Genomic DNA, 132,170 nt, shown 5'->3' with positions numbered 1-132,170 from the left:
TCCTGTTGAGATGATCTGTTGTTAAATCTTTTCACGAATAAAGTGACAATCAATCTCAATATGTTTGGTCCGCTCATGAAACACCGGATTAGAAGCAATATGAAGAGCAGCTTGATTATCACACTACAATTTCGCAGGCAGGGAGGTCTTAAAACCTGTCTCATCTAGTAATTGAAGTATCCACATTACCTCACATACTGATTGTGCCATGGCTCTGTATTCGGATTCAGCACTAGATCGAGAAACTACACTCTGCTTCTTGCTTCTCCAAGACACCAAATTTCCTCCAATAAAAACGCAATATCCAGTAGTTGACCTCCTGTCAACCTTAGATCCAGCCCAGTCGGCATCTGAAAAACATTCAACATTCAAATGCCCATGATTACCATATAGCAAACCTCTTCCTGGAGCGCCCTTCAGATAACACAAGATTTGTTCCAAGGCTTCCCAATGAGCAACAGTTGGGGAAGACATAAACTGACTTACCACACTAACGGCATAAGCAATGTCAGGACGAGTGACTGTAAGGTAGTTCAATTTTCCTACCAATCTCATGTATCTCTCTGGATCTTCAAACAACTCACTATCCCCTGCTAACAGTTGTAAAGTTGGAGTCATTGGTGCGCTACAAGGCTTAGCACCTAATTTTCCTGTCTCTGTTAATAGATCGAGGACATATTTTCTTTGAGACAAGAAAATAATACCCTTCTTACTTCTCATAACTTCGATACCCAAGAAATACTTTAACAATCCCAAGTCTTTGGTCTGAAACTGAGTTTGGAGGAAGGTTTTAAGAGATGAAATACCTGCAGAGTCACTCCCAGTGATGACAATGTCATCCACATAGACTACCAAGAGAATTAGACCAGCCTCAGATTGCCTATAAAATACTGAGTGATCACACTTACTCTTTTGCATACCAAATTCCTGTACTGCTTCACTGAATCTCCCAAACCATGCCCTAGGACTTTGTTTCAAGCCATAAAGAGACTTCCGAAGCCTACAAACTTTACCCAACTCCCCCTGAGCAACAAACCCAGGTGGTTGCTCCATATACACCTCCTCCTGAAGATCACCATGAAGGAAAGCATTCTTGATATCCAATTGATGCAGGGGCCAATCATATGTAGCTGCTAAAGAGATAAACAAACGAATAGGAGTAAGTTTAGCTACAGGAGAAAAAGTATCAGAGTAATCAACCCCATATGTCTGAGCATATCCTTTTGCTACAAGGCGTGCTTTTAACCTAGCCACAGAACCATCAGGATTTACCTTTACTGTAAATACCCATTTGCAACCAATAGCTTTCTTACCAGTGGGCAAAGGCAATAGTTCCCATGTACCATTAGCATCTAAAGCCTCCATTTCCTCTTTCATAGCATCACACCAGCCAGGATGAGACAGTGCCTCATCAACAGTATTAGGGATAGGAACAGAGTCTAAAGAAGTAACAAAACACCGAGAACAAGAAGACAATTGATTATAAGAAACAAAAGAAGAGATAGGGTAAGTACATGAACGTTTACCTTTACGAAGAGCAATGGGTAAGTCTAGATCAGAATCATGATCAGTATGGGGTACAGGATCTCCCAACGAAGTAGCTGGTGGAGGATCTGAGTCAGGAATCTCCAATCTCCTGGAATAAACATGAACAACGGGAGGTCGAGTAGGTCTAGAGACAGAAAGAACAGGCTGTTGGAGAGGACTAGACATTGGTTGGACAATATATATTAATTGATGAGGGCAGTTGTTCTATTCCAGTGTAATCTAAAGTTAGAATCTTTATATTACACGGAATCTCTGGACAATCTTTGACTTTATAGCATTCACATAGATCAAGTTCAGTAAGATTGCTCAGATTTTTAAGAGAGGGAATTTCAACCAAACTATAACATCTTTTCAAATATAAAAACTCGATATTTGGGGCAATACTAGACAAGTCCGGAATCCTCATCAGGTCATGAGAGTAGTTGAGGTCCATTAATTTAAAATTTCCAAGAGGCTCTATCTGAAATTAAATAGAAAAATATCAGTAAATTAGAAGAAACTGTAGAAAGAGATGATTCTCCTTAATTTCAATTAATCTGTACATGGGTATATATATACAATTGATTCCTATAATTGTGTTATACTAATTAGGAATAAATCCTAAATAAGAAATCCTAAATAGGAATACAGAATACAGAATATACACATAAATAATATAATGATTGACTTTCCATAACACTCCCCCTCAAGTTGGAGCATAGATGTTAATCATGCCCAACTTGTTACAAATGTAGTCAATCCTAGCTCCATTCAGAGCTTTTGTGAAAATATCTCCTAACTGCTCTCCAGTTTTGATATGTCCTGTTGAGATGATCTGTTGTTGAATCTTTTCACGAACAAAGTGACAATCAATCTCAATATGTTTGGTCCGCTCATGAAATACCGGATTAGAAGCAATATGGAGAGCAGCTTGATTATCACACCACAATTTTGCAGGCAAGGGGGTCTTAAAACCTGTCTCATCTAGTAATTGAAGTATCCACATTACCTCACATACTAATTGTGCCATGGTTCTGTATTCGGATTCAGCACTAGATCGAGAAACTACACTCTGCTTCTTGCTTCTCCAAGATACCAAATTTTCTCCAATAAAAACGCAATATCCAGTAGTTGACCTCCTATCAACCTTAGATCCAGCCCAGTCGGCATCTGAAAAACATTCAACATTCAAATGCCCATGATTACCATATAACAAACCTCTTCCTGGAGCTCCCTTCAGATAACACAAGATTTGTCCCAAGGCTTCCCAATGAGCAATAGTTGGGAAAGACATAAACTGACTTACCACACTAACGGCATAAGCAATGTCAGGACGAGTGACAGTAAGGTAGTTCAATTTTCCTACCAATCTCCTGTATCTCTCTGGATCTTCAAACAACTCACTATCCCCTGCTAAAAGTTATAAATTTGGAGTCATTGGTGCACTACAAGGCTTAGCACCTAATTTTCCTATCTCTGTCAATAGATCGAGGACATATTTTCTTTGAGACAAGAAAATACCCTTCTTACTTCTCATAACTTCAATACCCAAAAAATACTTTAATAATCTCAAGTCTTTGGTCTGAAACTGAGTTTGGAGGAAGGTTTTAAGAGACGAAATACCTGGAGAGTCACTCCCAGTGATGATAATATCATCCACATAGACTACCAGGAGAATTAGACCAGCCTCAGATTGCTTATAAAATACTGAGTGATCACACTTACTCTTTTGCATACAAAATTCCTGTACTGCTTCACTGAATCTCCCAAACCAGGCCCTAGGACTTTGTTTCAAGCTATAAAAAGACTTCCGAAGCCTACAAACTTTACCCAACTCCCCCTGAGCAACAAACCCAGGGGGTTGCTCCATATACACCTCCTCCTGAAGATCACCATGAAGGAAAGCATTCTTGATATCCAATTGGTGCAGGAGCCAATCATATGTAGCTGCTAAAGAGATAAACAAGCGAACAGAAGTAAGTTTAGCTACAGGAGAAAAAGTAAGTTTAGCTACAGGAGAAAAAGTGTCAGAGTAATCAACCCCATATGTCTGAGCATATCCTTTTTCTACAAGGCGTGCTTTTAACCTAGCCACAGAACCATCAGGATTTGCCTTTACTGTAAATACCCATTTGCAACCAATAGCTTTCTTACCAGTGGGCAAAGGCAACAGTTCCCATGTACCATTAGCATCTAAAGCCTCCATTTCCTCTTTCATAGCAGCACACCAGCCAGGATGAGACAGTGCCTCACCAACAGTATTAGGGATAGGAACAGAGTCTAAAGAAATAACAAAACACCGAGAACAAGAATACAATTGATTATAAGAAACAAAAGAAGAGATAGGGTAAGTACATGAACGTTTACCTTTACGAAGAGTAATGGGCAAGTCTAGATCAGAATCATGATCAGTATGAGGTACAGGATCTCCCAACGAAGTAGCTGGTGGAGGATCTGAGTCAGGAATCTTCAATCTCCTGGAATAAACATGAACAACGGGAGGCCGAGTAGGTCTAGAGACAGAAGAAACAAGCTATGAGAAAGGACTAGACATTGGTTGGACAGTATATATTAAGATATCATCCTCCTCCCCCTGACTCTCATACACAGATGATTGAGAAAAAAATGGAGTGGACTCAAAAAATGTGACATCTGCAGAAACAAGATAACGATTAAGAGTATGAGAGAAACAGCGGTACCCTTTTTAGATCCGGGAGTACCCAAGGAAGACACATTTGAGAGACTTTGGATCCAATTTAGTAACCTGCGGACGAACATCACGTACAAAACAGGTACAACCAAAAATACGAGGTTCAACAGGGAACAAAGATTTTGTAGGGAACAAAGCAGTATAGGAATATCCCCATCAAGGACAGAAGACGGCATACGATTGATCAAAAAACATGCCGTAGAAATTACATCCGCTCAAAAGTGTTTAGAAACTTTCATCTGAGAAAGAAGAGCACGAGTTACCTCAAGAAGATGCCGATTTTTTCTTTCGGCCACGCCATTTTGGGATGGGGTGTCTACACAGGAAGACTGATGAAGAATGCCATTTTGTGTCATATAAGACTGAAATTGTGCTGAAAAGTATTTTTTAGCATTGTCACTTCTTAATATGCGCACAGAAATATTAAATTGAGATTTGATTTTATTACAAAAGGCACAAAAGATAGAAAACAACTCAGAACGATTCTTCATTAAATATAACCAGGTAACACGAAAGTAATCATCAACAAAAGTAACAAAATAACGAAATCCAGTTTTAGAAGTAAAAGAACAAGGACCCCAAACATCAGAATGAACTAACTCAAAAGGGGATGAAGCCCGTTTATTGACTCTAGACACAGAAGGCAAACGATGATGTTTTGCAAACTGACATGACTCACATTCTATTACTGATAAAGACTGAAACTGAGGACACAACTTCTTCATGGTAGACAAAGAAGGATGGCCCAATCTACAATGAGCTTCAAGAGGTGTTAAGGTACTGGAGCAAACAAGCGACCGCGGTACATGATTTTCCAAAATGTAGAGACCACCTGACTCACGTCCTCTACCAATAATCTGCTTCGTCGTAAGATCCTGAAACAAACACTGGTCAGGAAAAAAGGAAACAGAACAATTTAAGGTACGAGTAAGTTTACTAACAGAAAGTAGATTAAAAGAGAAATTTGGTAGACACAAAACAGATGACAAAGAAATTGACGAAGTCGGATTCGCAGTTCCAGAACCCATGACACAAGAAGTAGAACCATCAGCTAAAGTAACAGTAGAGGAAGTGGGATTAGACTGAAAAGCAGATAAAAGACTAGAATTACCTGTCATGTGATCTGTTGCACCAGAATCAATAACCCATTTGGATGAGGAAGACACAAGGCATGTAGTAGATTTACCTGACTCAGCAATCGCAGTGACAGGAGAACTAGTAGGCTTTAGAGATGCCTGATACTAGGAAAACTGTGCAAAATCCTCTGCAGATACCAAAACAGTTTTCTCAGAGGAAGATACTGTAGAATCCTCTGCTACCATATTTGCCATCTGTGATCGCTGATTTTTCCTCTGAAGTTGCGGACAATTATATTTTGTATGGCCAGGCTCATGACAATAATAACAAATGACTCCTCTTGAGTCCTGATTAGAACTAGCCTCTCCATTACGTTGATTACTTCTGTTGCCTGTAATTCCTCCTCTACTTCCTCTTCTATTACCCTGTTGTCCATTTGGATTACGGCTAATAAGAGCACTACTGGCAGGCTGTGACAATTGGGTACTCTCTGTACGAAGGACCCGTGTGAACGTTTCATGTAAAGAGGAAATCTCAGAACTGGAGAGAATCTGAGATTTAGCAGTCTTATACCCTGAAGGAAGGCCAGCAAGAAAACTCATACCAGCCAGTTGCTCCCGTTGGGCCTGCTGAACTTTTACATCAGAACTAAAAGGCAACAATACATTAAGTTCCTCATATACCCGTTTAAAATCCATAAAATAAGCCGTGAGAGACTTATTTTCTTTCTCAGCATGGTAGAATGCCTTACAAACATCATAAATACGGGAGATATTTCCTTTACCAGAATACAGAAAATCTAAGTAATCCATCAATTCCTTAACAAATTCACAGTGATTAATTAAACTAATTACCTCACTGTGAATCGAGTTCCGAAGCTGCAAAAACAACCGAGCATCCTCCCTTAGCCAAGTTTGTTGTGTATCATCAGTAGGTGGATCTTTAGTAAGGTGATCATCCTTATCAATGCTACGCAAATAAACCCTAATGCCTTACTCCACCTGTAATTCGAACCATTAAGTTTGTGTTCCGTGATCTTAGTCATCATCGGAATCATATCAGAAATAACATTCTTATTGTCTGCCATTTGTTGAGACAAAAAAAAAACTAACCGAAACGCTAATCCAAAGTGCTTACAGTAGTAAAATAATCCAAAATCACAAATCAAGCAAATACCGAAATAGGATCTGAGAGCCAAACCTCAGAAGTCCTTTAATGGTGTACTGGATCAGGCAACAGCACAGTGGTGGAATGAGAGGATTGAGGCGACGCTGGCGATGTTGATCAGAGTCGAAACGGCCGGTTGACGGCCAAGGTCTCTCCTGAGCTGGGTGGTGAGAACAAATAGTCACCCTAGATAGATGACCTGCTCTGATACCATGTAGAAAGAGATAATTCTCCTTAATTTCAATTAATCTATATATGGGTGTATATATATACAATTGATTCCTATAATTGTGTTATACTAATTAGGAATAAATCCTAAATAAGAAATCCTAAATAGGAATACAGAATACAGAATATACACAAAAATAATATAATGATTGACTTTCCATAACAGAAACAAATTAACTTCTATAAAATGTATCTAAAATTTATAAACTGTACCTTATCTCCTCCATTCCACAGTTGTATGAGTTTGCTACAGCGCATATGAAGTTCTACAATATTACTTAGATTTTGAAGAGAGGGAATTTCAATTAAACTCTTACACTCATACAAATATAAAAACTCGAGATTTGGGGCAATACTTGACAAGTTCGGAATCCTGATCAGGCGATGAGAGTAGCTGAGGTCCATTAATTTTAAATTTCCAAGAGGCTGTAATTAAATAGAAAAATATCAATAAATTAGAAGATACAAAATAACTTTATAAAATGTGTCTAAAATTTTTTAAACTTTACCTTATCTCCTCCATTCCACAGTTGTATGAGTTTGCTATAAGGCATATGAAGTTCTACAAGATTATTTGGCCAAAAGTTTAGTGGCAAAGATTCTAGAGGATAATAATCCCAGTAAAGACATCTTAGCGCTTGTGGACAAAATTCAAAGTTTGCAGGAGGGAGCGCAATGTTTAGATATGAATTTTTCACTTTGACGAATCTCAGATTGCACATCTTCAAAAAGGCCGTGGCTCTTAGCTTCAAAACTTTTGTCCAAGGCCGTGGCTATACTACCCATCAATCCAATTACACCCAAGAGATCCCACAATACATCAAACTGCTCATAGTAAATATATTAGTTAGTCCCTCTCAGTCTCCTCTAGACATAACCCAATATATTTACTATTACAACGCTACACCACAAAGGGTGCCTTCAACTATATGGGCAAGAGCCCTCTCACCAATAGACAAGAATTTCTTCCTCTTGAATTCTATGTCCTTACTCCACCTTAGGCCTAAGCCTCTCTCCATTGCAATGGGTAAATGCCCCTCATTAATGGGCAGAGCCAAATCCTCAGCAATTGACAAAACCCTTCTTTACAATGGGTGACAGTCTCACTTCATGGGCTGAAAGCCACTCTCTTCAATGAGCAAAAGCTAAATAACCTTTTGCATCATTCTCCTATTTATAGTGTTAATTCCCTCAATCCTTATCTGATTAGGAGTCCTACTCAATTTAGGAATAATACTAAAATAAGAGTTCTACTCATTAGAGAAAATATTCCTCCATCCTATTGAGAAATATTTCTCCCACTCAAATTACGAAAAGTTCTCTCTCCAAATCCAATTAGGATTTTGAGTCATAATTCTAACAATCTTTAGATTGACTCAAAATCCATCAACCATTGCATACCTCAAATTCTTAGGTATCATTAAATCATCAAATCTCCATGCTTGAGCTTGAACCCTTCAAATCATCAATTCTTTAATCTTCATCTTGGGTGTAACTTGCTTCTTTCTTTAAAAAATTTTCACATCATCTTCTTGATTTTGCATCAAGAGCTCCACCTTAATTTCAACTCTCCACAACCACCATTATTGCATGTGCGAATTTCTACATGTTGCAACAGCTCCACCTTCAACCAAACTCATCAAGATCATCTCGTGCTCTAATACCAATTTGTTGTGTATCACGGAAGCGTGTAAACTACAAAGAAATAAAGTAAACACACAAAATACCAATATTTACGTGGTTCAACCTCTCAACATAGCGCTAAATTCACGGGCATGCCATCTTCCACTATCATCAATAAATAAATCATCATTACAAAGTCATAGCTATACTACCCATCAATCCAATTACACCCAAGAGATCCCACAGTACATCAAACTGCTTATAGTAAATATATTAGTTAGTTTCTCTCAGTCTCCTCTAGATATAACCCAATATATTTACTATTACAACGCTACACTACAAAGGGTGCCTTCAACTATATGGGCAAGAGCCCTCCCATCAATAGACAAGAATTCCTTCCTCTTGAATTCTATGTCCTTACTCCACCTTAGGCCGAAGCCTCTCTCTACTGCAACGGGTAAATGCCCCTCATTAATGGGCAGAGCCAAATCCTCAGCAATTGGCAAAGCCCTTCTTTACAATGGATGACAGTCTTACTTCATGGGCTGAAAGCCACTCTCTTCAATGAGCAAAAGCTAAATAACCTTTTGCATCATTCTCCTATTTATAGTGTTAATTCCCTCAATCCTTATCTGATTAGGAGTCCTACTCAATTTAGGAATAATACTAAAATAAGAGTTCTACTCATTATATGAAATATTCCTCCATCCTATTGAGAAATATTTCTCCCACTCAAATTAGGAAAAGATCTCTCTCCAAATCCCATTAGGATTTTGAGTCATAATTCTAACAATCTTTAGATTGACTCAAAATCTATCAACCATTGCATACCTCAAATTCTTGGGTATCATCAAATCATCAAATCTCCATGCTTGAGCTTGAACCCTTCAAATCATCAATTTTTTAATCTTCATCTTAGGTGTAACTTGCTTCTTTCTTTAAAAAATTTTCACATCATCTTCTTGATTTTGCATCAAGAGCTCCACCTCAATTTCAACTCTCCACCACCACCATTATTGCATGTGCGAATTTCTACATGTTGTAGCAGCTCCACCTTCAATCAAACTCATCAAGATCATCTCGTGTTCTGATACTAATTTGTTGTGTACCGTGGAAGCGTGTAAACTGCAAAGAAATAAAGTAAACACACAAAACACCAATATTTACGTGGTTCACCCTCTCAACATGGCACTACATTCATGGGCATGCCATCTTTCACTATCATCAATAAATAAATCATCATTAAAAACTCATAGCTATACTACCCATCAATCCAATTACACCCAAGAAATCCCACAATACATCAAACTGCTCATAGTAAATATATTAGTTAGTCCCTCTCAGTCTTCTCTATACATAACCCAATATATTTACTATTACAATGCTACACCACAAAGGGTGCCTTCAACTATATGGGCAAGAGCCCTCTCATCAATAGACAAGAATTCCTTTCTGCATGCAAACTACACAGAAAATACCAATATTTACATTGTTCACCCTCTCAACATAGGGCTACATCCATGGGCATGCCATCTTACACTATCATTAATAAATAAATCATCATTACAAGCTCATAGCTATATTACCCATCAACCCAATTACACCCAAGAGATCCCACAGTACATCAAACTGCTCATAATAAATATATTAGTTAGTCCCTCTCAGTCTCCTCTAGATATAACCCAATATATTTACTATTACAACACTACACCACAAAGAGTGCCTTCAACTATATTTGCAAGAGCCCTCTCACCAATAGATAAGAATTCCTTCCTCTTGAATTCTATGTTCTTACTCCACCTTAGGCCGAAGCCTCTATCCACTGCAAAAAGCAAATGCCCCTCATTAATGGGCAGAGCCAAATCCTCAGCAATTGGCAAAGCCCTTCTCTATAATGTGTGACAGCCTCACTTCATGGGCTGAAAGCTACTCTCTTCAATGGGCAAAAGCAAAATAACCTTTTGCATCATTCTCTTATTTATAGTGTTAATTCCCTCAATTCTTATCTGATTAGGAGTCTCACTCAATTTAGGAATAACCCTAAAATAAGAGTTCTACTCATTATAGAAAATATTCCTCCATCCTATTGAAAAATATTTCTCCCACTCAAATTAGGAAAATATTTCTCTCCAAATCCAATTAGGATTTTGAGTCATAATTCTAAGAAAATGTTTTCTAGTAAAATATTAATTTAAATTGATTAATATAAATTATATTAAATTTATTAAATAGAAATCTAGTTACCTTTTTCAAAAGAGGAAGAAAGTAAATAAGGGCTCGTTTCTAGTTGCCTTTTTCAAAAGAGGAAGAAAATAAATAAAGGCTCGTTTACTATTGAAAATAAATTTTTGTTTTTTTATTTTTCATTAAAGATAAGGAAAAACATGTTTACCTGGAACTAATAGAAAATAGTTTTTTAATTCAAAAATTAAAATTTATTAATATCTTTCATAATTAGAAAAGAGATTATTAGTTAAATATATTTAAATCTTATTTTATTTTTAATTTTTTTAATTTGTTTGATTCATTTATTTTATTATAATAATTAATTTTTTATCATTATAAATAAATATTTTAAATAATTATTTAATATTAATTATAAAAAAGCTATAATATAATTTTAGCTAACAGTTGAAAAACAATTTAAAATTATTTTTTAAATCTTAAATAAATTTTAAAAAATGAGATAACTAACTTTATTTCTTTATTTTAAAAATTAGCAATAAATAATTAATAATAAATAAGTAGTACATAACTTTTAATTTAGACTATGGTCTTATTAATTATGTGATAGACTCATCTAAGATTTTAGGTCCTTTATTTATTTAATTTTTAAATTTAATGGACATGTTTAGTATATAAAAGGCTCATATTTGAAATCTCTTTAATAATTTATTTTCAATTTCCTAAATTCGATGGCTATTCTGTGGAGGGAACCAAAGCTGAGTAGATCCAAAGTAACCCTCTCCTCGGCGCCATTGGATCTACATCCAAAATACACCCATAAAAGCCTATTTGTAATCTTGCTCGAAGGCGGGAAGGGATAATCCACTCTCCGGGCAGGGGGAAAATTCCTTCCCTGCTCGAAAAGAGAGAGAAATGAAGGAGAGCTGTGAAAAACCAGTAAAGAAAAGTGAAGGGTCACTAGAAGAAGAAGTGGAATTCCTCTTTCAGTTATTATAATTCATTGAGTATATCATTAAATGACTTAAATATAAAATGAGCTCATACACTTAATAAAAGAGTTAAATGCAGGTTGAATTCGAATGGTTTTTTTTTTTTTTTTTTTTTTTAATTTATGGTGTATTTAGATGTAATAACATTAGAGAAATTTATTACAATTTTTCAGAAATTTAAATTTTGAGTTTGAATTTTTATGGAATTTTATTTCGATTATTTATTTTAAATTTACACATAAAAATATATCATTTTGATAACTTTAGTAAATTTAGCAAAAAGAATGTGGTAATACATATTATAGACTTAGACCTACATAGCAACACATTTGAAAAATCAAATTAATTCAATAAATCAAATTTCACTAAGACTTTTTTTTAGAAGAAATTTCACTAAGATTTTAATGGTAAAATATTTTGTCACAATTAATTATTGTGTGGAAGCAAACCAACTATTTCTCTTGTCACACTAAATTTCCCTAATTAAGACATGTATAACTTAGATACAAACTGCCAGAGCTTTTACCTGGCGATTTACTAACCGAACATAGAGTCCTATCATAGAATATATAGATTTCTCAAACACTTAATTAAAACAAATAAATTAGATAAATAAATAAATAAAGCAACCTATATTAAAACACTAATGAAAAAGAATCAAGAAATTTTAGAATAAGAATTCTGATCTTTATTGCCCCAGAAATCAAAGATATATATAAAAAATTACAGCTAATAAATAGGTTCCTAATCAAGCTAAACTACCAAAATTATATCAGAATCATACAACAAAAGGTAAGAACATATATGTACAAAAAAATTCATAAACAAATGCCCTAAATAAATGTAAAATAAGTGGCAGCTAACAGCTGCCTTTTCAATACCCCCCCTCAAGTTGGAGCATGGAGATCTCGAATGCCCAACTTGCGAAGAAGAAAGTAAAACTGATCATTTCCCAACGCCTTTGTGAAGATATTCGTAGGTTGCATTGAACTACGTACATGATCTGTTCGAATGTTACCATTCAATATCTCATCACGGATAAAATGACAGTCCACTTCAATATGCTTTGTACGTTCATGATAGACAGGATTAGCAGCTATATGCAGAGCTGCCTGACTATCACAATACAAATTCATAGGTTCAGTATGCGCCACACCATGAGAATTCAATAATACTTTCAACCATTTAAGTTCACAAGTTGTAGTACTCATAGACCGATATTCAGCTTCAGCGGATGAGCGAGACACTGTCTGTTGCTTTTTAGTCTTCCACGAGATAGGGGATTCACCCAAAAGAATAAAATAACCAGTCAAAGACCGTCTCGTCAAAGGACAGCTAGCCCAATCAGAATCACAGTAAGCAGACAATTTGAGATCACAATTGGCATGCAGTAGTATACCCTGACCTGGATTTCCTTTCAAATAATGCACAACTCTAACAGCTGCCTCCCAATGAGCTTTCTTCGGTTGTTGCATGAACTGAGCAAGAATATGCACACAATAAGACAACTCGGGCCGAGTTATTGTTAGATAAATAAGCCGTCCCACCAGACGCCTATACTGAGCAGGGTCATCCACATCATCACTCTCGGTAAGGGCCAGCTTGTGATTTTGTTCAAGAGGAGTTTTAGCCGGCTTGCAACCCAGTAATCCAACTTCTGAAATTACATCCAACGCATACTTACGTTGACACAAGAAAATACCATTCGAGTTTCTGGCTACTTCAATCCCTAAGAAAAATTTCAGCTTCCCCAAGTCTTTCATATGAAAGCAACGACTCAAATAGTTCTTGAATTTTTGTACAGCGGAAACATCATTGCTGGAGATAATAAGGTCATCCACATAAATAAGCACATTCAATTGAACAGTCCCAGCTCGAAAAGTGAACAAAGAGTAATCTGAATATGATTGCTGAAATCCATAAGCTTTCAGAGATGCAGCCAATTTCGCAAACCAACATCTAGGTGCTTGCCGCAAACCGTATAGAGATTTCCGGAGTTTACAAACCTTCCCTGGTGATTGAGAAGCAAATCCAGGCGGCATCTTCATGTAAACCTCTTCCTCCAAATCACCGTGTAAGAAAGCATTTTGGACATCCATCTGATGGAGTTCCCAATTCTTTGCAGCCGCAACGGCAAGAAAGGTGCGCACAGTAACCATTTTTGTTGTAGGAGCAAAAGTCTCCTGATAATCTATGCCTTTAACTTGATTATTTCCCAATATTACTAACCGTGCCTTGTATCGTTCAACACTTCTATCAGAATTGTATTTAATTTTGTATACTCACTTGCTTCCTATTGCTTTCTTCCCAAATGGCAGATTTTCAATTGTCCATGTACCATTATCCTTCAAAGCCTGTATTTCTTTTCTCATAGCCGCTCTCCACCGTTCATCCTTAACTGCTTCTGCATAAGAGCTTGGTTCATGTCCTGTACTAATGGCTGCCACAAAACATCGGTGTTGTACAGAGAATTTATCATAACCCACATAATGTGCTATAGAGTAAGGCGTACCTGAGGAATCAGATTAGGAAGGTGAGCATACCGAGGGGCTTGTTTTGATGGCGTTTGTCACATAATCCTTCAAACAAACACTAGGTTGCTTGGCCCTTTGTCCCCTACCTAGATGCTCTTCAACAACTTCACCTCTATCCACTTCCTCACTGTTTTCATTGATCAATTCTTCTATTTCAGGATTCACCTCACTTTCTTTACCCACACTTTCATCGTGCTCCTTTTCCAAGTTGTTCTCTAAACCATCAACTTCATCACCCAACTACTCAACTCCATTTTTAATGAGTTCATCACCCATTGTTTTCTCATTTGCATATAGAAATTCTGTTTCAGCGAATACCACGTCTCTTGATACAAAGTATTCTTTAGTTTCCAAATCATACAATCTCCATCCCTTTTTTTCAAATGGATACCCAACAAAAACACACCTATGACTTCTACTACCAAATTTATCTTTATCCCGATTCAGATTATGTGCATAGCACAAACAACCGAAAACCCGAACGTGTTTGTAAGAAGGTACTTTCCCAAAGAGCATCTCATATGGGGTTTTACCATTTAATAACATAGATGGAGTCCTATTAATCAAATATCCAGTTGCAAGTACACATTCTTCCCAAAATTCTATGGGTAAATTTGCTTGGAAACGCAAAGCTCTTGCCACATTAAGAATATGGCGATGTTTTCTTTCCACTCGGCCATTTTGTTGAGGTGTTCCTACACAGGAAGTCTGATGCAACATCCCTTGTTCATCAAAATATTCTTTCAAGCACATAAATTCACTTCCGTTATCACTTCTGACAATTTTCACATTTTTTTCAAATTGGCGTTTAACCATCACAACAAATTTCTTAAGAACACAAGTTATTTCTTGTTTTTCATTCAGCAAATATATCCAAATAGCACGAGAGTAATCATCAACAATTGTTAAGAAGTAAATTGCTCCACAAGAAGTTGGGACTCTATAAGGTCCCCACAAATCACAATGTATCAATTCAAAACAACCATCAGCTTTATTGTCACTAGAAAAGAAAATCTCTCTTGTTTGCTTTGCTCTAAAACAAACTTCACAAGTTTTATTAGTTTTACTACCAATGCTACCAGCTTCTGGAATTAACTCTACTACCTTATAAGAAGGATGACCCATTCTCTTATGCCAAAACACAAAAGACCCCACATCAGTTACCTTGCAATCATGTACCGATGTCACTCCCTTGAGAAAGTACAGCCCTTCGCGTTGCTCACCCGCTCCAATCAGGTTCCTCGAATTTAGGTCCTGTATAGCACAAATTTTGTTAGTGAGTTGAATAACCAAATTTGAATCATTAAGTAGTTGTGATACAGAGATCAGATTGCAATTCAAATTTGGCACATAAAGGACTCGTTGCAATTTCAAGTCTCCTCCAAGCAACACAGTTCCTTCTTTCATCGCCAAGGTCTTTTCTCCATTAGGTAACCCGACTGAGCATGGCACAATATCACGCAATTCACTCAAAAATGCCAACGTTCCTGTCATATGATGGGAAGCTCCTGTGTCAATAATCCAAGGAAATATCCTCTGCGTACCTGTCAGCCTCTCATTGCCACCATTCTGACAAGAATTCAACATGCCCAGCAAAGCAGCCCACTGCTCTTCATTTAATCCACTAAGACCCTTTCGATCTGAATCTGTCACAATTCCACGCCCACCATCAACTCTAGTTGCTTGTGTGCCATTGGCACAAGCAACTCCTCCCTTGCTACGTCCTGCTCCATTGCCACGCTTTTGACCACTTCCTCGTCCAGCAGAAGTTCCACGTGGTCTATTACCCCACCATTCTGGATAACCTATCAGCTGGAAACAACTTTCAGCATCATGTCCCTCTCGGTTGCAATTAGAACAAATTGAGGATTTGTCTTTATCCCCCCCTGAATTTCGACTACCTGCTCGAATTGCAAAACTCATAGGATTGCCTCTTTCTTCCTTGGTTCGTGTCATAGTTCGCACCCGCTCTTGCTGAACAACCATAGCATAGGCACGATTCAAATTGGGCAAGGGTTCAGTGCTCAAAATATTAGAGCGCACTGTTCCGTATCCTTCTTCATCCAAGCCCATCAAAAACTGATGAACTCTCTTCTTCACGCTTTCTTTCCAATTCAATGGTAAGATTGCATCTGCAGCCTGCACAGATACACACTGGTATCTGATCATAGTTGTTTATTTCATCCCATAACGTTTTGAGTCTTCCGAAATAGGACACGATCGGTTGACCTTCCTGCCTACAATTCGCCAGATCCGATCTCAGTTGCTGCATTCGTGGACCATTCCCAATCGAGAACCTCTGTTTAATATCCTCCCACAGATCCTTTACGTTCTCCATGTGAGAGATGGTCGAGCGAAGCGTCGGTTCAATGGTGTTAAACACCCAAGAAACCAGCATAGAGTTAACCGTCCACCAATCTTCGAGTTCCAGTGAGTCATCTGCTGGTTGCTTGACAGATCCATCAATAAAACCATATTTCTTTTTGGCCCGCAATGCAGTCCGCATAGCTCGCGCCCATTCTTTGTAATTCTCGCCCTTCAACTGAACTTGGGTAATCAAGTTACCTGGGTTGTCATTCGAATTCAGTGTGTAAGAACTAGAAGTTTTCTTCCCTGATCCAGAACTCTCATTTTTCTTTTCATCAGCCATGGCTCTGATACCATTATAAAGAACTAAGAAATTTTGGAATAAGAATTATAATCTTTATTGCCCCAGAAATCAAAGATATATATAAAAAATTACAGCTAATAAATAGGTTCCTAATCAAGCTAAACTATCAAAATTGTATCAGAATCATACAAAAGGTAAGAACAGATATGTACACAAAAATTCCTAAACAAATGCCCTAAATAAATACAAAATAAGTGGTAGCTAACAGCTGCCTTTCCAATAACTAACAAGTCAGGTCGTTCATAGAACAATCAAAATACACCAATAAACATATCATTAGCCATATAATATACATATAATTTAAAAGAAAAGAAAAAAAAATATAATAGTTCTTTACAGAAGAGGCAGAGAAAAAATATACATATCATTGGCTAGTTATGCTTCTCAATCTTCTGCCTCAAAGAAAGATCTGAAATTGTACCAAAAAAGGGAATGCAGCTAAAGAGAGACTCATTGAAATGGTGAAGGAGATAAAAGAGAGAAGGGGTCACCGTTGAATTTTATAATTTTTTTCATTTATTTATATAAAAGACAAATTTAAAATTTTATATAAATTTGAAAAATTTATTATCACATTAAATCTATAGATGCTTAATTTGTTTTGTTTATAAAAATAACTTGAATTTTTTTTAAATAAACTTTTAATTATAATCTGTATAAAATCAATAAAAAAGGCAATTAAGATCTTACGTAGATTAAAGTATGAATCTATTCCCATAATTAAATAAATATTAATTATATCCTGTATAATTAATAATCTCTTAAAAATAATAATAATATATTGTTACAATCATCAAAATATATATATATACACTAAAGTTGATTACAAACCATTTATGCATTATATGGTCCTATGTTCAAATCTCCTAGCACACTATTTTCAATTTTTTTTTTATTTTAAATGAGTTAATTAAATCATTTAAAACACGAGTGAGTAACCAATGAACCCTAATTTTCTAACATTTCATATTTATTATCTAAATCAAATTGATTATTAGTTCTTTTCCTAATTAAACCGATCCGATTCTTATAACAATAATGTTAATTATTTTTTAATTTTATATATATCAATTTATAATAATTAAAAAATAAATTATAAACTAAAAATTAAAATGAATAATATGAAGTAGTTGTATGGTAGAATTCACATGGAGCATCCCCTATGTAGGCATGAACTATTTTCTCAACAATTAATTAATATTTCATACTAGAAATTCATTCCATGTAAATAGTTTCTTATTTATATAAAAATATTAGTGATTATATCTACATTATCTTTTTAAGCCACAGACATTTTAATTAAGGAATTATATTAAAAAAAACTTTTAATATATCATAAAATATATAAATATAGTCATCATGATATATAATTAATATAAATTATAATTTACATATTTCGTACATTTTTAATTATATTTTTAACCAATCAAATTGATATATGCAATATTTTTTTTCAAATCAATAACAAAATTAACACTAAATATCAAAGAACTTACCTAGATAAGTCTTGAATTATATCAAAATTAAAATATGAAATTGGCACAAATTAATGATTTAAGGGTTTGAATTGGAATCAAAATAATAATAATTCATAGAGTGACGGATTTTAGTTTTTTTTCTCCTATTGTAAAATTGAAATTAATGGTTCAAATAGATAATTTTAATCTTATTGAAATCAGATTTAAAAAGTACAAAAGGTAGGGAAGAGAAAGAGAGAATGGTAATAGAATAATTAAGTGTGATAATAATGAGACATATGAACAATACAAGATAGCAAAAAAAGAGACAAAAAAGATAGTTACTCAAGTAAAAGCACAGGCCTTTAAAAAGTTGTATAAGAAACTTGGAACTAAAAAATGGGAGAAAGATATTTATAAATTAGCAAAAAGGAGAGAAAAGAAATGTCAAGATCTCAATCAAATTAGGTGCATTAAGGATAAAAAAAGAAAGGTGTTGGTGAAAGATGATGACATTAATAAAAAATGGAGAAATTATTTTGATAATCTCTTTAATAATAATCAAAGTGGTAATAACGTGAATATAGAATACAAAACAATAGAGAAGAATGTGAATTATACTAGAAGGATTAGATCTTCAGAAGTAAAGGAATCACTTAAGAGAATGAAAGTGAGTAAAACTTATAGACCCGATAAAATACTAATTGAAGTGTGAAAGTGTTTGGGAGATATGGGAGTGGCATGGTTAACTAAATTATTTAATAAGATTTTAAATTCAAAGAAAATGCCTGATGAATAGAAGATGAGTATTTTAGTATCTATTTTTAAAAATAAGGGAGACATACAAAATTGCACAAACTATAGGGAATTTGTTTTCTTCCTTGTGGATAATTGCTTGGGAAAATGGCGTTATGAAGGTGAAAAGGCTTGGTTTTAATTTATTGGGGATTCCTATCTTTCTTGTGGTTGTGCCTACTTTCACTTTGCGGATTGGTGTATGGTATGCATTGGATTTACTGAGAATTATAAAACACTAAGCTCAAGGAAATATGTTTTTGGTTATTATAACGTAAGTTCAAGAATATGATCTATTTGTGTGAGTACCATGAGATCCATTCTGCTAGTTTAAAAAGATTGCTAGTGTTTTATTTAAATTTTTTGCATCTTAGATTTTTGTGGCTCTGTATGTGTATCTCTAGGCATCCACATTGCACAAATTTATTCTGTGCATGGTAGATGGTTATTTTAACAACAAACTTACTGAATTGTTAGTAGAACAAGATTAGATGGTCATTTTAACAACAAACTTACTTAATGCTTAGTAGAACAATACTTAATGCTTAGTAGAACAAGATTATCTTTTTATTATCTTATTTTCCTTTGTATGCCTTTGTTTTCAGGCTTCTGGAAAAGATGGATTACCATGTGGCTCAACATCATTCAGTTGCTTTTAGACGGGATGTTTCTTCTTCTCAAACCAGGAACTCATCTCACTTGTCCGATCCTTCCATAATTAGACCCTTTTGTTTCCCTTCTTCTCCTTCTCGACCTTCACTTCACTGCTTCTTTTTCTTTCCTTATCTGGAAAACCACTTTTCTACTCTACTGAAAAGCGGTTTCCCGGACCCATCAGATCGGGTCTCTCGGTTTCTTATTGGCCTCGATCCGTTGCTTCTAGGTCCGCTTCCGATTTCTCATTTTTCTTCATTTTTAGTCTCTCCGATGCTTCCTCTGTAGCACATGCGTATCAAAGGAAATGAGAAGTTCCAATTTTTTGCTCTTTATGAGTAGTTTGATTCGGTGACTTCTGTTTCTAATTTTCCATTTTGCAAATTGATTTTCTATTTTATGTGGACTTGAAGTCATGAAATTTCATTTTCTCGCGATTTCTCTGCAACCAAGCAGATTTGTTTCCCCCCTCTTTAAAAACGAAAAATCTTTGAAAGTTGTTTGCTCGCTGTAAGATATATATTGAATTTCCTACTTTTACTCAAAAAGATCTTTTTTTTTTTAATTTCAGTATTTGCATTTGATTTCTCTCCTTAGATTTTTTTTTTAATTTATATACAAAATTCCATTTTCTGTTTGATTTTTATCTCAAAAGAAAAAAAAACGCTATCAAAAGATAATAATAAAATAGAATTTTATGCTTTCCATTAATTAATTAATAATAAGAGGAATCTGAATCTCTTTTTTCCCCATTCTGTGTAAGTTGCTAACGTGTGCCTGGTGGATATTGGATAGCCCGCAACCAGCATTTTTGCTTTTGGAATGGGATTTTTTTTTTAATTCTATTATTAAAAGGAAAACAATCAAATTCAACTTTTATAAGAATAAATATTTAAGGCTCTATGTGGAAGGGGTGATTGAAGGGTAATTAATGTGAGGATAAGAAGAGAGAAGGATAAAAATAATTATAATAAAAAAAAATCTCATGATTGAAAATGAATGAATTAATGAGAAGGTAAAGAGAGGTAATATATATATTTTTTATGTTTGAAAGGAGATGAAAAAAGATAAATAATTATTAAAAGTATAAAAATATTTTTTCTTATTAGATAAAAATTAATTCTTTATCTTTTTTAATATGCAAACTAAAAACAAAAAAATTATAGCATTAATGATCAAACCTTTAGTTTGTAATTAGATAATTTATTAAATAGTAAATTCAGCATGATAAATCTTAAATTTATAAATAGTAATAGTTCACCGTGAATAAATTATAAAATTAATAAATTAAAATAATAATGAAAGAATCAAACAAGGGTCGAATAAAGAATGAATTGATTAGAGGAAAAAATTGATAATTGAAGTATTATAATTACAGTAAATTATTGAAAAAATAAATTATTTAAAAACTAAAATTAAATAGAAAGGTAAAAATAATATTTTTTCTGCAATAATTTAAAATCAGCCACATGAGAGAAGAGACATTTGTTTATATTGATAGACTAGATTTATTTTTAATTGGTATAATTAAATTTTAATAAAAAATTAAGAACACAATAAATAAATAAAAAATAAAGTAATTTTTAACTTTCACCTCCTTGTTTATAACCCAATGTGAAGTATAAGAAAAAATTAAGATTTGAGGAGTGAGGGATGATAAATTTTATCTTAATTTACTCTTACTTTTTATTAATTTACTTTTTTTTTAAACAAAAATATAATAATTACTCATTTCTCTTACTCTTATTTACCCATCCATGTTGATTTCTCAACAGTGGTTGAGTTTGGAAAATAATCCAAGACTTTTGGTATAAAAGGATTGGTGCTTTGACTTTGACCAACACTTTTGCTATTTATTTTGTCTCTCTGTTTGTAGGTGTTAACTTGGGCTTTTATTGATCGACGATGGCCGCTGGAACGGAACTCGAGAAACGTATACTCTCTTATTGGGCTTCTTTTATCCCCTCTCCCCCCACCCCCCCCCCCCCCAAAAAAAACTTTTTAAATATAAAGCTATTATGGGTTCTGTTTTTAATTTCATTTGTGTAACTTTTTTTTAAACTGAAAACGAAAAAAAAAATATGGGTTGTTCATTTTATATTGAAGATGAGTAATAATTATCGTGGATGATCAAGATTTTGATTTTATGGAAAGTAAATTGTTTGGCTTGTTTGATTTATGCCCTTTCGCCCCTTTCATTCCTTCCTCTTGCTATATTGTTGGCAACTCGATGATTTGTTGGCTAATTGAACAAGGATTGTATTCTTAACGATAGAGTGCAGCTGAACCTGTTCCCACAGGATTGAAATCAGAGTCCATTAGGAAATTGGCTGGCCGTGATGTGGTATGTCATATTAATCTATGTTGCTTTTGTTTTCTTCCTTGTGGATAATTGCTTGGGTAAATTTCAACAACGGTCCCTAAACTCCTTCAACTTTAAAATATAATATAAAACCCTCTAAACTTTTAAATTTTGCACAATAAAATCCTTCTGACTTTCAATTACTGATTTTCCAATTAGAAACTGACGTGAATAGCTCCCACATGATGCTTAGTCAACATTTCTCTCTCTTCTCTTATGCAAAGTGTAAAATTATTCTCTCTACACATGAAAAATTATTTTTTCTAACTCAACTCAACTCAACTAAGCTTTTATCCAAAAAATTTGGAGTCGGCTATATGGATTCGCTTTCTCCACCCTAAACGATTATGGGTTAAATCCTCAGAAATGTGTAATACTTCTAAGTCATGTTATACTACTCTCTCCTCTAAGTCAATTTAGGTCTACCCATTTTTTTCTTTCTATTCTCTAACCTAATGTGCTCTACTTGTCTAACTGGAGCCTCTATATGTCTACGCTTCACGTGATCAAACCACATCAATCTCTATTCTCTCAACTTATCCTTAATTGACACCACTCCTACCTTTTCTCTAATACTCTCATTACAAACTTTATCTAGTCTAGTATGACCACTCATCCACCTTAACATTCTCATCTCTGCAATTCTTATCTTAGACGCATACGACTCCTTCAGTGCCCAACACTCACTACCATATAACATAGCCGGTCGTATGACTGTACGTAAAATTTTCCTTTTAACTTATTAGGAATCTTGCGATCACATAAACTCCCGTGGCACGTCTCCACTTCAACCATCTGGCTTTAATCCTATGACTAACATCCTCCTCACATCCTCCATCTACTTGAAGGACTGAGCCGAGATATTTAAAGTGATTACTTTGGGACAGTACCACTCCATTTAAACTAACTCCTTCCTTATAACTAGTTTGGCCTTCACTGAACCTGCAATGCATGTATTTTGTCTTCGTTCTACTTAAAGCCCTTTGACTCTAGAGTACTTCTCTAAAACTCTAACTTTCTATTGACTCCTTCTCGCGTCTCATCTATCAGAATAATATTATCCGTAAACATCATGCACTAAGGAATACTCTCTTGTATATGTTTTGTCAATTCATCTAAAACTAATGTAAAAAGGTAAAGGCTTAGAGCTGATCTTTGGTGTAATCCAATTGAGATCAAAAAATCTCTTATGTCCCCACCCACTGTGCGCACAATAGTAATTGCTCCTTCATACATATCTTTCAACACTTGTATGTACCTAATAGATATCCTCTTTTGTTCTAACACATTTCATAAGACATCTTTTGGAACACTATTATAAGCCTTCTCCACATCAATAAAAACCATGTGTAGATCTTTCTTCACATCTCTATATTTCTCCATCAAGCTTCTAATGAGAAAGATCGCTTCCATGGTTGAACGACCGGGCATGAAGCCAAATTGATTGAGAGAGATAGAAGTATCATGACGTAGTCGATGCTCCACAACTCTCTCCCACAACTTCATAGTATGGCTCATGAATTTAATTCCCCTATAGTTTGAGTAATTCTGTATGTCTCTCTTATTTTTAAAAATAGGTACTAAAATACTCATCCTCCATTCATCAGGCATTTTCTTTGAGTTTAAAATCCTATTAAATAATTTAGTTAACCATGCCACTCCCATATCTCCCAAACACTTCCACACTTCAATTGGTATTCCATCGGGTCCATAGGCTTTACCCACTTTCATTCTCTTAAGTGCTTTCTTTACTTCTAAAGATCTAATCCTTCTTAGTATAATTCACATTCTTTTCTATTGTTCTATAGTATATATTCACGCTATTACCATTTTGACTATCATTAAAGAGATCATTAAAATAATTTCTCCATCTTTTTTTAATGTTCTCATCTTTCACCAACACTTTTTCTTCTTTATCCTTAATGCACCTAACTTGATTGAGATCTTGACATTTCCTTTCTCTCCTCCTTGCTAATCTATAAATATCTTTCTCCCATTCTTTAGTTCCAAGTTTTCATATAATTTTTCAAAGGCATGTGCTCTTGCTTGACTAATTGCATTTTTTGCCTCTTTCTTTGCTATCTTGTACTGTTCATATGCCTTATTATTATCACATTTAGGTAATTTCTTATACCATTCCCTTTCTCTCTTCACTGCCTTTTGTACTTCCTCATTCCACCACCATCTCTCTTTTGAGGGTGGTCCATGTCCTTTAGACTCTCCAAGTACTTTTCTAGCTACTTCTCTAATCTTTGATGTCATCTGTATCCACATATCATTGGCCTCTATATCCAGCTTCCATGCTTCGGACTCGATAAGCTCATTTTTGAACTTCACTTGCTTTACTCCTTTGAACTCTCACCACTTTGTTCGAGCTACACTATTTCTTCTGACCTTACTTGAATTGTTTCTAAACTTGACATCCAAGACCACTAATCGATGTTGACTTGTTAAAGCCTCTTCCGGAATGACCTTGCAATCCTTGCATAGAGCTCTATTTGTTTTCCTGGTTAAGAGGAAGTCAATTTAGCTTCTATGTTATCCACTTTTGAAAGTCACTAAATGTGACTCTCTTTTTATAAAGTAGGTATTTTCTAATATTAGGCCGTATGCCATAGCAAAATCCAGGATACTTTTTTCCTCCTCATTTCGATTGCCGAAACCTAAACTTCCATGAACATTCTTATAACCTTGCCTATCACTTCCTACATGTCCATTCAAATCTCCACCAATGAAAATATTCTCTTTATTCGGTATGCTTTGCATTAAATCATCAATATCTTCCCAAAACCTTTGTTTACTCTCACTATCTAGTCCTATTTGTGAGACATAAGCACTAACTACATTTATTGTTTCTCTTTCTAGTACTAGCTTTACTAGTATAATTCTATCTCCTACTCTTTTCACAGCTATTACAGCGTCTTTTAATGTCCTGTCTACATTACGCTCACTCCATTCTTGTTTCTCTCCTTTCCGGTAAACCACAATTTGTACCATGAATTACCCACTTCCTTGCTTTTTTCTCCTACCCATTTAGTCTCCTGAATGCAAGCAATATTCACCATTCTCCTTTTCAAGGTATCCACAAGCTTTATTAATTTTACTGTAAGTGATCTAACATTCCAAGTACCAACCTTGATCCTCCTCCTATCCTGTTCCTTCCTAATTAGTCTCCTTCTATGATATATTCTATTGTTTTCTATATCTATCTTGTGTTCTGTTCCACTATCTGTTCTACTATCTGTCCTATGGACTAACTTCTTTTGCTCACTTAACACCACATCAGGGCACCAGCATGGTGCGTCGCTTTCAGTGAACGGCCTACACCCTTGCATATTTCTCCCTACACCCGGGCAAGAAAAATTATTTTTTTCTACAAAAAGAAAAAAAATTCAATTTACACATGGCTTGAGAGAGAAAAGAGAAATACTGACTAAGCTCCATGCTAGAACTGTCCAGATCAACATTTAACTGAAAAACTGATAATTGAAGGTTAGAGGAATTTTACTATTGAAAATTTGAAAGTAGATGGGGTTTTATGTTACATTTTTAAGTTAAGGGACTGTAATGTTACAACTAGATAAGTTCAGGGATGGTTGTCAAAATTTAGCTATAATTGCTTGGACAAATAGCGTTATGAAGGTGAAAAGGCTTAGTTTTAATTTATTGTGGATTCCTATCTTTCTTGTAGTTGTGCCAACTTTCACTTTGCGATTTGGTGTATGGTATGCATTGTATTACTTAGAATTATAAAACACTACAAGCTCAAGGAAATATGTTTTTGGTCATTATAACATAAGTTCAAGAACATGATCTATTTGTGTGAGTACCATGAGATCCATTCTGCTTGTTGAAAAAGATTGCTAGTGTTTTATTTAAATTTTTTGGATCTTAGATTTTTGTGGCTCTGCATATGTATCTCTAGGCATCCACATTGCACAAATTTATTCTGTGCATGGTAGATGGTTATTTTAACAACAAACTTAATGCTTAGTAGAACAAGATTAGATGGTTACTTTAACAACAAACTTACTTAATGCTTAGTAGAACAAGATTATCTTTTTATTATCTTATTTTCCTTTGTATGCCTTTGTTTTCAGGCTTCTGGAAAAGATGGATTACCATGTGGCTCAACATCATTCAGTTGCTCTTCACGGAATGCCACTTCTAATACCAAAGGTGAAGGAGATGGTAATTCTAGTATCAAAGAGGAGGCTGACCAAGAGTCTGTTGGAGACCTCAGCATTTACAATCCACCAATTAGTAGTTACAATTATTACTACCCAGGTGGGATATTGAGACAGTTATGTATTCTTCTTATATATAATTTTTGGAGTTGTGATAAAGTTAATTAAATGAAATGCCATAATCTTAGTTAAAAGTACTCATATAATAGGTTTTCAGTAAAGTTGAGACTTGAGATGTCTGGTAATATACTCCTCAATGTATTGCATAGGATGATGTTAATCGGCCCTGTGTTTAAGTACTCATATTTCTTAGTCGACTTCCATATAGTCAGAATCATTTTTAGGCTAATGGTGCAATCATGTGAAAAATGAAAAGATAATACTTTAGCACGTCTTCAATCATGATAATTTTGAAAATATTAAGTTACTTTATTTTGCTTCAATTAAAGATATATATATTTTTTAGTTTGATTTGCAGCTCTGAATTTTATAATTTGAGAATTAGATTAATTTATGGTATATTATTTCTCAAACTTACTCTTTGTTGCAGGGTATAATGGATCCTTCACACAATTGGATGATCATGGTTATTTTCAAGCAGATGAATCTCATATGGTATGTTCTTCTGACATATACTTTCATTTCTATTTGCAAAAATTATGCAAAACTATGTCTCGTTCGTCTTGGCTGATAAGGATAGTTTTGTATAATTGTTTCTTGTTGATAATTGATACTGGTGTATCGGTTGATCGCATCAAGGAATGCAATCAGACAATGGATCACTAGTCTATTATTCTGGGCAAAGTGTTGGTCAACAAGCATATTTTTTTTCACCTGGATACTGTTAGGGTTTTGGATCCCTAACAAGAGAAATTAGGAGAATAGAAGAAAGAAGAAGTAACTGAGAGAGAAGAAGTAAGAAAGAGGATCAGAAGAAAGAAGAATTAGGGAGAAAATTAGAGAGAAAAAGAAGAATATTATTTCTGAGATTTCAGTTATGCAATTACAAAGTAACTCCCTAGTTTTATACACTTTAGCAGTTGTAACTGCTTATCTAATCAGTTCCAGCTATTTACTAATCAATTCTAGCTGTTTACTAATCAATTCCAACTGTTTATTGACTTCTATAACTGCCATCAGCTACTCTCCTTCAGTTACAACAGCCTTTCCCTCCTTTTTATTCCTAAACTTCTTCCTATAATATGTAACAATACCTCTCCCATTACCACATTCTTGTCCCCAAGAATGTAAAAATTCAGGGAATTGAGCTAAGAGAGAAGCTTGATCTTCCCAAGTAACATCTTCAGCAGGTAGATTAGCCCATTTAATGAGGCCTTGAAGCACATGCTGCTTGTCTCTTGTAATAACTCGTCTGTAAAACCTTCTCAGGAGTAACAATAACCCTTTCCTCTATCATTGTTGGTAATTCCGTCAAAGGGGTTACTTTATCTCCTAGCTTCCTCTTTAAAAGAGAAATATGGAAGACAGGGTGTATAGAGGAACTAGGTGGCAACTGCAATCTGTAGGCCACTGAGCCAACCCTTTCCAACACTAGATATGGACCATAATACTTGGCAGCAAGCTTCAATGAAGTCCTAAGGGCAATAGAAGATTGCCTGTAAGGCTGAAGTTTCAAATAGACCCAATCTCCCACAACAAACTCCCTTTCACTTCTCTTTTTATCGGCTTGATGCTTCATTCTCTGTTGTGCAAATGACAAATTTTCCTTAAGAACAGAATTCATATGTTGCCGCTGTTCCAAATATTCAGCTACAGCCAAGAGGCAACTCGATGGAATTCTTGGCGAAATGGAGAAGAATACCCATAAAGAGCTTCAAAAGGGGACATCTTAATTGCACTATGATGAGAAGAGTTGTACCACCATTCTGCTAACGAAAGCCATTTACTCCAAGAAGAAGGTTGCAAGTGACACATGCATCTCAAATAGGCCTCCAAGCACTGATTTAATCTTTCAGACTGTCCATCAGTTTAAAGGTGATATGTTGTGCTAAAAGCAAGTGTAACCCCCAAACATTTAAAGAGATCCTTCCAAAAGAGACTAGTGAAAATCTTGTCTCTATCTGAAATAATAGATTAAGGAATGCCATGAAGTTTAAACACAGAATCCATAAAAATTTTGGCTACTGAAGAAGCTGTAAATGGATGTGTTAAGGAAAGGAAATGGGCATATTTTGTCAATCTGCAAATAACTACTAGAATAGTATCTTTCCCATTTGATTTTGGCAAATGCTCTATGAAATCCATAGAAATTTGTTGCCAAGGTTGAGTAGGAATCTCCAATGGTTGCAATAAACCAGGGGAAGCACAATGCTCAGATTTGCACCTAGCACAAGTATCACAAGTTTTGATATACTGCATAACATCAGCCAACATACCAGGCAAAAAAAAAAAAAAAAAGTCTTTTCAACCTCATGTGAGTAGCATGCACCCCTGAATGTCCCCCAACTGCAGTGCTATGATAAAGTGCCAATAAATTCTGCCTCAAAACTGTAGCAGGCCCCACATACATTCTATCCTTATAATAGATCATATCATTTTTCAACCTATAACCAGGATATGCATTAGGATCCAATGAAAGAGTTCTTTGCAACTCTAATGCTTTCTCATCACCCTCATAACTATGAACCAAATTAGACATCCAAGTTGGTGTAACAGAAGAATTGGACAGTTGCAATACATTGACTTGCTGAACTGTCCTATCAGGCCTTCTAGATAAGGCATCAGCCACTTTATTTTCAACTCTTTTTCTATAGAGAATTTTATAATCAAGGCCCAATAATTTTGAAATTCCCCTCAGCTGTAATCCAGTATGTAACCTTTGCTCTAAAAGATGCTTGATACTCTCATGGTCAGTCTTTATGAAGAATTGACCTTGCTCCAAGTAATGTATCCATTTAGAGACAGCAAAGGTAATGGCCAAAAGCTCATTTTCATACACAGATAGGTGCGTGATCTAGGTCCAAAAGCTTTAGAAATAAAAGCAATAGGATGATTCTCCTGTTGCAATACTGCACCCATTCCCCAGTTGCTAGCATCAGTCTCAATAACAAAATTTTTTGTGAAATCCGGCAAAGCAAGAACAGGAGCTTCAGTTATAGCCTGCCTGAGCCTGTTAAAGGCTTCTTGAGCTGCTGGACCCCATTGGAAAACATCCTTCTTTAATAAATCTGTCAAGTATTTACTGATGATACCATAGTTCCTTATAAACTTTCGATAGTAGCCAGTGAGCCCCAAAAAACTCCTCAATTCCTTAACAGAAATAGGGGTTGGCCAAGTAATCATGGCCTGCACTTTCTTTGGATCTATTGCTACCCCTTCCCCTAAAATTATATGACCCAAATACTCCACTTCAATCTTCCCAAAAGAACATTTCGACATTTTTGCATATAATTGCTGCTTTTGAAGAACCTTAAACACCACTTTTAGGTGTTGCAAATGTGTCTCCATATTAGGGCTGTAGACTAAAATATCATAAAAAAAAAAACAAAACAAACTTTCTCAAATAAGGCTGAAATATGTGGTTCATCAATACCTGGAAGGTTGCTGGGGCATTGGTAAGCCCAAAAGGCATCACAGTAAACTCATAATGGCCTTGGTGAGTCCTGAATGCAGTTTTGGGTATGTCTGGAATATGCATTCTTATTTGATGATACCCTGCTCTAAGGTCTATCTTGGAAAAAACACAAGCTCCATGCAATTCATCCCGTAGATCATCAATAATAGGAATAGGGAACTTATCCTTGATTGTTTGATCATTCAATTTCCTATAATCAACACAAAATCTCCATGTCCCATCTTTTTTATTCACTAAAAGAACTGGAGAAGAATATGGGCTAGTACTAGGCTGAATGACTTGAGATTGCAGCTTATCAGAAACTAACTTTTCAATTTCAGCTTTCTGAAAATGGGGATACCTGTATGGCCTATCATTAATGGCCTGAGAAGTTGAATTCAATGGAATGGCATGATTGTGGCTTCTAAATGGTGGAAGGCTTTGAGGTTCTTCAAAGATACTATGATACTTTTGCAATAGCTGCTCTAAACCCTCACCCACATGCACTGCTATTGCATTAACAACAGAATCATTTTGCTCACTTCCTGAAACTGAAACACAGAAAATAGGTGTTGCTAAATCAGCCCCTCCTTTCTGCAGTAATTTAGAAATAGTATCACAGGATTTCAGAATAGATCCTGAAGAGTAATCATTCAACCCTTGTAAAACAGTTGGTTTCCCATCACCACTCAATATAACCCTTGAAGCTTTAAAATCAAACAAAGTTGGATTAAAACTTTTAAGCCAATCAACCCCTAAAATCATATCAAAAGTTCCCAACTGCAGAATCCTCAAGTCAAAATTGAAATGATCAGACTGCATCTGCCAAAAAAAGTGTTGACATTTGTGTTCGCAAGTAATTTTCCTCCCATCAGCAACAGAAATATGGGCAACTGGTATTTCCACCTTTGGTAGCTTCAATTCCTCAGCAACTTTCCTATCCAAGAAGCTATTAGTACTCCCTGTGTCAATAAGAATCACCAGCTGTCTACTTCTATACTTCCCCAAGACTTTAATAGTTTCATTCCCTTGCTTTCCTTCCACAGCATATATTGATAGCATAGGTTCTCCCATATTTTCCAACTCCTGTGATTCCTCTAACATATTCAAACCTTCTTCCTCATTTTCCCCTTCTAATTCCTCAATCTGCACAGCCATTGCAGTCTTAGGTTTACATAAGTGCCCAGGTACAAACTTCTCCCCACACTTGTAACAAGGTCTTGGCTTGGTTTTAATAGTTGAATTAGGTTGATTGGAAGGTTTGTTGACTGAAGAATTGGCTGTTACAACAGGGGTAATACTGCTAGTAATTGTTTTGTTCAAAGGAAAATTTGGCTTAGGAAGAGAATTAACAAGAAGTGGTCTTGGAAGGTAAGAGTATAACTGACTAGGTCTAGAATTTTGGTTGGGTTGGCTAGCATTTGTAGAATTGAAGTTATTACCAAAATTGCTATTGTTAGGATTGTTGTAAGAAATAGGTCTAAAACTTGCAGTGGTATAAGAATTCTTAACAGGATCTTTGTACCTTCTGGTATTATCCAAAAGCTTCTCTTGCAGTCTAGCAACCTCAATAGCTTGAGAAAGAGTGGTTGGTTTCATCATTCTTACCATAAGTCTTACCTCATCCTTCAAACCCCCAATAAATCCTGAAATAAAATATGATTCACCCAAATTTGGCATAACCCTCTCCATTCTAATTCTTAGATCCTCAAAAGTATCTTGATATTCATCCACAGTCCCCTCTTGCCTTAACTTCATAAATTCCTCAACAATATCTTGTAACCCTTGATCCCCAAACCTCTCACAAATACTCTGCTCAAATTCCTCCCAAGAATGACTCTTTTCCCTATTCCAGTTATGAAATCATGCATCTACCTTATCAGTTAAAAACAGACTACCAATCCCAATCTTTTTATCCTTTGGCACTCCATACACATCAAAATATTTAACACATTTCCTAATCCAAACCCTAGGATCATGTCCATCAAAAGTCATCAATTCAATCTTAGGCAGATAAGGGTTTGATCCCTCACAACTGAAAGAATTATTAGAGTTTCCAGAACTACCTTGAGAAGGAATGGGTAACAACCCCCTATTTTCATGCACTCCAGATCTGTCCAACAGCCCCCTGTTTTCATGCACTCCAGATTTTTCCTCATCACTGCGACAAATTTCCTTTCCTTTTTCTTTGTTTTTATCCTCCATCATAATGCTCATGAAAGCCCGAAATTCCTCCCCGAAAGAATTAAGTTTCAAAGAAGTTTTCTTTGCCTCCTTCTTCATTCCTCGAGTCTCCTCTTGGAGATCTCTCATTTTCTCCTCTAGCTCAACAATCTTGACCATCTCAGAACTCACCACTACAGATCTAGTCATATTTCCAACTCACAAGAACCAACAATTGAATCAATCTCACTACGTACCAGCTCTGATACCAAATGTTAGGATTTTGGATTCCTAACAAGAGAAATTAGGAGAATAGAAGAAAGAAGAAGAAACTGAGAGAGAAGAAGTAAGAAAGAGGATCGAAAGAAAGAAGAATTAGGGAGAAAATTAGAGAGAAAAAGAAGAATATTATTTCTAAGATTTCAGTTATGCAATTACAAAGTAACTCCCCAGTTTTATACACTTTAGCAGTTGTAACTGCTTATCTAATAAGTTCCAGCTGTTTACTAATCAATTCCAGCTGTTTATTGACTTCTATAACTGCCATCAGCTACTCTCCTTCAGTTACAACAGCCTTTCCCTCCTTTTTATTCCTAAACTTCTTCCTATAATATGTAACAGATACCTTCTACATCCTGTTTCCTATGGATCAGAAGCCATGCCTTTTTATTCATGGGGTTCAGCATATGTTAGTGATGTCTCAAATGGCAATACTGGTTCTCGAAATGGAAAATATGGATCAGGCTCTACTCTTGCTAAGTCCAGTGGTTTTAACTCTATGAAGTCTAATGGCAATACTGCTGGAAAATCCTCTAAGTCTACAAATACACAAGCAATCAGACCTTGAAACAAGGTATGAAATATTCTTACTTTTTATGTGTATAGCTTTGAACTTTTCCAAAAAGAATTGATTTTGAAGTTTGTTGTGCTAGTTGGTCATCACTAGTCTTCAGTTTTGAGTGTTTTTGCTGATTTAACTTTTTTGGTTACAGGTGTCTACATTGGGTTCTGATTTCTCTGCAGGTCTCTTGAAAGGATACCATCCTGTAGGAAATTTGCCTCCTTTTTCTGTCCAAAAACATGGTCCATTCCCGCATAATTGTCCTATGAACTATAGACAGAATGGAAAGATATGAAATGGAAATGATAGAAATAAATCTACAGACAGACTCTATAAAAACAGTGATTTTGAAACCTCAAATGAATTAACTTGTGGTCCTAGAGCCTCTAACAAATTTTCTTCTCTGGAGACTGCTGTCAAGGAAGACTTGGGAATCACTGTACAAAGGGATCAGTATAACAAACTAGATTTTGAAACTAAAGTACGCAGGTGCTAAGTTCTATGTTATCAAATCTTACAATGAAGATGACATTCATAAGAGCATTAAATACGATGCATGGGCAAGCACCCCAAATGGCAATAAGAAGTTAGATGCAGCATTCCGTGAAGCAGAACAGAGATCAGGTGGAACTGGCACAAAATGTCCAATTTTGCTCTTTTTTTTTGGTGAGTTGAAAATCATGTCTTCCATCTTCTGTTGTGCCTAAATCCTCAGTTCTTATCATGTCTAACATAAAATACTTTGTTTCAAGTCCTCATTTTCTGTTGATCATAACTTTAGGTTAATGGAAGTGGACAATTTGTTGGGATAGCTGAGGTGGTTGGGCAGGTGGATTTTGATAAAGATATGGACTTTTGGCAACTTCGCAAGTGGAATGGTTTCTTCCCAGTTAAATGGCATGTCGAAAAAGACATTCCTAACAGTCATCTGCGGCATATCATCCTTGAAAATAATGGTAGGTGGCCTGTAACTTATAGCAGAGACACTCAAGAGGTATCTCCTTTTCTTTAGAACTCAATTGTATTCTGATGTTTCTGTTGTGAAAGCCAGTCTGCTCTACATTTACATCTTCGAATTTGTTATATTATATTTTAAGAAATATGGCTAGAACTAAATCCATATTGATTGTCGAAAATTGTGTTCACTTCATGGTAATACTGCTTTACAATGAATATTTGTTATACTTGACCTTGTCACGTTGGGAATGGAGCAGACATAATTTTAAGTTCATGTTAACCTCAAAAAATAAAAAAAATAAAAAAAAAACCACTCTCTAATTTGGAAGTTCGTGGTTTTGAGAAAAGACCTGTTCTCTTACAAAACAGCTTCTATTTGTGGAAGTCTTCTGCAATATGCTGTGCATATGGTTCCCCTGCATTAAAAACTCAACTTAGTGGAGTATGTTGCCATTTTTCTGTTATTTTCAGTGGTTGTACCATACAATTTAGGATTGATATTTCAATGTATCTGGCAAAAGATGCTGCCAGAAGCACAGAATAGAAACTTGTGCACAGTAGCCCCCTGTTCTTGTTGAATATATTTAAGGTTGGATTGACACGATTTGTTATAATAATTTGCAGATTGGACTTGAGCAAGATTTGGAAATGCTGAATATATTTAAGAGTTATTCAGCTAAGACCTCATTGTCAGATGACTTCAATTTCTATGAAAATCAAGAGAAATCTCTACACACTAAAAAGAGCAATAAGCCTGCAACTTTGCGAATGGAAATACACGAAAATGGTGATTTTCTGTAAGTTCACTCTTGAAAACTAGCCATAGAGTTTTGTCAACAATTCAGGTTTTACCGTTGCATCTTCTGAGAAGATGCATTTTTCCCCTAAAATTTGCTATTGTTAAAATCATGATCTTATTGTTATCAGTTTGGACTAGTAGCTGAATTCTATGAATTTTGCTGTGCAATGTTAGGGATCTATGTTAACTGCTAAGAACAAAAAGGGTTGCACACTAAGGTTCCACCTGTAACCAACACTTATCAAGTATGCAACTATGCGATAATTCTATCAAATTCAAAAAGATCTATTTCAAAATTTCAGTAAATTTAAGGAATATTGATTATGTAACCAAGATCTTGTCAAATCGGATATTGCTATCAACCACATATTATCAAACCAACTTGAGATCTACTTAATCAATGAAGTTTGAATATGACGACCATTTCATTAGTAAGAAAATATAGACGCACCTCTTGCTTTAACTCCTGAGCAAGTTTGTTATCAGCGCCTCCAATCTGACCTTTAGCAAGGCAATCAAGTTTATGATGCCTTCTGCAAATTAGAAATAGCTATGTTATTTAAAGCAAAGAAAGATTATGATATAACACCTTGTACAATCTAAGACATTGTCTATTCTAACATGTGAGAACAAAGCAAAAGCAGGTTGCAGTGACACATGAGCCACATGGAGTCTGTTTGATGTTTACATTAGACTTTATCCAAGTTTCTTAACACCAGTTAACAACTGGACTACACTGAATAAATTTCACAACTATAAGATTTAATCATCCAAAATATCTCACAGGACCAGTAGAAAAAATTGTCCTCTGCTAATTGTATGACCATTCATCATTTCATGCTGAATTTATCTGCTGCCAATGTAGATTTACCAGATAACCTCAATGAGACATCTAAAAGTTGGATATTCAGAAACCAGGAATTACCATTTAATTTAAAGAATTCCCAAAACACGTCTAGAACAGTGGAGGAAAATTGTATATACTACGCATTAACAGAAAAAGAATTAACCCATAGAGAGACATACTCATGACATTTTTTGTCTTCTGTTTCGATTGACCGCTTTTACCATGTCCTTGACTTGATGCTCCAATGTCCTCCCCTTGAGGGCCTTCAGCACCTGGCACAATGAAAAATGAATAATGCTTAGGCTACCATAGTAAAATGAAGCCAAACAGCCTTAAACCAATGGAGCCCAGCATGTTCCAATAAACAACAAGTAAAAAGGTTTTCCTAAACTATGTAGCACAGACAAACCATGAACATATTAATCAGCTGTTTCAGCTGTCAGCAAACCCCACTATGAAGAAATTCCTGTACTTACCAATTGATAAAGGATCAGAATGAATCAGGGTGTACTTATGATGTTTTGGGATGAAAGAACGGTTACATTGTGGTAGCAATCATGAAGTCTACCTCTGGTACCACATATGATTTGGCACTAAAAATCTTATGGCAATGGCTCATCTGATTTGTAGCCATATATATTTCAGGAAATGGATGCCCTGCTACATTAGTTATTTCTTGGCATAGTTTGGCCCCAGTAACTCCTGCTTAAGACCCATGTAAGTAAGCTAATGATAATTTTAAATGAAAAATGATGAAGGAAAATTTGACCTGAATTAGTAAGATTAAAAGTACTGATATATTTTCATTAAAAAAAAAGGAAAGTACTGATATATTGCCAAAAGCACTGAAATTCATTTTTTTTATATTGTTATCAAGTCCTAAAATAATAGCTATTCCTCCATTTTTGAAGCTATAATTTATACAACTCAACTCAACTCAACTAAGCCTTTATCCCAAAAATTTGGGGTCGGCTATATGGATTCGTTTTTTCCACTCTGAACGATTTTGGGTTAAATCCTCAGAAATGTGTAATGCTTCTAAGTCATGTTGTACTACTCTCCTCCAAGTCAATTTAGGTCTACCCCTTTTTTTCTTTCTATCCTCTAACCTAATGTGCTCTACTTGTCTAACTGGAGCCTCCGTATGTCTACGCTTCACATGACCAAACCACCTCAATCTCTCTTCTCTCAACTTATCTTCAATTGGCACAACTCCTACCTTTTCTCTAATACTTTCATTACGGACTTTATCTAGTCTAGTATGGCCACTCATCCACCTTAACATTCTCATCTCTGCAACTCTTATCTTAGATGCATACGACTCTTTCAGTGCCCAACACTTACTGCCACATAACATAGCCGGTCGTATGGCTGTACAGTAAAATTTTCCTTTTAATTTATTGGGAATCTTACGATCACATAAAACTCCCGTGGCACGTCTCCACTTCAACCATCCGGCTTTAATCATATGACTAACATCCTCCTCACATCCCCCATCTACTTGAAGGACTGAGCCTAGATATTTAAAGTGATTACTTTGGGACAGTACCACTCCATTCAAACTAACTCCTTCCCTATCACCAGTTTGGCCTTCACTGAACTTGCAATGCATGTATTCTGTCTTTGTTCTACTTAACTTAAAACCCTTTGACTCTAGAGTACTTCTCCAAAGTTCTAGCTTCCTATTGACTCCTTCTTGTGTCTCATCTATCAGAACAATATCATCCGCAAACATCATGCACCAAGGAATACTCTCTTGTATATGTTTCGTCAGTTCATCTAAAACTAATGTGAAAAGGTAAGGGCTTATGGCTGATCCTTGGTGTAATCCAATTGAGATCGGAAAATCTCTTGTGTCCCCTCCCACTGTGCGCACAATAGTAGTTGCTCTTTCATACATATCTTTCAATACTTGTATGTACCTAATAGATACCCTCTTTTGTTTTAACACATTCCATAAGACCTCTCTTGGAACACTATCATAAGCCTTCTCCAAATCAATAAAAACCATGTGTAGATCTTTCTTCCCATCTCTATATTTCTCCATCAAGCTTCTAATGAGAAAGATCGCTTCCATAGTTGAACGACCGGGCATGAAACCAAATTGATTGAGAGAGATAGAAGTATCATGACGTAGTCGATGCTCCACAACTCTCTCCCACAACTTCATAGTATGGCTCATGAGTTTAATTCCCCTATAGTTTGAGCAACTCTGTATGTCTCCCTTATTTTTAAAAATAGGTACTAAAATACTCTTCCTCCATTCATCAGGCATTTTCTTTGAGTTTAGAATCTTATTAAATAATTTAGTTAACCATGCCACTCCCATATCTCCCAAATACTTCCACACTTCAATCGGTATTTCATCGGGTCTACAGGCTTTACCCACTTTCATTCTCTTAAGTGCTTCCTTTACTTCTAAAGATCTAATCCTTCTAATATAATTTACATTCTTTTCTATTGTTCTATAATCTATATTCACGCTATTTCCATTTTGACTATTATTAAAGAGATCATTAAAATAATTTCTCCATCTTTCTTTAATGTCCTCATCTTTCACTAACACTTTTCCTTCTTTATCCTTAATGCACCTAACTTGATTGAGATCTTGACATTTCCTTTCTCTACTCCTTGCTAATCTATAAATATCTTTCTCCCCTTCTTTAGTTCCAAGTTTCTCATATAACTTTTCAAAGGCCAGTGCTCTTGCTTGACTAACTGCCTTTTTTGCCTCTTTCTTTGCTATATTGTACTGTTCATATGCCTCATTATTATCACATTTAGGTAATTTCTTATACCATTCCCTTTTTCTCTTCACTACCTTTTGTACTTCCTCATTCCACCACCATCTCTCTTTTGAGGGTGGTCCATGTCCTTTAGACTCTCCAAGTACTTTTCTAGCTACTTCTCTAATCTTTGATGCCATCTGTATCCACATATCATTGGCCTCCATATCTAGCTTCCATACTTCGGACTCGATAAGCTCATTTTTGAACTCCACTTGCTTTACTCCTTTGAACTCTCACCACTTTATTCGAGCTACACTATTTCTTCTGACCTTACTTGAATTGTTCCTAAACTTGACATCCAAGACCACCAACCTATGTTGACTTGTTAAAGCCTCTCCTGGAATGACCTTGCAATCCTTGCATAGAGCTCTATTTGTCTTCCTGGTTAAGAGGAAGTCGATTTGACTTCTATGTTGCCCACTTTTGAAAGTCACTAAATGTGACTCTCTTTTTATAAAGTAGGTATTTGCTAGTATTAGGTCGTATGCCATAGCAAAATCTAGGATACTTTTTCCCTCCTCATTTCGACTGCCAAAACCAAAACCTCCATGAACATTCTCATAACCTTGCCTATCACTTCCTACATGTCCATTCAAATCTCCACCAATGAAAACATTCTCTTCATTCGGTATGCTTTGCATTAAATCATCCATATCTTCCCAAAACCTTTGTTTACTCTCACTGTCTAGTCCTATTTGTGGGGCATAAGCACTAACTATATTTATTGTTTCTCCTTCCTATACTAGCTTTACTAGTATAATTCTATCTCCTACTCTTTTCACAGCTACTACTGCGTCTTTCAATGTTCTGTCTATGATTATACCCACTCCGTTCTTGTTTCTCTCCTTTCCGGTAAACCACAGTTTGTACCCTGAATTACCCACTTCCTTACTTTTCTCTCCTACCCATTTAGTCTCCTGAATGCAAGCAATATTCACCCTTCTCCTTTCCAAGGTATCCACAAGCTCCATTAATTTTCCTGTAAGTGATCCAATATTCCAAGTACCAACCCTGATCCTCCTCCTATCCTGCTCCTTCCTAATTGGTCTCCTTCTATGATATCTTCTATTGTTTTCTATGTCTATCTTGTGTTCTGTTCCACTATTTATTCTACTATCTGTCCTATGGACTAACTTCTTTACCCACACCCGTCCATAATGTGGGAACCCTTGCTCACTTAACACCACACCCGGGCGCCGGCATGGCGCGTCGCTTTCGGTGAACGCCCTACACCCTTGCATATTTATCACTACACCCGGGCTCCGATGTAGCGCGTCGTTAGTAGAGGACGCCCCAACGTTTATATCATTTGAATCCATATCATAGGGTGTGACGAAATTTTTTACGCTGGTTGTCACCTACCGCAACCCTCCTCCTTTATCCGGGCTTGGGACCGGCTAAGCACAAACTACTTAGGCGGAGTTGAAGCTATAATTTATAATAATAAAAAAAGACCTAGGATAAGTAAGACCTAGTACTCGTATGGTGACTATGTTTCCACATGTCAACCAATAAAAGGCTATATTAGTGTCAAAATGATAAAAATGATTGGTTCATTTTGCTTTTTCTTTTGCTTATTTTGAATACAATGGGAAAAAAAAAAGAAAGACAAGTTTACCAAATGAGCCTTACCAGACAAATAAAAATGATTTGATTGAGAAAGGATACAACCATAAAACACATACCACTGGAACCTCTTGATTGCTTAGTGAATAAACCAGCTGCAGTCCAATACTTCATAAAATTCTTCTTCACCCTTCTCATGAGGTCAATATATAGTCACCTTTACTATTATAGTTATAACAGTTGTCCCAAATGAATTGAATATCTTTATAAGCATCCTCTGAGTTCATATATTTATCATCTTTTTCAAGATTTCTGCATATTGTTCCAAAGTCCATTGGTGTATCAATGATGTCAAAATAATCCAGGTTTTAAATGATCCCGCAAAAAAAAAAAGTTACTTTATGGAAAGAAATAAACATATCAAGCATTCTGGCATAAAAATATAGAACTGTTATCAGAACAAACCTAGTACTTCCACATTTTCTATTCATCTTGCATAAAGAAATACTGAGTGCTCAGTGATGGACAATATTTTCTCTCTTGTCGTATATAGGTGGTGATTGATATGACATGATGAAGACAGATGAGATTCCTATGGTATACCTGAGGGTGGTCATTAAATAGAGATAGAGAGAAATGCAGAGAATAATAATGAGCCGGCAATCATAATTGAGAGACTACGGCTTCTAAGCATTTGTTGATCCACACTCATCAAAGACAAGTAGCAGTCAACACCAAATTAATTGCAAAAGCTTCATTGATCTTGGCAATTCTCTCTAAGGAGCTGCAACACTCAAGTTCACCAATCTAGGCAAAATGAGAGAGAACAAAGGGAAAAAAAGAGAAGCGGGAAAGAGAGGGGGGGGGGGGGGGGGGGGGGTTGTGGGTGTGGTGTTGGGGGTTTGGGTGGTGTGGTAATATAAGCATTGTGCTATAAGGACCATAGATATAATGTCATTAAGCACCCCAAACAGTAAGTATTTCCACTTACAGGTATTCCTAGAGCTTTATTTCCACTTACAGGTATTCCTAGAGCTTCGGGATTCACAGGAACATTGAAGGTTTCAGCTGCATCCATTTTCATTACCTTCTTAATCCCCTGAAAGGATAAAACTAAACAAAAATAAGTATAATTAATCACATTTCAACCACACTGCAATGACAAACTTGACAATCATGTAGTCAATAAAAGCAAGGGCATCCCGCTTGAAACTTCTAACATACCAACATGGCAGAATCTAACTCTTGCTTGTTATATTGAGATTCCTGATGAGGTGTCTTCGATTCCTTTTGTTGTAAGCTGTCATCCTGCACCATTACAGTGCTACCACTCTTCTCAACACTCAATCCACCAAGCACTTTTGAGAACTTAATCTTTATACTGCCTGGTTTCTTTGACACATTTCCAGGAACAACAGTTTTGATTTCGGATAGGGAGTTGCCAGTATCTTCAATTTTATCACTAACCACTCCTTCTTTCTCCAAACCCAGTTGTGGGCTATTCTTATTATTATCATCATCGTCATCATCATCATCTGCAGCAGAATTATCTTCTCCATCCAAACTGACTAAATTTACAGATGCCTCATTTGTGGTAGCCACAGGAACGCCCTTTTGCCTGCCCTTCTTGTTCCCTTTCTTTCGCTTCATATTATACGCTAACAGAAGGCCAAAACAAAACAATCACAAAAGAATCTCATAAATCTACAATTCAACACATTTTCAGAAGATCCCAATCGGTTACAATTAATTTCCAAGCCCATTGCTTCACACCAAAAGGAAAAATAGTACACTGAATATAAAATTGAAAATTTCTCATTCAATTATCGAAAATATGAAGCTTCAAAGAAAATTTACAAGCAAAACCCAAAAAAACGGATAACACGAGTACACATCAATCTTCCCTAACCAGCAAACCCTCGAATCAACCTGTATAAAAGAAAAAGCGCAAATTAGCAGCTGATAAATAGCACCACACCTTCTTCCAGTGGAAGGAGAAATTCGAGCTGATAATAGATTCGGTGCAGATATAGACAGAGACAGAGCTCCGTTATTGGGGTTCTGAGCTTCGAGTTCCAGCTCCAGTTCCAGTTCAATTTCAATTAAAAAAAAAAAAAAAAAGACTCAAACGGAAAAACCGGCGTCGTTTTGATGGTAACTTAATTATATTTTTATTTGGAAGAAAATATGTATATAAAATAAAAAAAAAAATAAGTTGAATTTCCTTTTTATTTCGTGAATTATAAAAAGCAATCAGATATTAATTAAATTTATGATGAATCTTAAATAATTTCTATTACTTTATTTTTTTATTATATTTAATTTTAATTGAAAATTCAAAATTGACACTTTATAATCTGAAAAGATCTTCAACAATATTAAATTAAAATTTATTGGTGAATAATTTTAATTTTCTAAAAGCCCATTTCTCTTATTATGTTTGAATGATCTATGCTGATGATGCCTTTCTTTTAGGAATGGCAGCTTAAGCTTGCTGTGTTAAAAGGAGTAATCTGACCAAGAGCTCTAGCAGATGATCTTCCACCAGCTGCCATTCTCTTTGGAAATAGATGCTCTAACTTGGATGATGAATCCTCTTTACCAATTCTGCAATTAAAAATCGGAGTTCAAGTAGAACCAAGATATGACGGTCTAGTTTGAACTTAAATCAATTTGATTTAAATTGATTAATTTGATCTTATTTCTTATCAAAATTAAATTTGTTTTCTTTTAAAAAAGAGAAAAAATTGAAAATTACAAAAGCATCATTTCAACATAAAGAACTACACCAATTACATTAGTTATTAAAGAACAATATCAAACCAGTAATCATAACCAAAGTAAAAGGCCCATAGATCTCTGCAGATTGCTTTTATCATTCTCACTGTCATTTTCATCCATGCATCAAGATAAAGAATACCAACCAGGATCAGCGATCGCACCAAACCAAATAATACGAAACTCTTATTACGAGCAACAAAAATCATGATAGGACTGTTCCAGTTATGAACAATACATGCGTAAAGACATAAAGCTTGTCTAGCAGTCAGGGCTGCATGTCCAATCCAAAACGACAGGTTCAATCCACCAAGCCGAGTAGTAATATCATGCACCAACACTAACAAATACTTAAAGAGGGGGCAAAGAGAATCCAAAACACATATTGACGAGTCCTGTGATGTGAGGATCATGCCTCTTTACAGTCATCCTGCATGCAGAGTAAGAACACATCAAGAAGTTAGAATTTATGTATTTAAGTCTCAAAGGAGGTCAATGATCATAATCCGCACATATCCCAAATTAAAAGTTAATGTAAGATGCATCAGTGGTGCGGCAAACCAGCCAACTGCACCTCAAATGGAAGGACAATTTGCGCAAGTGGGAGACCGTTTATAATAAGGTCTAAGTTTTCTTAACAAAATCAGACTGTGATTTGGGATAGATGCAGGATTAAGGGCACCCGACCCACTCCTACCAGGATATTTACTCTTAGCATGCCCTTTCATTAACCCCATTCCTTTCTACCAGTACTAAAATTTTGTTTATTGTTAACATGTAGAATATTTACAAATGTATTTCTTGACTATATTCATTTTGGACCCCTAGCACAGGTGAGAGTAAACTATTAAACAATTTGAGGCTTGACCTTAATATACATTACGTATTATTTTAAAATTAGCTAATATTATCAATAGTGAAATGTTGATTTTTGAGAATAACTTTGTAATATCCACATGGTTTAGCTATGTTAAAAAAAAAAAATGAGGTTTTGCTACAGTTATGATAAAAAATAGGAACATTGCATCATAAAATCCAGCAAGCGAGATTATGATTTTCAATCCTGCACCTGATTAGTATGGTGATCATCACCTGATAAAGGAACTAATACCAACTTGGAGCTTGAAGGCTACATGGAGATGGACAAACCAACTCCACTATAGTAGTTGGGTTAGCATAGATATATAGCGTGACAAATTTTTCGATATTCCCTTCTCAACAGCCATAAACTTACACTTCTGACCCATTTGATAGGTTGACTTCATCTAAGTTATAGGGATAGGGCCTAACAAACAGATGATAAATTTGAAGGATGAAGGCATTTTGCAGGACAGGTAGTAGCAAAGAAGTTCTTTATCCTCACCCTGTCCAATTCAAGCTGACTAAACACCTCCCATCCCATCCTGCCCCACAAAATAAAAGATAGACATTTTTAATCTCATCAATAATCTAGTCAACCATGCAATTCAAATTTTAACCTCTAGCACCTAAGATTAATAGAAACAACAAAAATGCTAAAACCATGATAATACAGAACAAATGGTTGAGCCAGGGGCCTAGGGCAGTATAAATTATATAATACAATTCAATATTAAACTAGATTACTTCAGTATTTACATGATCTTATTGTTGTATTCACTTTCTCCAATCAGTTTTGGACTAGTAGCTGAATTCTATGAATTTTGCTGGGCTATGTTAGGGATCTTGCCTAGATACAACAACAATGAAGCCTTAAGTCTTGCCTAGATACTTAACTAGAATTGAATGACTGCTATGAACTGTATTAATGCTCCCATTTTAAATTTGCTGACTGCTATGGCAGTTAGCTGAATTCTGTTTAATGTTTGTTCATTTTTAGTTGCTAATTTGGCAACTCTATTTTTATTGTGCAGAAGCATACAAAAGCAGGAGATAGGAAATGTGATGATGATTTGAGGATCAAGGAAACTACTAATCCCATGACTCTTATCAACTCAACTCAACTCAACTAAGCTTTTATCCCAAAGATTTGGGGTCGGCTATATGGATTCGCTTTCTCCACTCTAAATGATTTTGGGTTAAATCCTCATAAATGTGTAATGCTTCTAGGTCATGTTGTACTACTCTCCTCCAAGTCAATTTAGGTCTACCCCTTTTTTTCTTTCTATCATCTAACCTAATGTGCTCCATTTGTCTAACTGGAGTCTCCATATGTCTACGCTTCACATGACCAAACCATCTCAATCTCCCTTCTCTCAACTTATCTTCAATTGGCACCACTCCTACCTTTTCTCTAATACTCTTATTACGGACTTTATCTAGTCTAGTATGGCCACTCATCCACCTTAATATTCTCATCTCTGCAACTCTTATCTTAGACGCATACGACTCCTTCAGTGTCCAACACTCACTACCATATAACATAGCCGGTCGTATGGCTGTACGGTAAAATTTTCCTTTCAACTTATTGGGAATTTTACGATCATATAAAACTCCCGTGGCACGTCTCCACTTCAACCATCCGGCTTTAATCCTATGACTAACATCCTCCTCACATCCCCCATCTACTTGAAGGACTGATCCTAGATATTTAAAGTGATTACTTTGGGATAGTACCACTCCATTTAAACTAACTCCTTCCCTATCACCAGTTTGGCTTTCACTGAACTTGCAATGCATGTATTCTGTCTTCGTTCTACTTAACTTAAAACCCTTTGACTCTAGAGTACTTCTCCAAAGCTCTAGATTTCTATTGACTCATTCTCGTGTCTCATCTATCAGAACAATATCATCCACAAATAACATGCACCAAGGAATACTCTCTTGTATATGTTTCGTCAATTCATCTAAAACTAATGTAAAAAGGTAAGGGCTTATGGCTAATCCTTGGTATAATCCAATTGAGATCGGAAAATCTCTTGTATCCCCTCTCACTGTGCGCACAATAGTAGTTGCTTCTTCATACATATCTTTCAACACTTGTAAGTACCTAATAGATACCCTCTTTTGTTCTAACACATTCCATAAGATATCTCTTGGAACTCTATCATAAGCCTTCTCTAAATCAATAAAAACCATGTGTAGATCTTTCTTCACATCTCTATATTTCTCCATCAAGCTTCTAATGAGAAAGATCGCTTCCATAGTTGAACGACTGGGCATGAAACCAAATTAATTGAGAGAGATAGAAGTATCATGACGTAGTCGATGCTCCATAACTCTCTCCCACAACTTTATAGTATGGCTCATGAGTTTAATTCCTCTATAGTTTGAGTAACTCTGTATGTCTCCCTTATTTTTAAAAATAGATACTAAAATACTCCTCCTCCATTCATCAGGCATTTTCTTTAAGTTTAGAATATTATTAAATAATTTAGTTAACCATGCCACTCTCATATCTCCCAAACATTTTCACACTTCAATTGGTATTTCATCAGGTCCACAGGCTTTACCCACTTTCATTCTCTTAAGTGTTTTCTTTACTTCTAAAGATCTAATCATTCTAGTATAATTCACATTCTTTTCTATTGTTCTATAGTCTATATTCACGCTATTACCATTTTGACTATTATTAAAAAGATCATTAAAATAATTTATCCATCTTTCTTTATTGTCCTCATCTTTCACTAACACTTTTTCTTCTTTATCCTTAATGCACCTAACTTGATTCAGATCTTGATATTTCCTTTCTCTCCTCCTTGCTAATCTATAAATATTTTTCTCCCCTTCTTTAGTTTCAAGTTTCTCATATAACTTTTCAAAGGCCTGTGCTCTTGCTTGACTAACTGCCTTTTTTGCCTCTTTCTTTGCTATCTTATACTGTTCATATGCCTCATTATTATCACATTTAGGTAATTTCTTATACCATTCCTTTTTTCTCTTCACTGCCTTTTGTACTTCCTCATTCCACCACCATCTCTCTTTTGAGGGTGGTCCATGTCCTTTAGACTCTCCAAGTACTTTTTTAGCTACTTCTCTAATCTTTGATGCCATCTGTATCCACATATCATTGGTCTCCATATCCAGCTTCCATACTTTGGATTCGAGAAGCTCATTTTTGAACTTCACTTGCTTTACTCCTTTAAACTCCCACCACTTTGTTAAAGCTACACTATTTCTTCTGACCTTACTTGAATTGTTCCTAAACTTGACATCCAAGACCACCAATCGATGTTGACTTGTTAAAGCCTCTCCTGGAATGACCTTGCAATTCTTGCATAGAGCTTTATTTGTCTTCCTGGTTAAGAGGAAGTCGATTTGGCTTCTATGTTGCCTACTTTTGAAAGTCACTAAATGTGACTCTCTTTTTATAAAGTAAGTATTTGCTAGTATTAGGTCGTATGCTATAGCAAAATCCAGGATGCTTTTTCCCTCCTCATTTCGACTGCCAAAACCAAAACCTCCATGGACATTCTCATAACCTTGTCTATCACTTCCTACATGTCCATTCAAATCTTCACCAATGAAAACATACTCTTCATTCCGTATGCTTTGCATTAAATCATCCATATCTTCCCAAAACCTTTGTTTACTCTCACTGTCTGGTCCTATTTGTGGGGCATAAGCACTAACTATATTTATTATTTCTCCTTCTAGTACTAGTTTTACTAGTATAATTCTATCTCCTACTCTTTTCATAGCTATTACTGCGTCTTTCAATGTCCTGTCTATGATTATGCCCATCCGTTCTTGTTTCTCTCCTTTCCGGTAAACCACAGTTTGTACCCTGAATTACCCACTTTCTTACTTTTCTCTCCTACCCATTTAGTCTCCTGAATGCAAGCAATATTCACCTTTCTCCTTTCCAAGGTATCCACAAGCTCCATTAATTTTACTGTAAGTGATCCAACATTCCAAGTACCAACCCTGATCCTCCTCCTATCCTGCTCCTTCCTAATTGGTCTCCTTTTATGATATCTTCTATTGTTTTCTATATCTATCTTGTGTTCTGTTCCACTATCTGTTTTACTATCTGTCCTATGGACTAACTTCTTTACCCACACCACCCACACCCGTCCATGATGTGGGAAACCTTGCTCACTTAATCCCACACCCGGGCGTAGGCATGGCTCATCGCTTTCGGTGAACTCCCTAGACCCTTGCATATTTCTCACTACACCTGGGCTCCGATGTAGCACATCGTGAGTAGAGGACGCCCCAACGTTTATATCATTTGAATCCATATCATAAGGTGTGACGAAATTTTTACGCTGGTTTATCACCTACCGCAACCCTCATCCTTTATCTGAGCTTGGGACTGGCTAAGCGTAAGCTACTTAGGCGGAGTTCCCATGACTCTTATCAATCTAACTAAAAATCTCTCCCCACGGCTACAATTCAAAGAGTAATTCTTTAAAGAAGCCAATAGAAAATTTAATTCCTGTTGTTCCTGCACTACAGGCATTTTATAGCTTTTTTAGTTATTTACAATGTTTATTGTACTAGAGGGGTTTTCCTCTAATGTGATGTTGTTCCTCTTCCTTATTTTATCATTTCTTTAGATTTCTATTTATTCTTCAGGTGAGAGAGTTGTAATTTATTAGCAATGTTTATCTTAGTTGATTTAGAGGTGAAGTGGGGTTCAGTTTCAGTCAATCATTAGATTTGGAAGTTAATGTTGTAATGTGGATGACAGAATAGATCATATGTTCACATAACAACATATTATATTGCAATATTGATTACATTACATATAATGAAAATAGTATTTATCATTTCACCTGTTTTTCCCCCTGATTTGAGCTTAATTATTCTCCTGTATAGTCCTCCCTCTCTTTCTCAAGTATAGAGCGGAAGGTTGTTAAGAACCAAATAAGGAGATGATAGAGCTGCAAAAGATTGCAAATATTTGTAAGAGTAAAGCAATTAAGAATGCTAAAAAGTAACGGCAAACTAGAAATTAGTTAACCCTGTTGTGAAAGTGGGCAGGGTTTGGTTAAGAGGAAGCAGGAAGAGATAGAGAGAGATTTAGATCGAGTGAAGAAGAAGAAGAAGCCTCTTCCTTTTCTTTTTCCTTATTATTTATTCTTCTTCTCTTAAGGTTGTCTTCCTTTTCCTTTTCCTCTTCCTCTTCCTTTTTGTTCTCTCATGATTCAAAATGTCATTTTGGTTCTCATCCTCCTCCCGATTCAATAACATATTCCTTATCCTCAGGTTCGCCTTTGTCATCTTCCTCATGTTTTTTTTTTTCAATGCTTATTATTGAATTTTGATGTCCAATTTTGCTCCTGTAACAAGAAATTGAATCCAACAGTAGGAAGCTCATCTTTAAAATAAAATGTATACAAGCTTTAAAAAGAGAAAAGTGAGAAAATGGCTAACTAATTTGGGAATTTCACAAAGCCTAATTCTTCAGGAAGGCCAAAATACATGCACTGCTTCTATGAAAATTTATTGTAGATTGAGAATGAACATAGTTCTGCTTGCCAGGGCATAAGGCGTCCTTTGGCAATTGATTGCCATTACATACTTAAGACACTTGAGCGAATCTAACTGTTTTTTTTTTTATATAGGAAAAAAAATAGAATATTTCTAAATGCAGCAGAAATTTTATGTCACAAAAATGAGAGTGAATATCAATGAATGAAAGGATAAGATCCATCTGATATATGGCATACATCAAATAAGTTGGTCAAGCAATAAGTACCCATCAACATGAACAGAGTAATTGGAAGCGATTGAGGTCCAATGTTGTAAAATTTAGGATTTATAAATAGAATATGGAGCAGCAGATTGTGTAATGTCTAGCCTTGAAGCAGTTAAGAAGCAAGTGTGCTGACGGAGAATGTTGAAATTAAGAATGCTAAAACAGCAAATAAGAAATAGATTTACCTTTTCCTCTTCCTCTTCCTCTTCCTTTTCGTTCTCTCGTGATTCAAAATATCATTTTGGTTCTCATCCTCCTCCGGATTCAGTAAGTCATTGTGTTCCTTATCCTCAGGTTCGCCTTCGTCGTCGTCCTCATGTTTTTTTTCAATGCTTATTATTGGATTTTGATGTCCAATTTTGGTCCTGTAACAGGAAATTGAATCCAACAGTAGGAAGCTCATCTTTAAAATAAAATGTATACAAGCTTTAAGAAGAGAAAAGTGACAAAATGGCTAACTACTGATTTGGGAATTTCACAAAGCCTAGTTCTTCAGGAAGGCCAAAATGCATGTACTGCTTCTATGAAAATTTATTGTAAATTGAGAATGAACTGCTTGCCAAGGCACAAGGCATCTATTGGCAATTGATTGCCATTACATACTTAAGACACTTGAGTGAATCTACCTTTTTTTTTTTTTTTAAACAAAATAAAATTTGAATATTTCTAAATGCAGCAGATTGTGTGATGTCTAACCTTGGAGTAGTTAAGAACCAAGTGTGCTGATGAAGAATATTGAAATTAAGAATGCTAAAACAGCAAATAGGAAATGGATTTACCTTTTCCTCTTCCTCTTCCTCTTCCTTTTCCTCCTCTCATGATTCAAAATGTAATTTTGGTCCTCAATTTGTTCCAATCTTTGAAGAGGAGGTTCGCCTTTCTCGTCATCCTGATGCTGATGGGGTTGCTCGTCATCCTGATGCTCTTCATTTGTGCTTCTCCTTTTATTTCTACTATATATAGGATGGACCCCACACTCCATAATTCGCTGCTCATACACGCGACCAAGAGTGATGAAGCAAAACGAGGCCTTAACCAAACACTCTTCATCAAAACGCCTCCTCAATCCATTGAATGAAAGCAACACGTGTGATGAGCCCGAACAGTACGGACCTTTACAAAAATGATCCCAATTGGCAAAATCCTCACCGTTAAATAAGGTGAATTTATTATGTTCCTGCCTATTTCCAGACTCATATATGAAATCCACTCCACATTCAAATCTTTCAGGTAAATAACCATAATGTTTAAAATGAGTAACAATGCAGAAAGAGAAGGCAATTAAGTGACGAAGGTCAATTTTGAATGAAAGCGAGGATCCAATTTTATTTTTACATCTCATCCATTCTGGCACTTCACCTCCTGCCATAAATAACATAACTTTCTGAACCGACAGATGCGCTTTAAAAACATCCTCCATTACTTTCTTATTCAAATTGACGCAATCAATAAAACCAAGAAATTTGCAATCTTGAAATTCACTTTTTTTTGCTTCTTCATTTTCATCTTCACTTTTGTCTGCTTCTTCATTTTCATCTTCATGTTCTAAGAAATGGAAAGAAATTGATGCAGATTCCAAAGAGGGGCAATTACTTGCATCTAAGTATTCTAAGCATGATGGAAGCTCTGGTAAACTTTTAAGACTCTCGCAACGGGCTAAATCAAACTCTTTCAACTTCGAAAGTTGTTTGATGCTTTCTGGAAGACTTTCTAAATTTGAGCATTTATAGAGAGATAACTTTTCAAGACATTTCAACTCGCCTAAGCTGCTTGGAATAGTCACGAGTCATGAACATTTACTGAGATTAAGTTCAGTAAGCTTGCTCAGATTTTGAAGAGACGGAATTTCAACCAAAATCGTACATCGTCTCAAATGTAAAAACTCGAGATTTGGGGCAATACTAGACAAGTCTGGAATACTGATCAGTTGATGAGAGAAGCTGAGGTCCATTAATTTCAAATCTCGAAGAGGCTGTAATTAAATAGAAAAATATCAAAAAATTAGAAGATAAAAAATTTTAACTTTATAAAATGTATCTAAAATTGATAAACTGTACCTTATCTCCTCCATTCTATAGTTTTATGGGTTTGATATTGCGCATAAGAAGTTCAACAAGATTACTTACATTTTGAAGAGAGGGAATTTCAACCAAACTCCAACATCCAGTCAAATATAAAAACTCGAGATTTGGGGCAATACTAGACAAGTCCGGAATCCCGATCAGGTTACTAGTGTAGCTGAGGTCCATTAATTTCAACTTTCCAAGAGGCTATAATTAAATAGAAAAATATCAATAAATTAGAAGATACAATGTAACTTGTATAAAATTTATCTAAAATTTATAAACTGTACCTTATCTCCACTAAACGGTTGTTTGACTTGGCTAGAACTCATACGAAGTTCAACAAGATTACTTAGATTTTGAAGAGAGGGAATTCAGCCAACCTATAACAGCCATTCAAATATAAAAACTCGAGATTTGGGGCAATACTAGACAAGTCCGGAATCCTGATCAGGTCTTGAGAGTAGCTGAGGTTCATTAATTTAAAATTTCCAAGAGGTTGTATCTGTAATTAAATCGAAATATATCAATAAATTAGAAGAATCAAATTAACTTCTATAAAATGTTTCTAAAATTTAACAACTATACCTTGTTTCCTCTACTCCACGGTTGCATGAGTTTGCTATAACGCATATGAAGTTCTACAAGATTACTTAGATTTTCAAAAAAGGGAATTTCAACCAAACTCTTACAGTTATCCAAATATAAAAACTCAAGATTTGGGGCAATACTTGACAAGTCCGGAATCCTGATCAGGTTACAAGACTAGCTAAGGTCCATCAATTTCAAACTTCCAAGAGGCTGTAATTAAATAGAAAAATATCAATAAATTAGAATATACAAATTAACTTTATAAAATGTATCTAAAATTTAAAAACCGCACCTTATCTCCTCCACTCCACGGTTGTATGAGTTTGCTACAACGCATATGAAGTTCTACAAATTTACTTAGATTTTGAAGAGAGGGAATTTCAGCCAAACTAGGACAGCCATTCAAATACAAAAACTCGAGATCTGGGGCAATGCTAGACAAGTTCGGAACCCTGGTCAGGCTACAAGAGTAGCTAAGGTCCATCAATTTCAAAGTTGGAAGAGATTGTAATTAAATGCTCTTCTACTCTACTGAAAAGCAGTTTTCCGGACACATCGGATCGGGTCTCTCGGTTTCGTATCGGCCATGATCCGTTGCTTCTAGGTCCGCTTCCGATTTCTCATTTTTCTTCATTTTTAGTCCTCTGTTGCTTCCTCTGTAGCGTATGCGTATCAAAGGAAATGAAAAGTTTTAATTTTTTTGCTCTCTATGAGTAGTTTGATTCGGTGACTTCTTTTTTAAAGTTCCATTTTGCAAATTGATATTCTATTTATGCGGACTTGAAGTCATGAAATTTCATTTTCTCGCGATTTCTCTCCAACCAAGCAAATTCCCCCCCCCCCCCCCTCCTCTTTAAAAACGAAAAATCTTTGAAAGTTGTTTGTTTTCTGTAAGATATATATTAAATTTCCCACTTTTACTCAAAAAGATCTCTTTTTTTTTTTTTTAAGTTGAGAATTTGCATTTGATTTTTCTCTCCAGGGATTTTTTTTTAATTTATATACAAAATTCTATTTTCTGTTTGATTTTTATCTCAAAAGAAAAAAAAATATCAAAAGATAATAATAAAATAGAATTTTATGCTTTTCCTTAATTAATTAATAATAAGAGGAATCTAAATCTCTTTTTTTCCCGTTCTATGTAAGTTGCCAACGTGTGCCTGGTGGACACTGGATAGCGTGCAACCAGCCTTTTTGTTTTTGAAGATGAGATTTTTTTTTTTAATTTTATTATTAAAAGGAAAACAATAAAATTTAATTTTTATAAGAATAAATATTTTATTTTATCGATAGGGGTTGAATTAGGTTGGGTTGATATTGCTACTAAAATTATTATTAAAAAAAGTTATTTTTAAAATATATTAATTATAAAATATTAAAAAATAATTAAAAATTAAATTAAATTTATTTTAATTATAAAAATATAAAAATAACAAAATAATTTTTTAAATTATTTTTTAATAATATTTAAAATAATATTTTTATTCAAAAAAAATAATTTCACCCATCAAAATACAATGCTAAATCGTAAGACTTTTGGTATAAAAGTACTGGTGCTTTGACTTTGACTAACACTTTTGCTATTTATTTTGTCTCTCTGTTTGCAGGTGTTAACTTGGGCTTTTATCGATCGACGATTGCCGCTGGAACAGAACTTGAGAAACGTATCCTCTCTTATTGGGTTTCTTTTCCCCTTTCCCCCTCCTCTTCTTCTTCCCCCTCCTTCCCCACCCCCACCCCCCCAACTTTTTAAATATAAAGCTATTATGGGTTCTGTTTTTAATTTCATTTGTGTTACTTTTTTTTAACTGAAAATGGGAAAAAAAAATCTGGGTTGTTCATTTTATATTGAAGATGGGTAATAATTATCGTGGATGATCAAGCTTTTGATTTTATGGAAAGTAAATTGTTTGGCTTGTTTTATTTATGCCCTTTTCGCCCCTTTCATTCCTTCCTCTTGCTGCTAAAATTGCGTATTGGCTTTGTCCTGTGGAAAAAAAAAAAAAGAAAAATTCTGTATTGACTGTTTAATGGTGTAGATATTGTTGGCAACTCCATGATTTGTTGGCTAATTGAATAAGTATTGTATTCTTAACTATATAATGCAGCTGAATCTGTTCCTACAGGATTGAAGTCGGAGTCCATTAGGAAATTGGCTGGGCGTGATGTGGTATGTCATATTAATCTATGTTGCTTTTGTTTTCTTCCTTGTGGATAATTGCTTGGAAAAATGGCGTTATGAAGGTGAAAAGGCTTGGTTTTAATTTATTGTGGATTCTTATCTTTCTTGTAGTTATGCCAACTTTCACTTTGCGGTTTGGTGTATGGTATGCATTGGATTACTGAGAATTATAAAACACTAAAAGGTCAAGGAAATATGTTTTTGGTCATTATAACATAAGTTCAAGAATATGATCTATTTGTGTGAGTACCATGAGATCCATTCTTCTTGTTTAAAAGGATTGCTAGTGTTTTATTTAATTTTTTTGGATCTTAGATTTTTGTGGCTCTGTATGTGTATCTCTAGGCACCCACATTGCACAAATTTATTCTATGCATGGTAGATGGTTATTTTAACAACAAACTTAATGCTTAGTAGAACAAGATTAGATGGTTATTTTAACAACAAACTTACTTAATGCTTAGTAGAACAAGATTATCTTTTTATTATCTTATTTTCCTTTGTATGTCTTTGTTTTCAGGCTTCTGGAAAAAGATGGATTACCATGAGGCTCAATCAGTTGCTTTTCACGGGATGCTACTTCTAATACCAAAGGTGAAGTAGATGGTAATTCTAGTATCAAAGGGGAGACTGACCAAGAGTCTGTTGGAGACCTCGGTATTTACAATCCACCGACTAGTAGTTACAATTATTACTACCCAGGTGGGATATTGAGACGGTTATATATTCTTCTTATATATAATCTTTTGGAGTTGTGATAAAGTCAATTAAATGGAATGCCACAATCTTAGTTAAAAGTACTCATATAATAGGTTTTCAGTAAAGTTGAGACTTGAGATGTCTGGTAATATACTCCTCAATGTATTGCATAGGATGATGTTAATCAGCCTTGTGATTAAGTACTCATATTTCTTAGTTGACTTCCATATAGTCAGAATTATTTTTTAGGCTAATGGTGCAATCATGTGAAAAATGAAAAGATAATACTTTAGCACGTCTTCAATCATGATAATTTTGAAAATATTAAGTTACTTTATTTTGCTTCAATTAAAGATATATATTTTTTTTAGTTTGATTTGCAGCTCTGAATTTTTATAATTTGAGAATTAGATTAATTTATGGTATATTATTTCTCAAACTTACTCTTTGTTGCAGGGTATAATGGATCCTTCACACAATTGGATGATCATGGTTATTTTCAAGCAGATGGATCTCATATGGTATGTTCTTCTGACGTATACTTTCATTTCTATTTGCAAAAATTAGGCAAAACTATGTCTCGCTCTGCTTGGCTGATAAGGGTAGTTTTGCATGATTGTGTCTTGTTGATAATTGATACTATCAATCAAGTTAGGTGCATTAAGGATAAAGAAGGAAAAGTGTTGGTGAAAGATGAGGACATTAAAGAAAGATGGAGAAATTATTTTAATGATCTCTTTAATAATAGTCAAAATAGTAATAGCGTGAATATAGATTATAGAACAATAGAAAAGAATGTGAATTATACTAGAAGGATTAGATTTTTAAAAGTAAATGAAGCACTTAAGAGAATGAGAGTGAGTAAAGCCTGTGGACCCGATGAAATACCAATTGAAGTGTGGAAGTATTTGGGAGATATGGGAGTGGCATGGTTAACTAAATTATTTAATAAGATTCTAAATTCAAAGAAAATGCATGATGAATGAAGGAAGAGTATTTTAGTACCTATTTTTAAAAATAAGGGAGACATACAGAGTTGCTCATACTATAGGAGAATTAAACTCATGAGCCATACTATGAAGTTGTGGGAGAGAGTTGTGGAGCATCGACTACGTCATGATACTTGTATCTTTCTCAATCAATTTGGTTTCATGCCCGGTCGTTCAACTATGGAAACGATCTTTCTCATCAGAAGCTTGATGGAGAAATATAGAGATGTGAAGAAAGATCTACACATGGTTTTTATTGATTTGGAGAAGGCTTATGATAGTGCTCCAAGAGAGGTCTTATGGAATGTGTTAAAACAAAAGAAGGTATCTATTAGGTATATACAAGTATTGAAAGATATGTATGAAGGAGCAACTACTATTGTGTGCACAGTGGGAGGGGACACAAGAGATTTTTCGATCTCAATTGGATTACACCAAGGACCAGCCATAAGCCCTTACCTTTTTACATTAGTTTTAGATGAACTGACGAAACATATACAAGAGAGTATTCCTTGGTGCATGATGTTTGCGGATGATATTGTTCTGATAGATGAGACACGAGAAGGAGTCAATAGAAAGCTAGAACTTTGGAGAAGTACTGTAGAGTCAAAGGGTTTTAAGTTAAGTAGAACGAAGACAGAATACATGCGTTGCAAGTTTAGTGAAGACCAAACTGGTGATAGGGAAGGAGTTAGTTTGAATGGAGTGGTGTTGTCCCAAAGTAGTCACTTTAAATATCAAGGCTCCGTCCTTCAAGTAGATGGGGGATGTGAGGAGGATATTAGTCATAGGATTAAAGCCAGATGGTTGAAGTGGAGACGTGCCACGGGAGTTTTATGTGATTGTAAGATTCCCAATAAATTGAAAGGAAAATTTTACTGCATGTACCGCATTTAATCGGCTATGTTATATGGTAGTGAGTGTTGGGCACTGAAAGAGTCGTATGCATCTAAGATAAGAGTTGCAGAGATGAGAATGTTAAGGTGGATGAGTGGACATACTAGACTAGATAAAGTCCATAATGAGAGTATTAGAGAAAAGGTAGGAGTGGTGCCAATTGAAGATAAGTTAAGAGAAGGGAGATTGAGGTGGTTTAGTCATGTGAAGCGTAGACATACAGAGGCTCCAGTTAGACAAGTAGAGCACATTAGGTTAGAGGATAGAAAGAAAAAAAGGGGTAGACCTAAATTGACTTGGAGGAGAGTAGTACAACATGATCTAGAAGCATTACACATTTCTGATGATTTAACCCAAAATCGTTCAGAGTGGAGAAAGCGAATCCATATAGCCGACTCCAAATTTTTGGACTAAAGGCTTAGTTGAGTTGAGTTGAGTTGTATCGGTTGATCACATCAGGGATGCAATCAGACAATGGATCACTAGTCTATTATTTACCTACTATAATCCATATGCTTCTGGGGCAGTGGTTGGGGTAGATGGGCAAAGTGTTGGTCAACAAGCATATTTTTCTTCACCTGGATACCTTCCACATCCTGTTTTCCATGGATCAGAAGCCATGCCTTGCTATTCATGGGATTCAGCATATTTTAGTGATGTCTCAAATGGCAATACTGGTTCTCAAAATGGAAAATATGGATCAGCTTCTACTTTTGCCAAGTCCAGTGGTTTTAACTATATGAAGTCTAACGACAATACTGCTGGCAAATCCTCTAAGTCTACAAATACACAAGCAATCAGACCTTTAAACAAGGTATGAAATATTCTTACTTTTTATGTCTATATCTTTAAACTTTCCCAAAAAGAATTGATTTTGAAGTTTGTTGTGCTTGTTGGTCATCACTAGTCTTCAGTTTTGAGTGTTTTTGCTGATTTAACTTTTTTTGTTACAGGTGTCTGCATTGGGTTCTGATTTCTCAGCAGGTCTCTCGAAAGGATACCATCCTGTAGGAAATTTGCCTCCTTTTTCTATCCAAAAACATGGTCCATTCCTGCATAATTGTCCTATGAACTATAGACAGAACGGAAGGATATGGAATGGAAATGATAGAAATAAATCTGGAGACAGATTCTATAAAAACAGTGATTTTGAAACCTCAAATGAACTAACTTCTGGTCCTAGGGGCTCTAACAAATTTCCTTCTCTGGAGACTGCTGTCAAGGAAGACTTGGGAATCACTGTACAAGGAGATCAGTATAACAAACCAGATTTTGAAACTAAGTGCGCAGATGCTAAGTTCTATGTTATCAAATCTTACAATGAAGATGACATTCATAAGAGCATTAAATATGATGTATGGATAAGCACTCCAAATGGCAATAAGAAGTTAGATGCAGCATTCCATGAAGCAGAACAGAGATCTTGAAAATAATGGTAGGCGGCCTGTAACTTATAGCAGAGACACTCAAGAGGTATCTCCTTTGCTTTAGAACTCAATTGTCTTCTGATGTTTCTGTTGTGAAAGCCAGTCTGCTCTACATTTACATCTTCTAATTTGTTATATTATATTTTAAGAAATATGGCTAGAACTAAATACATATTGATTGTCGAAAATTGTGTTTACTTCATGGTAGTACTGCTTTACAATGAATATTTGTTATACCTGACCTTGTCATGTTGGGAATGGAGCAGAAATATTTTTAAGTTCATGTTAACCTCAAAAAAAAAAAACTACTCTCTATTTTTGAAGTTCGTGGTTTTGAGAAAAGACCTGTTCTCTTACACAACAGCTTCTATTTGTGGAAGTCTTCTGCAATATGCTGTGCATATGGTTCCCCTGCATTAAAAACTCAACTTAGCAGAGTATGTTGCCATTTTTCTGTTATTTTCAGTGGTTGTACTATACAATTTAGGCTTGATATTTCAATATATCTGGCAAAAGATGCTGCTAGAATAGAAACTTGTGCATGGTGGCCTCTGTTCTTATTGAATATATTAAAGGTTGGATTGACACGATTTGTTATAATAATTTGCAGATTGGACTTTAGCAAGGTTTGGAAATGCTGAATATATTTAAGAGTTATTCAGCTAAGACCTCATAATGTTAGATGACTTCAATTTCTATGAAAATCGAGAGAAATCTCTACACACTAAAAAGAACAATAAGCCTGCAACTTTGCAAATGGAGATACACGAAAATGGTGAGTTTCTGCAAGTTCACTCTCGAAAACTAGCCTTATAGTTTTGTCAACAATTCCGGTTTGACCATTGCATCTTCTGAGAAGATGCATTTATTCCCTAAAATTTGCTATTGTTAAAATCATGATCTTATTGTTATCAGTTTGGACTAGTAGCTGAATTCTATGAATTTTGCTGTGCAATGTTAGGGATCTTGCCTAGATACAACAACAACTAAACCTTAAGTCTTGCCTAGATACTTAACTAAAATTGAATGACTGCTGTGAATTGTATTAGTGCTCCATTTTAAATTTGCCGACTGCTATGGAAGTTAGCTGAATTCTGCTTAATGTTTGTTCATTTTTAGTTGCTAATTTTGCAACTCTATTTTTATCGTGCAGAAGCATATAAAAGCAGGAGATAGGAAATGTGATGATGATTTGACGATCAAGAAAACTACTAATTCCATGACTCTTATCAATCTAATGAAGAATCTCTCTCTCCACGGCTACAATCCAAAGAGTAATTATGTAAAGAAGCCAATAGAAAATTCAATTCCTGTTGTTCCTGTACCATAGGCATTTTAGAGGTTTTTTAGTTATCATTTCTTTAGCTTTCCATTATAAGCCTGTTATAATTATAAAGGCTATTTGTTCTTCGGGTTAGAGAGTTGTAGTTTATTTGCAATGTGTATCTTAGTTGATTTGGAAGTGAAGTGGGGTTCAGTTTCAGTCAATCGTTAGATTTGGAGGCTAATGTTGTAATGTGGATGACAGAATAGATTATATGTTCACATAACAACATATTATATTGTAATATTGTTCACATTACATAAAACGAAGATACTATTTATCATTTCACCTGTTGTTTTTCCCCTGATTTGAGCTTAATTATTCTCCTGTATAGTCTTCCCTCTCTCAAATGACAATAGAGCGGCAGATGATAGAGCTGCAAAAGATTGCAGGTATTTGTAATAGTAAAGCAATTAAGAATGCTAAAAAGTAACGGCAAACTAGAAATGAGTTATACTTGTTGTGAAAGTGAGTGGGGTTTGGTTAAGAGGAAGCAGGAAGAGATAGAGAGAGATTTAGATTGAGTGAAGAAGAAGAAGAAGCTTCCTCCTCATTATTTATTCTTCTTCTCTTCGATTTGTCTTCCAATATTTGAAGAAGTGATCGGCATTCCTCGTCATCTTGATGCTTTTCATTTCTGCTTCTCCTTTTATCTCTACTATATATAGGATGGACCCCACACTCAATAAATTTCTCCTCATCCACGCGACAGTAAGGGATGCAGTAAAATGAGGCCTTAACGAAACACTCTTCATCAAAACGTGTCCTCAATCCATTGAATGAAAGCAACACGTGTGATAAGTCCGAAAGATACGGACCTCCATAATAACCATTCCAATTCGCAACGTCCTTATCGCTAAATAAGTTGAACGCATTACGTTCCCGCCTATTTCCAGATTCACATATGAAATCCACTTCAAATCTAGGAAAATAAAAACCACCTCTGGGACGAAGAACAACGCAGAAAGAGAAGGCAATTAAGTGACGAAGGTCAAGTTTGAAGGAAAGTGAGGTTCCTTTATTCTTATACCTCATCCTTTCTGGCACTTCACCTCCTGCCATCAATAATGTAACTTTCTGACCCAACAGGTGCGCTTCAAAAACATCCTCCATTACTTTCTTATTCAATTTGACGCAATTACTAAAATCAAGAAATTTGCAATCTTCAGATTCACTTTTATCTGCTTCTTCATTTTCATGTTCACTTCTATCTGCTTCTTCATTTTCATCATCATGTTCTAAGAAATTGAAAGAAATTGATGCAGATTCCAGAGAGCGGCATGCATTTGCATTTAATAATTCTAAGCATGACGGAAGCTCTGGTAAACTCTTAAGACTCTCGCAATCGCTTAAATCAAGCTTTTTCAACTTCGAAAGTTGTTTGATGCTTTCTGGAAGACTTGCTAAATTTGAGCACATCCAGAGAGATAAATATTCAAGACATTTCAACTCGCCTATGCTGCTTGGAATAGTCACGAGTCTTGAACATTCAGATAGATGAAGTTCTTCAAGACGTTTCAAATTGCCAATGCTGCTTGGAAGACTCTCGAGTGCTGTACACCGATCCAAGGACAATATGACAAGTTGAGACAGATGCTTAATTGATGAAGGCAGTTGTTCTATTCCAGTTCCGTCTAATTTTAGAATCCTTATATTACACGGAATCTCTGGACAATCTTTGATTTTATTGGATCCATTTAAATAAAGTTCAGTAAGCTTGCTCAGATTTTGAAGAGAGGGAGTTTCAACCAAGCTCTTACATCTTTCCAAATATAAAAACTCGAGATTTGGGGCAATACTAGATAGGTTCGGAATCCTGATCAGGTCATCAGAGTAGTTGAGGTCCATTAATTTCAAATTTCCAAGAGGCTGTAATTAAATAGAAAAATATCAATAAATTAGAAAATACAAATTAACTTCTATAAAATGTATCTAAAATTTATAAACTGTACCTTATCTCCTCCATTCCACAGTTGTAGGAGTTTGCTCCCACGCATACGAAGTTCTACAAGATTACTTAGATTTTGAAGAGAGGGAATTTCAACCAAACTCTTACAGCCATTTAAATATAAAAACTCGAGATTTGGGGCAATACTTGACAAGTCCGGAATCCTGATCAGGTTACAAGAGTAGCTAAGGTCCATCAATTTCAAACTTCCAAGAGGCTGTAATTAAATAGAAAAATATCAATAAATTAGAAGATACAAATTAACTTTATAAAATATAGCAAAAATATATAAATTGTACCTTATCTCCTCCATTCCACAGTTGTATGAGATTGTTAAAAGGCATTTGAAGTTTTACAAGATTCTTTGGCCAAAAATTTAACGGCAAAGATTCCAGAGGATAATAATACCAGTAAAGACATCTTAGTGCTTGCGCACAAAATTCGAAGTTCTTAGGAAGGAGCACTTTGTTCGGCATTGCATATAATTGGATGAATCTAAGATTGCACATCTTCGTAAAGGCCGTGGCACTTAGCTTCAAAATACCTCTCCCCGGACGAAACGATATGGCCTCAACATTTTCGGTTCCCTAGTAAAATAACAGCAAAAAGGATTATTGATTAATACTTAATTCGTCACGAGATCTACAATTCTTACAAAATTCAAAATACGATAATGAAAAAAGCTTCATTGATTAATTTGGTCCTTACCGTCTCTGTTGTCAATACATAACTAATATCTTCATAATTCCACAACCTGTTGCGTCCGCCAGGCTGTTTGCATTCCTCATTAACAATATCCTTGCCCATTTGCTCTAGCAAGTCATGCATATCTACCCTATTGTTTGAAATAGTTATTAGAGACTTCTCAATTAGACGAGGTATTCCACTTTCTGGATAGAAACCAAATGCTTTTAATTTTCTCTTGACATGATCTTTATTTTCACCTTTGAAGAAACATGCAATGTCAAGAAATATTTCCTGTTCATTCTTTTCTAGCCCATCATAACTTCTTTTCAAAACATCTTCAATTTTTTTAAGAGATTTGCCTTTCAATTTTTCCAATTCGCTTTCCCATTCTTCTATCGTCCTACGAAATAAATGAGATCCCAAAACTTTAAGAGCTAGTGGATTGCCTCCAGCATAGATTGTCGCCTTCTTTGATAGCTCCTTATATTCTTCCTTGGGACGATTTTGCTCGAAGGCATGTAAGCTAAAGAGTTTCAGACCTTGAGAATCAATTAACTTCTCAACCTCATATATGCCTTCTTCTGATAAACCAAGTGAATCTCTACTAGTTATGATGATTCTACTTCCCTCACCATACAAATCACACTCTCCTGCTAAATCTTTTAAATGGTTTCGATCCTCTACATCATAAAAAACAATCAATACCTTCTTACTCTTAAGCCTTCTCCTTGTAGAATCATTCAAACTGTCTACATGTTTGTCCCTTAATAATTGTTGAATGATTTTGACTCGCACTGAATTTGATGATTGCTTTGTCATTGTTTCCCTAACATTTTCAACGAAATAATGACCATCAAATTTATTCTTGTTTCGACGAAATACTTCTTGTGCAATAGTTGTTTTACCAATGCCTCCCATCCCCCAAATTCCTACAATCTGCTTCTCATTTAACAATCGTTCCACTTCTTCCACACGCAGTTTAATTCCAATCAAGTTGCGATCATAAGAATCATCACCTTTAGACATATCACTAAATTTGATCAAAACATCATTGACAATTCCCTCAACTAATTTGGCCTCATACCTAGTCACATGTGAACAACAAACACTAGTAAGTAATGGTAGACTTACACTTCTAAGTAAACAGTAATATATAATTACTATGTTTTCCTTATAAGTGCTGTCTATGTTTGAATTGGTGCTTTGTGTTAAGATTAATGTACTCAGTTAAAATTTTCTAAATTTTGATTCCCTTCCCTTAAATTGAAAACTAGAAAAACTACAGTAAAGAGTAATTAAAAAGTATTATACTTACTTGATTTCCTGTAAATCCCATCCTGAAAAGTTGCTTACTTCCATCAAAGCACGCCTTCGGCCCACCTTCTGTGAATTGCCTTTTTCTCCATGCATAGCAAGTGCCTTCCCGAAATTCCCTGTCAGGTCTTGAACCTCAGTCGGATCTACTTTGTAAAAAACTGGTAGGACTATTTGTCCTGATTCTTCCCTGCATTTAAGTATCTCAACAAGCTCATCCAAGCACCATGCAGAATCTGCATAATTTTCAGAGAAAATGACTATTGAGACACTGGATTCTTGGATTATTTTCAAGAGAGCTGGTGAGATCTCTTCTCCTTTACGAAGTTCTTCATCCAAGAAGGCATTGATTTGCTTTTGCTGCAAAGCTTCAAAGAGATGGGAGAGAATACCATAACGGGTATCTTTGCCTCTAAAACTAATAAAAATATCATACTTGCAGGGACGGGCTGATGAAGAAGTAGAAGCCATGATAACTGAGTTTGAAGAATGTAGAGAAAGCAAAATACAAGAGATGAATATTTGGGTAAACTAGTCTGATGCAAGAAATTTATGAACAAATGAAGAGCTTTTAGTCAACATCAGATTTGCCTTCCAGGAAGGATCGTATAGCTCCATTTGGTCCACACAATTAAATGCAAAACAGTAGAGTGGGTCTAATAATTGATTGGGATTCAATTCTAAACTTGGCGTGTGGGATTGAAGCATTGCAGCTTTAACAAAAGCTTTTCCTTTACTTTCAGCTCTTCCACTGTGCTTCTTGCCACCAATGTGGAGTCTTCACCAACTTCACATTTTATTAAGCTCATTTCTTTTATTTTATTTTAAAAAATATAATTACGACCCTAGGACATGATTGAGAGTATTAATTTTAACTTGACACTTTATGAAATTTATAATTTTATAGTTTTAAAAATAAAAATTATTATTAAATTAATTATCACCTATCATAAAAAAAAAACTAGAAAATGTGCTAAATTTTTATTCATCTTTTATTAATAAAATTTTTACTTATAAAAAAAGAAAATAAAGTTAATTTTTTCTTTTTTCTTCTATATCTCTTTTTTTTTCTTTAATAATTATTTTTAATATAATTTATTTGTTTAATAAAAATATAACAGTAAAAAAGTGTACATCTTTTATATTACACCAATTGTATCTTGATTTTTATATTAAAAAGGTGTTATATCTTGATGTTAAAATATAAATTTTAATTTCTTATCCAATAATAATAATCGTAAATTCATGCTTTATCGGAGTTTTCATGAATAATTTAATTTTAAGATTATAATTATAATTAAAATAATAATAAAATTTTAATTTGAATATTTTTTTAATATCAATATATTCTGAATTAAACTTCAATAGTAAAATTACAGTCAGACAAAAAAAAAAAAAAGTAAAAATCACAGAGTTTTTAAAATACAATTTTTTTATAAATACTTAAAATATAAAGCATTACATGTGAAATTGCAGGGAAATAGCTGATGAAGTAGAAGCTGGCCATGATAAGATGAGTGGAAGGCATTTTGTCGGCAATTACTAATGAACAATCAAGGAACGGCTAGCATTTTGTCAGCAAAGTAAATGCACAAAGCTGCAAACAAAGTCCTCATAAATTTGAATTCCAAACTCAATGTGGAAGGCAAAGCTTAAAGGGTAATTTTTATAGCCCTATTTCTCTTTCTTAATTTTAACTTTTTATTAAAAAATGCTAATCTATAACAAATTTTTAAATTAAAAAATCACTCTAAATTATAGTACATTGTTTATAAATATAATTTTAATACTTTTCATCAATGGATAAATTCTCCTATTTTATAAAAAATAAATTATTGTGATGATATTTATATTTTTATAATGAGGTCCAGATAATTGTTAGAATGATCAAATTTTTTGAATGTGAAAGAAAAGAGAATAAAAAAAATTATTTTATTTTTTTAATATAAAAATCTATATATAGCATATTAAAGAGATTTTAGTGAAACAAAATTAAATTTACTAACTAGTCTCATACAAGAAATTTATGAAGAAATGAAGAAGTATAGGAAGAAAAAAAAAAAAAAAAGAAGGGAGGAAGACGAAGATGATCGGAAGACCATGATATTCTTCTAGGAAAGAACATATCACTAATGGACAACAGAAAACGACTGGCATTTAGTCCACAAAGTCATGTGAATTGGAATTATATATTAACAAAAATGTACAATTCTTAATTATTAAAATTGCTAGTGTAACAAAAAAAAAAAAAAGGATGAGACTTGGCGTGTGACAGTGGATTTCCATCACACGCTAAGAAAAAAAAAAAGAGTCCAAAATCGGGAGGAGGACCCCCCAATTTCTCTTCTTTCCTCTCCTCCCCTCTCTTCTTCTTCTTTCCTTCTCCGGTAACCGACCGGCGACCTCCCAAGCGGCTCCCCACCCGGCCGGTGACCCTCCAGCGACGGCCAGAACCACTAGAAATGGCGGCAAGAGAGGGAGAAGAGAGAGAAAAAGCGCGCACAGTGGGCAGCGACTTTCCAGCGCAATTCCGGTTTCATCCGATGTCCGATCAAGGCGATTCAGGTGGCGTTAGAAAGCTTGTTCCGAGAGCTTTCTTTTGATACCAATTTTGCAGCAAATGGACGTCGGATGAGTGAGATATGGAGGAGAGAAGTTTCGGATTTTTCAAGCTTTTTCGTCAGATCTAGGACGATCCGACCGTTGGATCGACGATCCGAGACCGCCTATGTACTGAGGAAGAGAAGAGGAACATGGTGTTATGATCAGATCCGGCAAATGTCGTCGGCTATCGGCCACCGTGCGCGGTGGTTCCGGCTGTGACTCCGGTGGGCTATGGAGATGATATATAGTAATATTTACTATTAAATTTATAATTTTACAAATAATTATAATATTATTAAATTAATATATTTATATAGCAAAGCAATAATGAATTTATTAACACAGTTTCACTGCGGTTGTACATTGAAAAATAGCTTCAGAGTTTAGATGTTAGCAAACACAGTTTTACTTAGGGTTGTGAATTATTTTTGGTTTTCTTAAATCAATTTTGAAAATCGAAGTGAATTGGATCAAAACGGAAAAATTGAAATCATAAAAATCAAGCCAAACTAATTTTACCATTTTAATTTGATTCTAATTTTTTATTAAAATAGAATTAAATTAAAAAATAACCCAATCAAATTGAAGAAAATAAAAATCAAAATCAAAATTAATTTGATGCATGAGTTTTTCATTATATATATATATATATATATATATATATATATATATATATATATATATATATATATATATATGTAGATAGTTATATAGTTGATCACTATATATATATATATATATATAAACACTCATAATTCATTTTAAAATATATGTGAATGTGATGGGACACATTTAAATTTAAGATGATTAAAATAATTTTATCATAAATTTTTTGTGATTTATATCAAAAACTTAGGAGCAAATATTGTATTGTCAAAAGTAATAAATTTCACAATATGATAGTTTTTTTATTTTATAAGAAAATGATTCAATCACGTTACTTTTTTTAAATAATAATCATACAAATTTTAATTATTACCTAAGAAACAAAATTTTAGACTATATTGTGACAAATTGAAGTTTTCTAGGAAAACATAAAGGAATAAAACTTTATGTAAATTATATTTTATTGATATGATGGCTCTTAAAATTTATTAATTCTGTCAATCTAACACATTATATTTTTAGTAATTCGGATTTTCAAATGGTCAACGAGTCTAATCATACTTAATGGTTCAGTAATGAGATTCTTTTAGTCAATTCAACTACTATAATACTGACTCAATAAAAAGAAAAAAATCTTGATTAAAAATAAGTAATTTTGGCAGGATTGTTAAATATAACAATCCCTATAATTATGCACTATAAATAGAAATATAATTTTATAATTATATTAACTAATAATATCCATATAATTACAGAGTTGATTTATCATAAATAACTATTAACTATGTCTTATATAAAGAGATTCGATCATCTATGAAAGTATATTCTTCTCCCTAATCAATCTGATATATTATTTTCTCATATCAGCTCTAACTTGAGCGTTAAAGAGTCCTTACCAAGTTTATATTCAATGAAATACTGGCCAATTTATTTTCTATTTTGAAGATACATACCCCCAAGAAATTTTTATTGACCGAAAATAAATAAATAAATTTATTGAAAATATATTAACAATTTAAATACAAAATTCAGATGAAAGGACTATTTTGTCAACAAAATAAAATCTCACATGTACTTAATTATTTTAAAAAGAAAAATAAAGTTGAGTATATTATAATTATTTTTGCTATGTAGTTAACGGTAAATTGGTCAAATTTAGACAGAATTATAAATTCATTAATTGAAAATTTTTAAAAAGCTAAATTATTTTAAATTAAAAATAAATAAATTAAATTATAAATTTTGATAAACTTCATGGATTAATTTCTTTTTCTTCGATTATCTTTCCTAAAAAAAAAAAAAAAATTCCTTCTTTTCCGTCTATCCTTGCTTGTTCACATGCATCATCCTCAATTTTCAATATCATAATATCAAAAGTCAAATTCCTACCATTCTTTATTTTTCGAACTACTTTGGTAAAATTTGTTCTCAAATATTCATTATTGGTACAATCTTATTATTCAAATCCATGTCCCCCACAATTAATTCATGATTTAATGCCTCTCCGAATTCTTTTTTTTTTTTTCTGTAAATACATTTTAAATCTATGTATATAATTTATAAATTCCATAAAATAAATATGGGTATGATAAACATATATATCTAAAATTAAAATGATTAAAATAAGTTATCATAATTTGTTCATGATCTATAGCAAAAACTTACGATTAAATATTCTATTGACTAAATTAATAAATTTCACAATTTGATGATTTTTCTTTATATAATTTTATTATAAAATATCCAATTACATTAAATTTTTTTTCGTAATGCCAATCACACTAATTTTAATTACTACTTCAGAAATAAAATTTTAGGCTATGTAGTGATTAATTAAAGTTTTATAGAAAATATAAAGGAAAAGAAATCATGTAACTATATATCTTTTATTTACATGATAACTCATTTTTATATTATACAATTTATTAATTCAGTCAATGGAATACATAAATATAATATACATATATAAATAAAAAATTATCAAATTCATTTTAATGTGTTTAACATAATGTTAACCTGTAAAATTTTACTATAAATGATGGAAAAATAAAATAAAATAATTTTAGCACTTTGAATTTTAGATGTTTCTTACACACTAACACATCTTTAATAGGTTTATAAATTATAAATATAGATGCAAAATATGTTTATATTACAATAAAATGTTTTAGCACATTATTCTAAATAACTTAAGACACTAAATATAAATGATATCTTAATAAGAAAATCATATTTATTATATTCTAGACACAATATATTTATATAATATATATAATTATTTAAATAAAATATTTAATAATGTTCATATATAAAAATTATTATCTATTTAAATATAAAATTTAACTAGATGGAATTTTTTTTTAATCAAACAAAATCTTAGGAACTTATAAATTGTTTCGAATTAAAATTAAAGTTAACAGTATTTTGATATTTTTACTATAATAAACAATAAATTGGCCAAAAATTTTCACAATTAATTTGATTGCAGAAAGAAACCTAATGCATTAAATTATTTAAAATTGAAATAAATAAATCAAGTGATGGATTTTGACAAACTTTATGGACTAACTTTTTTTATTTTCTTCATTTAGCTTTCCTTCTTTCTCTTCTAACCTTGCTATGTCACATTTATCTTCATCAATTTTCAATGTCAATAACATCAAAAATCAAATTCCTACCATTCTTTATTTTTTGAACACTATTCTTTGGTAAATTTTGCTTTCAAAGATTGATACAATTTACGTCCCCTACAATTTATTCATGATGATAATGACTCTATGATTTCTAGCCCTTCCTATTTCATCCAAGAACAAATCGACTGTTTTGGTGTCTCTCTTAATGTGATAAAATATTTGTATCATATTGTAGATGCATTTTTCAAATCCATGTTTAAAATTTATAAACCCTATTAAATATATGTGGCTATAATGGCATACAATTACAATTAAGATGACTAAAGTAATACTATCATAATTTTTTTCATGATTTATGACAAAAATTTACGATTAAATATTATATTGACTAAATTATTTCCTAATATGATAATTTTTTTCATATTTCACTTTAGACTAGCTTCTTTTTTCTTGATTTTGCTTGTCTTCATTCTCTTCTATTGTAGGCATGCCACATGTATCTTCCTCAATTTCAAAGTCAATATATAATCTAAAAAATCAAATTCCTACCATTCTTTATTTTTTGAACAACTTTATTTGGTAAACTTTGTTTTCCAATATTCTTTATTGCTATTAATGTTGTTGTCATAAAGATAATTCAAATCTGGGGAAGATAATTCAAATCTGGTCCCCACAATTTATTCTTGACTGCATCCAAACCATTACCCACCTATTTTTGGTGAAATTATTTTGCGATATTATTATGACAGATAAAAAATTTTCAGCTTAATCATAAAATTTTTATAAATTTATATTGTAACTTTTTAATATGTTATATAATTAAATTAAAATAAAATATAACGGGAATAAAAATACATATTTTAATTTATATTTACTTTATAATATAATAGTAAGTATAAAAAATTATTAAAAAGTAATTATTATTAAAGGTGTTGTGCACCGCGGAAGTGTGTAAACTGCAAAGAAATAAAGTAAACATACAAAATATCAATATTTAAGTGGTTCACTCTCTCAACATAGGGTTAAATCCACGAGCATGCCATCTTCCACTATCATCAATAAATAAATCATCATTACAAACTCATAACTATACTACCCACCAACCCAATTACACCCAAGAGATCCCACAGTACATCAAACTAGTCATAGTAAATATATTAGTTAGTCCCTCTCAGTCTCCTCTAGATATAACCCAATATATTTACTATTACAACATTACATCACAAAGGGTGTCTTCAACTATATGGGCAAGAGCCCTCTCACTAATAGACAAGAATTCCTTTCTCTTGAATTCTATGTCCTTACTCCACCTTAGGCCGAAGCCTCTCTCCACTGCAATGGGCAATTGCCCTTCATTAATGGGCAGAGCCAAATCCTCAACAATTGGCAAAGCCCTTCTCTACAATGAGTGACCGTCTCACTTCATAAGCTGAAAGCCACTCTCTTTAATGGGCAAAAGCCAAATAACCTTTTGCATCATTCTCCTATTTATAGTGTTAATTCCCTCAATCCTTATCTGATTAGGAGTCCTACTCAATTTAGGAATAATACTAAAATAAGAGTTCTACTCATTATAGGAAATATTCCTCCATCCCATTGAGAAATATTTCTCCCACTCAAATTAGGAAAAGATCTCTCTCCAAATTCCATTAGGATTTTGAGTCATGATTCTAATAATTTTCACCTTGACTCAAATCCATCAACCATTGCATACCTCAAATTCTTGGGTATCATCAAATCATCAAATCTCTATGCTTGAGCTTGAACCCTTTAAATCATCAATTCTTTAATCTTAATCTTGGGTGTAACTTGCTTCTTTCTTTAAAAAATTTTCACATCATCTTCTTAATTTTGCATCAAGAGCTCCACCTCAATTTCAACTCTCCACCACCACCATTATTGCATGTGAGAATTTCTACATGTTGTAGCAGCTCCACCTTCAACCAAACTCATCAAGATCATCTCGTGCTCTGATACCAATTTGTTGTGTATCGCGGAAGCGTGTAAACTGTAAAGAAATAAAGTAAATACATAAAACATCAATATTTACGTGGTTCACCTTCTCAACATAGCGCTACATCTATAGGCATACCATCTTCCACAATCATCAATAAATAAATCATTATTACAAGCTCATAGCTATACTACCCATCAATCCAATTACACCCAAGAGATCTCACAGTACATCAAACTGCTCATAGTAAATATATTAATTAGTCCCTCTCAGTCTCCTCTAGACATAACCCAATATATCTACTATTACAAAACTACACCACAAAGGGTGCCTTCAACTATATGGGCAAGAGCCCTCTCACCAATAGATAAGAATTCCTTCCTGCGTGCAAACTACAAAGAAACAAAGCAAACACAGAAAACACCAATATTTAAGTGGTTCACCCTCTCAACATAGGGCTACATCCATGGGCATGCCATCTTACACTATCATCAATAAATAAATCATCATTACAAGCTTATAGCTATACTATCTATCAACCCAATTACACTCAAGAGATCCCATAGTACATCAAACTGCTCATAGTAAATATATTAGTTAGTTTCTCTCAGTCTCCTCTAGATATAACTCAATATATTTACTATTACAACACTACACCATAAAGGGTGCCTTCAACTATATGGATAAGAGCCCTCTCACTAATAGATAAGAATTCCTTCCTCTTGAATTTTATATTCTTACTCCACTTTAGGTCGAAGCCTCTATCCACTGCAAAAAGCAAATACCCCTCATTAATGGGCAGAGCCAAATCCTCAGCAATTGGCAAAGCCCTTCTCTATAATGTGTGACAGCCTCACTTCATGGGCTGAAAGCCACTCTCTTCAATGGGCAAAAGCAAAATAACCTTTTGTATCATTCTCCTATTTATAGTGTTAATTCTATCAATTCTTATCTGATTAGGAGTCCTATGATGCATACAATTTGCATAATCATTTAGGTTTAATTTCATAGCTATTTTATTTGATTATTAGTCACTTTTAGCTAATTTCCTTAGTTATTTAGTTAGTTTTTCGTAATTATCAATTTTGGATTAATTTGTAATTTTTACTTTATTTTGTAGGAAAAATGGTGTTTTTGAAGGACTGAAGAGAAACTTTGCCATTGAGGAGTGACTTCTACAGCCAAAGATGTCAAAAACAAGTTTTCAAGTTGAAATATGCATTGACCAAATTGCACATAACTTGCCGCATAAGCTATGCAGATCTGCATAAGGAGAAGAAACTCTGTTCCAACACTTGCCGAATTGTGCATAAGGGAAGTGCATAGCTTATGCAGATTCACGCCTCCCTTATGCAATCTCACGGAATTGTGCATAACCTATGCACCAAGTCATGCAGCCAGATAAGTGAGCTGAACAATAAAACTGCATAAGGGACTGCATAACTTATGCAGTCCACTTATACAGTCCCACAAAGGTTTCATTAATGAGCTGGCAGAAGATTCCCTCAGAAAATTCCTCCTAAAACACACCATTTTAGGGCTCCATGTCAGAAAATACTATAAATAGCCCCATTTCCCATTTTAGAAAGGGAGAAGCAAGTAGAGGAAGAAAAGGAATAGGGGAGGCAGCAGCTGAAGAGTCACAATCATCTCCCACTCCATTTCCAACCAGATTTGGAGATTTCTTTCTTTTCTTATATATTTCCTACATTTCTAGTGTTTAGTTTCTTGTTTCTTAGTTTAGATTAAAGCTTTATTTGCTTATAAATTCAGAATATCTTGTAAACATTATGGATAGTGAGTAGTTTTACCTTAGATTCTGGAGTAAGGGATGTAATATTTGAGATATTTTGTGGATTTTGATTGGGTAATCCATATTTTGTGGTCCTAATGAGTTTTATTCATTTCTTGTGTGCTTAATGACATGCTTAGTGTAGGATCCCATTAAGTTATGTTTTTAATCCATGGTTGAGGCACCGAAAGGAGAAAACCTTGTGATAGATAATCAAGAAATTGGACTTAATTAACTTAGATCTAGAAATATACTAAGGATTAAGAGGATTCACAGATTAATTAAAGAACTTAATGGGTCTTAATTAACTCTAACTCCACGAAAGGAGGATTAGATTGATTAAGGCACCCTTTGTCTCACTCGAAAGGGTATTCAAAGGATTAAAGAATTAATCTCCTTAAAACCCGTAAGTTCCGCAAGATTGGATAACCAATTTAAAATCCCAAAATAGCTCGAATATGAAATCCCGAACTCCGAAATCGCCTTTTTATCATTGTCAATTTTTAATTGAATTTAATTACTTGCCGTTTTAAACATTGCCATATTTGAACTTGCTTATTTCAATTTGATGCAATTTTAGTTTAATTAATACATTGTTGGATAGATCATTAATTTTGCACATATAGATTTCATACTCTAATACCCATCAATTTATTGCTTTAAATTCAAAATTAGTTCAATTTAGTCAACTTTTTATATCAAAAATTCAATCATTAACATAACTCCTCGTGGGAATGATATCTTTTCTATATTACTTGTACAACCCGTGCACTTGCGGTTGGGCCACATCAAGTTTTTGGCGCCGTTGCCGGGGAGTTATTTGTTTAAGATTAAATTCTTGATTATTTTAGTTGTTTATAGTTTTATATTTTTTTTTATCTTTTCATTTTTGTGTTTGTTTGTTCTTTTTCAGGTACTTTTAATCTTTTATGAGAAGAGCTAGAAGCACAAGTGACACATCCTTATTGTTTAATCCTGAAATTGAGAAATTTTGTAAAGCCAACAAGAAAGAAACCAGAAAAAGGAAAGAAGCTTTGAGAGAAACTAAATTAGAAGCAGACTTGGCTGATGAAAGAATTAGAATTGTTGGTAATGCTGGAAATGATCGAAACAATGAAAATGCAGCCCAAGGTGAAGAGATTATAAATGCTAATTTGCCTAGGGGAAGTATGATGGATCATGCTTTTCCTCATTTTTTGATGACTTGAGAGAAAGCATAGCAAGACCAAGGATTGATGCAAATAGTTACAAGATGGATTTTGGAGTTCTTCAAATGATTCAAAATTCACAATTTGGAGGACATCCTTCTGAAAATCCACACACACATCTAAAGAAGTTTGCTATGATTTGTGATATGCAAAAACAACCTGGAGTGTCTGATGATGCAGCAAGATTGAAGCTATTCCCATTCTCTTTGAAAGATAGAGCATTGGATTGGCTTGATTCTTTACCTCACAACTCCATCACAAATTGGGAGCAACTCACTGATGCATTTCTTGCACAATACTTTCCACCTGGAAAAACTCAAGAATTGAGGAATCAAATGACAGCTTTCAGACCAAGAGAAGATGAAACTCTTTATGAATCATGGATGAGATGGAAAGAATTAGAGAGACAATGCCCACATCATGCCATTCCAAAATGGATGATAAATCAGAATTTTTACACCAATGTCACTCCTGCAATCAGAGGAATCATTGATGCTCAAACAGGAGGAGAATTTATTATGAAGCATGAAGATGAAGCTTATGAGCTATTGGAGAAAATTGCAAAGAATACTCATCTTTGGAGTAGTCCAAGAGGACCAGCTCCAACTCAAAAGAGGCAAGCTGCTGGAATGTATGACCTTGATCCATTCAACATAATTAATGCAAAGTTTGATGCACTTACAAATGTTTTGGCTAAGAAGATGGAAGATTTAAGTATGTTGGTTAGTTCATCATCATCATCTGGAAGTTCACAACAAGTTGCTTATGCAGAGGGAACTACCAACTGTGGAGTAGACTATGGAGAGCAAGCAGCATATGTTGGTAATTATGGAAACAAGCAAATGGGGAATCCTTACTCTCAAACTTATAATCCAACTTGGAGGAATCATCCCAACTTTTCATGGGGAAATCAGCAAAGTCAAGCTTCAAATCAGAATTTTCAACCACAACAGCAACAAGGAATTCCATATCAGCAAAATAGGCAACCATTGCCTAATTTTCAGTAGAAAAATATGAATCCTCCACCAAAACAGCAAGAACAAAGTTCCACCACTGAAGCTTTATTGCAACAGATTCTTGCTAACCAAACTAAGCATGATGAGGAGATGAGAGAGATGAAAGCAAGGCTAGAACAGATGCAAACACATAATGTAATCTTTGGAAAATCAGATTGCACAACAAGCATCTTCCTCAGGTACCAAGTCTTTTGGAAAACTTCCAAGTCAACCAGAAAATCCAAGAGAGCAGTGTCAAGCTATTACTTTAAGAAGTGGGAAAGTTGTAAATAATGAGAAGAGTGAAAATAGTGAGAAGAGAGAAAATGAGAAAGAAACTGAGGAGAGTGAAAAACAAGAAAGAGAGAAAGAGAGTGCAGAAAAATGTAAAGAGAAAATTAAAGAGAAGGAAGAGAAATATATACCTCCAGAGCCCTACAAGCCACAACTTCCCTTTCCACAAAGATTTCAAAAAGCCAAGCTTGATAAGCAATTTGGGAAGTTCTTAGAGGTTTTGAAGAAGCTATACATAAATGTGCCTTTTATCGATGCTCTTTCACAAATGCCCTCTTATGCAAAATTCTTAAAAGAAATTCTCTCAAACAAGAGGAAACTTGAAGATCATGAAACTGTAGCTTTGACAAAAGAATGTAGTGCTATCCTCCAAAGGAAACTTCCTCCAAAGCTCAAGGATCCAGGGAGTTTTTCAATTCCATGTCACATTGGGGAATCATGTTCTACAAAAGCTTTATGTGATTTAGGGGCTAGTGTTAGCCTTATGCCCCTTTCCATTTATGAGAAGCTCAATATGGGAGATCTTAAGCCAACCCACATTTCTCTTCAGTTAGCTGACAGATCAATTAAGTATCCTGAAGGGATTTTGGAGAATGTGCCTCTAAAGGTTGGGAAGTTCTATATACCTGTTGACTTTGTCATTTTGGACATGGAGGAAGATTCTAATATTCCAATTATCTTGGGGAGACCCTTTCTAGCTACAGCAGGAGCATTGATTGATGTTAAGGGAGAAAAATTGACTCTTAGAGTTGGTGAAGATCAATTGGTTTTCAATATTAATAACACTATGAAGAAGCATCATTCTGAAGCTGATACTTGCTTGAGAGTTGATATCATTGATGAGCTGGTTGAAGAACACTTCAGAAAGAAATATCCAGAAGATCCACTTGAAAATTGTTTGGTTCATGGAGGAGGCATAGACTGTGACAACCCTCATGTGGCTGCATATGCTCAACATTTAGAGGGAAGTCCACCATTCATTTCTGCTCCAGTTTTTCAACTCACACAAAAGGAAAAATTCGAATCTAAGCAACCATCATTCAAGGAAGAAGATGCACCTAAGGTAGAACTTAAGCAACTTCCTTCTCAGCTCAGGTATGAATTTCTTGGCACTAATAACACTTATCCAGTAATTGTAAATGCAAACTTGAGTACTTTAGAGGCTGATAAGTTGTTAAGAGTGTTAAGGCAATTCACGAAAGTCTTAGGATATACCATAGATGACATTAAGGGAATAAGCCCACACTTTTGCACAGAATTATTTTGGAAGAAAATTGTAAGCCATCTATTGAACATCAGAGGAGGTTGAACCCAAATATGAAAGAAGTTGTTAAAAAGGAAATTTTGAAGTTGCTTGATGCAGGGATCATATACCCTATCTCAGACAGTACTTGGGTGAGCCCAGTACATGTTGTCCCAAAAAAGGGTGGAATGACAGTGGTCAAAATGAAAATAATGAATTAATTCCCACCAGAACAGTGACTAGTTGGCGAATGTGCATAGATTACAGAAAATTAAATATAGCCACTAGAAAAGATCATTTTCCACTTCCCTTCATTGATCAAATGTTAGAAAGACTGGCTAGGCATTCTTATTTTTGCTACTTAGATGGATACTCAGGTTTTTTTCAAATCCCTATCCATCCAAATGATCAAGAGAAAACCACTTTTACTTGTCCATATGGAACTTTTGCTTATAGGAGGATGCCATTTGGGTTGTGTAATGCACCAGCCACTTTTCAAAGATGCAAGATGGCAATCTTCTCAGATTTTATTGAAGATATAATGGAGGTTTTTATGGATGACTTTTCCATTTATAGATCTTCATTTGACATATGCTTGGCTAACCTTTCTAAAGTTTTGCAGCGATGTGCAGATACTGACCTTGTGTTAAACTGGGAAAAGTGTCATTTCATGGTTCAGGAAGGGATAGTGCTTGGACATTTGGTGTCTAACAGAGGAATAGAGGTTGATAAAGCTAAGGTTGAAGTGATAGAGAAGATGGCTCCTCCTACCAATGTCAAAGGAATTCGAAGTTTTCTAGGACATGCCGGGTTCTACAGACGCTTTATCAAGGATTTTTCTAAAATAGCCAAACCTTTGTCTAATTTGTTAAGTCATGACATACCATTTGTATTTGACCAAGAGTGTTTGGATGCCTTTTGCAGGTTGAAGCAAGATCTTATCACTGCACCAATCATGCAACCACCTGATTGGAGCCTACCTTTTGAAATTATGTGTGATGCTAGCAACTATGTAATTGGAGCTGTTCTTGGTCAAAGAAAGGACAAAAAGGCTTATGCTATTTATTATGCTAGTAGAACACTGGATGAGGCTCAAACAAATTATGCAACAACTGAAAAGGAATTCTTAGCAATTGTCTTTGCATTGGAAAAGTTCAGACCTTACATTATTGACTCAAAGGTGGTTATATTTTCAGATCATGCAGCCATCAGGTATTTGCTCCGTAAAAAAGAGGCTAAACCTAGGCTCATTAGGTGGATTCTGATGCTACAAGAGTTTGATTTGGAGATTAGAGACAAGAAGGGAGCTGAAAATGTAGTTGCTGATAATCTTAGTAGGCTGAAATTTGATGATGAAGAAATGGATGAAATCCCTATTGATGAGTTTTTCTTGGATGAACAACTTTTCTCTCTTGTTGCTAAACTACCTTGGTATGCAGACTTTGTGAATTATCTATCTTGTGGAGTTTTGCCTCTAGGAATGACATGGCAACAAAAGAAAAAGTTTTTGCATGAGGTAAAATTTTATAGATGGGATGATCCTTTACTCTTTAGGAGATGCTGTGATGGTCTAATTAGAAGATGTATTCCTGATGAGGAGACACAGAGTATTATGCATCATTGCCATGCTTCTAATTATGGAGGACATTTTGGAATCTCTAAAACAGCTAGTAAAATTTTGCAAGCTGGTTTCTTTTGGCCAAATCTTTTTAAGGATGTGAGGAAATTTGTGTTGGAATGTGATAAATGTCAAAGGAGTGGAAATTTGTCAAAAAGAGATCAAATGCCCCTAAATGATATTCTTGAATTGGAATTATTCGATGTTTGGGGAATAGATTTTATGGGGCCATTTCCTCCTTCATTTGGTAATAAATACATTCTAGTTGGAGTTGACTATGTGTCAAAGTGGGTGGAAGCTATTGCAACTCCAACTAATGATGCTAGAGTGGTAGTGAAAATCTTGAAGAAATTTGTCTTGAGTAGATTTGGAGCTCCTAGGGCTGTAATTAGTGATGGGGGTTCACATTTTTGTAATAAGCAATTTGAGAGCTTAATGAGGAAATATGGTGTAGTGCACAAGATAGCTACCCCATACCATCCTCAAACTTCAGGACAAGTTAAAATTTCTAACAGAGAACTCAAACATATCTTGGAGAAAACAGTGAGCAATTCTCAGAAAGATTGGTCTATCAAACTAAATGATGCTTTATGGGCATATAGGACTGCCTACAAAACCCCTATAGGAACTACTCCCTTTAGGTTGGTGTATGGTAAGTCTTGTCATTTACCTGTGGAGCTAGAACATTGAGCGTATTGGGCCATTCAGACCTTGAATTTTGATCTTAAGCAAGCTGGTGAAAAGAGACTATTGCAACTCAATGAGCTTGAAGAACTGAGGATGGATGCTTATGAAAGTGCCCGTATTTACAAAGAAAGAACTAAAGTTTGGCATGATAAGCATCTTAGGAAAAAGGAATTCAAAGAGGGTGATTCAGTTTTATTGTTCAACTCAAAATTGAAATTGTTCCCTGGAAAACTTAAATCAAGGTGGACTGGTCCATATAGAGTTTCTATGGTTTTCCCTTATGGAGCAATTGAAATTTGGAGTGAAAAATCTGGGAATTTTAAGGTCAATGGGCATAGATTGAAACATTACATAACTGGAGACCCAATAAAAGGAGCAAGCTGTTACAAGCTCTCCAATCCCTCACCTCTTTTCAGTGAAATACATGAAAAGTCCAGCTAAGGACTATAAATTAGCCCTCTTGGGAGGCATCCCAAGTCCTTTTATTTTGCTTTTGATGATTTACTTTTACTTTCATTGCTTTTGTTTTTATCTTAAATCTCCCCAAATTAAATTTTTGACATTGTTGAATCTTGTCCCTTGTAGATGTATTTCAATGGAGGAAGGTTGGTGAACTGCTGGGGAGTGACCCTTAACCTGAAATTATGTTCTTTAAATCTCCTACAAATTGATTGATTTTTACTGCATAACCTGTGCAGGGGCTGCTATCTGGTTTATGCAGAGGAAAAATGACATTTTGCAGCAAGGAAGGGTCTGCAGCAGATTACTTATGTTCTTGGTGAGGTTGGGTGTGTAACTTTTAAATATTTGTACTGATAATGTTAATATGGTGGTAAGTGAGTCATTTTTGGCAGTTTTGAACTTATTTGGGTTGAGGGATTCAAAGTGGATATGCTGCATTTTCTTGACATAACTTGGAGAGTCATTTCTCATTTGTGGATAAATGCAACTTTATGCAGATTTTATTGAGTTTTAATGTGTTAAATGTTGATTTGCAGAATTTGAGTCAAAATGGCATGGTTCACAAATGCCTTTTATGCAGGATTCATTTCTACAAGCTTGTGTGATGAAATTTTGATGGACTTTGTATATGTTGATGTGTTTTTGGTGAAAATTTCTCATGATTTATGCTTCATGGAACTATATTTCTTCATTCTAGGGTATTTTTCACACTTGCAAATCATTTTCAATTGTAATCTCAATCTTGTTGAATTGTGCATAAGTAACTGCATAGCTTATGCAATCCTGCATAACCACAATTCTTGCCATTTTCATCCCTGTTGCAAATTGCATAAGGAGAGTGCATAGCTTATGCAACTCTGCATAGCCACATTTTTGTCAAATTTCATATCTGCCGAGACTTGTATAAGTGTGTGCATGACTTATGCACTTTTGCATGACTTCAAATCCTGCATTTTCTCTCTCTGCCGAAATCTGCATAAGGAGGGCGCATAACTTATGCACTTCCGCATGACCACATTCCCCAAAAATTAAAACTTGCCGAGACCTGCATAAGGAGAGTGCATGACTTATGCACTTCTGCATAACCACAGACTCTGAATTTCCAAACTTGCCGAGAGGTGCATAAGCAGGGTGCATAACTTATGCACTTCCGCATGACCGAACTCTCTGAAACCCAAAACTTGCCGAGACCTGCATAAGGAGGGTGCATGACTTATGCACTTCCGCATGACCACTAACCCAAAATTCCAAAACCTGCCGAGAGGTGCATAAGCAGAGTGCATGACTTATGCACAACTGCATGAACACATTTTCTGAATACCAAAACCTACCGAGAAGTGCATAAGCAGAGTGCATAACTTATGCACTTCCGCATAACCGAAAACTCTGAAACCCAAAACAGGCTGAAACGTGCATAAGTTAGCGCATAAGCTATGCACTCTTGCATAATCAGTTTTTCACATTTTTTTATCACCCACCGAAACATGCATAAGTTATGCACACTCACTTTTCACTTATGCAGCCTTAACACATGCCCTGTTCAAATCAAAATTAGTTTTCGGTACTATTTTCCCACCTCCACTTCCCGATATTCCTGTTCATTCCCTTTTCCCCCCACGACCTTTATTCCGGCATAACTCTTCCTCTCCCCTTCTTCTTCACTCCTATTTTCGCCGCATATACCCTAATCTCTCTGCATTTTTCTTTTCTCCCTCACCTTCTCCATCTTCACCATCGGGAACCAATGGAGTCGCCTCCTCATTCCCCTCAAACTTCACCTCTCCAAGTTTCGCCCCTGTCAATGCGGCCTCCTAACCCCGATTCCCCTCCACAAGAGACACCCCCACCACCTTCCACAACCACCTACAAGTGGAAAATTAGGTCGAAATCTACCCGACCCATTGCTTCTGCACCTCCTCTCTCAAAGCATAAAGAACCACCCACCACCCCAATGTCAGAACCTCCACCCAAAAATCCGAAAACTTCAGCCTTCACACAAGCCAAATCACCCTCTTCCAGCAAAAAGCAAACATCAGTAGCATCCCAGGTATCAAAATTACCCTGGCCCCTTCAGGATACAACTCACAAGGCAACCTTTAAGAGACTTAAGGAAAGGAGGGTGCAACCCACTAGGTATATTTCTGCAGACTCTCTCCAATCACTTAGTTTATTTGACAATGTAGTTGCCTATCTTGATGGTATGGGTTGGATGGAATTTGTGCACAAGCAAGAAATTGTTTATCCAGCTTTAGTTTTGGAATTTATTTCCTCATTCTCTGCCACCCTGAAATTGCATGATGTAGATTTTAAGCCAACTATGAAATTTAGATGTTTGGGGAAAAATAGAGAGTTATCATTGGACCAATTTCATAGCATTCTTGGGTTTGCAATTGATGGACTATTTAGGGTGCCATATACAGGGGTAGAGGTAGCAAACAAAGGTATTTGGAACGCTGCTCAATTTTGGAGAATTATCACAAACCAACCTCAGAATTTTTCTGCTGGCAGATCCAAAACTTCTCAAATACTTGACCCTGCACTTAGGTTTATTCATAGGCTGATTGCTAGCACTATCTTGGGCAGATGGACTAGTTCTGGTGCTGTTGGGAAATCTGAATTATTCATGTTATGGTGTGCTTTTCACAAGGTCAAGGTTTCTCCTGGTTATTTCTTTTGTGAGCATGTGTTGCACATTGCCACCAAATCCATAGGTGACATTGTCTTGGGTGGGCTCATAACTGTCATAGCCAAGCATTTTGGTTTTAATCCTGAAGAGCATCCAATACCAGCACTTGTAGACACCTTATATTTTAATGCTACACACCTATCCAAAACAGGATTCAGCCTGCCACCTTCTGACACTCCACAACCAGCAACAGAAACTGAACCCACTGCACAACCAGAGAGACCATCTGTCCCACCAGTCCAACAACATTCTCACTGAACTCGCCCACCCTCTCACCGCACAGACACCCCAAAGCCTTACGCACAACCTACACCTCCTGCAGCTGAACCTTCTTCATCCACAGCCCCTCCTGCCTTCAACACTAAAGCCTTATTCACCTATCTTGAAAGGCTTAGTGATGATATATACTTTGTGGATAGGAAGCTTGACACTGGTCTTGATACCCTCAAGGATCGTCATGATCAACTATTTGACCTTGTCATGGAAACCAGGGACAAGTAGAAAGAATTGAAGGAGATGATGAAGAAACTCATGATTTTTCTGGGAATGCCACCTCCACCTCCATCACCTCCTCCAGCACCATCATTTCGACAGCAGCCAGATGCAACCAGCCCCTTAGCAACATCTATGGACAAGGGCAAAACAATAGAACTAGATTAGTTTTTGTTTTATTTTTGTTCAAACTTATAGGACTTTTTCTTTGTAAATATGTTCAAACAATTGTAGTTTGTTTTGAATTTTGTTTGTTTGTTTTGAATTAGTTTGTTTTGAATTTTGTTTTTCTTAAAGTTCTATTGGATGGTCATTACATTAGTTTTTCATTGATTTTCATTGCCTTTACTGCCCTTTTGTGCATAATTGTCCATACATTGTATATTTTTGCATGCTTCTACTGGTGGTTGCACATTTTTCCTTGCTAATCATCATGCAGCAGCTTTTGAATATACTGCACAGGCTGTGAATTCCCTTATGCAAATATTTTGCATAGCCTATGCAGCCCTTTATGCCACTTATGCAGAACTGCACAGGCTCTAATCTCCTTATGCACATGTTCTGCATAGCCTGTGCAGTCCTTATTGTCACTCATGCAGAATCGCACGGCTTATGCACTCTACTTATGCACCTGTTCTGGCCAGCACTTTACTCTGCATAACCTGTGTCGCTTCTTATGCATCCCTTTATATCTTGAATTCTCATCTGCTCTATACCAGGTAACTCTTTCTTTTTGCTCTTAATTTTCACTAATCCTGGTTATTCCTGTTTACTTTGACTTTTGATAATACACTACTTGAGACATTGAGGACAATGTCTAATTTTGAGTTTGGGGGTGCACATTTTGATTTTTGCTTCATTTTTCACATTTTGAGTATAAGAGCATTTCATCCCATTCCATTTACATATATTGTAATCTCATCCCATTCCATTTACATATATTGTAAATATTTTACATATACATCCTTACATACATATACATAACACATTTACACACACATTATACATCACTTAGAAATTGTACACATTGCATACAAATAGATTTCCTCCATTTAGTTAATGCATTGTTCATTTTTAGGAATCATGCATCATGCATTAAAATCTTTTTCCAAATCCCTTGAGTATTGAAAAGTTACCTATGAGAGTGATTTGACTTACCTTTAGTTGGGTTTGTGGATTGAAAGTTTCCTAAGAGGTGTAAGGTTTTGAAGTGTCTATCCCTTGCCTATATCTTCTTAGCCAAAAAGCCACCCAACTAGTACTTTAGAGATTGGAATGTTTAGAGGGAGTTATTGGATATAAGGTAGACAAATGATGTCTCACCAATCCTAGAACAAATTTTCTAAACCTTTCAAGGCGAAATACCAGCTTGTACTTGAAAAGAGAGATGATTAGGCATTCTTTGATTTAAACCTTCTCATTTTAAACCTTTGGCCCTTTTTCCTAATTAAAATTGACCCTTGCAAACCCCTTTAAGCCTTTTTATCTCTAATTTTTCTTGAAATCCTTATTGGTACCTAGCCAATGAACCAAACACTCCAACCCTTTTCATGAGGATAATTGAATATTAGGTACACTTTATAAAAAAAAAAAAAAAAAAAAAAAAGAAAAAAAAATACAATAAAAGGGAGAAGAAATGTTTGTCATCTTGTAAAAGTGCTAGTATATGTGCTTTTCACTATTGCCATTCAAAATGAAAGAAATTCACCCAAAGTATTAAAAGAAATGAGTTTGGGGGTGTGCATTTTTAGGGACAATCATCAAAAGAAAATGCAAAATGCAAGTTTAAAGTATCAAAATGTCCCTCCATTTTTATGTGTTTTGTAAACTATGCTAACACTTGACAATTCTCATTGTGTACTTCTCTCCTCCATATATATAAAAAAAAAGAGAAAAAAAAAGAAAAAAAAAGAAAAAAAATTATAATAAAATAAGGAGTGTACCTTATGTTGTCAAGATTGAAAATATTCTCATGCTTTGGATCCTTTTTACCCATCTTTCTTCTTAGCCTCATCTTGAACCCCATGGCCCCATTACATCCCTAAAAAGACCTTTGATCTCTTGATAGTACTTGCTATATTAGTGGAGATGGGAGAAGGGAATTTGCCTATGGGATTGGAAAACTATTCATTCATTCATTCAATTCCATCATTCCATATAGAGACACTTTGACTATTGATTGTCCTAGAATTCCTTTTGAGCATGACTCTCTCTTTTGATTGGTTGGTTTGGGAATTTTGAATGATAATTGACTTGATGGCTAAGCGATGAAAGCTTGGATAAGCACTAGATTCTTTGCATTTTGAAGGATGGGTATATGGATTGTTCGTATGGCTAAAGGGGTGTTAAGTTACTTTAATAGGTGATTTTCATAGCTCTTTGGATAAGGCACCCCTAAAAATTTTGCATCACATTTTAAAGTTTGCTTGAGGACAAGCAAAAGCTTGAGTTTGGTGGTATTTGATGCATACAATTTGCATAATCATTTAGGTTTAATTTCATAGCTATTTTATTTGATTATTAGTCACTTTTAGCTAATTTCCTTAGTTATTTAGTTAGTTTTTCGTAATTATCAATTTTGGATTAATTTGTAATTTTTACTTTATTTTGTAGGAAAAATGGTGTTTTTGAAGGACTGAAGAGAAACTTTGCCATTCAGGAGTGACTTCTACAGCCAAAGATGTCAAAAACAAGTTTTCAAGTTGAAATATGCATTGACCAAATTGCGCATAACTTGCCGCATAAGCTATGCAGATCTGCATAAGGAGAAGAAACTCTGTTCCAACACTTGCCGAATTGTGCATAAGGGGAGTGCATAGCTTATGCAGATTCACGCCTCCCTTATGCAATCTCACGGAATTATGCATAACCTATGCGCCAAGTCATGTAGTTTAGCATAAGTGAGCCAGAAACAGCCGAAAACTGCATAAGGGACTGCATAACTTATGCAGTCCACTTATGCAGTCCCACAAAGGTTTCATTAATGAGCTGGCAGAAGATTCCCTCAGAAAATTCCTCCTAAAACACACCATTTTAGGGCTCCATGTCAGAAAATGCTATAAATAGCCCCATTTCCCATTTTAGAAAGGGAGAAGCAAGTAAAGGAAGAAAAGGAATAGGGGAGGCAGCAGCTAAAGAGTCACAATCATCTCCCACTCCATTTCCAACCAGATTTGGAGATTTCTTTCTTTTCTTATATATTTCCTACATTTCTAGTGTTTAGTTTCTTGTTTCTTAGTTTAGATTAAAGCTTTATTTGCTTATAAATTCAGAATATCTTGTAAACAAGTTTTACCTTAGATTCTAGAGTAAGGGATGTAATATTTGAGATATTTTGTGAATTTTGATTGGGTAATCCATATTTTGTGGTCTTAATGAGTTTTATTCATTTCTTGTGTGCTTAATGACATGCTTAGTGTAGGATCCCATTAAGTTATGTTTTTAATCCATGGTTGAGGCACCGAAAGGAGAAAACCTTGTGATAGATAATCAAGAAATTGGACTTAATTAACTTAGATCTAGAAATAGACTAAGGATTAAGAGGATTCACAGATTAATTAAAGAACTTAATGGGTCTTAATTAACTCTAACTCCACGAAAGTAGGATTAGATTGATTAAGGTACCCTTTGTCTCACTCGAAAGGGTATTCAAAGGATTAAAGAATTAATCTCCTTAAAACCCGTAAGTTCCGCAAGATTGGATAACCAATTTAAAATCCCAAAATAGCTCGAATATGAAATCCCGAACTCCGGAATCACCTTTTTATCATTGTCAATTTTTAATTGAATTTAATTACTTGCCATTTTAAACATTGCCATATTTGAACTTGCTTATTTCAATTTGATGCAATTTTAGTTTAATTAATACATTGTTGGATAGATCATTAATTTTGCACATATAGATTTTATACTCCAATACCCATCAATTTATTGCTTTAAATTCAAAATTAGTTCAATTTAGTCAACTTTTTATATCAAAAATTCAATCATTAACATAACTCCTCGTGGGAACGATATCTTTTCTATATTACTTGTACGACCCGTGCACTTGCGGTTGGGCCACATCATCCTACTCAATTTATGAATAACCCTAAAATAAGAGTTCTACTCATTATAGAAAATATTCCTCCATCTTATTGAGGAATATTTCTCCCACTCAAATTAGGAAAAGATCTATTTCTAAATCCCATTAGGATTTGAGTCATAATTCTAAGAAAAAATTTTCTAGTAAAATGTGAATTTAAATTGATTAATATAAATTATATTAAATTTATTAAATAGAAATCTAGTTACCTTTTTCAAAAGAGGAAGAAAGTAAATAAGGGCTCGTTTCTAGTTGCCTTTTTCAAAAGAGGAAGAAAGTAAATAAAGGCTCGTTTACTATTGAAAAATAAATTTTTGTTTTTTATTTTATATTTTTTCAGAAAAATTTCATTTTTATTTTTCATTAAAGATAAGGAAAAACATGTTTACCTGGAACAGTGGAACTAATAGAAAATAGTTTTTTTAATTCAAAAATTAAAATTTATTAATATCTTTCATAATTAGAAAAGAGATTATTAGTTAAATATATTTAAATCTTATTTTATTTTTAATTTTTTTAATTTGTTTGATTCATTTATTTTATTATAATAATTAATTTTTTATCATTATAAATAAATATTTTAAATAATTATTTAATATTAATTATAAAAAAGCTATAATATAATTTTAGCTAACAGTTGAAAAACAATTTAAAATTATTTTTTAAATCTTAAATAAATTTTAAAAAATGAGATAACTAACTTTATTTCTTTATTTTAAAAATTAGCAATAAATAATTAATAATAAATAAGTAGTACATAACTTTTAATTTAGACTATGGTCTTATTAATTATGTGATAGACTCATCTAAGATTTTAGGTCCTTTATTTATTTAATTTTTAAATTTAATGGACATGTTTAGTATATAAAAGGCTCATATTTGAAATCTCTTTAATAATTTATTTTCAATTTCCTAAATTCGATGGCTATTCTGTGGAGGGAACCAAAGCTGAGTAGATCCAAAGTAACCCTCTCCTCGGTGCCATTGGATCTACATCCGAAATACACCCATAAAAGCCTATTTGTAATCTTGCTCGAAGGCGGGAAGGGACAATCCACTCTCCTGGCAAGGGGAAAATTCCTTCCCTGCTCGAAAAGAGAGAGAAATGAAGGAGAGCTGTGAAAAACCAGTAAAGAAAAGTGAAGGGTCACTAGAAGACGGTACCTCAAGAGAAGAAGTGGAATTCCTCTTTCAGTTATTATAATTCATTGAGTATATCATTAAATGACTTAAATATAAAATGAGCTCATACACTTAATAAAAGAGTTAAATGCAGGTTGAATTCGAATGTTTTTTTTTTTAATTTTATGTTGTATTTAGATGTAATAAAATTAGAGAAATTTATTACAATTTTTCAGAAATTTAAATTTTAAGTTTGCATTTTTATGGAATTTTATTTCGATAATTTATTTTAAATTATTTAATATATGGCAAATTTTAAATAATTTTATGCTTTAAAATTATTTCAGATCTTTGAAAATTCTTTGAGCATTTTTGAGATTCAGTTTACGTCCTGAGATAGAGTGAGAAAGTTAAAAAAAAAAGGTCTAAAAATAATTGAAAAACAAGAGCGTGGACAGTGATTTGAAAAATCATGGATCAAACAGGCAGGTTGAAGAATTTGGAAACAATAATGATAATGCAAATTTGATTGAGGAAATTGACAAATGTCTATTCTTAAAAAAAAAAAAAAAAGCCTTAATTAAGCTTGGACATATTCGCAATAGTAGCTTTGGTTTCAGTTCACGAAGAGGCTCTTGCCATATTTTTAATCCTTGTGGGGAATACTTCCCTGAACAGAATTTCTTAGGCTTCCACCTTAAATAGAGGTGTGAAAATAAGAAGGATCAATTATTTACAGTTGCACAAGTTATTGTTTCCAGCAATAGCACTCTGCAAGAATCTTTGCTCAATATTAAATCATTTTCGCAATAAGAAATACCAATGTATCTATTTTCCCTCATCCCCAATAGATCACTACAAATGCTGACACAGGATTGTAAATCAAGATCATGTTATCGATCTTGGGGTATGTCATTCCCACCCTAGCTATACCAGAGCAAATTATCATCCTCAGCTGAGAAGAACCACTAACTACCGGACATTCCATTTGTATGTAGGTATTTATGTCAAACATTCCACACTGTAACACTATATTTGATCTAGGCAAAGCATAAGATTGCTTCAGATCCTTTGTAGTGACAATGTGAAGTAATCAAAAAGTACCTACGTCATCAAAGTTTCAATAGCAGCAAGAATAGAACTTGTACGAGCATAAACTTCACGCTGAACCAGTGAGTGAGGTCCACACCAGACAGACTTATGGTTGTTAGGGAAGAGAGTTCTGCAAAGACTGAGAAGCAATGGATTTTCAGAATGAAACTTCTCAAACATTATAGGAAAAAATACAAAATTTTTCCTATATAATATTTTGTATTTTTTTTTAAAAACAACATTTACTTTTTTATATAAATCATTGAAAAAGTTATACAATTAATTATATATCTCTTTATTCTAATCATCTGATTTTAAATTCTATATCTTTTATAAAAATATATATTTTTTTAAAATATATTCTATAATTATGCATGCAACTAAAAAGATTTGATTTGAAAAATAAAACATAATAAATAATTTTAAAATAATTACACATATTTAAAAAAAATAAACAATTAAAGTATCGGTAGAAACAAGTAAAAATGTGAGAGATTTTAATAAGATAGATACTCAATATTCAAAAGAAAAAGGAATGAGGAATGAATTTATTTTCTAGTATTAATAAATAAATTATTTAATTGTAATCGATATAAATACTATTTAATTTTAAATTTAAATTTTGATAAATGATTTGTATTATATTTTAAATTAGTTTATGTATACCAATCAAAAGATAAAAACAAAATAAGGAAAAAAGCAAAAATAAAAATGTTACAACTTTAAAGGAAGTAAAATATATAAAAATAAAAAGGAAAATGAGGATTTAAATTTTAAAATTAAATAGGATAAATTAAATTTTAAAATAATTAATATTTATACCAGATGAATATTATGACAAATCATTAAGTCATGTGGATTACAAAATATGATACATGGTAATTTTTTAAATGAATAGTTTTTAAGTGTATTAATAAGCCAAATGACTTAATTTTATAAGGCCATTTTTGTGCTTTAGCTTTAATGTATATACATACATATTGATATGGGGCAGCAGATTGTGTAATGTCTAACCTTAGAGCAGTTAAGAAGCAAATGTGCTGACAGAGAATATAGAAATTAAGAATGCTAAAATAGCATATAAGAAATAGATTTACCTGTTGTCATTTTGAGTTTGGTTAGCATAGGCAACAAGGAAGCGATAGAGATTTTGAATTTGATAGAGGAGGTGTGGTTCCTCTCCCTTATGATTCAAAAAGTCATTTTGGTCTTCATCCACAACATTTTGTTCCAATCTTTGAACGCCTTCCTCATTAATCTCAAGTTGTTATATTGGATGGACCGCACACTTAATTTTCCCCTCCTTGTCATGGTCAGTGGAGAAGTGACCAAAAAGTCATTTTGGTCCTCATCCTCCTCAAATTGGTCCAATCTTTCAAGAGAAGTGAACTAGACAATCAATAGGTATCTAGTTCTGACCATATTTCTTAAAATATAAATGAGATTATGTATACGCAACAGAAACATCAGAATACAACTGAGTTTGAAAGAAAAGGAGATACCTCTTGAGTGTCTCTGCCCAACCATCTCAACAAATTGTCCACTTCCATTAACCTTAAGTTATGATTAAGAGAAAATGATGACTTCCACAAAGCATTTAATGTTAGAAATGTTAAGAAACGAAGATTAAGGCACTTTCAACAGAAGATAGAAGACATGCTTTTTCAACAGAAAAAAAAAAGAGGAAAATTGGACATTTTTGTGCTAGTTCTACCTGATCTTCGTTCTGCATCACGGAATGCTGCACCTAGCTTATTATTGCCATTTGGAGTGCTTGCCCATACATCATATTTAATGCTCTTATGATTGTCATCTTCAATTGTAAGATTTGATAACACAGAACTTTGCGTTTGCGAACTCATTTTCAAAATCTGGTAGGTTATACTGATCCCTTTGCAAAGTAATTCCCAATTCTTCCTTGACAGAGCAGCCATACTCCATGTTTGATCTACTAACTTTAGTTATGCTCTAAAGAAGCAGCGACAAAACATATAAAAAAATAAATAAATAATACAACAATCATATTAGAAAAACGTAGAGAGGACTCAGAAAGAGTTAACCAAAAAATATATATATATATATATATGAAAAGTAATACAACAATCATAATATCTCCTTTTATGGAGTGGCAAAACAAATATTACAAACATGGCATCATATCCATCCACGAGTATCAACATAAACATTAGCATATTGAAGGCATGCCTGTTTGAGAGAGAGAGCGTGCTAAACTCAGGCAAAGAGCAGCCAAAGACATATCCTTGATCACAAAGCAACATAGTCTTACTAGCTATTGTCAATGACTCTTTAACATCTATATCTATATATTTTTATCTATATTTATATAAATATATAATAGCCAACGAAAATCTGAATTTCCTACTTCTACATGGTAATTTTTATGAATTGTAATTTTTTTTTCTATTTTTTAGAAATTTTGAGTTTTTTTATTTTTCTGTATTTTGATTGGACCAATTAGTATATATTTTTTAATTCAAAAATTTTAATATTTATTTATAATTAATTATGACATTGAATATCTAACCATATTAATTATATCATTAAATACTGAAAGTTCATTGTATATGATTATTTTTCTATTTTGTGTTTTTAATATTTAAAATTTAATCATTGTAAATATTATTTTAAGAAAATATTTAATATTACATTAATTAATTATGATTAATTGTGCAGTAGCAAATTTAACTTCAAATTATTAATATATAGACAGATATATATCACAAATTATTAATCTTTGAACTTTTTTTTTTAATTTGAAAAAATAAATTGATTAATTTTTTTAAATTTACACATAAAACTATATTATTTTGATAACTTCACTAAGACTTTTTTTTGGAAGAAATTTCACTAAGATTTTAATGATAAAATTTTGTGTCACAATTAATTATTGTGTGGAAGCAAACCAACTATTTCTCGTCACACGAAATTTCCCTAATTAAGACATGTAAAACTTAGATACAAACTGAAAGAGCTTTTACCTGACAATTTACTAACGGAACATAAAGTCCTATTATAGAATATATAGATTTCTCAAACACTTAATTAAAAAATATAAATTAGATAAATAAATAAATAAAGCAACCTATATTAAAACACTAACAAGTCAGGTCGTTCATAGAACAATCAAAATACACGAATAAACATATCATTAGTCATATAATATACATATAATTTAAAAGAAAAGAGAAAAAAAATATAATAGTTCTTTACAGAAGAGGCAGAGAAAAAATATACATATCATTGGCTAGTTATGCTTCTCAATCTTCTGCCTCAAAGAAAGATCTGAAATTGTACCAAAAAAGGGAATGCAGCTAAAGAGAGACTCGTTGAAATGGTGAAGGAGAAAAGGGTCAATAAGGTAAAAGAGAGAAGGGGTCACCGTTGAATTTTATAATTTTTTTCATTTATTTATATAAAAGACAAATTTAAAATTTTATATAAATTTGAAAATTTTATTATCACATTAAATCTATAGATGCTTAATTTGTTTTGTTTATAAAAATAACTTGAATTTTTTTTAAATAAACTTTTAATTATAATCTGTATAAAATCAATAAAAAAGGCAAGTAAGATCTTACGTAGAATAAAGTATGAATCTATTCCCATAATTAAATAAATATTAATTATATCCTGTATAATTAATAATCTCTTAAAAATAATAATAATATATTTAGTTGATTACAAACCATTTATGCATTATATGGTCCTATGTTCAAATCTCCTAGCACACTATTTTCAATTTTTTATTTTATTTTAAATCAGTTAATTAAATCATTTAAAACACGAGTGAGTAACCAATGAACCCTAATTTTCTAACATTTCATATTTATTATTTAAATCAAATTGATTATTAGTTCTTTTCCTAATTAAACCGATCCGATTCTTATAACAATAATGTTAATTATTTTTTAATTTTATATATATCAATTTATAATAATTAAAAAAATAAATTATAAACTGAAAATTAAAATGAATAATATGAAGTAGTTGTATGGTAGAATTCACATGGAGCATCCCCTATGTAGGCATGAACTATTTTCTCAACAATTAATTAATATTTCATACTAGAAATTCATTCCATGTAAATAGTTTCTTATTTATATAAAAATATTAATGATTATATCTACATTATCTTTTTAAGCCACAAACATTTTAATTAAGGAATTATATTAAAAAAAACTTTTAATATATCATAAAATATATAAATATAGTCATCATGATATATAACTCAACTCAACTAAGCTTTTATCCTAAAAATTTGGGGTCAGCTATATAGATTCGCTTTCTCCACTCTAAACGATTTTGGGTTAAATCCTCAGAAATTTGTAATGCTTATAGGTCATGTTGTACTACTCTCCTCCAAGTCAATTTAGGTCTACCCATTTTTTTCTTTCTATCCTCCAACCTAATATGCTCTACTTGTCTAACTAGAGCATCCGTTTGTCTACGCTTCACATGACCAAACTACCTCAATCTCCCTTCTCTCAACTTATCCTCAATTGGTACCACTCTTACCTTTTCTCTAATACTCTCATTACGGACTTTATCTACTCTAGTATGGCCACTCATCCACCTTAACATTCTCATCTCTGCAACTCTTATTTTAGACGCATACGACTCCTTCAATGCCCAACACTCACTACCACATAACATAGCCGGTCGTATGGCTATGCGGTAAAATTTTCCTTTCAACTTATTGGGAATCTTACGATCACATAAAACTCCTGTGACACGTCTCCACTTTAACTATTCGACTTTAATCCTATGACTAACATCCTCCTCACATCCTCCATCTACTTGAAGGACTGAGTCGAGATATTTAAAGTGATTACTTTGGGACAGTACCACTCCATCCAAACTAACTCCTTCCCTATCACCAGTTTTGCCTTCACTGAACTTGCAATGCATGTATTCTGTCTTCATTCTACTTAACTTAAAGCCCTTTGACTCAAGAGTACTTCTTCAAAGCTCTAGCTTTCTATTGACTCCTTCTCTCATCTCATCTATCAGAACAATATCATCCGTAAACATCATGCACCAAGGAATACTCTCTTGTATATGTTTCGTCAATTCATCTAAAACTAATGTAAAAAGGTAAGGGCTTGTAGTTGATCCTTGGTGTAATCCAATTGAGATCGGAAAATCTCTTGTGTCCCCTCCCACTATGCGCACAATAGTAGTTGCTCCTTCATACATATCTTTCAACACTTGTATGTACCTAATAGATACCATTTTTTGTTCTAACACACTCCATAGGACATCTCTTGGAACACTATCATAAGCCTTCTCCAAATCAATAAAAACCATGTATAGATCTTTCTTCACATCTCTATATTTCTTTATCAAGCTTCTAATAAGAAAGATCGCTTCCATAGTTGAACGACCGGGCATGAAGCCAAATTGATTGAGAGAGAGAGAAGTATCACGACGTAGTCAATGCTTCACAACTCTCTCCCACAACTTCATAGTATGGCTTATGAGTTTAATTCCCCTATAGTTCGAGCAACTCTATATGTCTCCCTTATTTTAAAAAATAGGTACTAAAATACTCCTCCTCCATTTATCAAGCATTTTCTTTGAGTTTAGAATCTTATTAAATAATTTAGTTAACCATTCCACTCCCATATCTCCCAAACACTTCCACACTTCAATTGATATTCCATCGAGTCCATAGGCTTTACCCACTTTCATTCTCTTAAGTGCTTCCTTTACTTCTAAAGATCTAATCCTTCTAGTATAATTCACATTCTTTTCTATCGTTCTATAGTCTATATTCACGCTATTACCATTTTGACTATTATTAAAGAGATCATTAAACTAATTTCTTCATCTTTCTTTAATGTCCTCATCTTTCACCAACACTTTTCCTTCTTTATCCTTAATGCACTTAACTTGATTGAGATCTTGACATTTCCTTTTTCTCCTCCTTGCTAATCTATAAATATCTTTCTTCCCTTCTTTAGTTCCAAGTTTCTTATATAATTTTTCAAAAGCCTGTGTTCTTGCTTGACTAACTGCCTTTTTTGCCTCTTTCGTTGCTATATTGCACTGTTCATATGCCTCATTATTATCGCATTTAGGTAATTTCTTATACCATTCTCTTTGTCTCTTCACTGCCTTTTGTACTTCCTCATTCCACTACCATCTCTCTTTTGAGGGTGGTCCATATCCTTTAGACTCTCCAAATACTTTTCTAGCTACTTCTCTAATTTTTGATGCCATCTGCATCCACATATCATTGGCCTCCATATTCAGCTTCCATGCTTCGGACTCGAGAAGCTCATTTTTGAACTTCACTTGCTTTACTCCTTTGAACTCCCACCACTTTGTTCGAGCTACATTATTTCTTCTGACCTTACTTGAATTATTCCTAAACTTGACATCCAAGACTACTAACCGATGTTCACTTGTTAAAGCCTCTCCTAGAATGACCTTGCAATCCTTGCATAGAGCTCTATTTGTCTTCTTGGTTAAGAGAAAGTCGATTTGGCTTCTATGTTGTCCACTTTTGAAAGTCACTAAATGTGACTCTCTTTTTATAAAATAGGTATTTGCTAGTATTAGGTCGTATGCCATAGCAAAATCCAGGATGCTTTTTCCTTCCTCATTTTGACTGCTAAAACCAAAACCTCCATGAACATTCTCATAGCCTTGCTTATCACTTCCTACATGTCCATTCAAATCTCCACCAATGAAAATATTCTCTTCATTTGGTATGCTTTGCATTAAATCATCCATATCTTCCCAAAACCTTTGTTTACTCTCACTATCTAGTCCTATTTGTGGGGCATAAGTACTAACTACATTTATTATTTTTTCTTCTAGTACTAGCTTTACTAGTATAATTTTATCTCATACTCTTTTCACAGCTATTACAACGTCTTTCAATGTCCTGTCTATCATTATGCCCACTCCATTCTTATTTCTCTCCTTTCCGGTAAACCACAGTTTGTACCCTGAATTACCCACTTCTTTGTTTTTCTGTCCTACCCATTTAGTTTTCTGAATGCAAGCAATATTCACCATTCTCCTTTCCAAGGTATCCACAAGCTCCATTAATTTTCTTGTAAGTGATCCAACATTCCAAGTACCAACCCTAATCCTCCTCCTATCCTGTTCCTTCCTAATTGGTCTCATTTTATGATATCTTCTATTATTTTCTATGTCTATCTTGTGTTCTGTTCCACTATTTGTTCTACTATTTATCATATGGACTAACTTGTTTAACCACACCTGGGCGCCAGCATGGCGTGTCGCTTTCGGTGAATGCTCTACACCCTTGCATATTTCTCACTACACTCGGACTCCGATGTAGCGTGTCGTTAGTAGAAGACGCCTCAACGTTTATATCATTTGAATCCATATCATAAGGTGTGCCGAAATTTTTACGCTGGTTGTCACCTACCGTAACCCTCCTCCTTTATCCGGGCTTGGGACCGGCTAAGCGTAAACTACTTGAGCGGAGTTAGTCATCATGATATATAATTAATATAAATTATAATTTACATATTTTGTACATTTTTAATTATATTTTTAACCAATCAAATTGATATATGCAATTTTTTTTTCAAATCAATAACAAAATAACACTAAATATTAAAGAACTTACCTAGATAAGTCTTGAATTATATCAAAATTGGCTCAAATTAATGATTTAAGGGTTTGAATTGGAATCAAATTGATAATAATTTATAGAGTGACGGATTTTAATTTTTTTCTCCTATTATAAAATTGAAATTAATGGTTCAAATAGATAATTTTAATCTTATTGAAATCAGATTTAAAAAGTACAAAAAGCAGTGAAGAGAAAGAGGAAATTGTATTAGAAATTACCTAAGTGTGATAATAATGAGGCATATAAACAATACAAGATAGCAAAGAAAGAGACAAAAAAAAATAGTTAGTCAAGCAAAAACATAGGCCTAAAAATAATATTTATAATATATTATATTTTTTAATATGAAAATATAGTATTATATTCTATATATTCTTTTTATGTATTAAAAATATATTATAATATTAAAAATATGAAAATAACCATATGATTGAAATAATTTCAAATGATTCCATATCTTTAATTAATATTTGAAATTTTATTAAAAAGTTTAAAAAATAAAAAATTAATCTATATATAAATAATAAAAAAAATATAAAATAATTAATAAAAAATTATTAAAATAAAAAAATATGTATAAATTAAAATTACTAATAATCATGTAAATTGGCAAAAGCCATTCCTAATTTATGCATGAAAAACTCTAAGTTAGCAATTCGGGGCTAAGCGGCTGCTAGGTTGAGCTTTTGCTCTTTGGAGATTAATGGTTAATCCGTCCAACAGTCAAAATATGGTGTTTGGCAACTTTCAATCGAATGTACAAGCTGACGTTGGTATTTTCCATCCCCAATTTTTTATTAAGACTCCGTTTGATTTACGAAAAATGACTTATATAAAGAAAATATTTTTCATAAAAAATATTTTTTATTATTTGGTTGTAATATTAAATTAATAATATTTATTTATTTCATATATGTATAAGTGTGCTTATATTTTAATAAGATATTCAAAATTTAAAAAATAAAAAATGATTTATTCTTTTAAAAAATAAGTCATTTTCTTTAAAAATGACTTAATTTTTTTTGATAAAAAAATATTTTTTATTAATTAATTTACAATTTACTTAAATATGAAAATATTTTTTATGAAATAAACGTAGCTAAAAGCTGAAAATTCTCAACTTTTGAAAAATAAAAGGTTAGCTTTAAATTGCTCAAAGCATGTTTTTGAAATTTGTCCGCTTATTTAATTGGTAAAGGATAAAAATTAAAAATTTAATATTCGACTGTTATTAAATCAATGATAAATTTAAAAATTCTTACTAATGGGGATTATATATAAACATATAAATATGTATTTTCACTTCTATATGCATTCAATTAATAAATTTAATTTTCCTAAGAAAACTAATAAGTTTATTTCAATTAATAGAATAATCCAAACTTTAATGGAATAGGAGAAAATTATTTAATAAAAGAAATTAAGTGACATCTTTGAATGTAGGGTAAATTAATACCTTTTAATATAGGATAATGTTAAAATTTTATACAAAATTATCTTTTAAAAGGAAATTTGAGGGCAGCGCCCCATTGCCCCCTACTAAATCTATTCCTTACTTCCACTGAGATTTAGTCGGTATATTATTAAATAAATATTAATTATATCTTATATAATTAATAATATATTGTCACAAATATGTATATATAAATAATTAAAAAAATTAAATATAAACTAAAAATTAAAATGAATAAAATACAGACGCATATCATCAAATTTCAAAATAATATGAAGTAAAATCACATGGAGCATCCCTCATGTAGGTATGAACTATTTTCTCAACAATTAATTAATATTTCATACTAGAAATTCATTACATATAAATATTTTCTTATTTATATAAAAATATTAATGATTATATTTACATTTTCTTTTTAAACCATAGACATTTTAATTAATGAATTATATTAAAAAAAAACTTTTAATATATCATAAAATATATAAATATAGCCTTACCATTATAAATGATATATAATTAATGTAAATTATAATTTATATATTTTGTGCATTTTTAATTATATCTTTCACCAATCAAATTAATATCTAATTTTTTTTTTCAAATCAATAACAAAATAACATTGAACTTACCTAGATAAATCTTGAATTATATTGAAATTGAAATATGAAATTGGCTCCAATTAATAATTTAAGAGTTTGAATTAGAATCAAACTGATTATAATTTATAGTGATGGGTTTTAATTTTTTTTCTCTTATTATAAAATTGAAATTGATGGTTCAAATAAACAATTTTAATCTTATTGAAATCAAATTAAAAAAAAATGATAATTTTATAAGGTACAATGTAAATTAAAATATTTTCGAACTTGAAACTAAAATTAAAATCAAATTAAAATTAATTTTATTACCTAATTAAATCTTGAATTGCCGATTTCAACTCAAAACCAATCTGATTTTATTCAGTAACTAGCCAAAATATACCCATAAAATATAATTTTTTTTTAAATTTTATTTCGTTATTTTTTGAAATTAATTATATTTCATTATTAAACACGTTGGAAAAAAGAGGAGGAAAAAAAAAACAACAAAGAGAATTTAATTTCCTAACAAGGTTAGCACAAAACCGGACGCACTCCCAAAATATTGGCTCTTTCCCACCCTTTTTGTCTTTAAACCCTACATCCAACTGTCACTATTTCCTCTTCTCAAACCAGGAACTCATCTGACCTGTCCGATCCTTCCATAATTAGACCCTTTTGTTTCCCTCTTCTCCTTCTTGACCTTACTTTCACTGCTTCTTCTTCTTTCCTTCTCTGGAAAATCGCTTTTCTACTCTACTGAAAAGCGGTTTTCTAGACACATCAGATCGAGTCTCTCGGTTTCGTATCGGCCTCGATCCGTCGCTTCTAGTTCCACTTTTGATTTCTCATTTTTCTTCGATTTTAGTCCTCTGTTGCTTCCTCTGTAGCGTATGCGTATCAAAGGAAATGAAAAGTTTTAATTTTTTTGCTCTCTATGAGTAGTTTGATTCGGTGACTTCTTTTTTAAAGTTCCATTTTGCAAATTGATATTCTATTTATGCGGACTTGAAGTCATGAAATTTCATTTTCTCGCGATTTCTCTCCAACCGAGCAGATTTCCCTCCCCCCCTCTTTAAAAACGAAAAATCTTTGAAATTTGTTTGTTTTCTGTAAGATATATATTGAATTTCCCACTTTCACTCAAAAAGATCTTTTTTTTTTTTTTTTAAAGTTGAGAATTTGCATTTGATTTTTCTCTCCAGGGATTTTTTTTTTTATAATTTATATACAAAATTCCATTTTCTATTTGATTTTTATCTCAAAAGAAAAAAAAAAACTATCAAAAGATAATAATAAAATAGAATTTTATGCTTTCCATTAATTAATTAATTAATAATAAGAGGAATCTGAATCTCTTTTTTTCCCGTTCTGTGTAATTTTTTATTTTATTAAATTTTAATTTAATTTTAAATTAAAAAATAATATTTTATAATAAAAATATTATAATGTATAATATTAAATATTATGATTTTATTTATTAAAATAATATTTTTAATTAAATAAAAAATTAAAATTATTTTTCAATTAAAAATTAAATTAAATTAAATTAAAAATTAAAATTAAATTACATTACAAATTTTTTATATTTTTTTAATTTAATTTAATTTTAAATTGAAAATTAATTTTTTATAATAAAAAATTATAATATATAATTTTAATTATTATACTATTATTTATTAAAATAATATTTATATTTTTATTTAAAATATAAAAATAAAAAAATTAAAAAAACTAAATAAGAAGCTGGACGCTACTTATATTAGAGTCCAGGTTTTTATTTAATTTTTTTTAATTTTTTTATTATAAAATTAGATTAAATTAAAAATTAAAATTAAATTACATTACAAATTTTTTATATTTTTTTAATTTAATTTAATTTTAAATTGAAAAATAATTTTTTATAATAAAAAATTATAATATATAATTTTAATTATTGTAGTATTATTTATTAAAATAATATTTATATTTTTATTTAAAATGTAAAAATAAAATAATTAAAAAATTAAATAAGAAGCTGGACGCTAGCGTCCAGGTTTTCATTTAATTTTTTTATTATAATAATATTTTATATTTTTAATTTTTATTTAATTAAAATTTAATTTAATTTTAAATTAAAAAATATTTTTTCATAATAAAAATATTATAATATATAATATTAATTATTATAATATTATTTATTAAAATAATATTTATATTTTATTTAAAATATTAAAAAAATTAAAACAAAAGCTGGACGCTACTTATAGTAGCGTCCAGCTTTTTTTTTTTTTTTTTTTTAATTTGGATAGCGTCCGCACGCTATTAAGAGTAGCGTTTTGTTTGAACGCTATTATTAATAGCGTTTTGGACATTAAAATGCTACTGGTACTAGCGTTTTTAGGCTCCTGATTTTTCTAACCCCAATCAGGTAAATTTTTCATGTTGAACCCAATTTTAGTAATTTTTGTTTCTAACTTACCCTTGTACGGTCAATTTCCCGATTTCCCTTCCCCCCCTCTTTAAAAACGAGAAATCTTTGAAAGTTGTTTGTTTTCTGTAAGATATATATTGAATTTCCCACTTTTACTCAAAAAGATCTCTCTTTTTTTTTTAAGTTGAGAATTTGCAATTGATTTTTCTCTCTAGGGATTTTTTTTTTATAATTTATATACAAAATTCCATTTTCTGTTTGATTTTTATCTCAAAAGCAAAAAAAAATATCAAAAGATAATAATAAAATAGAATTTTATGCTTTCCATTAATTAATTAATTAATTAATAATAAGAGGAATCTGAATCTCCTTTTTTCCCGTTCTGTGTAAGTTGCCAACGTGTGCCTGGTGGACACTGGATAGCGTGCAACCAGCGTTTTTGCTTTTGAAGATTAGATTTTTTTTTTTACTTTTATTATTAAAAGGAAAACAATAAAATTCAATTTTTATAAGAATAAATATTTTGTTTTATCGATAGGGGTTGAATTAGGTTGGGTTGATATTGCTGCTAAAATTATTATTAAAAAAGTTATTTTTAAAATATATTAATTATAAAATATTAAAAAATAATTAAAAATTAAATTTAATTTATTTTAATTATAAAAATATAAAAATAATAAAATAATTTTTTTAAATTATTTTTTAATAATATTTAAAATAATATTTTTATTCAAAAAAAATAATTTCACCCATCAAAATACAATGCTAAATCGTAAGACTTTTGGTATAAAAGTACTGGTGCTTTGACTTTGACTAACACTTTTGCTATTTATTTTGTCTCTCTGTTTGCAGGTGTCAACTTGGGCTTTTATCGATCAACGATTGCCGCTGGAACAGAACTTGAGAAACGCATCCTCTCTTATTGGGTTTCTTTTCCCCTTTCCCCAACACCCCCAAACTTTTTAAATATAAAGCTATTATGGGTTCTGTTTTTAATTTCATTTGTGTTCTGTTTTTAATTTCATTTGTGTTACTTTTTTTTAACTGAAAATGGGAAAAAAAAATCTGGGTTGTTCATTTTATATTGAAGATGGGTAATAATTATCGTGGATGATCAAGATTTTCATTTTATGGAAAGTAAATTGTTTGGCTTCTTTGATTTATGCCCTTTTCGCCCCTTTCATTCCTTCCTCTTGCTGCTAAAATTGCGTATTGGCTTTGTCCTGTGGAAAAAAAAAAGAAAAATTCCGTATTGAATAAGTATTGTATTCTTAACTATATAATGCAGCTGAATCTGTTCCTACAGGATTGAAGTCGGAGTCCATTAGGAAATTGGCTGGGCGTGATGTGGTATGTCATATTAATCTATGTTGCTTTTGTTTTCTTCCTTGTGCATAATTGCTTGGAAAAATGGCGTTATGAAGGTGAAAAGGCTTGGTTTTAATTTATTGTGGATTCCTATCTTTCTTGTAGTTGTGCCAACTTTCACTTTGCGGTTTGGTGTATGGTATGCATTGGATTACTGAGAATTATAAAACACTAAAAGGTCAAGGAAATATGTTTCTGGTCATTATAACATAAGTTCAAGAATATGATCTATTTGTGTGAGTACCATGAGATCCATTCTTCTTGTTTAAAAGGATTGCTAGTGTTTTATTTAAATTTTTTGGATCTTAGATTTTTGTGGCTCTGTATGTGTATCTCTAGGCATCCACATTGCACAAATTTATTCTGTGCATGGTAGATGTTTATTTTAACAACAAACTTAATGCTTAGTAGAACAAGATTAGATGGTTATTTTAACAACAAACTTACTTAATGCTTAGTAGAACAAGATTATCTTTTTATTATCTTATTTTCCTTTGTATGTCTTTGTTTTCAGGCTTCTGGAAAAGATGGATTACCATGTGGCTCAACATCATTCAGTTGCTTTTCACGGGATGCTACTTCTAATACCAAAGGTGAAGTAGATGGTAATTCTGGTATCAAAGGGGAGACTGACCAAGAGTCTGTTGGAGACCTTGGTATTTACAATCCACCAACAAGTAGTTACAATTATTACTACCCAGGTGGGATATTGAGACGGTTATATATTCTTCTTATATATAATCTTTTGGAGTTGTGATAAAGTCAATTAAATGGAATGCCATAATCTTAGTTAAAAGTACTCATATAATAGGTTTTCAGTAAAGTTGAGACTTGAGATGTCTGGTAATATACTCCTCAATGTATTGCATAGGATGATGTTAATCGGCCTTGTGATTAAGTACTCATATTTCTTAGTTGACTTCCATATAGTCAGAATCATTTTTTAGGCTAATGGTGCAATCATGTGAAAAATGAAAAGATAATACTTTAGCACGTCTTCAAGCATGATAATTTTGAAAATATTAAGTTACTTTACTTTGCTTCAATTAAAGATTTTTTTTTTTCAGTTTGATTTGCAGCTCTGAAGTTTATAATTTGAGAATTAGATTAATTTATGGTATATTATTTCTTAAACTTACTCTTTGTTGCAGAGTATAATGGATCCTTCACACAATTGGATGATCATGGTTATTTTCAAGCAGATGTATCTCATATGGTATGTTCTTCTGACGTATACTTTCATTTCTATTTGCAAAAATTAGGCAAAACTATGTCTCGTTCTGCTTGGCTGATAAGGGTAGTTTTGTATAATTGTGTCTTGTTGATAATTGATACTAGTGTATCAGTTGATCACATCAGGGATGCAATCAGACAATGGATCACTAGTCTATTATTTACCTGGCTATAATCCATATGCTTCTGGGGCAGTGGTTGGGGTAGATGGGCAAAGTGTTGGTCAACAAGCATATTTTTCTTCACCTGGATACCTTCCACATCCTGTTTTCTATGGATCAGAAGCCATGCCTTGCTATTCATGGGATTCAGCATATTTTAGTGATGTCTCAAATGGCAATACTGGTTCTCAAAATGGAAAATATGGATCAGCTTCTACTTTTGCCAAGTCCAGTGGGTTTAACTCTATGAAGTCTAATGACAATACTGCTGGCAAATCCTCTAAATCTACAAATACACAAGCAATCAGACCTTTAAACAAGGTATGAAATATTCTTACTTTTTATGTCTATATCTTTAAACTTTCCCAAAAAGAACTGATTTTGAAGTTTGTTGTGCTTGTTGGTCATCACTAGTCTTCAGTTTTGAGTGTTTTTGCTGATTTAACTTTTTTTGTTACAGGTGTCTGCATTGTGTTCTGATTTCTCAGCAGGTCTCTCGAAAGGATACCATCCTGTAGGAAATTTGCCTCCTTTTTCTATCCAAAAACATGGTCCATTCCCGCATAATTGTCCTATGAACTATAGACAGTACGGAAGGATATGGAATGGAAATGATAGAAATAAATCTGGAGACAGATTCTATAAAAACAGTGATTTTGAAACCTCAAATGAACTAACTTCTGGTCCTAGGGGCTCTAATAAATTTCCTTCTCTGGAGACTGCTGTCAAGGAAGACTTGGGAATCACTGTACAAAGAGATCAGTATAACAAACCAGATTTTGAAACTAAGTAGGCAGATGCTAAGTTCTATGTTATCAAGTCTTACAATGAAGATGACATTCATAAGAGCATTAAATATGATGTATGGGCAAGCACTCCAAATGGCAATAAGAAGTTAGATGCAGCATTCCGTGCAGCAGAACAGAGATCTTGAAAATAATGGTAGGCGGCCTGTAACTTATAGCAGAGACACTCAAGAGGTATCTCCTTTGCTTTAGAACTCAATTGTCTTCTGATGTTTCTGTTGTGAAAGCCAGTCTGCTCTACATTTACATCTTCTAATTTGTTATATTATATTTTAAGAAATATGGCTAGAACTAAATACATATTGATTGTCGAAAATTGTGTTTACTTCATGGTAGTACTGCTTTACAATGAATATTTGTTATACCTGACCTTGTCATGTTGGGAATGGAGCAGAAATATTTTTAAGTTCATGTTAACCTCAAAAAAAAAAAAAAAAAAAAAAACTACTCTCTAATTTTGAAGTTCGTGGTTTTGAGAAAAGACCTGTTCTCTTACACAACAGCTTCTATTTGTGGAAGTCTTCTGCAATATGCTGTGCATATGGTTCCCCTGCATTAAAAACTCAACTTAGCAGAGTATGTTGCCATTTTTCTGTTATTTTCAGTGGTTGTACTATACAATTTAGGCTTGATATTTCAATATATCTGGCAAAAGATGCTGCTAGAATAGAAACTTGTGCATGGTGGCCTCTGTTCTTGTTGAATATATTAAAGGTTGGATTGACACGATTTGTTATAATAATTTGCAGATTGGACTTTAGCAAGGTTTGGAAATGCTGAATATATTTAAAAGTTATTCAGCTAAGACCTCATAATGTTAGATGACTTCAATTTCTATGAAAATCGAGAGAAATAAGACCTCATAGTTAGATGACTTCAATTTCTATGAAAATCGAGAGAAATCTCTACACACTAAAAAGAACAATAAGCCTGCAACTTTGCAAATGGAGATATACGAAAATGGTGAGTTTCTGCAAGTTCACTCTCGAAAACTAGCCTTATAGTTTTGTCAACAATTCAGGTTTGACCATTGCATCTTCTGAGAAGATGCATTTATTCCCTAAAATTTGCTATTGTTAAAATCATCAAGAAAACTACTAATCCCATGACTCTTATCAATCTAATGAAGAATCTCTCTCTCCACGGCTACAATCCAAAGAGTAATTATGTAAAGAAGCCAATAGAAAATTCAATTCTTGTTGTTCCTGTACCATAGGCATTTTAGAGGTTTTTTAGTTATTTACAATGTTTATTCTACTCTAATGTGATGTTGTTGTTCCTCGTCCTTATTTTATCATTTCTTTAGCTTTCCATTATGAGCCTGTTATAATTATAAAGGCTATTTGTTCTTCAGGTTAGAGAGTTGTAGTTTATTTGCAATGTGTATCTTAGTTGATTTGGAAGTGAAGTGGGGTTCAGTTTCAGTCAATCGTTAGATTTGGAAGCTAATGTGGTAATGTGGATGACAGAATAGATTATATGTTCACATAACAACATATTATATTGTAATATTGTTCACATTACATATAACGAAGATACTATTTATCATTTCACCTGTTGTTTTTCCCCTGATTTGAGCTTAATTATTCTCCTGTATAGTCTTCCCTCTCTCAAATGACAATAGAGCGGCAGATGATAGAGCTGCAAAAGATTGCAGTTATTTGAAAGAGTAAAGCAATTAAGAATGCTAAAAAGTAACGGCAAACTAGAAATGAGTTATACCTGTTGTGAAAGTGAGTGGGGTTTGGTTAAGAGGAAGCAGGAAGAGATAGAGAGAGATTTAGATCGAGTGAAGAAGAAGAAGAAGCTATTTATTCTTCTTCTCTTCGATTTGTCTTCCAATATTTGAAGAAGTTATTGGCATTCCTCGTCATCTTGATGCTTTTCATTTCTGCTTCTCCTTTTATCTCTACTATATATAGGATGGACCCCACACTCCATTCCAATTCGCGATGTCCTCATCGCTAAATAAGTTGAACGCATTACGTTCCCGCCTATTTCCAGATTCACATATGAAATCCACTTCAAATTCAGCAAAATCGATTAAACGACTTCTGGGACGAAGAACAACGCAGAAAGAGAAGGCAATTAAGTGACGAAGGTCAAGTTTGAAGGAAAGCGAGGATCCTTTATTCTTATACCTCATCCTTTCTGGCACTTCACCTCCTGCCATCAATAATGTAACTTTCTGACCCAACAGGTGCGCTTCAAAAACATCCTCCATTACTTTCTTATTCAATTTGACGCAATTACTAAAATCAAGAAATTTGCAATCTTCAGATTCACTTTTATGTGCTTCTTCATTTTCATATTCACTTTTATCTGCTTCTTCATTTTCATCTTCATGTTCTAAGAAATTGAAAGAAATTGATGCAGATTCCAGAGAGTGGCAATCAATTGCTTTTAATAATTTTAAGCATGATGGAAGCCCTGGTAAACTTTTAAGTCTCTCGCAACTTTCTAAATTAAGCAGTTTCAACTTCGAAAGTTGTTTGATGCTTTCAGGAAGACTTGCTAAATTTGAGCAATTCCGGAGAAATAACTTTTCAAGACATTTCAACTCGCCTATGCTGCTTGGAATAGTCACGAGTCTTGAACATTCAGCTAGATGAAGTTCTTCAAGACATTTCAACTCGCCTATGCTGCTTGGAATAGTCACGAGTCTTGAACATTCAACTAGATCAAGTTCTTCAAGACGTTTCAAATTGCCAATGCTGCTTGGAAGACTCTCGAGTGCTGTACACTGATACAAGGACAATAAGACAAGTTGAGACAGATGCTTAATTGATGAGGGCAGTTGTTCTATTCCAGTTCGGTCTAATTTTAGAATCCTTATATTACATGGAATCTCTGGACAATCTTTGATTTTGCAGCAATCACTTAGATGAAGTTCAGTAAGCTTGCTCAGATTTTGAAGAGAGGGAGTTTCAACCAAGCTCTTACATCCTTCCAAATATAAAAACTCGAGATTTGGGGCAATACTAGACAGGTTCGGAATCCTTTCTAGGTCATCAGAGCAGTTGAGGTCCATTAATTTCAAATTTCCAAGAGGCTGTAATTAAATAGAAAAATATCAATAAATTAGAACATACAAATTAACTTTATAAAATGTATCTAAAATTTATAAACTGTACCTTATCTCCTCCATTCCTCAGTTGTATGAGTTTGCTATAAGGCATATGAAGTTCAACAAGATTATTTGGCCAAAAGTTTAGTGGCAAAGATTCTAGAGGATAATAATCCCAGTGAAGATATCTTACTGCTTGTGCAAAAAACTCAAAGTTCTTAGGAAGGAGCACTTTGTTCCACTTTGTACATACTTCGATGAATCTAAGATTGCACATCTTCGCAAAGGCTGTGGCACTTAGCTTCAAAAGCTTCAAAATAACTCTCTCACCTGGACGAAACGATATGGCCTCAACATTTTCGGTTCCCTAGTAAAATAACAGCAAAAAGGATTATTGATTAATACTTAATTCGTCACGAGATCTACAATTCTTACAAAATTCAAATATGATAATGATCAAAGCTTCAGTGATTTAATTTGGTCCTCACCGTTTCTGTTTCTGTTATCAATACATGATTAATATCTTCATAATTCCACAACCTGCTGCGCCTTCCAAGCTGTTTGCATTCCTCATTAACAATATCCTTGCCCATTTGCTCTAACAAGTCATGCATATCTACCGCACCGTTTGAAATAGTTATAAGAGATTTCTCAATTAGACGAGGTATTCCACTTTCTGGATAGAAACCACATGCTTTTAATATTCTCTCAACCTCATCTTTATCTTTCCCTTTGAAGAAACATGCAATATCAAGAAATATTTCCTGTTCACTCTTTTCTAGCCCATCATAACTTGTTTTCAAAACATCTTGAATTTTCTTAAGAGATTTGCCTTCCAATTTTTCCAATTCACTTTCCCATTCTTTTATCGTCCTGCGAAATAAATGAGATCCCAAAACTTTAAGAGCTAGTGGATTGCCTCTAGCATAGATTGTCACCTTCTTTGATAGCTCCAAATATTTTTCGTTAGGAAGATTTGGTTTGAAGGCATGCAAGCTAAAGAGTTCCATACTTTGAGAATCAATTAACTTCTCAACCTCATATACGACTTTCTCTGAAAAATCAGAATTAAGTACATATGAATCTCTACTAGTTATGATGATTCTACTTCCCTCACCATACAAATCACACTCTCCTGCTAAATCTTTTAAATGGTTTCGATCCTCTACATCATCAAAAACAATCAATACCTTCTTACTCTTAAGCCTTCTCCTTGTAGAATCATTCAAACTGTCTACATGTTTGTCCCTTAATAATTGTTGAATGATTTTGACTCGCACTGAATTTGATGATTGCTTTGTCATTGTTTCCCTAACATTTTCAACGAAATAATGACCATCAAATTTATTCTTGTTTCGATGAAATACTTCTTGTGCAATAGTTGTTTTACCAATGCCTCCCATCCCCCAAATTCCTACAATCTGCTTCTCATTTAACAACTGTTCCACTTCTTCCACACGCAGTTTAATTCCAATCAAGTTGCGATCACAAGAATCATCACTTTTAGACATATCGCTAAATTTGATCAAAACATCATTGACAATTCCATAAACTAATTCGGCCTCAGACCTAGTCACGTATAAAAACAAACACTAGTGAGTAATGATAGAATCACAGTGATAGACCCACACCTCTAACTAAATAGTAATATATAATTAATATGCTTTGATTTTAGGATAAGGTAACAAATATCCATTTTCATATTAGTGCTATCTATATTTCGATTAGTGCTCAGTATTAAGATTAATGTACTGTATTAAAAGTTTCTATATTTTGATTCTATTTCCTTAAATTCAAACTTAGAAAAACTGCAGTAAAGAGTAATTAACTTACTTGATTTTCTGTGAATCCCATCCTGATAAGTTGCTTACTTCCATCAAAGCACGCTTCCAGTTGCCCACCTTTTGAAGACTGTCTTTATCCAGTACTTCTTCAAGCACAGCAATAGCAAATGCCTTCCTAAAATTCCCTGTCAGCTTTTGAACCTCAGTCGGATCTACTTTGTAAAAAACTGGTAGAACTATCTGTCCTGATTCTTCCTTGCATTTAAGTATCTCAACGAGCTCATCCAAACACCATGGAGAATCTGCATAATTTTCAGAGAAAATGACTATTGAGATACTTGATTCTCGGATTATTTTCAAGAGCTCTGATGAGATCTCTTCTCCTTTACGAAGCTCTTCATCCGTAAAGGCCTTGATTTGTTTGTCCTTCAAGGCTTTAGAGAGATGGGAGAGAATATTATAACGTGTATCATCGCCTCTAAAACTAATAAAAACATCCCATGTCTTCCACTGATTGGGAGGAGCGGAAGAAGTAGAAGCCATGATAAGTGATAAAAGAAGGATCTTGTGCAACTGAGTTTGAAGAAGGTAGAGAAAGCAAAATACTAGAGATGAAAATTTGGGGAAACTAGTCTGATGCAAGAAATTTATGAACAAATGAAGAAGTAAAGGAAGAATAAAAAAAGAAAGAAGATGAAGCTGACCAGAAACACCATAATATTCTTCTCGGAAGGAACATATTACTAATGGACAAAAAGAACGACTAGCATTTCAGTCAACATCAGATTTGCCTTCCAGGGAGGACCGTATAGATCTATCTAGTCCGCACAAATTAAATGCAAAACAGTAGAGTGGGTCTAATAAATTGATTGGGATTCAATTCTAAAGTCAGCGTGTATCTGTCATTTCTTTTAGGCTTTAAAAATCAAATTTTACGTTTGAAAAAAATTAAAGTTTTAAATTTCTTAATTTTAATATAATTATGAAATTTAATTCAAATTTTTAGACAAAATATCATAAGATATACATGGACTTAAGAAAGTTATAATTATGACCCTAGAACATGATTGAGACTATTAATTTTGACTTGACACTTTATGAAATATATAATTTTATAGTTTTAAAAATAAAAATATTGTTAAATTAATTATCACCTATCATAAAGTATTCACACAAAAATGACTAGAAAATTTGCTAAATTTTTATTGGCCTTTTTATTAATAAAATTTTTACTTATAAAAAAAGAAAAATAATGCATGTTCAGCTCAAAGAAAAATATTCGTAATTTGAAATTCAAAATTTTAATTCAACTCAACTTAACTCAATTAAACATTTATCTCAAAAATTTAGGAACGGCTATATGGATTCGCTTTCTCCACTCTAAACGATTTTGGGTTAAATTCTCAGAAATTTATAATATTTCTAGGTCATATTGTACTACTATCCTCCAAATCAATTTAGGTCTACCCCTTTTTTTTTTCTATCCTCTAACTAATATGCTCTACTTGTCTAACTGGAGCCTCTATATGTCTACGCTTCACATGATCAAACCACCTTAATCTCCCTTCTCTCAACTTATCCTCAATTGATACTACTCCTACTTTTTCTCTAATACTCTCATTACGGACTTTATCTAGTCTAGTATGGCTACTCATCCATCTTAACATTCTTATCTCTACAACTCTTATCTTAGACGCATACAACTCTTTCAATGCCTAACACTTACTGCCATATAACATAGCCGGTCGTATGGCTGTACGGTAAAATTTTCCTTTCAAGTTACTGGGAATCTTGCGATCACATAAAACTCTCTTGGCACGTCTCCACTTCAACCATCCGGCTTTAATCCTATTACTAACATCCTCCTCACATCCTCCATCTAGTTGAAGGACTGAGCCGAGATATTTAAAGTGATTACTTTGGGACAGTATCACTCCATCCAAACTAACTCCTTCCCTATCACCAGTTTGGCCTTCATTGAACTTGTAATGCATGTATTCTGTCTTCGTTCTACTTAACTTAAAGCCCTTTGACTCTAGAGTACTTCTCCAAAGCTCTAGTTTTCTATTGACTCATTCTCGCGTCTCATCTATCAGAACAATATCATCCGCAAACATCATGCACCAAGAAATACTCTATTGTATATGCTTCGTAAATTCATCTAAAACTAATGTAAAAAGGTAAGGGCTTATAGCTGATCTTTGGTGTAATCCAATTGAGATCGTAAAATCTCTTATGTCCCCTCCTATTGTGCGCACAATAGTAGTTGCTCCTTCATACATATCTTTCAACACTTATATGTACCTAATAGATACCCTCTTTTGTTCTAACACACTCCATATGACATCTCTTGGAACACTATCATAAGCCTTCTCCAAATCAATAAAAACCATGTGTAGATCTTTCTTCACATCTCTATATTTCTCCATCAAGCTTCTAACGAGAAAGATCGCTTTCATAGTTGAACGACCGGGCATGAAGCCAAATTGATTGAGAAAGATAGAAGTATCATGACGTAGTCGATGTTCCACAACTTTCTCCCACAACTTCATAGTATGGCTCATGAGTTTAATTCCCCTATAGTTCGAGCAATTTTGTATGTCTCCCTTATTTTTAAAAATAGGTACTAAAATACTTCTCCTCTATTCGTCAGACATTTTCTTTGAGTTTAGAATCTTATTAAATAATTTAGTTAACTATGACACTCTCATATCTCCCAAACACTTCCACACTTCAATTGGTAGTCAAAATTTTAATTAAAAAAAAAGTATTTTGATAAGCTTTACAGCAAAGTGAAAATGAATTTATTAAGTAGGTAGAAATATCATTTTTACTATTTATTCTCTATTTATTTTGTAGAATGTAGATTATATATAATATATTTTTTACAAAAATTATTTTTTAAAAAATATTATTAATAAAAATATTTTATATTACTTGATTATAATATTAAATTAATGATGTATATATATATATATATATATATATATATATATATATATATATATATATATATATAAAATTTTACTAATATTATTATTTTTTCTAAAAATGATTTTTTATGAAAAAAGTACTTTTTGTTTAATAAAAAATCATTTTGTCCAAAAGTGTCTTTCCTTTTCAATAGTTTATCTGTAGTCTTTTGTTCTTTATGGCCGGCGTTAACCAGAAATTTTAATTTCATATTTAATGCCAAGGCGACTGGTTGGGGCTCGTAGTGTGTGGGGTTTAACCATGGGAATTAATTAATTAACAAAAGCTTTTCCCTTCATATTCTACCTAGTAAAACTGAATGCAATTTCTTCCACTGTGCTGGTTCCAGCTTCTTTCATCTTTGCTACGCGTGCAAATACTACCAATCCTGCCCACCCCTCCATGTTTTCTTACTCGCAAGCTTCACCATAAGATTAATTATATCATTAAAAATTGTAAGCGGAAGGCAACTAAAAAGCTTGGGGTGGTCTCTGTATAGAAACTAACTATCAAAAGCTTTGCCCTTTATTTCCCTTTCTTCCCTCCAGAAAAACTTGGAATTATATATTAACAAAGGTACATGGAAAAAGGCGCAATTCTTGATTATTAAAATTGCTAGCAATTCTTGATTATTCACCTTCCAGGAAGGATCGCTTAGGCATTGCTTTATTTAGTCAACACAAAGTAAATGGAAAGCAATAGCGTAGAGTGGGCTCCCACCATATAGAGTCTTCACCAACTCCATATTTTATTAAGGTCATTTCTTTTCTTTTATTTTAAATATCTGTCATTTCTTTTAGGTTTTTAAATTCAAATTTTTGGTTTTTAAAAAAAATTAAAATTTTAAATTTCTTAATTTCAATATAATTAAAGAATTTAATTCAAATTTTGAGACAAAATATCATAAGATATATATAGCCTTAATAAAATTATAATTTTGACACAAAAATACTTACGAATGCCTTCCACTAAGGAATATGATGAAAACTATTAATTAATTTTGATTTCACACATGACAAAGGAAACACATAGTGATACATATTACATAATCATTTAAATATAAAATATATTAACTATTTAAATATAAAACATAAATAGGAGGACTATTTTCCTAATAAAATAAAATATTAAAAATTTAATTATTTTAAATTGAAAATAAAGAGACTAATTTATAAATTTTGACAAATATTTTAAGGACTTTTTTTTTTCTTCAATTAATTAGCTTTCCTTCTTTCTCTTCTAAGTTCTCTCTTTGCTTTGTCACATCTCCTCCACAATTTATTCATAGAATTCCTTTATAACAAACCATGTGTAAGAAAAAGAATCGAATTAAATTATATAATCTAAACTATTTCACCGTATTCGCCTTCTACGAAGGAACATATTGCTAAAGACAAAGGGCGGGGCTAATCATTTGATTTAATTTTTTTTTTTTTATTCTTTGGTTAGAGTTTTTAATTTAGTGATTGACGACTTACATAATATACATACAAATAGCTGTAAATTACGTATTCGATCTAACTGCTTGTTTCTTGTTTGCTACGCAAATCCTACCAATCCTACCTAACCCAACCTGTTTTCTTGTTCTAATTGTCTTGACCATAAGATTATATCTTCATTAATGAATAAACTGACCAATTACTATATAAGTGCATGTATTTCTATTCACATCTACCAAGAAAATGACCCAAAAATGATACATATTTAGCTCAACGAAAATAGTTTTTAGTTAGAATTAAAAAATTTCATTCAGAATTTATATTTTAACTTGATTTAAGCTATTTTATCCCACCATATATTTCAATTAATGCAACTTGATTTTTTTTTTAAATTAAAATAATAATTTAGTTTTGTAAAATTTTGATTTGACAAATATGAGAAAGCCTATTTATTTAATAAAATAAATTACTGGTTATTATGTATTTTTAGTCAAGAGTGAAGGTCATTATTCAGTATTTAGTCTCCAAATTTTGATAATTATATTAAGCACACATAGGGAAATCATTTGAGTGCATATGAAGCAAGAAAATGTAGAAGTCACTATTGAGGGTTTGTTTGGATGGAGTGATAAAATGGTAAATAATGAAAGGGTAAGAAAGGATAACAAGGGAATAGGGTAAGAAAAGATAAGGAGGCAATGAAAGGGTAAGAAAGGACATGTAGCCCTATTTAGTCATCAAATTAAATGCAAAAAAGTAGAAGATGATATGAATGAAATTATATATATAGAGACTGTAACATCCTCACTATAGCAATTCCATACATTCTACTGTTTCGGTAACCGGTGTCGGTCCGGACAGCTAAAACATCTGGAAAAATATTTAGAATAGATTGAGGAGTCATAAATAACTCAAATATTAATAAGAAAAATTTAGGAAAAATTTTAGAAATAAAATACAATCAAATTAAATGAGCCGGTGCCCTAGCGATGGGTAACCCAGTGAGAAGTTGCGGTCTTCGCAGCTAGGAGCCCTAAACCCGAGAGAAAATTTATAAAATAATTTTTGAGACTCCAAAGAAGAGTCATTGAGGTTTTGATGGCATTGGAATACCAAGAAAATGTTTAGAAAAATTTTTCGATCAGTACAGACAATTTTGGCTCAATAAGCCAAACAGAGGGCATTTTGGTCATTTCATCTTCGGAGATAATTTTTCATCGACTTGTCCAGTTAAGTAAATAATTATTATGATATAAAATGTGAATAAATATTGTTAAAAATTGAATTAAAAATGAGTAGAAAAGAAAAGAAAAATGAAAGAAATTTGAAATTATGACATCACATGATGTCATTAACATGCCTCCGCCCAATCACAATTTGACAAATTAAATAAAGAGATAAAAATGAGATAAAAACAAAGACCAAACAGCCATCTTCCTCATTTTTAAAATGAGATAAAAACAAAGACCAAACAGCCATCTTCCTCATTTTTCTTCTCATTGTCGAAAATCTCTCATCTTTCTCTTCCATGAAAAAAATTTCTTCATCTCTCTAAATTTTCATTGATTTCCCTCCACAAAACCCTAGACCTCCTTCATTAAAACTTGTCTACACTACTTGGGAAGGTGTTTGGTTGTTAAGAAAACCAAAGAAAGTGAAAGAAATTGAAGGGAAAATTCTGCCCTCCTAAGGTTAGTGCTAATTCATACATTTCTCTTTTTATTCCATGTTAGGAAGTTCAAATGAATGAGAAATTGTTAAGAAATTGAATAAAATACTTATGTAGGAGTATGTGTGAATTGTGGTAGCCAAGAGAGGGTTAGGATTTTGATAGTTTAATTGCAATTAAGTTTGTATATTAATGTCAATTAATGTATACATATGAATTGGAGTTGAATGGAGTTGAATCTTTTTGAGTTTGTATGAGAATGAGATTTGATCAATTAGGATTAGTATGAAAATTGGAGATATTGTGTTTGAATGGTTAATTGGAGTTCTAATGGTCAATTAGTGACCATTTGATGAAGTTTGACCCTAAATTGGAAGTAATTGTGGCCTTGAAATTGAAAGTGGTATGCCGTCCCCATTGTGCTAGAATACTGGACTTGAGTCCAGTGTATTCCTAGGGTTATAACTTGAGCTATGTTACTTCAATTGGTTCAAGGTCAATTGAAAATGAAACTAGACATAAAATGGCATAATTTTGATGAAGAAACCCTGCCTAGAAAACCAAGTTATAATGACCTAGAAATTGCCCCAATCTGGGTGACCAACAAGCTATCCCTAGAAAATGACCAAATGAATAGTTTTTATTCATTTGGTTATAACTCAATGTAGAAAGGTCCAATTGACCTGAATTTTTACCAGTAGAAAGCTGAGACATAGCCCTACAACTTTTATGAAGAAAACAAACCCAAATTTTGACCATAACATGTCCAAAAACTAACCTGCATTTAGTGTACAAAAACTACAGAATTGATTATGCCCAGAAATTCTCGAAAAATTGCAATCCGGCCAGTTATGGTGTTTAGGTTATAACTTAAGCTACAAAACTCTAAATGGAGTAATTCAAAAAAAGAAATGTAACTAGACACAATAAGGAACGACTTTGATGGTGAATACTTGGCCAAATTCTTACTGTAGAATGGTCTAATGGAACAGTGAACTCTAGCACTTAAAATTGAAATTTCTGATTTATTCTCCATTGGTTAGAAGTATGGATTGGCAACTAATGCCAACAATTTTGGGAACCAAAAGGTGGTAAATCTATGTGATTAAAACTCATGTAGCTATTATATATGAGAAAGTCAATATTTTGACTTAAATAACCAAATGAATAGTAACCTTATATGTTAAGCACAAATATTCAAGAAATAACTTTGTAATATGCCTTAGTAGGCCTAATGTGATTGGTTTGGATAGGTTGGCATGCCAATAGGGTTCTGATAGCAGTACTGCATATGATGTATGGCTCCATGCCATTCTGTGATATGATAGCCTATGGCTATATTGATTATGATGTTATACTTGGCTTTATGCCTTATTGCTTTTATGGCTTGTTAGCCATTCTGTTTGCACACCGAGAGATACATTGTGACCGATGGTGTGACGGCCCGAGGTACCTAGTACCCAGTGCTAGTTTACCTGTTTATCCAGTCCGGTCAATTTGTATAGGTTACTTGGGCATGGAAAAATATAATTGTAATTTAATTGATTTTTAAAGGACGTAAGGAAATTAAATATCAAAATAAAGAACAAGAATTATTACAATGAAAAGAGGCTCAAAAATTATCAAGAAAACGATTAATAAAATACAAGAAAGAGTTAATATCATAAAATGTAATTAGCCTTCGACTAAACTATGAGTTAGTAATTATTCATTTCTTATAAGAACAATAACTAGAAAATTTTTACTTTTATTTGCATATTATATTTTCTTGTATTATTGGCACCACTAAGCTTTATGCTTAGCGCGTCGCTTTTGCAACGCGTAGGTACTAAAGATTTGGACAGAGAGCCCAATATACTATAAACTGGGTGAGGCCGTTCACAGTTCTGCATAGTATCCGTGTCACCTCACAGGCTACAGTGCATTGGTATGACATTAGGTCTCATTTTGGTATTTTATACTATTTGTACTGTTTGTAATCAAACTTTTATTTTCTCATATATAAATTGAAACTTATGTAATATAATTTGGTATGAATGTCAGTATTTGTAAATTTGTGTTTATAAATGAAAATTTAGTATTTATTGATGATTTAAACATGATTATCATGAGAAATGAATGAATGTCAAATAGAAGAAGTTATGAGAAATGATTGAGAATATTGAGATTATGTTGATACAAATGGAATTTGAGAATGATTGGAAATGTATTGGAAGTGTTTTTCACAGGTTCCAAAGAACTATTTTATCCATTTTTAGCCGGTACTCTTCTATAAAATTTTCGGAACCTCAAATGAATTTAAAATTTTAATAAATGACTTAAATGAGTTAAATTTTCACAAATTGCACTTCATAACCATGAAGAAATAAATCAAGAAAGGATAAAAATAATTAAGATAAAATAAGGTGTTCCGGTACACTGTGTGGCATATCTTGCTCGGCTACACTGTAGACGGGTGAGGGGTGTCACATTTATTGGTATTAGATCACGGTTTAGGCGTTCCTAGGCATCGATAGATAGAATAAGATCGTGTGCATAACATGCATTGCATTCATATGAGTCGAGGTGACACTAATACAGATCTGTTTTCTCTAGTATGGTGAAGAAATAAGGAAGTAGCAGCTCCTGGACTATTTAAACCGAATAAATTTCGAGGACGAAATTTTTGTTAAAGGGGAAGAGTTGTAACATCCTCACTGTAGCAATTTCGTACATTCTACTGTTCCGGTGATCAGCGTCGGTCCGGACAACTAGAACGTCTGGAAAAATATTTAGAATAGAGTGAGGAGTCATAAATAACTCAAATATTAATAAGAAAAATTTAGGAAATATTTTAGAAATAAAATACAACCAAGTTAAATGAGTCGGTGCCTTAGCGATGGGTAATCCAGTGAGAAGTTGCGGTCTTCGCAGCTAGGAGCTCTAAACCCGGGAGAAAATTCATAAAATAATTTTTGAGACTCCAGAGAAGAGTCTGGATATATCATTATGATTTAAATAAATGCAAGCTGAGTTTAAGTGTAACGACTTGAATTTTTTTTTATTTTATTTAGATGTATTAAAATTATAACAATTTATTAAAATTTTTTCTGAATTTAAATTTCTAGTTTTGAAATTTTATTGATTTTAATTGAATAATTTAAAAGTTTTGAAAGTTTTTTTTATTTTATTTGAATAATTTATTTTAAATTATTTTAAGATTGTACAATATAATTTAAATTATTTTTATATTTAAAAAATTATTTCTAACCTTTGAAATTTTAAAAAAAAAATTTTCAAATATTCTTTATTGCCACAAATGTTGTTGTCATGAAGATAATTCAAATGCTGTTTACTTGTGAACTGCAAAGAAATAAAGTAAATACATAAAATATCAATATTTATGTGGTTTACCTTCTCAACATAGGGCTACATCCACAGGCATGCCATCTTTCACTATCATCAATAAATAAATCATTATTACAAGCTCATAATTATACTATCAATCAACCCAATTACACCCAAGAGATCCCACAGTACATCAAACTACTCATAGTAAATATATTAGTTATGTGACACCCCTTACCCGTCTACAGTGTAGCCGAGCAAAATATGCCACACAGTGTGCCGGAGCAACAAATCATATTTCAATTCAATTTACCATTTTTACTTATTTATTTACAATTTTTTTTATTAATATGAATTTTCTGCAAATTTTATAGAAAATCCGGCAGAGTGTCGGCTGTAAATTGGAAAAACAGTTCTTCTGAATCTGTTAAAAACACTTCTAATAAAATCATCACATCATTCTCAGTCAACCACCAATATATTCTCAACAATTTCTCAAATGACTTCAGTATCTCAAAATTCAATTCATTTCATATCACACTCAATTCAATGAGAAATGCTCACATTTATTACTGAACATAGTTCATAGATAATTACATCAAAAATATAATTACATGAGTTTATAATATACATTATAGAAGTTTACAAAATACGAAATACCAAAATACCAAAAGTGGCCTAATGTCCTACCAAATACACTGCAAATGTGAGGTGACTTTGGACTCCATGTGCAGATCTGAAAGCTCACCCTATATGAGGACTGCTAGACTCCCCAACTATGTCTCCAGTACCTGCGCGTGGCAAAAGCGACGCGCTAAGCAATTCTGTTTAGTGGTGACAATATAAAATAAAGTAACTAAAATAAAGTAAATATGCAGAATGTAGGTTTACATCTTTGGTAGACTTAATTTCTGATATTTATTGTAGTATTATTCGATTAAAATTTGGTAAGATTTATTATCATTGCCCGAGTAACCCATACTAGTCGACTGGACTGGATAAACGGGTAAACTGGCACTGGGTACTAAGTACCTCGGACCATCACACCATTGGTCACATTGTGTCTCCTTGTGCAAATGTAATGACTAATAAGTCAGTAATAATTATCAGGGATAAAACCCAAGTATAATATCTCAATCAACATAGCCAAAGGCTATTTTATCACAGAATGGCACGTGAGGCCATAAAACACAAAATGATATGAAGCCATATGCAGTACTGCTAACAGAACCCTATTGGCATGCCAACCTATCCAAACCAATCTTGCTAGGTGTACTAGGGCATATTACATTCTTAAGTTTCACAATTCTTGAAATTCAAGTTTTGGTGTTCCTATTCAATTCATTAGTCAACAAAATGTTGACTTTTACATGGACAATGGGTGCATTGGTTTTAATACTCCCAACATACCATATTTTGCATTCTAAAATTGTTGGTATTGGTTGCCAATACCATTTCTAAGCTTAATGTTAATTATTCAACATTTTCAGATTTTAAGCTTTGTGTTTACTATTCCATTAGTCATTTTTGTAGTGGGAATTTGGCAATATGGTCAACATGAAAGTTGTTCCTTATTTTGTCTAGTTACATTTCTTTTTTTGAATCACTCCATTTGGAGTTTTGTAGCTGAAGTTATGGCCCAAAAACCACAACTGGCCGGATTATAAATTTTTCAGATTTTCTGGACTGACCAAATCTATAGTATTTTGAGCAGTGACTGTAGGTCACTTTTTGAATATGTTATGGTCATAATTTGGGTTAGGTTTCTTCATAAAAGTTGTAGGTCTATATCTCACCTTATTGTTGGTAAAATTTTAGGGCAATTGGACCTTTCTACACTGAGTTATGACCAAATAACTAAACACTATTCATTTAGTTATTTTGCCCAAGCAGAATGCAGGTCACCCGGATTAGGGCAATCTTTAGATCAACTTGGTTTGGTTTTCTGGGCATGGTTTCTTCACCAAAGTTGTGCCATTATGTGTCTAGTTTCATGTCCAATTGGGCTTGCACCAATTGAACCTCTACAATTCCAGTTATTGCTGCCCAAACCTGCTGGACTCATGCCCAGTCCTGCAGGTCACCAAGGGCAGTCACACCAAACTCAATTCCCACTACACAAACCACTTCATTTTTTATTCATTTTTTATTCACACATAGCCAAATGGTCAATAATTGACTATTAAAACTCTCTTTCACAAAATACATGAATAAGTCTCAATTTTAAGCTCAAACCCTAGTTCAACCATCTCAAAACTTGCATTCACTTACCTTTCACTATCCTAACCAATAAATTAATGTTAAGGGCAGCCACTATACCACTTTAATTCTAAGAATTCTTCAAAACACTACCAAGTTCAAGGCTGCTAGAATTTAGCTCAAGACATACACATAATGTTTACTAGATTTTCTTGCAAATTTGCATCAATTACCACTCCTTCAACATGAATTTAAAGAGAAAAATAAGTTTAAGTCACTAACCTCTAATGGAGTGAAATTCCAACTTGCTAGGGTTCTTCTTTTTCTCTTCTTTTTGCTCCCAAAAGATTTACCAAGATAAAAGAACAAGTTTTTATATTGACAACTTAGGGTTTAATGGGTGAAAAACTATGGAAATCAAGCTTTGGAAAGCTTGACAGTGGTGGCCATGGGAGAGGAGTGAGACGGCAAGAAGAAGGCATAAGAAGCTTTTGATTTTTTTTTCTTCATTTTTCTGCCCATTAAGTCTTTTTAAATAAACTTTTTCCATGTGTCAACATTGGATTGGGTGGGAGAATTTTAATGACATCATTATGATGTCATAATTTCAATTTCTTTCATTTTTCCATACTTTTCTTGTCTATTTAATTTCAATTAAATTTTTAACAATATTTATTCACATTTTATGTCATATAATTTATTTACATAAATGGACAAGTTGGTCAAAAATCATCTCTGAAAATGAAATGACCAAAATGCCCTCCGTTTGGCTTAACGAGCCAAAATTGTCTGTACCGATTGAAAAATTTTTCTAAGCATTTTCTTGGCATTCTAATGCCATAAAAATCTCAATGACCCTTCTCTGGAGTCCCAAAAATTATTTTATAAATTTTCCCCTGGGTCTAGGGTTGTTAACGACCTTCACCGTCACTTCCCCTTCGGGTTACTCATCACTGGAGTTTCGGCTCGTTTAACCTTAGTGTTTTTCATTCCTATAAATTTTTCCTTGATTTTTATGAGCATTATTTAGTTTCTTTATAACTCCCCACTTTAGTCTAATTATAATTTCAAACATTCTAGCTGCCCAGATTGACATTGATCGCCTGAACAGTGGACTGTACAGACTAGCTAAAGTGAGGATGTTACAAGTTAGTCCCTCTCAGTCTCCTCTTGACATAACCCAATATATTTACTATTACAACACTACACCACAAAGGGTGCCTTTAACTATATGGGCAAGAGCCCTCTCACCAATAGACAAGAATTTCTTCCTCTTGAATTCTATGTCCTTACTCCACCTTAGGCCGAAGCCTTTCTCCACTGCAATGGGCAAATGCCCCTTATTAATAGGCAGGGCCAAATCCTCAGCAATTGGCAAAGCCCTTCTCTACAATGAGTGACAGTTTCACTTCATGGGCTGAAAGCTACTCTCTTCAATGGGCAAAAGCCAAATAACCTTTTGCATCATTCTCCTATTTATAGTGTTAATTCCCTCAATCCTTATCTGATTAGGAGTCCTACTCAATTTAGGAATAATACTAAAATAAGAGTTCTACTCATTATAGGAAATATTCCTCTGTCCTATTGAGAAATATTTCTCCTACTCAAATTAGAAAAAGATCTCTCTCCAAATCCCATTAGGATTTCGAGTCATAATTCTAACAATTTTCACCTTGACTCAAAATCCATCAACCATTGCATACCTCAAATTCTTGGGTATCATCAAATCGCCATGCTTGAGCTTGAACCCTTCAAATCATCAATTCTTTAATCTTCATCTTGGGTGTAACTTGCTTCTTTCTTTAAAAAATTTTCACATCATCTTCTTGATTTTGCATCAAGAGCTCTACCTCAATTTCAACTCTCTATCACCACCACCATTATTGCATGTGCGAATTTCTACATGTTGCAGTTCAACCAAACTCATAAAGATCATCTCGTGCTCTGATACTAATTTGTTGTGTACCACGGAAGTGTGTAAACTGCAAAAAAATAAAGTAAACACACAAAACACCAATATTTACGTGGTTCACCTCTTAACATAGCGCTACATCCACGGACATGCCATCTTCTACTATCATCAATAAATAAATCATCATGACAAGCTCATAGCTATACTACCCATCAATCCAATTACACCCAAGAGATCCAACAGTACATCAAACTGCTCATAGTAAATATATTAGTTAGTCCCTCTCAGTCTCCTCTAGACATAACCCAATATATTTACTATTACAACACTACACCACAAAGGGTGCCTTTAACTATATGGGCAAGAGCCCTCTCACCAATAGACAAGAATTCCTTCCTGCATGTAAACTATAAAGAAACAAAGCAAACACAGAAAACATCAATATTTACATGGTTCACCCTCTCAACATAGGGCTACATCCATGGGCATGCCATCTTATACTATCATCAATAAATAAATCATCATTACAAGCTCATAGCTATATTACCCATCTACCCAATTACACCCAAGAGATCCCATAGTACATCAAACTGCTCATAGTAAATATATTAGTTAGTCCCTGTCAGTCTCCTTTAGATATAACCCAATATATTTACTATTACAACACTACACCACAAAGGGTGCCTTCAACTATATGGGCAAGAGCCCTCTCACCAATAGACAAGAATTCCTTCCTCTTGAATTCTATGTTCTTACTCCACCTTAGGTCGAAGCCTCTATCCACTGCAAAAAGCAATTGCCCCTCATTAATGGGCAGAGCTAAATCCTCAGCAATTGGCAAAGCCATTTTCTATAATGTGTGACAGCCTCACTTCATGGGCTGAAAGCCACTCTTTTTAATGGGAAAAAGCAAAATAACCTTTTGCATCATTCTCCTATTTATAGTATTAATTCCCTTAATTCTTATCTTATTAGGAGTCCTACTCAATTTAGGAATAACCCTAAAATAAGAGTTCTACTTATTATAGAAAATATTCCTCCATTCTATTAAGGAATATTTCTCTCACTCAAATTAGAAAAAGATCTCTCTCCAAATCCGTTTAAGATTTTGAGTCACAATTCTAAGAAAAGGTTTTCTAGTAAATTATGAATTTAAATCGATTAATATAAATTATATTAAATTTATTAAATAGAAATCTAGTTACCTTTTTCAAAAGAGGAAGAAAGTAAATAAGGGCTCGTTTCTAGTTGCCTTTTTTAAAAGAGGAAGAAAGTAAATAAAGGCTCGTTTACTATTGAAAAATAAATTTTTGTTTTTTATTTTATATTTTTTCAGAAAAATTTCATTTTTATTTTTCATTAAAAATAAGGAAAAACATGTTTACCTGTAACTAATAGAAAATAGTTTTTTAATTCAAAAATTAAAATTTATTAATATCTTTCATAATTAGAAAAGAGATTATTAGTTAAATATATTTAAATCTTATTTTATTTTTAATTTTTTAAATTTGTGTGATTCATTTATTTTATTTTAATAATTAATTTTTTATCATTATAAATAAATATTTTAAATGATTATTTAATATTAATTATAAAAAAGCTATAATATAATTTTAGCTAACAGTTGAAAAACAATTTAAAATTATTTTTTAAATCTTAAATAAATTTTAAAAAATGAGATAACTAACTTTATTCCTTTGTTTTAAAAATTAGCAATAAATAATTAATAATAAATAAACAGTACATAACTTTCAATTTAGACTATGGTCTTATCTATTGTAACGCCCTCACCATAAGTAGTCCATACATTTTACTGTTTCGATGATTAATGTCTGTTCGGACAGTCAAAATGTTTAGAACTACACCTAAACTATAGTGAAAAGGCATAAATTAAAGAAATAAATGTAAAAAAAATATAGGAAAAATTTAGAGAATTTATTAATTGGTATAAAATAATAAAAATAACCCGATATACACTATGGAGGGCATTTTAGTCATTTCACCCCCAGAGGTGAATTTTGACCTACATGTCAAATTAAAATTTGAGAAAATTAAAATAATTAAAATAAATTAAAATTATAAATTTATTTGTGGGAAATGAGAAAAGAAGAGAAAGAAGAAGAAAAGAAGAAAAGAAAAGAAAGGAAAATAAAAAAGACTTATGGCATTTAAAAAAAAATAAATTTCTACACATTGATTATGTAACACTCTAGGCAAATCCCACATCGACAAAACACGGGAGAGATGCTGGGTTTATAAGTTGATGGTTCGTAACCCCCAATTGACGCGTTTTAAATCCGTGAGGGCTTCGACTCAGAGCGGATAATATCACTAGTGGGCCGGGCCATTACATTTGTGGTATCAGAGCCGCTCCGCGTGCAACCTTGAACAATGGTGGGGCAAACCTCAGCGAGGACGCTGAGTCCCATAAGGGGGGTGGATTGTAACACCCTAGGCAAATCCCACATCGACAAAACACGGGAGAGATGCTGGGTTCATAAGTTGATAGTTCCTAACCCCTATTGACGCGTTTTAAAATCGTGAGGGCTTCATCCCAGAGCGGACAATATCACTAGTGGGCTGGGCCATTACATTTCTGGTATCAGAGCCGCTCCGCGTGCAACCTTGAACGATGGTGGGGCAAACCTCAGCGAGGACGCTGAGTCCCATAAGGGGGGTGGATTGTAACACCCTAGGCAAATCCCACATCGGCAAAACACGGGAGAGATGCTGGGTTCATAAGTTGATGGTTCGTAACCCCTATTGACGCGTTTTAAAACTGTGAGGGCTTCGGTCCAGAGCGGACAATATCATTAGTGGGCCGGGCCGTTACATTTGTGGTATCAGAGTTGCTCCGCGTGCAACCTTGAACGATGGTGGGGCAAACCTCAGCGAGGACGCTGAGTCCCATAAGGGGGGTGGATTGTAACACCCTAGGCAAATCCCACATCGGCAAAACACGGGAGAGATGCTGGGTTTATAAGTTGATGGTTCGTAACCCCAGTGACGCGTTTTAAAACCGTGAGGCCCATGGGCCAAAGCGGACAATACTGACTGGAGATGGATTGGGTCATTACGCTTGTATCGAGCCGACTCTCTAGTACGGTGTGTGGTGCGAGGATGCACCAGCGGAAGTCGGTGGGCTTGTCACGACCGGGGATGGGGTTGGGACGTGCTTGTTCAACCACGACCTTTGGGTGGAAACTTCGTGTCCCACATCGGAAACGGGAAGAAAAGATTTGGACCATATATGTGGGAGTCTTCCTCACCTGGTCAGCGCGCTTTTGGGAATGAAACCTCCCAAGGGACAAATCCGTGAGGCCCACGGGCCAAAGCGGACAATACTGACTGGAGAAGGATCGGACTGTTACAATTTGGTATCAGAGCCGCTCCGCGTGCAACCTTGAACGATGGTGGGGCAAACCTCAGCGAGGACGCTGAGTCCCATAAGGGGGGTGGATTGTAACACCCTAGGCAAATCCCACATCGACAAAACACGGGAGAGATGCTGGGTTCATAAGTTGATAGTTCGTAACCCCTATTGACGCGTTTTAAAACCGTGAGGGCTTCGACTCATAGCGGACAATATCACTAGTGGGTCGGGCTATTACAGATTACTACTTTTAAATGATATTAAAAGTTTACAATAGATATGATAAAATATGATAGGGTGCTCGGGCACCGAATGTGACACTCCTCGCTCGGCTGTACTATAGACGGGTGAGAGGCGTCATATTTAGTAGTATTAGAGCAGATGTTTAGGCGGTCCTAGACCAAAATAGTTAAAAATAGATAGAGTGCATCACATACATGGGCCTTTAAACAGAGTCGAGATGACACTAATGCAGATCTGTTCTTAGTATGTTTTATAGGATCGATGTCATCTGATCCTTCAGAGCACGGACCTCCAGGACCGATAGAGGAGGAAGTAGAGAGTCACGCACCCGCACCTGCTCCTAGTCGGGGGAGAAGTGGTAGTAGAACGGAGTTATCTCGAGGTACTATGAGTAGGGCACAGTAGGCCTTCTATGAACAAATGACACAGCTGCTCCGTCAGGTCTCTGGAGTTGTGCCTCAGCCACAGCCGCCTCCACCTCCACAGCCACAGCCACCTCCACCACCACCACCTGTACAGCCACCACCGCCCCCACAGCCACAACCTGTACACAGATCTCCACTAGAGAGACTGCAGAAGTATGGGGCAATTGACTTTGGAGGTAAAAAGGGATGATGATCCAGCCGCAGTAGAGTATTGGCTGGAGAGGACAGAGAGGGTATTGCAGCAGTTGCACTGCACCCCAGAGCAGCAGTTAGAGTGTGCTTTATCACTGCTACAGGAGGATGCATATAGATGGTGGGTGACAGTATCTAGAGCAGTACAGCCTGCACATATCACCTGAGAGTTCTTTCTGGTTGAATTCAGAAAGAAATAATCAGTCATGTGTACTTGGAGGCTAGAAGGAGAGAATTCCTGGCACTGAGACAGAGGCAGCTGATAGTCTCCAAATATGAGTGGGAATTTGTGAGACTCAGCGGATATGCATTGGAGTTGATGCCCACAGAAATTGATAAATGCTGAAGGTTTGAGGATGGACTGAATGACAATATCAGGTTAATAGTGACATCTCACCACTTCACAGATTTCTCTCTAATGGTAGCATCAGCCCTTGATGTGGAGTGTAACACCCTAGGCAAATCCCACATCGACAAAACACGGGAGAGATGCTGGGTTTATAAGTTGGTGGTTCGTAACCCCTAGTGACGCGTTTTAAAGCGTGAGGCTTGGCCGGAGCGGACAATATCATTAGGTAGGGCCATTACATTTGTGGTATCGAGCGCTCGCGTGCAGCCTTGAGCGATGGTGGGGCAAACCTCGGCCGAGTCCCATAAGAGGGTGGATTGTAACACCTAGGCAAATCCACATCGACAAAACACGGAGAGATGTGGGTTTATAAGTTGGTGGTCGTAACCCCTAGTGTCGCGTTTAAACCGTGAGAGGCTACCAGGCGGACAATATCACTAGTAGGCCGCCATTACATTTATAATTTGTAATGGCCCTACTACTAGTGATATTGTCCGCCTCGGTCAAGCCTCACGGTTTTAAAACGCCACTACCAGGTTACGAACCACCAACTTATAAACCCAAGATCTCTCCCGTGTTTTGTCGATGTGGATTTGCCTAGGTGTTACAATCCACCCCTTATGGGACTCGGCCTCGCCGAGGTTTGCCCCACCATCGCTCAAGGTTGCACGCGAGCGCCCGATACCACAAATGTAACGCCCGCCTACTAGTGATATTGTCCGCTCTGGGCCGAAGCCCTCACGGTTTTAAACGCGTCAATAGGGGTTACGAACCACCAACTTATAAACCCAGCATCTCTCCCGTGTTTTGTCGATGTGGGATTTGCCTAGGGTGTTACATGGAGAGAGTCAGAAATGAAGAGCAGTCCAGAAAGGATAGGCAACGCAAGAGGGGTTATAGATCTGGTTAGTCCGGTTCAGCAGACATAGGTAGTAAGAGGCCCAAGGAGTCTCAGGGTCAAACTCAGGGTCGGGGCAAGAAGCAAAAGTCTAGGTTTGCTCCAAGGAGAGGAGGAGGAAAGTCTGGTGCATCAGTAGGTAGTTCACCTGGTGCAGCTACATGGGGGTCAGCCCCACCACTTGTTTGTGTACATTGTGATAGACCCCACAGAGCAGAGTACAGATTGTTGACGGGTGGATGTTTCAGATGTGGGTCTACGGATCACTTCCTGAAGGATTGTCCATAAAGGAACACTAGTGCTCCCACTGCTCCACCTCAGATGGAGAGGTTTGCCCCAGCAGCACAGAGGGGTAGGAGACCTGCCAGGCCTGATACAGCTGGTACATCACAGAGGCCTATTGTAGAGACAGTGCAGAGGCAGGAGACTAGGGTAGCACCTCGTGCTTATGCTATGAGAGCTCGAGATGAGCCAAAGCTAGCTAATGTCATTAGAGGTACATTTTCCCTTTATGATATGCTAGTATGTGCATTGATTGATCTGAGTTCCACATATTCATATGTGTGTATCACACCACCAGTTGATAGAGAGGTACAAGTAGTGGAGCTAGAGGAGGACATACAAGTCACAAACCCTTTAGGCCATAGTGTCATGGTTAAAAAGGTCTACGAGGGTTGTCCTCTGAAAATATAAGGGTATGAGTTTTCAGCTGACTTGATTAAGTTACTATTCCATGAGTTCGATGTGATATTGGGTATGGATTGGATATCACGTCATCAAGCGATGGTAGATTGTCGGCTAAAGAGGATGTCACTACAGACAGTAGATGGGGATGAGATTACAGTTGTGGGTGAAGGAACGGGTTGTCTTTCTACCATTATATCAGCCACAACAGCCAGGAGATTGATAAAAAAGGGCTGTGAGACTTTCTTAGCACATGTGGTTCACACCAGGAAGACTAGCCCTGTAACACCCCTATGTTCTAGAGTGCTCGTCATCCGGTGACCAGTCTTTGTCCGGACAGCTAGGATGCCTAGAACCACACTTCAATATGAGTGAGGAGACATAAAATAATGAAATACAAGAAAAGGAAATACAAGAAAAACAAAGGAAAAATAATAGCAAAGAAATGTAACCAAGTTAAGTGAGCCGGAAAACCTAGCGATGGGTGACCGCACCGGGAAGTCACGGCGTGGACCTTTGACTAGCCCTGGACTGTGGGGAACCCTGGAAAACATTTTTAGGACTTAAATAGACCCTTATTGAAGAATAAATATCATTAGAAAGATCAAAGAAAAATTAAATAATTAGTACAAAGAAAAGTGAGAAATCGAAAACAGACAAAACCCAGTTACAGAAAAATCTGAATGCAACCCGAACAGGGGCATTATGGTCATTTGACATCCCGAATTGTCTTTTGACCTAAATGTCCATTAAAAATAAATAATATTACACTTAGAAAATAAAATGAAAAATTAATTTGGTGGTACCTAAAGTAAATAGTAAGAATTAAGGGCTTAATGTGGAATAAGTGAGAATTAAGCTTATTAAATGATTAAATGTGTGAGTGGGCCACTAATGACTTAATTAAACAATAAAATGTGCTGATGTAAGTCCACTATACCCAGCAGAAAGTTCATCTTCTCCATTTCCATAAAACTAGCCGAATTGAAGAAAATGAAAACCTCCATGGCCGTTTTCTTCAAGCTCACTTAACTCCCTCCATTTCAACTCCAATCACTTAGGTTCCTTCATGAAAGTTTGTCTACACATCATAAGGAAGAGCTTGATACCAAATTTAAGAAGTTTAATCAAGGTTTGGCAAGTTCCAACCATAAGGTAAGTTTACATTTTTGAAGATTTCTTTGTTAAACTTTGTGTACATGTTATGGGTGTTGGTTTTGTGAAGGAAATTTTTAAGTTTGAAGAGTTATTGAGATATCCATTTTTGGGCAGCCATGTAGTCATGTATTGATGAAGTATTTGTACATATATTTGATGAGAATTATGTTGGTTAGGGTGATGTAATATCCTAGTAAATTATTCCATATATATATGGTGATTTTTGCATTTGGATGGAAATTGATGAATTGTGGAATACTTTGGTGTTGAGGAAGTTTGCGGCAGCCTTGAGATTCTTGAATAAATGTATATGTTCATGAAATTATTGGCAGAATATTGACCTTGAGAGTTGATGGATATGTGTATAGATTGATTGTGTAAGTATATGTAAAAATTTGTAATGGTTAGGTGTGTATGTGATTGTACTTAGAACTTGTAAATGTGAGTTTTAATTGGTGTATTGAGGATAATTGCAATCTGCCCAAAGTGACATTTAAGTGAAGTGGAATATGGCTTTGGTAATGAACCAAAACAGAAATGGTAAGGGGAAGTGGACATGTAGTAATGTAAGTGTGTAATTGATGTGTGTTAAGCAAGGTAACTAAGGGCAGTGTACATTTTAGCCTATAACTTTAAATGTGTAACCTCAATTGGTATGAGACCAATTGGAGGTGGAACTAGGCACAAAATGTGCCAACTTTCATTGAGAAAGCATACCAAAATTCTGCTTGCATGGTGACATAAAAAAATGACCAATTCGGATTAGGTGCAATTAGGACCTGAAAAATGACCAATTGGGCAGCAGTGAGTATTTAGGCCATAACTCACTCAAAACAGGTCCAATTGACCTGAAATTTTAACCATGAATAGTTAAGACCCATACCTACAAGTCTTATGAAGACACCAAAGCCCAGAAATGACCATAAGCAAGTCAAAAAGCTTGCACAAGTTCGGGTCCAAAAACTGGCCGAACCAGAGTTGACCAAATTGACCTAAAAATGACCTAATTTGATGCCATTTGACCAGCAATAGTATAATGACCATAACTTGGTCTACTTAATTCGGAATGACCTAAAATTTTGCACCGTGGTCCATAAGACATAGATCTACAAGTTTGTAGTTTTGACCGAAACTCGAAAACCGAGGGAACTAGGTCGTCCGGCTAGGTCAAACTAGTATTCCGGAATCCAGCAAGTTGCATTAAAATGCACTGAACAAGGAAATGAGTTTGGTAAAACGTACCGACCCTAAAACCCTATCGAATATGACATATTAATAACGTTAAGACCTAATTTACCTAGAAAACATCGAGGGTCGATATATGGGTTGATTAAGCAAATAAAGGTATCCAGTGAATTGTTTATCGAACATTATCGTTAGAGACAGTTTAATTTAGTACTGAAACACTTCAAATTGTGTTTCTCAGTTACTAAAGACTCAGGGAAAGGGAAGGAAACACTGAGTCCAGACCAGGAGACAGTCATCAGAGGTTTGTGCACAACTAGTTTTCAACTGATTTTGTTCTGAATAATATTTCATATGATTAATTATATGTTATTGTTTTAAATTGTGTTTGTGCACAATATTTATTTCTTTTGAATTATTTTCAATTGAAATAAATTATGACTGCTTGTATATTATTGTTTTAAATTGTGGAAATGTACTTGAATGGATACTTATTGCTTGAAAAGCATTGTAAATGATTTGAAACTGTGAGAAACTGTTTGAATGGTATTTGATGGATACTTATCGATTGAAAAGCACTGTAAATGGTTTTTGTGGAAATTGAAGTGAATTACGAATTGTGTTGCCATTTTGTGAATGAAATTATAACTTTGGAAATTTATTGGATTCTTACGGATCATTTGAATAAAATGTTTGGAATTGTTTTGATTCATAATTGGCATGACACTGTTACTATGTTCCTCCTCCATTTATGGGGTGAGTGTGATATATTCCTCCCTCTTTGACTTATCAGTCTGGGGTGAATATGATTATGTTCCTCCCTCTTTGACTTCCCAGTCTGA

General features: G+C 33.8%; 7 protein-coding genes, 1 non-coding gene and 1 pseudogene across 16 annotated transcripts; 2 read left to right on the top strand and 7 right to left on the bottom strand.

Moving 5' to 3' along the window:
• Nucleotides 1-14,624: 14,624 nt before the first annotated feature.
• On the bottom strand, nucleotides 14,625-16,700 carry LOC131173403 (uncharacterized). Its single transcript, XM_058135733.1, has 2 exons — nucleotides 15,587-16,700; nucleotides 14,625-15,296 (listed from the first exon to the last, which is right to left on the bottom strand). The coding sequence occupies exons 1-2, from the start codon at nucleotides 16,209-16,211 to the stop codon at nucleotides 15,262-15,264; spliced, it is 660 nt and encodes a 219-aa protein (XP_057991716.1). The 5' UTR covers nucleotides 16,212-16,700; the 3' UTR covers nucleotides 14,625-15,261.
• An 11,290-nt stretch (nucleotides 16,701-27,990) lies between these two features.
• On the bottom strand, nucleotides 27,991-40,953 carry LOC131173398 (uncharacterized; annotated as a pseudogene).
• LOC131172720 (YTH domain-containing protein ECT3-like) lies at nucleotides 32,564-34,504 on the top strand. Its single transcript, XM_058134238.1, has 5 exons — nucleotides 32,564-32,737; nucleotides 32,898-32,988; nucleotides 33,236-33,412; nucleotides 33,559-33,740; nucleotides 34,328-34,504. Exons 1-5 carry the CDS (start codon nucleotides 32,564-32,566, stop codon nucleotides 34,502-34,504), a joined length of 801 nt encoding a protein of 266 aa, XP_057990221.1.
• A 1,689-nt stretch (nucleotides 40,954-42,642) lies between the features above and the next one.
• Nucleotides 42,643-58,361, bottom strand: LOC110644450 (uncharacterized). 9 transcript variants are annotated; one of them, XR_009143708.1, is made up of 8 exons: nucleotides 51,759-52,595; nucleotides 51,461-51,675; nucleotides 51,234-51,377; nucleotides 49,887-51,079; nucleotides 49,293-49,472; nucleotides 48,182-48,688; nucleotides 43,846-43,885; nucleotides 42,643-42,912 (listed from the first exon to the last, which is right to left on the bottom strand). XR_009143708.1 is itself a non-coding variant. In XM_058135732.1 (6 exons), the coding sequence occupies exons 4-6, from the start codon at nucleotides 50,525-50,527 to the stop codon at nucleotides 42,834-42,836; spliced, it is 900 nt and encodes a 299-aa protein (XP_057991715.1). In that variant the 5' UTR covers nucleotides 50,528-51,079; nucleotides 51,234-51,377; nucleotides 51,461-51,675; nucleotides 51,759-52,595; the 3' UTR covers nucleotides 42,643-42,833. The 9 variants fall into 9 exon arrangements, 1 of the variants encoding a protein (XP_057991715.1); XR_009143710.1 differs by having other exon boundaries at nucleotides 48,182-48,289; XR_009143706.1 differs by lacking the exon at nucleotides 43,846-43,885 and having other exon boundaries at nucleotides 51,759-51,811; nucleotides 51,902-52,595.
• LOC131173401 (uncharacterized) lies at nucleotides 43,892-48,173 on the bottom strand. The gene has a single exon (XM_058135730.1). It carries the CDS (start codon nucleotides 47,142-47,144, stop codon nucleotides 45,873-45,875), a length of 1,272 nt encoding a protein of 423 aa, XP_057991713.1. The 5' UTR covers nucleotides 47,145-48,173; the 3' UTR covers nucleotides 43,892-45,872.
• Nucleotides 58,362-59,593: 1,232 nt separating the features above from the next.
• LOC131172719 (disease resistance protein RPV1-like) lies at nucleotides 59,594-64,062 on the bottom strand. The gene is made up of 6 exons (XM_058134237.1): nucleotides 63,230-64,062; nucleotides 61,897-62,998; nucleotides 61,527-61,814; nucleotides 61,232-61,444; nucleotides 59,960-61,034; nucleotides 59,594-59,655 (listed from the first exon to the last, which is right to left on the bottom strand). The coding sequence occupies exons 1-6, from the start codon at nucleotides 63,697-63,699 to the stop codon at nucleotides 59,594-59,596; spliced, it is 3,210 nt and encodes a 1,069-aa protein (XP_057990220.1). The 5' UTR covers nucleotides 63,700-64,062.
• Nucleotides 64,063-74,345: 10,283 nt separating this feature from the next.
• LOC131173540 (small nucleolar RNA R71) lies at nucleotides 74,346-74,452 on the bottom strand. The gene has a single exon (XR_009143856.1). It is a non-coding gene; the product is annotated as a small nucleolar RNA R71 (small nucleolar RNA).
• Nucleotides 74,453-101,973: 27,521 nt separating this feature from the next.
• On the top strand, nucleotides 101,974-104,438 carry LOC131172718 (uncharacterized). Its single transcript, XM_058134236.1, has 6 exons — nucleotides 101,974-101,977; nucleotides 102,172-102,233; nucleotides 102,766-102,952; nucleotides 103,403-103,467; nucleotides 103,598-103,966; nucleotides 104,106-104,438. Exons 1-6 carry the CDS (start codon nucleotides 101,974-101,976, stop codon nucleotides 104,436-104,438), a joined length of 1,020 nt encoding a protein of 339 aa, XP_057990219.1.
• A 1,925-nt stretch (nucleotides 104,439-106,363) lies between these two features.
• Nucleotides 106,364-109,986, bottom strand: LOC110661357 (disease resistance protein TAO1-like). The gene is made up of 4 exons (XM_058134235.1): nucleotides 109,352-109,986; nucleotides 108,007-109,087; nucleotides 107,586-107,885; nucleotides 106,364-107,194 (listed from the first exon to the last, which is right to left on the bottom strand). Exons 1-4 carry the CDS (start codon nucleotides 109,843-109,845, stop codon nucleotides 106,364-106,366), a joined length of 2,706 nt encoding a protein of 901 aa, XP_057990218.1. The 5' UTR covers nucleotides 109,846-109,986.
• Nucleotides 109,987-132,170: the final 22,184 nt, after the last annotated feature.

This window comes from Hevea brasiliensis, chromosome 14 (genome assembly GCF_030052815.1).
Source record: "Hevea brasiliensis isolate MT/VB/25A 57/8 chromosome 14, ASM3005281v1, whole genome shotgun sequence".
Taxonomy (NCBI): domain Eukaryota; kingdom Viridiplantae; phylum Streptophyta; class Magnoliopsida; order Malpighiales; family Euphorbiaceae; genus Hevea; species Hevea brasiliensis.
This window is presented reverse-complemented; position numbering and strand designations above follow the sequence as displayed.

What these genes read in the sequence shown, in the direction of transcription:
- LOC131173403 (XM_058135733.1), bottom strand. Translation starts at nt 16,211, where the DNA reads ATGATCAGATACCAGTGTGTATCTGTGCAGGCTGCAGATGCAATCTTA. An exon ending in TGGCAATGAGAGGCTGACAG is followed by an intron (nt 15,297 to 15,586) that starts GTACGCAGAGGA and finishes TGTGCTATACAG; the next exon opens with GACCTAAATTCGAGGAACCT.
- LOC131172720 (XM_058134238.1), top strand. Translation starts at nt 32,564, where the DNA reads ATGCCTTTTTATTCATGGGGTTCAGCATATGTTAGTGATGTCTCAAAT. An exon ending in CTAAGTCTACAAATACACAA is followed by an intron (nt 32,738 to 32,897) that starts GCAATCAGACCT and finishes TTTTGGTTACAG; the next exon opens with GTGTCTACATTGGGTTCTGA. An exon ending in AATTTTGCTCTTTTTTTTTG is followed by an intron (nt 33,413 to 33,558) that starts GTGAGTTGAAAA and finishes TTGTTGGGATAG; the next exon opens with CTGAGGTGGTTGGGCAGGTG.
- LOC131173401 (XM_058135730.1), bottom strand. Translation starts at nt 47,144, where the DNA reads ATGGGCATAATCATAGACAGGACATTGAAAGACGCAGTAATAGCTATG.
- LOC110644450 (XM_058135732.1), bottom strand. Translation starts at nt 50,527, where the DNA reads ATGGAGGATGTTTTTAAAGCGCATCTGTCGGTTCAGAAAGTTATGTTA. An exon ending in AGGAAGAGGAAGAGGAAAAG is followed by an intron (nt 49,473 to 49,886) that starts GTAAATCCATTT and finishes TTCCTGTTACAG; the next exon opens with GACCAAAATTGGACATCAAA. An exon ending in AGGAAGAGGAAGAGGAAAAG is followed by an intron (nt 42,913 to 49,292) that starts GTAAATCTATTT and finishes CTCTGCATGCAG; the next exon opens with GATGACTGTAAAGAGGCATG.
- LOC131172719 (XM_058134237.1), bottom strand. Translation starts at nt 63,699, where the DNA reads ATGGCTTCTACTTCTTCATCAGCCCGTCCCTGCAAGTATGATATTTTT. An exon ending in ATGAAGCTTTTTTCATTATC is followed by an intron (nt 61,815 to 61,896) that starts GTATTTTGAATT and finishes TTATTTTACTAG; the next exon opens with GGAACCGAAAATGTTGAGGC. An exon ending in TGAGGAGAAATTTATTGAGT is followed by an intron (nt 59,656 to 59,959) that starts GTGGGGTCCATC and finishes AATCTTTTGCAG; the next exon opens with CTCTATCATCTGCCGCTCTA.
- LOC131172718 (XM_058134236.1), top strand. An exon ending in AATTGGCTGGGCGTGATGTG is followed by an intron (nt 102,234 to 102,765) that starts GTATGTCATATT and finishes CTTTGTTTTCAG; the next exon opens with GCTTCTGGAAAAGATGGATT. An exon ending in AAGCAGATGTATCTCATATG is followed by an intron (nt 103,468 to 103,597) that starts GTATGTTCTTCT and finishes CTAGTGTATCAG; the next exon opens with TTGATCACATCAGGGATGCA.
- LOC110661357 (XM_058134235.1), bottom strand. Translation starts at nt 109,845, where the DNA reads ATGGCTTCTACTTCTTCCGCTCCTCCCAATCAGTGGAAGACATGGGAT. An exon ending in TGATAACAGAAACAGAAACG is followed by an intron (nt 107,886 to 108,006) that starts GTGAGGACCAAA and finishes TTATTTTACTAG; the next exon opens with GGAACCGAAAATGTTGAGGC. An exon ending in TGAGGAATGGAGGAGATAAG is followed by an intron (nt 107,195 to 107,585) that starts GTACAGTTTATA and finishes TCCTTGTATCAG; the next exon opens with TGTACAGCACTCGAGAGTCT.